Consider the following 144,179-nt stretch of genomic DNA (forward strand, 5'->3'; position numbering starts at 1 on the left):
ACCCTGCACACACAACTTTAATTTCAATATTTTAATGACAAAATTTAAGGAGAATTTAAATAGAAATGGACTCAGAAAAGAATCAGTAAGACTTAGTGAAGGATCATTGTCTACTATAGAGAAGTTGATTTAAGATTAACTTATTAACAATATTTAACACATATAAAGAATTATTAGACTCGGTATATAGACAAGTGTTTTACTCTTGGAAGATAAAAGAAGAAAAACTGAATTCAACCAATGTATACGAAAATTAAAAGTAACAGTAAATTAAAAATAGATAATTAAATAAATATATGATACAGTATAACATTTTATAGTCAAGATGATGTTACAAATCCGTATTTATTGACATGGATATGTTTTTATACTAAAGTGTTTATCACATAGCCATTAAGACATAACTTCTTCTTTGAATAATTTGCTTTCTACATGTCTTAACAACATACATTTCCAGCTTTATATGGAAAACCAAGTTTTCAAACCATTAGTTGTGTGCTTTTTATATAGTGTTGAAAAGTTTCTTTCTTTCCCGCTCCCCCCCACCACCCCCCGCGCTAAGACAGAGTCTTACTCTGTCACCCAGGCTGGAGTGCAGCAGTGCGATCTCTGCTCACTGCAGCCTCCGCCTCCTGGGTTCCAGCAATTCTCCTGCCTCAGCCTCCCAAGTAGCTGGGATTACAGGCAGCTGATTTATGATATAAATGATATCATATCCAGCTGATATAAATATCCAGCTGATTTTTGTATTTTTAGTAGAGATGGGGTTTCACCATCTTGGCCAGACTGGTCTTGAACTCCTGACCCTCAGGTAGTCTCCCCACTTCAGCCTCCCAAAGTGCTGGGATTACAGGCGTGAGCCACTTGCCCGACCTAAAAATTTTCTTAAATGTCACTTTATATTCTCAAATTATCTAGAAAGGAAAATGTATTAGATTCCTGGATATTTTGGATATTGTAAGGAACATATTTATTTGCTGTATATTCTTTTAACAGTATTATAACTTCAGTTCAAAACAACACACAAAACATTATAAGAAACATTATAAGATTCCCTTATATTTTAAAAAATTCATTTATTTTCTGTTAATAATGCTGTTCAGTCTGTTGATTCTTCACTCATCTGAAATATTAGAGACTGATTCTGAATTGGATATTCATTCTGAAGCCTTTCAGAGCCACTGACACAAAGGGTCTGTCAAACTTGGAACACTATTTGTTGTATCATTTTATTTTTTTCTCTTGGCAAATCCACATAATTCATACAGGACTATGCCAAAGTCTTTTGAAAGAAACCAGATTTAAGAACGTAAAAATGTTAGTAAAGGTAGTGAATGTTAATTCTGTCGTTGTTACTGTATTTCTTCAAGCTGTGGCTGCAAACTGCTTTGAGTGATGTTATTGTAACTCTCACATTAGGAAGAGAAAAGAGATGTTTGGTAGATTTTTTAATTAATGACCCCTATCAATGCTCCTTGACCTTTCCCACTCTATCTCTCCACAACTTCCATCCCTGGTTGGAAATTTTTTGCTATACTAAGTGAGAGTTATTGATGGGAAGGCATCAGATATCTCATGTGTGTTGCTGGTGGGATGGGAGACTGTGGAGGATGGGAATAGGTGGAAATCTACTGCAATGGAAAAAAAAAAAAAAGTGTGTCCTAGGACACCCAAAACATGAAGACTAGATAATAACAATAGCCACTTGTACTGAGAGCTTCCACTCTGCCTGGCTCTTTGCTATGAACCACATTATTCATTCCTTACCGCAATCAAACAAGACAAGTAAAATATCATTCTCATTTTAAATGAGAAAACTAGAGATTAGACAGGTTGTAGATACTTGCTCTGAGTCACTGCTAATGAGTAGTAGAGCTTTGATAAGTCCCTGAATTTAGGTTGTATCTAGTACATTTACTCTTAGAAGTCTATCACGCTCACGAGAGTTGCAGAGTTGAATGTATTTCTTGGGCTCATTAATGTGTTTTTTTCTTTCTAATACTAAAGTCATTTGAACTTGTTAGATTTTGAAATATTTAAATGTCTTTTCTATCTGGCTTTAACATCTTGCATGCTTTCATATTCTTAGGACCACAAAACCACAGGAATATTTAAAATGATATCTAGTGGAAACAATATGAAGTTGGCCATGGGGTCAAATTAGAGAATCTGAACACTGTGCTCCTTCATTGCTCTTCATATTTCTTCAGAGTAACCTTATTCCCCCATCTCACACTCACCCTCTTTCCAAAATCATACATAATGCTCTCCCAATAGTACTCATTAGGCTTTCTCTACTGTACCCACTGTGAAATTACAGGAGAAGCCTACCGAGATCTCACTACCTCATCTCTCTCATACGTTTACAGAAGGTGAGAGGAAGGTGCAGATAGAGAATAAGAAGCAGGTGGCTCCAGCATCAACATTACATCACCCCTTGAGTTCACAACAAATATGGAATATTATCCAAACACAGTAAAGATTGTATTGTCTTCACTTAAACACATTCAATCAGACCTCTCTTTAATCATTTGTTAGTAGGCAGCGTCTTTATTTTCATGCCATTCTACTCTGCTGTCTTTGCTATAGCACAAGTTTACCACATACCATACCTAAAAATTCAGTTGTTCTATGGGGGTAGACAAAGTCTAGGTTAAGCATATATTTCACAGAATGTTAATCTATAGCAAAATTAATGAATTAAATCCAGATAAAACAATCGTATTAAGGTGTGGTAAAATATTTATATCTCACTTAGCAAAAAGAAAACCAAACTTGAATATGGTAGTTATGAAGAGAACATGCATGCTAGTAATGCTTCCACGTTATTACTTCATATTTCTTATGGGGTACAAGCCATTCAGTTAGTTTAACATTATATTCAGAGAGGCTAAAGATTGACTGAAGACAATGCCGTACATCAATAATGAAAACAAAAATAAAAAATCTTTATTTTAACTTCTAGTTCCCTTCTTTGAACTTGAGCAGCTTTGCCTCCTTAAGAACACAGATCTAGAACATATGCAGTATCACTATCAATATTACTTGTAATTAAAAGTTCATTGGATGTTTACTGTGTTCAAGGCATTTTGAGGAGTGAAAAAAGTTAAACATATAGTTGTAGTTCAAAATGACAATGAAATTAGTTTACAGTTTTCTTTTTTTGTGGGTAGTGAGAAAGCATCTCCCCCTATTGAGAAATACCAGTATACAAAAGGCAAAACTTTAAATATGAATGAACTGTTTTATAATAACATAAGTTCATCTTGATTTCCATTGTCACATCCAAATTTGAAGGCTATTTCTAACACGGCTGGGTTCTACCCTTTTCATTCTCACCCTTTACCACACCCAATCTGTGAGGCTTCAGACAGAAATCGCTAATTCAGGAGACAATTGTGCCTTCTGTAACAGTTTCTGCTAAATTGTCACAGTTCTGCCACTTAAAAAAGCTAGATGATCTCAGCCTATCATCAAAGCTCTTGGAGCTCAGGTTCTCTGTCTGTAAAAGCTACATAAAATGTAATTTATCTGCTTGTTATGACTAAATAACATAGTACATTAGTCCTTTGCGAAAGTACTAACAAATTACCATATAAAAGTGTAGAATCATGTCAAATGTTATAAGAAATGCAACTGTCCAAAAATAATTATCTCACATTGGTCTGGTAATGAGACCTAAAATATCGCATTTTATTTACCTATTTGACTCAAAGCACCAGGTCTCAAAGAGGTCACTGTTATACTATAAATACGTCATATGAAATAATATATTAAATAATTGTTGTAATAGCCTATTGAAGTACTAGTTGTAATAAGACACAATGGAAAACTTACACTATTAACAGTAATAAAAAGAAACAACAAAAAGCAATAAAAAACAAACCACTGATTCATGCAATGACATGAATCACCTCACAAATACTATGCTGAGTAAAAGAAGTCAGACAGATATAAAAAAGTTTATACTACGTGATTAGATTTTTATGACATTCTAGAATATGCACATGAAGGGTGCAAGGTAACTGTCTGGAGTGATGAAAATGTCCTGTGTCTTCAAAATAGTGTGGGTTACACCAATGCATGGTTTTTTCAAAACTGATTTAAAGGGACACAACATCTGAGCATTTCACTAGGTGTAAATTACACTGAAATTTAAAAGAATCGTCTAATGACATTGTGGTTATTTTTAAACAGTTCTTAAATTTTGTGGATGCATACTGAATGTTTACAGTTGAAAAGATGTATATAAAGCTTGAATTTTGTGAAAAAAAAATAGGGAGGATTGGTAGTGATAAAGTGAGTGGACTTATGAATGAGACATGATATGCCATGCATAGAAAAAATGTAAAAGTTGGGTGATATTCACATGGGAGTCCTTTATTCTTTCTACTTTTGCATATGTTTGAATATTTCCCATAACAAAAAGTTGAATATAGGGCGATCACCTGAGTTCATCTCCTCATTTACAAAAAATAAAACTGGAAACAGAAGGAGAACATAACTTGTTCAAGGTCTCCAAGCCAGACAACAAACTAGCTCCCAAGTCCAACCTTCTTGCTCTGGTCCTAAGCAAACACAAACTATTAATATGAGCTACTGCGTTATGGAAAGTCTGTTTTTCCAAAGGGCAGACCAATAGTTCAAGGAAGAGTTTAAGTAATAAAAATTTGTAATCTTACTTTCATGTTTTTCTATTTTCCACTGAACACATAGGCATTATCTTCTATATGTCTTTCATGTATAATCATTTGTTTACTATTCCTTGTGGTTTTAAAGTTGTTTTGTATGTTTACATTTGATTTTACTCAAATTTCAGAATCCAAATGAGTGCAAGAATCAGACAAAGCATTAGCTACAAACATAAAAACAATTTTTAAAAAACACAGCAAAAACGAGCTGTTGTCCCCGCCCACCCCCCCGCCGGCCCCCACCAGTGCTTAACTAATCTTCGGAATCCAGGCACAGAAAGCAAAGGCTTTCTGCTAGTGGGAGGAGCTTGCTTCTCCATTCTGGTGTGATCCAGGAATAGCTGTCTTCCAGTTCTGAAAGAGGTGAAAATGTGTTAAGCGATGCAAAAATTGTCTTGAGGTTCGCGTGTGTACGTCTGTGTGTCTGTGCATGTGGTGGGTCGGGGGAGAGAAAAGGGGATGTCAATTCTGAGGGCAACGAGAATTAGAAGTCAGAAAGGTGAGTGGCGTGTAGCATCTCCCTTTCAGAAGGGGCTGAAAAAGAAATTGGATATGATGGTCTGGTAGGGTAAATCACGCTGGATTTGTCTACCAGACCATGCACTTAGGTCTACAAAGTAAGTCCCATTTCTAGAGCGAAAAGCCTTAGGACCGCTTGTTTTAGACGGCTGGGGAATATTTATTCCTCGTTCCGCTGATGGGAAAATCAGCGTCTGGCAGGCGCTGATTGGTGGAAAGGAAAATGGTGATAGTGGGGTGGGAAGAGGATTTGCTGAGCCTCCTCCTGCCTCCTCAACCTGTAACTCTTCCTTAGTAGTCTCCGATTCACCCGCGGGACCCTTTCGAGCTCGACCTGGATTAAGAGCAAACGAAAATCTTGAGGATATTTGAACTAAAGCGACCCTTAACGTAGCCTGTGACCGTGATTAAATGTCAGCGATGCGAGGGCAAAGTGCTCTCGGCGGTGCGGTGTGAGCCACCTCCCTGCGCTGCCTGTCTCCTCCAGCAGCTCCCCAAAGGATAGGCTCTGCTCTGGGTGGTCGACCCTCAGGCCCTCCGCTCTCCCAGGTTGACTCTGACGAGGGGTAGGGGGTGGTCCCAGGGAGGACCCGGAGGAAAGGCGGGGACAGGAAGGGAGGGGAATGGGAAAGGGGGAGAGTCGTTAGCCCAAGCCCAACCGCTCCCAATCGCCACAGGAGTGCCCGTGACCCTGAACTTGAGGTGAGGCGCAAAAGCGCCCCCATTTTCCCGCCTTGCGCGGCCAGGCAGGCGGCTGGAATTGGTGGTTCACCCTGCGCCCCCTGCCCCATCCCCATCCGAGATAGGGAACGAAGAGCACGCTGCAGGGAAAGCAGCGAGCGCTGGGAGGGGGGCGGGGAGAGGCGCTGACAAATCAGCGGTGGGGGCGGAGAGCCGAGGAGAAGGAGAAGGAGGAGGACGAGGAGGAGGAGGACGGCGACGACCAGAAGGGGCCCGAGAGAGGGGGCGAGCGACCGAGCGCCGCGACGCGGGAGTGAGGTGCGTGCGGGCTGCAGCGCAGACCCCGGCCCGGCCCCTCCGAGAGCGTCCTGAGCGCTCCCTCACGCCTTCCCTTCAAACCTTCTGCCTTTTTCTCCATCCTCGTGAGCGGAGAACTGGGAGTGGCCATTCGACGACAGGTTAGCGGGTTTGCCTCCCACGCCCCCAGCCTCCCGTCGCCGGCTCACAGCGGCCTCTTCTGGGGACCGTCCCCCTCCCGGTGCCGCCTCCGCCCTTCCTGTGCGCTCCTTTTCCTCCTTCTTCCCTATTAAATATTATTTGGGAATTGTTTAATTTTTTTTTTTTAAAAAGAGAGGTGGGGAGGAATCGGAGTTGTGGAGAAGCAGAGGGACACAGGTAAGTACCTGTGGATCTAAACGGGCGTCTTTGGAAATCCTGGAGAAAGCCGGGTGGGAGAGGAATGGTCGTGGGCACCAGGAGGGGGTGGTGCTGCGGTGAGGACCTGCTGTGCCAGGTCTCTGGGAGGTGAGTAGTTGTCCCTTTGGGGAGCCTAAGGAAAGAGACTTGACTTGGCTTTCGTCCTGTCAAGGGCTTCTCCCCAAGGGCTGAGAGATTAGGATGCGTCTCCGGGATCCGCTTTTCCCCGGGAAACGCGAGGATGCTCCCTGGAGCGTAAGCATCTAACTTTTATTTCTCTCTTACCTGAAATCCGTCTGCCCGCTCTCTTGGTTTTTCTCTGTAAAGTAAGCAAGCTGCGTTTGGCAAATAATGAAATGGAAGTGCAGGGAGGCCAAGTCAACAGGTGGTAAAGGGTTAACAAGTGCTGGCGCGGGGTCCGCTAGGGTGGATGCTGAGAACGCCCCCTCGGGTGGCTGGCGCAGGGTTAGAGACGGCCCGCGAGTGTGAGCGCCGCCTGCTCAGGGTAGATAGCTGAGGGCGGGGGTGGATGCTCGGATGTATTAGAACCAGCACCCTTGGGCTCGCTGTTTGCCTGAGGTTGAACCACACCCAGAGTGAGTAGTTAGTTCTCTTGCCTACGCCTCTCCACCATCAACCTGTTAGCCGCCTTCTGGGATTCATGTTAAGGATGCCCCTGACCCTAAGCCTCCAGCTTCCATGCTTCTAACTCACACTGTTACCCTTTAGACCCCGGGAAGTTAAAACAGGAGTGACTCTTTTCATGCAACTCCACTTCTGAAATGCAGTATTAACAACTCAGAGGATTCATCCTAATCCATGGTTAGGTGGCTAGACTTTTACTAGCCAAGATGGATGGGAGATGCTAAATTTTTAATGCCAGAGCTAAAAATGTCTGCTTTGTCCAATGGTTAAATGAGTGTACACTTAAAAGAGTCTCACACTTTGGAGGGTTTCTCATGATTTTTCAGTGTTTTTTGTTTATTTTCCCCCAAAAGTTCTCATTCAAAGTGTATTTTATGTTCTCCAGTGTGGTGTAAAGGAATTCATTAGCCATGGATGTATTCATGAAAGGACTTTCAAAGGCCAAGGAGGGAGTTGTGGCTGCTGCTGAGAAAACCAAACAGGGTGTGGCAGAAGCAGCAGGAAAGACAAAAGAGGGTGTTCTCTATGTAGGTAGGTAAACCCCAAATGTCACTTTGGTGTTGGTTCATGACTGATGGGTTAGGATAATCAATACTCTAAATGCTGGTAGTTCTCTCTCTTGATTCATTTTTGCATCATTGCTTGTCAAAAGGGTGGACTGAGTCAGAGGTATATGTAGGTAGGTGAATGTGAATGTGTGTATTTGAGCTAATAGTAAAAAATGCGGCTGTTTCCTTTTCGATATTTTTAATTTTGCCCTAATATTTAGGACTTTTGAAAAATGAATGCTTCTGTGCCTACATAATTACATTTCAGAGAACAGTTTTAAAAATACATCGTCTTTTTAAAAAATCAAGAATATTCTTAAGAATCAAAATCATTGCTGGGTCTGTGATTTCTTTTACCATCATGAATAATGTTTGTCAATTTTAACCCATTCTGATTTTTAAAATATGACTTTGATATGCCCCTGTGCTGTGTATAAAGAGACCTATTTGTGGCCCTAAAATGGAAACAACAGATTAGTCTTTGGTAGAGTTACTTCATGTGATCATTTGGTCTCTGTGAACACTGAGGACAGAGAAAAGTGCTTGAGGGCTGCTACTGACCTCTCAGAAACATTGATACAGTTCATCCATCAAATGACAAACATACTGAAAGAATAAAGAAATTGATGCTTATTACCTACTTGTTCCTAAAGTTCCACCTTGGGGTATACATCCAAGCTCTGACTCTCTTTTCTGTATCTTGAATTGTGTTCAATTGCATGTTATTTTACAAACCACTTTGAATTCTTTGGAAAAGAATAGACACACACGCTCTCATCCACAGGCATAGACACAGACACACACACACACTCAACATAGACACATTGCCCATTCTTCCTCTCTTTTTTCTCCTCTGAGCTTTTTCACATTCTCTGGTGGCAACTATAAGCAGTTAGAGTCACAGGATGAACCGTCAGGTGGAGGATGAGCACATTGAGTTGCCTAGCTGAAACACATGCTCCGTCTATGTCTGCAAAGCGAAAGAAAGCTACATTATCTCTTCAAGATAGATCAGTGGGGAAAATTTTATATTTGGAATGAGTTATATGAATGCGTCTCATCAAATTTCACAACACATTTTTTTTTTCTGTTTTCTATTTTCAATTTTTAGAGTCAGGGTCTTGCTCTGTCGCCCAGGCTGAACTGCAGTGATGCTATCATAGCTTACTGCAGCCTTGAATTCCTGGGCTCAAGTCATGCTCCCACCTCAGCCTCCTGAGTAGCCAGGATTATAGGCATGTGCCACTGCCTCATTATTTAGACTTTTCTTATGTTGACTTAATCTTCCCACAAATCTTCAGTGAAATTACTTTTTTCTACCTTAAAACATATTTTCAGAAAGTCATTAAAATAGAGTGTTACAAGAGGAAAAAATGTATGAGTTAATTTTAAATATTTTATGAAGTGTGAATTATACCTTTTTATATGGAATTTGGAATACTGAATCAGTGACATGCAGTTTATCCATCTTTCCATTTGTCCTCAGATTTCCAAGTTTTGCAAGTACAAGTTTCTTTGACTTCAGTTACTTTATAACTGTTCATTGAAATCATTTTCAATGTCTCTCATGACATTTAACACATAGCACATTCTATAAATTATTTATTGGTTACATTCTGAGTTCTAATTGAGAGTTGAACTTATACACATACACAGAATTTAAGATAAAAAATGACCATGCAAAGACACAATAGTGTAATCCAGGGGTTGGCAAAATTTTATGGTAAGGAATCAGATAGCACATATTTTAAGCCATGAGATCTATGTCTTGGCCAGGTGCCATGGCTCAGGTCTTGAATCCCAGCACTTTGAGAGCTCAAGGCTGGTAGATCACTTGAGCCCAGGGGTTTGAGACCAGCCTGGGCCACGTGGTGAAACCCTGTGTCTACAAATAATGCAAAAATTAGCCGGGTATGGTAGCATGCACCTGTATTGCCAGCTACCCAGGAGGCTGAGGTAGGAGGATGGCTTGAACCATACAGCTGGCTGCAGAGGTTGCAGTGAGCTGCGATCAAGCCACTGCACTCCAGCCTGGGTGGCAGAATGAGACCCTGTCTAAAAAAAAAAAAAAAAGAAATCTATGTCTCAATTCTGCTTTTGAAGTGTGAAAGTAGTCATAAACAATAGCTAGTGTGGCTGTGTTCCAATAAAACTTCATTTATCAAAACAGGTAGTGGGCTGGAATTGTCTTGTAGGTTGTAGTTTGCTGACTACTGATAGAGTGGAAAGAACATGCACTAATCACACAAACCAAAGTTTTAGTTCGAGGCTACATCACTTATTACCTTTAGGGTCTTGGGGAAGTGTACTTAACATCTCTGAGCATCACTTCCCTGATTAGTAAAAAATATGATTTAGAAAACTGCAACTACCTTCTGGTTTTTGTAAGAATGTCATAATAAACAGGACATATGAATAATTGAGCACACTTTTATATATAGGAATCATGGCTATTATTATCAAATAAAATCTCCAACAGAATAATTACTTTACCAACATGTTTTCTATTTATTCTTTTGTCCTTCATTACATAACAAGTTTGAAAGATTGGAGGTGACCAAAGACCATTTTATAATTTCACTATGGCTGAAGATGTTTGGTAGAAGCCTCATAAGAAAAGTAATCTCAATCTCATCAGTCTCAAAAGTATGTAAGAATATACTTTTGACAACTACTTTTTAACTCATTGCAGAACTACCTTAATGATCAGTGTTATTTTTGTGGGTCTTTTTCCTTCCATTTTTGTTATCTGTGTACACAAATTTTCAATCAACATACTTCAATTTAATATACAAAAATTTCTTCAAATGACTCAGAAATTAATTAGACCTAAATTCAAAAGCAGAAAGATTTAATTATCTTTATATAATGCTAAGTAATATAAATGCAATAAATGCAAGAAAATAATGATCTTTGAGTCTCTTCCAATGCCACTCTGTTCAATAAGCAGCAGGGGCCATCAGTGAAATTGACAGCAAATTCTCAAGTCAAAATGTGCTTCATCTCACTAAGCTGACAAAGTCAACATAGCATGCACAACAGGGATAGCTGGATTCTTAAAACTCACAGGTGTTACTTCTGACCTTCTTCTCCACTCTGTGCTCTTTTGAGGTTGGGAAGACAAGATGTGGTTGGTGGGGGACATTTCTGCTCAGGGAAGCCATCAGCTCTGGTGTCCCTACAGCATTTATATCTTGCTAGTCACATAACTACTTGGCACCTATTTTGTAGCTGTATGTTATCAATTACAGATTACTCATAAATTAAAGGCTAACCATCAATTACAGTTTATTGGTAAATAATTATGACCTCAAAGAACAGCTGATTGGTTTGATACATGGTAACCTTATGAGGACTCTCATTTATCTCTTTATTTAAGGTATATATATATCTCTTTGTTTGGGGTTACACTACAAAAATATAAACTATGTTGCATATTTATAAAAAATAATTAATTATAAATTCTAATGGTGTGTTTTAGTAGCATTCTTTTTTTTTTTTTTTTTTTTTTTCCCCTGAGATAGGGTCTCATCTGTCACCTCACTCCAGGCTGGAGTGCAGTGGCGTGATCTCAGCTTACTGTAACCCCCGCCTCCTGGGTTCAAGTGATTCTCCTGACTCAGCCTCCTGAGTAGCTGGGATTACAGGCATGTGCCACCACACCCGGCTAATTTTTGTATTTTTAGTAGAGACAGGCTTTCACCATGTTAGCCAGGATGGTCTCGAACTCCTGACCTCATGATCCTGCCACCTCAGCCTCCCAAAGTGCTGGGATTACAGGCATGAGCCACCACGCCTGGCCTAGTGGCATTCTTTTTTAAAAATAAATTTAATTGCGTGTATTTAGGGTATACAACTTGATGTTATGGGATATATTAGACACTAAAAATTACTGTATTGAAGAAAGTTAATATATTCATAATCTCCCATAGTTACCTTTTTTGTTGTTTTTGTGGCAAGGGCAGCTAAAATCCACTTATTTGGCATGAATCTCAAATATAGTACAATTTTATCACCTATAGTCCTCATACATTAGATCTGTACACTTGTTCATCCTACACATCTGCTACTTGCTTGGATCCTCTGGCCTATATCTCCTTCTTTTCTATCTACTTTTCCACCCCTATTAACCCTGTTTTTTACTTAGTGTTTGTACATTTGAATTTTGTTTCAAGCTTCCACATATATGTGAGATAATGTGATATCTTTCTTTCTGTGTTTGGCTTATTTCACTTAGCATAATGTTGTCTGAGTTCATCCATGTTGTAAATGGTAGGATCTTATTCTTTTTAGGGCTGACGGATATTCCATTGTATCTATGTACCACAGTCTTTTTACCTACCTATCTATTGGTAAACACTTTAGTTGTGGCTATTGTGTTTTTCTTTTTTTCTTTTTTGGAGATAAGGTCTTGCTGTCACCCAGGCTGCAATGGAGTGGTGTAATTATAGCTCACTGTAACCTCAAACTTCTAGGCTCAAGAGATCCTCCTGCCTCGGCCTCCCAAGTAGCTGGGACTACAGGCATGCATCACCATGCCTGGCTAATTTTTAATATTTTTCGTAGAGATAGCATCTCACTCTGTTGCCCGGACTGGTCTCAAACTCCTAATTCAAATTTAAAATAGAGTATGACAATTCTGTAAAATATAAAAAACATGTCCACTCCATATAGAAAGTAATACAATGAGAAGACAAACACTATTTATATTACTCTTGATAAGTTTTTTACAAAGAAATAAAACACTTTAATTTTTAATGTTTTATAGTTTGCTAAACAAATACTAGTTTTAGTGTTTTTAAAATTCCTTATATATTTATAAGTGATCTTCCTGCCTCAGCCTCCCAAAGCACTGGGATTCCAAGCAAGAGCCACTGTGTTGGGCCCTTGGGGGTGCAGATATGCTGAAATCTTTTCTTGTGGATTTACACCCAGAAGAGAGATTGCTGGGTCATATGCTACCCTACTTTCAATTTTTCTTTTATTTTTAGTGAACATGTGATAATTGTATATAACTGTGGGATCCAGAATTATATTTCCATACATGTATACAACGTGTGATAATCAAATCAGGGTAATTAACATATCCATTACCTGAAACATTTACCATTCCTTTGTGGTGGGAACATTAAAAATGAAAAATTCTCTCTTCTAGATTTTTGAACACACGCAATAAACAATTGTTAAGTATATCACCCTACATTACTATAGAATGCTAGAACTTATTCTTCATATTTGGCTGCAATTTCATATTCCTTAACCAACCTCTCCGTATCCTCCCCTCCCTCTTACCCTTGTCAGCCTCTAATAATCATAATTCTACTCTCTACTTCTATCTTATTGTCTTTGATTCAGAATACATTTCATCATTTAACCATAGGTCAAATTCTTAGATACTGCTGAGGCAGAGAAGAAAGACCGCAGACCAGCTGTTAGACATTTCTTACTACTAGTCATTTTTAAGACCACATGGGGTGCAGGGGGTGAGGATGAGAGATAGAGATTGAGATCTATTCTCTTAAATACCAGCTGTTCTCACTCTGCATAGTTTCAGCACACACAAATTCCAGTTACCACGGTTAGTTAAATGACACCAACCCCTAACAACACAATTCAAATTTCTGTTACCACAGTATACTGAAAGTAATTGCATAAAGTACAAACTTTGCTGCTAACTCTTCAGCCTTCAAATCATTACATAAATAACAGAAACCCATTATAATCAGTGACAAAACCACAGCACTTCTTTCAAAGCTTTTTGGTGATTGATCGCTTCTTCACATGTGTTATGCAGTTCATACAGACAGCAATGCCCGTAGTTGTGTAGCCACTTTGTCTTCCAGTGGTGAGCCCATGTGATGTTTCACAAAAATGCACAATCAAAAGAGGAAATTGACCAGTAAAGATGAAAGAGCAGCAAAGAAAGGAAGCGAAACATGCTGGAAGTAAAATTTGAATCAAACATAAGTTGATTTATATAGGAAGTAGCCACCCCTGAGGATGTTGTCACTGCTGCAATTCAGGAGACTCTAGATATGCAGTCAGAGGAATGTATTGAAGGTGGAGGTATCCATATAAATGAGGAAAGAGGTTGTGATAAAGAGTGAAGGTGTCCCAGAGGAAGTGATGCTGAAAAATGCACCTTATGTTAAGTACACTCTCAGTATATCATGACATTAAAGTGCAAATGGTAACATTTTGTAAACTGATCCAAACTTAAAAAGGAGTATGACAATTCTGTAAAACATAAAAATCATGCCTATTCCATAAATTATCTACAGTGTGAATTACACTGAAAAATCCAACATTAGAGAGGATATGAATAAAATTTTTAACAAGCATAATTTTAATAATACACATAATATTTATTTGTATACAAGTTTAGTAATGGTCCAGGTTTGGAAGAAATTCTGATCCTGTGTAGAAACCCTAGTTTGAATGTGCTTATAGCCTATTATTACATGTGTAATGTTAGATAAATTACTTAACTCAGATTTTTAATTTCATCAGATATTTAAAATGGGCAAAATATAACTACATTCAATGGATGTTGTGAAGATTAAATAAGATATATGTAAAGTGTTTTTTACATAATGGGTGTTCAGCACATGTTAAAGCCTACTCTCCATCCCTCTTCGCTTTTGCTTCATGGGTTGACTCATTTGTCTCTAGTGCTGTATTTTTAAAGCTTCTGGCTGGGCAGAGTGGCTCAAGCCTGTAATCCCAGCACTTTGGGAGGCCGAAGCGGGCGGATCACAAGGTCGGGAGATCGAGACCATCCTGGCTAACATGGTGAAACCCCCGTCTCTACTAAAGAAATACAAAAAAATTAGCGGGGTGTAGTGGTGGGCGCCTGTAGTCCCAGCTACTCGGGAGGCTGAGGCAGGAGAATGGCGTGAACCCGGGAGGCAGAGCTTGCAGTGAGCCGAGATCCAGCCACTGCACTCCAGCCTGGGCGACAGGGCGAGACTCCGTCTTAAAAAAAAAAAAAAAAAAAAAAAAAAAAGAAAGAGAGAGAGAGAAAAGAAAAAAGCTTCTACAGCTCTGGTTTCAAAATTATCTTCTCACCAAGCCCCAGTGTAATCTCATTCTTTTTTCTCCTCTGTAAATTCGTATGTGATGTGGGAACAAAGGGGATAAAGTTATTATTTTGTGCTAAAATCTTAATTGGAGATGACCTCCTGTTAGCTTGGCTTTCTTCTATTTATTGTGGTGGTTACTGGAGTTCCTTCTTTTAGTTTTAGGATATATATATATATATATATTTTTTTTTTTTCCTGAAGATGTAATAATCTATAGACTTCTGAAGACTGAGTTTTTAAATTAGTTGTGCTGAAAACTAGCTAATCAGCAATTTAAGGCTAGTTTGAGACTTATGTCTTGAATGTGTTCGTTTTTGTAGGCTCCAAAACCAAGGAGGGAGTGGTGCACGGTGTGGCAACAGGTAAGCTCCACTGGGCTTAGATCCAAAGACGATGAAGTATCTAGTGATTAGTGTGGCCCAGTATTCAGCATTCCGAATGACACTATAAAACAATCACTGAGCATTCTAAGAGCATATCAGTCTTATTCAAACTGAATTATTTATAGAGTATTTTTAAATAGGTAAATATCGATTATAAATAAATAAAAAATATAGTTACTTGCCAAGAATAATGATGGCTTTGAATTGATAAGCTATGTTTAATTTATAGTAATTGGGCATTCAAATATTCTGACCAAAAATGTATTGACAAACTGCTGACAAAAATACAATGTGAAATAGCCATTATTTTTTAAAAAATAGAGTAAAATTTCTGTTGATTACGATAAAATATTTTGACCTTAAGTTACATTGATTATAATATTTCTTTGATAATTCAGAGTACGTTTCAGGAAACACCCTTGGACAGTCAGTAAATTGTTTATTGTATTTATATTTGTATTGTTATGGTATAGCTATTTGTACTGATATTATTGTGCAATTATCATATTTCTGATTATATAATTCATTTGGCCTAAATTTACCAAGAATTTGAATAAGTCAATTAGGTCTACAATCAAGAAATATCAAAAATGATGAAAATGATGATAATCATCATCAGATGATGAGGAAGATGAGGATGAGAGTGCCAGAAATAGAAAAATCAAAGGGGAACCAAAATTTACAAATTAAAAGCCCATAGACTTGCTGTAATTAAGTTTCCTGTTGTAAGTACTCCACATTTCCTGGCAGGTGTGGTGAAACAAAAGATATAATCAGAAATATAATTTATATGAAAATTAAATTATAGCATTAAACACAATAGTGCCTATAAAAACAAAATGTTCCTATCAATGACTTCTAAAATGGAAAGGAGAAAAATGATATGGGAATCTTAATACAGTGCTGTGGTTAGGACTAAAAACACAGGAGTCAGTTCTTCTTGGTTCAACTTGTTACTTACTCTTTACCAGCTGTGTGGTTTTTTTTGCAAGAGTCTTCACCTCTGTATGATTTAGCTTCCTCGTCTATAAAATAATTCATTGAATTAGTGTACACAAAGCATCTGGAAAACAAAAAGCAAACAATATATATATTTATAAGTGTTACTTCTTGCTTTACAGTGAACTTTCTTGTGCAACATTTTTACAACTAGCGTAGAAAAATATTTTTTAAATGAATACTTTTGATTTAAAAATGGGAGTGTAAAAATAAAGCAGACTCCTTTGAAACTAGTTCTGTTAGAAGTTAATTATGCACCTTTAATGGGCTCTGTTGCAATCCAACAGAGAACTAGATAAGTAAATGGACTATGTTGCCTTCTAGGGACCTCCTATAAATATGGTATTGTGAAGCATTATTATAATAATAACTAGATAGCAGACAGGTGGAGACTCTACTATCTGAAGAGGGTCAGTCTAGATGAATGGTGTTCCATTTAGTAGTTGAGGAAGAACCCATGAGGTTTAGAAAGCAGAAGGCCATGTACCAAGTTTTGGAGTCAGTGGTAAAAATTTTAAAAACCCAACTACTACTGTCACCTAATGATCTAATGGAGACTGGAGATGGACTGCATTTTTTCAGTCTTCTCCAGAATGCCAAAATGTAAACACATCTCTCTCTCTCTCTCTCTCTCTCTTTCTCTCTCTCTCTCTCTCTCTCTCTGTGTGTGTGTGTGTGTGTATGAGAGAGAGAGACTGAAGTTTGTACAATTAAACAACATTTTATAAAATGTTTTCTAAAGGACAGTGGCCCACAATCCTAAGTTTCCAACATTGTACAATGTTGGGAGATTCTGCATATTTTATTTTCTCTTTGGTATATTAAGGAATCTGAGATGTCCTACAGTAAAGAAATTTGCATTACATAGTTAAAATCAAGGTTATTCAAACTTTTTGATTATTGAAACCTTTCTCCATTAGTTATTAGGGTTGAATGAAACTAGTGTTCTACAGAAAACTATGGGAAATGTTGCTAAGCAGTAACGACATGGTGATTTCAGCATGGGCAATATTTACAACCATTACACCCATGAACCACCCTGGCAGTAGTGAAGTACCAAAAATGCTGCCATAACTAGTATGGCTATGAGAAACACATTGGGATAAATCAGCTGCTATCATAATCATTCCTCTCCCACATCAGATAAATGAATTAATTTTTTGAATAGGGTTATTTAATATAAAGTTCTTAAGTCTAATTATGAGAAGAAATAAGACAATTACTTCAGTGGTTAAAGAGAGAATAATTTGCATATTTTACCTGATGTAAAATGTTTGCTATGGGTACATATTAAGTGCTAACTAATTGTTAATTGTTCTTGTTACAAGTCTTAATGCAGGGAAACAAGAAACTATTACGTAGTACCTAATATTAACTTCTAATATTAAATAAACAATTTCCCCCAAATTCATCCCATTAGATTTCTTTTCAAGGGGGCGGGGGAGAAATATAGACTTCAGTAAACTTGGGCTGGGAGCTTTCTACCTACAAAGTTCAAGGAAAACAAATTATCCTAGTTAGATAATATCAATGAAAAATCCACCAACTTAAATCCTAGCTCTTTGATCTCGGGAAATTATTTCAGTTATCAACTTAATGCATCATATATGAAAATGTATTTAATTAAACTTACTGAATGATATGTTTTTAAGGTACTTTAAAAATAAACTATGATATAAAGTTATTTATTTTTCATGCAAGTGTAGTATAAAGAAATTTCTGACACTGGAGATTTTCTGAAGGTTTTGATTCTTGTAAATTTATTACATCATAATGAACAAAACTAATTTTCAACATGTTATGATCTAAATTTCCTTAGTAAATTGCTTTAAATTTATTTTCTTTAAATCTATCATTTGTATAACAATTCAAAACTAGATATTCTTAATTTTATAATTTTGTTTAATGTCAAAGATTAGATTTTGCTATATCTATTCTAAAAGTTGGTATCACATTTCCTTTTTGGATTTTTATTTTTAACTTAGTTAAAGTCAAATATAAACCTATTACTTATATTAATGCAGATATTAGAGAGAGATACTAAATTCATTTTAGTACATTCTAAATTATTTATCTACTATAAAATAATATAAAGAAAAATAAAGTAGAATCCCTGATTTCAAAAAACTCAGTTGCTGAAAAACAGATACCATTTGCTAGACTCAAAATGTACTAATATGAGTATGTCTCTTTTCCTTTTGTTTTGTCACCGTTTGTTTGGAATGTCAGTGAGTAGAGAAATAGTGTGGAAGGCCCTCGGGGGAAAAATAGAGGTTCAAGGTCAGCAGAGACCCTACTAGAGAAACCAGTTCTACAGAAATGTTTTTAAATGTGTCAATGATTGCTACCTGTATACTCTGTTATTTTGTCATGTAACCATTTTATTTATTATTATAATAATAAAAGAGTGAAATTATAATAATGTGCAGAGTACATTTTACTGTGCAGTGTATTGCATTAAAACTAGATTAAAATTTATACATCTATAAAAGGTTATCTAGATATTATAAAATTTATGGCTGGATCTGTAAAAAATTCAAAACCTATTTTTAATCTTGCTTCAAGATTTTATAACAAGAAAATGTTCATTTGAAGCAAAATTTTCAATTCTCGTCCTTGAAAACGAAAAAAATGACAACTTGAAACACATAATTGACTATTTTTAAAGGATCAACATTTCAGAAATGTTTTAAAACATAAAATTTTCAGTACAGCTTTTCACTGGCATTTAAATCGAACTTTGAATTGTAAATAGCTCTTACTCTTAAGGAGACATCAGCCATATCCTTAGAAATGGCACGGAGTTGGTAGGTAGTTGTACAAAATTCTAGCCTAAAAGACAAGTAGGGAGCAACAATACTGTGGACCCTTTCTGGTCTTGGGCTGTGTGGCTATGTCAGGCTTCCCCACATTGCCTGAACTAAGGAGAAAGCCTCTTGTCCTTACAGGCCCCTTAGCTTCTGTGACTTACATAGTCTATTTGAAAATGAATTGCTTTGTCCACACCATTTAACTATTGGCTTCTTCAACTGGTGAGATGAAACCTATACAATAATCATGTGACTAGCACGAAAGAGCTGACATGGTGTAACTCCTCTCAGACTGAGGCTTATCTGGGGAGTACAAATCTTATCAAGAAAATGTGCCTTCATTTCCTTAGATGAGTGTCCCCATCCTCCACTCTCCTCCACTGTTCTCCTCTCTGCTTCTATGATACCAACTTTTTTTTTTTCTTTAGATTCCACATGAGTGAGATTATGTTGTGTTTGCCTTTCTGTTTCTGGCTTATTTCACTGAACAAGAAAATTTTTGACATGAAATTAAATTTCTGCCTATAAACTCAATTCAAACTATTTACACTGTCTTCTCAAAAATGTTAACTTATTGTAATAAACCTACTGAATGACCGTATCACATTTTGTTTTGTGAAAACGAATTTTAAGGGTGCTCAATAGCCTCTTCATTTTCATACTGTCCAGCTCCTTTGCTCCTATTAAAATTACTGCAAGTTAGCTTTTAAGAACCCTATGTTTCACTACCTGAAGTTCTATAAAAAGATCCAAGTTCCTTCAAAACCATTTCTTATGCTGTCATTCATACATATGTGATAATACCGTGTCTGAACACACAGATAAGAAGTATGGGCTGGGTGCGGTGGGTCATGCCTGTAGTCCCAGCACTTTGGGAGGCCGAGGCAGGTGAACCACCTGAGGTTAGGAGTTTGAGACCAGCCTGGCCAACATGGTGAAACCCTGTTTCTACTAAAAATACAAAAAAAATTAGCCAGGCATGGTTATGGGCACCTGTAATCCCAGCTACTCAGGAGACTGCGGCAGGAGAATAGCTTGAACTCAGGAGGTGGGGATTGCAGTGAGCTGAGATTGTGCCATTGCACTCCAGCCTGGGCAACAAGAGTGAAACTCTATCTCAAATGAATGAATGAATGAATGAATAAATAAATAAATACAAATATGTATTGTGTTGTTTAGAATGTGTGGTGGAAATGAACTTGCTGAGTGAGCTCAAAGGATTGGCACTGAATTGAAATAAAGAAATACTCATGTTGAGTCTGGTTCAACTATAACTGCACCTGTAAGAATTGCTTTCCTTAGTATAAAACAAATCCAAATCACTCATGGCTTTACATTCTGGATCATTAAACTTGAAGCACTTTTTAATACTGCATGACTTTAACAAAAATATCTTAGCCGAGATTCAATGTTTGGTTGAGCCACACTCACTTGGACACCTTGGTTGCTTGTTTCTTCTGACCCCTCAGTTATCTATGGCATGTGTAGATACAGGTGTATGGAAGTCGATGGCTAGTGGAAGTGGAATGATTTTAAGTCACTGTTATTCCACCACCCTTTAATCTGTTGTTGCTCTTGATTTGTACCAGTGGCTGAGAAGACCAAAGAGCAAGTGACAAATGTTGGAGGAGCGGTGGTGACGGGTGTGACAGCAGTAGCCCAGAAGACAGTGGAGGGAGCAGGGAGCATTGCAGCAGCCACTGGCTTCATCAAAAAGGACCAGTTGGGCAAGGTACGGTGTGTACACTTTGTGCTACATTTATAAGCTGGTGAGATTATGGTTCATTTTCATGTGAGACCTGGAGGCAGGAGCAGGACACTTACTGTGAGGAACAGCTACCTGACCCTCCCCTTGTGAAAATGTGCTACCTTTATATTGGTTTTGCTTGTTTCAGGCATTAACCCAGATAAATGCCATGCAAATTTTATAATTATCATGATTGTTTCAATTTCTAGAAGAAAGTTAATGAAATAAAAAATGTAGTAAAATGTCAAAGGAACAGTGACATTTCAAAAAGAATGAGGACTTTCATGTTAACTATAAGTCTTGGAATTTCTCTTCCTTGGAATAACAAATCTCTTTGTGCCTAATTTCTTAATTTCCAAAATAAAATTCTTTTACTTGATTTCTTTATAGTGACATCATCTCTTATTAAATGGCATATTTGCATATTACATAACAGTTCATTGCCAAATACATGTTTGTGGGAACTAAGAGGTTTAAAATATATACCAACCAGAGATCATAGTTTTGAGGTAGATTTTAAAATTCTGAGAAGAATTTTGACTGAATTTTTTTGACAAACATGGGGCACAAATAAGATTATACCAAAGATACTATAACTTTCATTTTAAATATGAAACTAATACGGTATGAGGTGTCAACAATGATGAAATTTTACAAATGTCACCACTACAACAGCAAAATGATTTTTGCTTTTTCCCTGTCTCCTTGCTATTTCTTGAATAAATCAAGCATACCCTTGCCCTGACACATTACTGGGGAGGCCTGCCTTAATCTATATAAAATTGGAGCCATTCTTCTCACCTCTGGTATTCTCAGTCTCCCTACTCTTTCTTTCTCCTTCCTTCCTACCTTCCTTCCTTCCTTCCTTCCTTCTTCCTTCCTTTTTCTTTCTTTCTTTTTTCCTTCCTTCCTTCCTTCCTCTCTCTTTTCCTTCCTTCCTTCCTTTCTTTCTTTCTCTTTCTTTCTTTCTTTCTTTCTTTCTTTCTTTCTTTCTTTCTTTCTTTCTTTCTTTCTTTCTTTCTTTCTTTCTTTCTTTCTCTTTCTTCCTTCCTTCCTTCCTTCCTCTTTCTCTTTCCCTTCCTTCCTTCTTTCCTTCCTTCCTTCCTTCCTTTCTTCCTTCCTTCCTTCCTTCCTTCCTTCCTTCCTTCCTTCCTTCCTTCCTTCCTTCCTTCCTTCCTTTGTGTTTCTTTCTTTGCCAAAGTGTTCTTCACCTTTAAATATAATAAATAATTTGCTTACTTTAATGTATTTTTTAAATTTTATTTCTCCCTTCTATTATGTAGGCACCATGAGAGTGAAATATATTTATTTTGTTCACTGATATTTCACAAGTGTCTGGGAGAGTTTCCAACTTAGAGTAGACAATTAGCATATGTTTATTAAGAAGGGAAGAAAGGAAGGAAATAAGTGAGTAAGCAGAACAACTTTTATTTATGGGTCTTTTATAATCATATCCTTAGTATAAGAACAGTGCTATTCAGCTATCCAAAAGTTAAAATCAAAATGATTTTGGATGAATGTCTTCAAAATTGTGAGAAAGAAGTTTTATTTGCTGGCAAACTATTCTGGGTTGTTTCCACTTCATGTAATCCTAAGTAGCAGCCTTACCTTGATAGCCCATTAAAACACTGATAATAAAAAGGCAGAACAAAAATATCTGTGATATATTTAGATTTACTACATGAAGTTACATGTCTAGTGTCTGGTGCAATGGATGTAATTATGGCAAATCCTGACTGGGCTTCTAGTGAAGTTCTTCAGCTGATGCTTGAATGCATGGTTGGTCATGGTGATACCCCTTTGTACAAAATATGCTTTTCAAATAATCTTATTAGGGGTAATAATTATATTAATTCCTGGTTTCCACCTAAAATTATAATTCTATTTATAGCTTTGTAAGATTTCACAAGTTAAGAGGGACCTCAGATTAAAATAGTACACAGGCAATTAACCAGTTTTGTGTCTCAGACCCTTTTCACAATCTAATAGAAGCTATGGACCCTCTTAGCTTCAGAAAAATGTGTCCTCACATACACACATCAAAGGGCTTAATGGGAAGTCCACTGACAGACCCTCTGTTCAGATCAATCTTCTGATTGTACAGATGAGGAAACTGAAATCAACAGAGGAAGTGGGTAGTCCAAGATTGTACAGTCATTTGGAATAGACTGGACACCAATAGTACTTTTCCAGCCACTATATCACTTCCCCAAGCATTTCCTCAAAACTTACCTTCCTTTGGGTCTTTATACATTCAGTTATGGACAACTAGATTTAACTAGAGAATTTTATTGCTTCAGAATATTAAGCAACAGGGAAACATGTACCATCCTTTCTTTATTCACCTGCATTTAACGCATACAATATAAATTGCAAATGAAGCATGAAAGTGCTTAATCTTTTACAAAACTGGGTTTGCTTTCCACCCATCTAAAAATACTGCTATTTATTTTAATATTTAAAGCAGAAATCTAAATGATGTGACAAAATTAATCATTTGGAGATATTTCCCTTATAGATACTAGAGTATCTTATTGATTTCTAATATGAAAATGAAGTCATAAAACCTAGAAATTGCAGCATAGTTGTGGAAATAAACATTGGACTGAGAGTGAAAATGGCTAGTCTTCATCTCTGCTCATACACCACCTGACTGGATAACCTTTTGCAGATCTCCTAAAAGTCTTTCTCATATAATGAGGAAGCTCTACTAGAAAATTGTTGAAGTCTAATTTAGCAATAAAGTTCTGAGTTTCTAAAATAATTCAGAGAGTACTCTAATAAACGTCTGCAATTGTGGCCACATCTATGGAATGCTAAAAAATCTGGATAGTTTCAATGAAAGTATTTAATTTGTTCATTATGATATTTGAAATAATTTATTTCATTTTTTAAACTCTGATCAAAATGACCCTGGCAACTAGAAATAAGCAAAATCTTTTTGCTTGAAATGCTTATTAATGACCACATTGAGACACTCATTCATCATTCAAGAAAGAATGTTTACTCACACTGTGCCAGAAACTTGGAGGAAGAGGGATGTGACAATTAGGGATACCAGATGTCTAGCTTGTAGAAGTGGATTAATGGCCGTACTTTAAGATCAGGAACACTGAAAGGGAGTAATGGCACCGGTTTTAACCTTTCATGCCCTTTGAGGGTATTTGGCCCATCACCCTCTAGTTGATGAGGGGGAAATTTTCCTCTCCCTTCACAAATATGGGGAAATTAAATTACGTAATTCTGAACAACCAATAAATCAAGAGTAAATCAAAGAAGATACCTGTTTTGTGAATTTGATCATGTGAATATAGCTGCCCTTATTAATAATTTCTGAGTATAAGACTAGTTAAAGGACAAATGAGTTATCTTGAATTATAAGAATTTGTTTTACAGAACAATATTAACTCTTGTGTTTAGAATTAGAATTAGAATAGAATTAGAATTAGAATAATAGATCTTTTGATCTATATTTTACTCATGTACACATAAGAAGTTATCAGTCATATAATTCATTTCTTGAAGTTCATACCTTTTATTGGCAGAGTAAAAACAGGTTAAAAGTGCACTGGCAGAAATTTTAAGTGCAAAGCAACAGTGATGTTATATAGAGAAAATTTATATTTCCTACTTCTATTGAGGAAGAAACATCTGCTTGTTCTAAGAATATTGTACAAAGAAAGTGACTTGGATCAGCATTATTCTGTGGTGCTACTATGTGTGCAGTGTGGAGCTAGCCACCAGAACACTTGGTCTATCCCAGCTCCTCAACAGTGTCTTGCATGTGGCTGGTGCTCAAATAAATCCTTGCTGAACTAATGAGCATTTCTTTCATGCCACATGGAATGCTCTAAAAGAGTTGGGTCCTGAAGTTTTTATATTTTTATAATTTTCTGGAGTTTTAGAGAGCAAAAGTCCTAAATAAACTGTGAAGCCACTGCCTGACAAATAATACAGCAGTCAGCTTCATTATCGTATCCCATTTAGACACTGACTTATCTACATGATGATTAGTAGTTTTCATGCAAGAAATAAGCTTGAAATATCTGTTGCCTCAGGTACTGAAAACATCCAGGTTCAGCAATGTTATTTATTGTTGTTCAAAATCAGAATGAAGTTCCTAAACAATGCCATTTTGGAAAAATTGGATCAATAGATTATAAACAGTTTTTTAAAAATCTGGATTCAAATGGATTAACGTGTGTATATTCTGTAATAATCCTGACTTAATTCATAAAAGGATAGCTAGCCAGTTGTGTGGTAGATGAATAAAACAAAAGCAGGATTTAAAATGTCAGATTTGACATCATGAACTATAATATCTAAGCATTCTTTTACTCACTTCCTTTGAACTTACTACAGCTGTCATGTTGGACTTCATGCAAATTTATTTTTAAATGCTTGAGTGTTATGGACCCTCTGATTAAATGATTAATCAGATGATGTATGCTGCCATCAGCTGAATCATTTAATGCTGATTTCACAAGCAAGCACAGGTCACAGGCAACCTGTCAGATTTCTTTGAAGAAGCATACACAGGTCATAGGCACAATCTTAAAATAATTTTATAACAAGGTAGTAATAAAAGATGTCAGGACTGGAGAAATATTTTAATTTATAGTACACTTTCCCCTTAAGTGTCTAATAATGATTAATATAATGCATTGCCTCAAATAATTAGGAGTTTGATTCTTGTCCTTGTGCTTGACTTCAGAAGATAACCAGATGACTGTTAGATATATTTAGACCTAAATTAAAAGCTTTGAGGCACAGTGAATTGCTTGATTTGTATTTGTGTTTGGAGTGGCATATACTATTACTGGCACTATAATCTTAGATTAAAGCATAGTGTGATTATTAAAGAAAAATTTTAGATTTATTTGTTTCTAAAGATATGTAACAGTGACATTTTGTAATGTGGTATGTAAAAGTTGTTATCTTTTTACTCATATGAGAGTCCACTAATGGTACATAAACTGTCCCCACTTAGAAACACAATTACTATGGACTTTCTTTGTATCTGACAAAATTTCACTGGGTTCAAGATGGATGAATAACGAATTATAATGACCCTTAATGCTGTAAGGTTCTAGGTGGGAAAGTAGTCTGTAATTATGTATAAATTTATAAGGAAAACAGGCTTACTGCTATGTTTTCATTAAAAATCATTAACTGAGTACTTAATACGTGCCAGACTCTCAGCTAGGCACCATGAGGAATACAAAACTGAGTAACACATAAGAAATGGGCAGTTCAGGCCGGGAGACTGACATATTTACCCTTGGAAAAAAGGAGCAGCTGTGGTCTCTGAGAACAATATGGTTTGTAACAAGTATACATCCATCATGAAAAAAAGGAGATTTATCTTAGAAATGAGAGAGGTTGATGCTGTCAATAAATATGATACATTAAATTGTGTCTTTGTCAGTAGACTGATATTACCTCACACATACACGCAGATAGTAGCCATGATATTTTAGCTGTTTAGATGTAGAGACAAATACTTCCACCCACATCTTAGAATCAGTGGTTAATAGTCTGTAAGCATTACAACCGCACAACATATACATGACTATACATAGAATTTTAATATTCAAAGAACTGATTGTGATTATAGTTTTGTTTGTCAAAGAAATGTATTATAGGATGAGTGGGATAGAACTGCATCACGGTACACCAACAAATAGGTGTAAATCATTTTCGTGCACTTCCCTTGTTCCTTCATAAATGTTTAACATAGCTTAAAATTCTGTGAACTGCAATGTGAGAGCAACGACCACACTTTTATGAACCCATTTTTACTGTGCATGTGCTAACGTCTGTTGGTAGTATTCCTTCACTTGCAAAGATGGCGTGATAATTTTGCTGGTTTCATTAATGAGATACTATTAAACATAGGATGACTTCAAACTTAGGTGTATTTTAAAATTATTTTTAATTGTATATGTTTTAAGTTGTACAGCATGATGTTTTGAGATACTTATCTTTATATATATATACACACACATACATATATATACACATATGTATATAAAAGTGATTCCTACATTGAAGCAAATTAACATACCCATCATCATATGGTTACCTTTCTTTTTTTTACGAGCAGTACCTAAAATCTACTTTCATGAAAAATTTCCAGTATGCACTGCAATATTATTAACAATAATCTTCGTGTTGTACATTAGATCTTTAGACTTACTCATCTTACATGACTTAGGTTTGTTTTTACCTCTATTACCATCTGAGCCATATTTCCACTTTGTAATTTGATAATAAACTTGGAAAAATAGCATTTATATTTTTAGGTGACAAGCATAAATAGGATAAGATGTGTTTATATATTATTCAGTATGTCTTGTCTCCAACTACAATGATAAACAACCAGTTTGTTCCTAAAAAGTAAGAAATAATTTGACTTTTCTGCCCCTTCACGCATAGGCTGTTAGTTTTTAAGTTTCAGGGAGACATTAATAATGCTATTTGCTTTATCAAGAGGAAATTGTCAAAAGAGGTCTTATGGTTCTCAAACTATTCAAAGTATTTAAAAATTAGGACAAAATATATTTACTTGATATTCAAGGCTACAGAAATACGGTAAATGAGATGCCAATTGTGTTTTTCATGCAAATATATAATTATGCATACAAGAGTTAGATGATACATCTCATCAATTTGATTGTTCTTCTACAAGGAGAAAATGAACAATTTGTCAACTCATATATGAAGTACTTTTTATAAGAAACTGTATTAAAACTTTTTCCAACATTTGGATTTTTAAATTGCAATTTAAATATCCCCCTCTACCAGGTGATTCTGGAATCACTAAGCAGTTACTTGTGAAAATTCCAAAGTAGCATTTAATTCTTATTAATGCCATAGTGAATACTAATGCAAAGAATACTGAGCCAGAAACTATGTTTGTTGAATAAATAGATTATTTATTTAACAAGTAAATGAAAAAATGGAAAGAAAGAATGAATATATATTTTATCTTCCTGCTTAGATGTGGGACTGTCCTACTTTTCTCTTGTGTTCACAACAACAATATGATGAATCTAATTGGAATTCAGTTCATAGGAATGAATTCAGTTACATTGTGGATTGTGATGAATAATGTACACTTTTAATTTAATGAAATCAAATAGATTTTAACCGTCTATGCTTACAATGGAGTGACATAAGTCTGATAATCCTTAATATTAAGTCGTCTCCAATTCACATGTGTACATACTTTTTTTCTATTTGGTTATTGGGAATCCTCGAAATCGAAAAATTGAAAATAGCCCTTTCAGTGTATGTTACAGTATTCATGCCACACAGATTTTCTGAGGTTGTACATACAGCTTTGCCTTGAGGCTCCAATTTTTGCTCAGTGGATTGAGTATGTATTATTTGTTATTGCTAAGGGAAATGGGAAGAGGCATGTGCTTCCTAATTATGTCACATAGCTTTGGGATTAATGTAATTGTCCTACAAAGCATAGATAGATAGAAATGCTTCATCCTTAATTTCTAATATTATGACACGTCTAAAGTAGGCACCTTTAAAAGATAATCTCCACTACATACTAATGACTGCTTATAGTGGCAATTCATCTTTCACGGTAGTCCTACAAAGATATACTAACATTTATGAGTTTGAAACAAAGGCAATTCACAAGTGTTCTACTAGAGATGGTCTATATCTGCTGTTTGATCCCACATGATGGCCAGCTGGCCCTCCTGTGCATGCGGGCTTCTGGTTTAACTGCACCGTTTTGTTTGGTCATATACAGGGAAAACATGGCTTGGTGTGGAGGACATGGGCTCGAATTCAGGGAACAGAGAGTTGGTCTTGTCTCTCTCACTCTACTGGATGATATCATCTTCCCTCTCTGAGCATGAGTTTTCTTATCTGTGAAATAAAAATGTTGAATTAAATGAGTTCAAAATGCTTTCAGTGTATAATAGCTTGAATCTTAAGACAATGTATTCAATTATGCATTGCCAGACCCCTGGCAAATCATTTAACCTTTCTAAACCATAGCTACTCATCTGTAACTGGCCAGTCAACTGCCCAGGGTTGGAGTGTGAATGAAATAAAATAATGCAGACAAAAGATTTAAAAATAGTGTAGTGCATTATACAGTTATAATATGTTGCTAAGAACTTATATTTTCTCTAAGAAATGTGTTGATATATGATCATAGAAAATCTTTTCCATATTCTTTGAAGATATTAAGTAAGTAAATTGTATAACACAAAGAGGGAAAAGCATCACTGAACATGTCGTTTTATTTAGCTAAATAAAATGTAATCACCATTAGTTTTCCTCTGATTTCCCCAAAGTCATGTGGTTCCATTGAGTATTATGCACATGGTATAATTAGAATGGGTTCTCTGCTCAAATAATTTTGGGAAACATTGAAATGAACAAAGTTTAAAAGTATATCTGTTAAGCTGAAGCAAATCTCTGAGTCCTTAATGTTGTATGTAAGAGGAATAGTTACCATCTTTCCTAATGCCTCTTTGATACCAACCCCATGGAGAATAGTTCTAGGTGTTTAGTAGAACACAGATTTAGGGTGCCACAGGTTAATTGGAACTGGCCCCTGCAATCTTTTACTCTTTTTCTTAATAATGGCTGATTTTAGGTCCTAGATGGAAGACATTTAGAGAGATTATCAGGACTCGGCATCCTGTATCAGAATCCATTCTTTTATAGTCATTTTCTATTACATTTCTTGGGACAACACCAAAGAAATGACCATCTTCATTCACATAACGCTTTGTACCAAATGCTGACAAAGATCCTTGGTGACCTGTAAGGGGACAGGTCTAAGTAGATTGCAGCTGTGAAATTGGCTGATGAATTATCTCAGCCCCTTTTACTCGCATCCAAAGGCAGGACGGTCCATTAAGGGAAGGAGGGCAGAGAGTTTTTCCTTGAGCTAATTTCCTGTGCCAGAACTTTTTAGAATGGAAGCATTTCCAGAGGAGAAACAACCCCAAGCACAGTTCAAAGCCCCCTCCTGCCAAGTTCATTTGAAAGTGGGATGGTTTATCTGCAAAGGAGGAAAGGATGAAGGATAGGCATGGGAATATCCTTACCCTTCAGAGAGTCCGGTTTTCATCCTGCATTTGTACTGCACAGCCACGAATGTCTTGGGGTGAATCTACAATATGATATACCATACGGTCTAAAAGTGCCTGGCTGATCCTCTCTGATAACTTCAGGGGTCTAAAAGGGATAACATGCTCTCCTGTCACTCACCAACTCTGTCCACAATATTTCACCCAGCCTGCCACTGCCTTCACTTCCATCCAAGGCCTAATCTGAGCCATGGGAAACTTAAGAACCCCTACCACAACTGCCTGAACTCTCGGGAACCAGGGTGTATGGGGGTGACGGGAAGTGGGCATACATTCTCCAACTTGGTATGTCAGCCCCCGCGTCTGCATGAGTGTTTGCTCACACTCTGACTGCAGGCCTTGCTCCTCAGGCTGCATCCCACCAGGGAGTAAGACCCAAGTCCTTCCTGCTTTCAGACAACACCAAGTCTCACGAGGCCCCAGTTGCCTCCAGAGAGGAAGGACCGGAGAAGACAAATTCTAATGTTCCACTAATACTTTCCTTCTTATTACCTTCCTTGAAAACCCCTTCTCCCTCTTTCTTTTTATACTTTGCTAATGAAGAGATAATGAAAGGGTCTGGCACTTGGAATTTAGAATAGATACATAGTTTTTAACCTGCAGATGTATTCAACAATAACCCTTGCATCTTCTACTAAGACGTGGGCTAGGAAGGGACAAGCCAATTCCCAGGGTCACAGTGCCTCAGTTGATGTTTCATATTTTCGGCAACTTTATGTTAGAGATGTCCATCAATCAGCAACAATATGGTCAGAGAATAAACTAATAAAGGTCATTTTTGAGGACATGTTGGAAGTCTATTAAAAGCATTGAAATTATGCATGCTCTGACCAAACAGTTTCATGTCTAAGAATTTAAATGATCATAAGTTTAAATATGAAGACATTTATCACAGAATTAATTATAATACAAAGTTGAAAAAAAGTGCTAAAAGTTTGACAATAGGGACCTCATTAAATGCATTGTGGTTGATCAATACAGTGGTTTGCTGAACAGCCATTAAAATGTTGTAGAATAGTTATTAATGGTGTGGAAGGATGCTATTGTTGCAGTATGTGAAAAGAACAAATTACAAAGCAGTTTGTACAGTATAACATTTTTGTTTTTAAAAACCTGTATGCTGTGTATGTATGTATAAAGACCTGGAGTAAATGCACCACATACTCAATTTTTCTCAGTGAAGCCCATTTTGCATTTTGGGCTGGGTAATTCTTTGCTGTGGAGAGCTCTCATTCACCGTAGGATGTTTACAAGCCCTGGACCTTACCTCTTTAATGTCAGTAGACTGCCTCAGCATGGCAACAAGCACAAAATTGTCTCTTATATTGTCCTTAAGGAAATTTAGCAACTGAATAACTATTTCTGTGTCCTAGATTACAGTCTGGATTATTGTGTTCCTTTCTTATTTTTATTTTATCCAATTCTCTTTAATAAGCATGTACTGGATTCATTAAAAAAAGCATCATAAATGGTAATTATAATATTCTGCACTGGTTAAAACTTATGTAACTAAGTATTCTTCTGCTTTAGCCACAATTGTAATTTATGCTACTTTTCCTTCTTAAGTTCCCAGTTCCCACGTGCATTCATTCAACGAATTTGAAGGTCATTTTAGCTTGATAGACTCTTAAAAGTTAGAGTTATCATTTCTGCTATTTATTCTTTCAATTACCCATTTGTCCACCCATCCATCTGATCCATTTTGTTGATGCATGCTGTGTATAAAATATGACACCGGCCTGGCGCGGTGGCTCATGCCCGTAATCCCAGCACTTTGGGAGGCCGAGGCAGGTGGATCACCTGAGGTCAGGAGTTTGAGACCAGCCTGGTCAACATGGAAAAACACTGTCTCTACTAAAAATACAAAAATTAGCCAGGTGTGGTGGCAAATGCCTGTAATCCCAGCTACTCAGGACACTGAACCAGGAGAATCGCTTGATCCTGGAAGGCAGAGGTTGCAGTGAGCTGAGATCATGCCAATACACTCCAGCCTGGGTGACAGAGCGAGACTCCATCTCAAAAAAAAAAAATACTATGCCAAGCATCATCAAAAATATAGTGATATTTAAGACCTATTTGTTGTGCTTTAGGCATTGACATCTAGCTGTCAATCATGAATATGTGCCAGAATCTATCTATTAATATTATGGACCATGCTTGAAGACTTGTTCCCCAATCTTTTTCTCTTTCCATTAAGTTTGAAGTAAGGTTTTCTGAGTGAAGTATCATAGTACCTATAGTCTCATTATTTTTCAAAAAATTCTGGTTATAGTACACTTCTTTCCTTTATCCCCTTTATTCCCAACTATCAAACCATTTTGGATATCCAGTATTGGTATCCAGTATTACTAAATAGCAAAACAGAGAATTATTAACAAAAAAATTTGTAGGAGTAATTGGTGTATGGTATCTAGTATTATTAGACAGTAAATCAGAAAATTATTAACAAAAATTTTAGACGAATAATGGGCTGTATTGCCCAAGTGAATTGAATGATTTAGTTGCTCTTTCATTTTCAGCAAGTACAGCTGATCATTTGAGGCCTTACTCCTTGTTTGACTTTGCAAATTCTTACTGTTATAAATCTTTTGGGCTCTGAGAAAGCTGTTGTCTTAATCTGTTTGTGCTGCTATAACACAATACATGAGAGTGGGTAATTTACAAACAACAGAAATTTATTTCTCGTAGATCTGGAGGCTGGAAACTCCAAGATCAAGGCATTTGTCATCAGGTTCAGTGTCTGGCGAGGGCCAGTTCTCTACTCCCAAGACGGTGTCTTGTTACTGTATCCTCCAGAGGGTCAAATGCTGTGTTCTCACATGGTGAAGAGATAGAAAGGGCAATCTCACTCCCTTACGGCCTTTTATAATGTTACCAATTCCACTAATCAGGGCTCTGCCCCATGACTTTATTGCCGCTGCAAGGCCCCACCACTTAATACTGTCACGTTGGTGATGACGATTTATCACATGAATTTTGACCATAGTAGTTGTCATGCTTTCATTTTCATTTAGCCTTAAAACTTTGCCTTTCTCTTTTTAATGTACTTTATCCACACACAGTATTCCAAAATCTCTAAGCTTACAAATAACTTTTTAATACTTTTGTTAACCTGTCTGACAATACACAGGAAAAAATAAAAGTGCAGTTTTTGATACGCTTTTTAACTGCCAGTTTACTTCCACTGTCGTTAGAGAACCCCATCCACAGTGCAGGGGTTTATTTTGGGTATGAACAAAGACCTTATATATAGTTTGGGTCATTTTTATTCATTAGTGCTTCCCTTATAATCTCTGAATATCATCTTATTAGTAAATACTACTATTCTTAATAGTAACTAGCATGGCTGATCATCCCAAATACCTAGGTTCACATTTTAAAATAAGTTATATTTTTGGACTTAACAGTTTATTGAAAGGTAACAAGGATTGAGTCATAGTTGTATGTTTTTGGAAGTAGAATGCAACTGTAAATAGAAATTGGTTGTTCGGATTCCCACTGTATATAAAAAATGAAGGCTTTAGGAGAAAATCTTCCCAAAGTACCCATTTTTCATGTGATAAATATCCTGAAACTATTTGAGAAAAAAATGTGTATTTATTACATCTAACAAATATTTTTGTTTATTCTTCATGGAGAGAATGAAATTTCTTCTCTTCTTTACACATTTCTTTTTCTTATTAGAAACTAATTGGTGCCTTTATAAAAACAAACTGCAAAGCACTAACGTGTATATATAAGCGTGTATGTGGAGTGGAGGGTATGTTCAGGGTATGGTGTGTGTGTGTGTGTGTGTGTGTAATGAAATATATGGTAGTGTTTTTTAAGAAATCTGCTTAGTCTTCTCATAGTTCATTCATTTTACAAATGCATCTACATTGATCTCTATCTTTGGAATCCGTAATATGGTTTTTGGCAATACTTCCTTTAATATAGTGTGTTGGAAATCTGGACATTTCTAGCCAGATTAGTTATACAAAGTTAGGCAGTGGTTTTGCACTTTCTATAGAATCAAGGCCCAAGACCTACTCTTGTTACTCAGGGCCTTGTTTTATCTGGCCTTTCTTTTCAGCCATATATCTCTCAAATACTTAACAAAACTCTTCATTCTAGGTAGACAAGTATCTTCAAAATACTTCCCAATTATCTAATAAAATACACATTTTTAACTTTCTTCCCACTAAGAAGGCTTTTATGTCTTCTCTCTGAATTTTATCCATGCAAAAAAGTCCAGCCCAAGCCTCCAGAACTCCAAAAAGTTATCCCTAACTGCCAAAACACAGTAATTTCACTATTTGAAATTTCACTTTGGTCTTATAGCATTTGCAGATATGCCATACATATCCTTGATTCTTTTCCTTTCATACCTTTTATATCTAACCCTTAAGCTAATAATTTTACCTAAACTATAATTCAAAATATATCCCCAGTCTTACCATGTTTCCCTTCTCTGCTGTTACCACCCTAAGCCAGCCTTCATCATTTCTCACCTGGACTCCTTCCCTAGACTTTAAACTGATCTACCTGCTTCCATTTAGACACTGAACGTAGTCCATTCTTGAGCAGTCAGAATAATTATTTTAAGAGAGAAACCAGACCACATCTCCCCTGCTCCCAACCATCCAGTGACCTCTTATCATACATAGAATGAAATGCAAATCTTTACTGTGATTTAAAGGCCCTACATTATCTGGCCCTCAGTAACTTCTTATTTCCTATCCCTTTTCTCCTTGTATACCACCCTCCAACTACACTCTAACTACACTGCCTTTTTCCCTGTTCTTCAGACATGCCAACCATATTTTCACTGCTCAGTTAACACGTAGAAAATGAATTATTGGTTAAATGTAGACTGTTTCCTTCTGAAAGCAAAGATAAATGACATTGTCTTCAAAAATAACTAACTGCCCAGAATTACTGATTTTAATTTTAAAAACACAAACTGCAAGAATATGTTAAACAGTAAGGAAACAATTCACTACTTCAGAATTCCATATGATTTCACTGCATGTTAGTAATTTAGTATATTATAGAATATGAAGGTATTCTAATGAACTTAACTCTATGCTGTATACTTATCATGATAGCTCATTTTCTCATATGTTTATAACAACTCTATTTGTTGTACATGGATACATGGGAAATAAATTAATTTTCTCCTTAAGAACAAAGCAACCCTTTCACTCATGAGATAAATCTTGAAGATTTAAAAACTACTGTTTTAAAATTATACATTATTCATATAATGTTAAGTATTTTCTTAGTAAACCACATAATTTAGAATGACAATTGGACAGATGGGCAGAACCACATGCGTCCACCCTTAGGCAGTTGGTGAGCATAAGATGCCAGAAAGAAGATTAGGAATATCAAGGCAGGGAGCTTCCGATCGCTCTTGAAAACATTGACCCTTTGCTCCTCACTCTCCACGACGCATTTCCTTTGAAAGGTAATGTCTTCCAAAACAAAGTTCTGTGTTTTATATCCAAATTTACTCAATACTTTCTCATGGTTATTGATACATAAAAAATAAAGTGAAATGCTTAGGCAGACCAAAAGAAGAATTTCCCCCTCCCTCTGCCTTTTAGGCCAAGATGACAGCTATGAAATGTACAGTACGTTTCCTCTGCAAGGAATGTAGCAGTGTTCCATTGCAAGAAGATGAGAGGGAGAGAAAGGTTGCACGCTGAGGAGTACAGTGTCATTTGTCACTGTCTAGACTCATCAGCCATGTGGAACTCTGAGAGGCACCAGGCTTCTTTATTTATTCCTTCAGAACACTTCAGCCAAAAGATTTCATTAGGAGCAGAGAAAAATGTGAAAAACAAATTAGTTTTCATGATGCGGAGTAGTCATCTCTGAATATTGATCAAGATTAAGAGGGTGGGCTTCGTAACTTCTTTTATCCATAGTCTATACTGATTTAACTAGAAAACTGTAATTTCAGGTGGTATTCTGGGTGTGGCAGATCTTTATAGTAAATGAAGCATCTAGTCAAATCTACTGAAAAATTCTGCCCACTTTAATGTTTGATCTGGTTGAAGCCATTTTAGCTTAACAATCCTTCCTCTGCACCAGGGAATCCATTGATATCCTACAGCAAAATTATGTGGAAGGGCCATTAGCTTCACTTCCTGCGCAAATTTTGCATGTATTTACTCTTCCCTAATCCAAAATATATCAGATCTAGATGCCAGTGAAATTGTTTGAGCTAGATGGCTTGAGGGTCATAGCGTTTTTCATTGCCTGTTCTCAGACCTCTTATAATTGATAGAATAAAATCAGAAGAGCCCTAGAGCTATCCCATCCATTCTGCCTCACAAAAGTAGAAGTAATGGCAACCACTATCATAGGGATCATGCTCACCTTTCTCTTGCCAGAAAAATTTGGATATTAGCTTGAAATTAATACCTTCCTTAAAACGTTGGAATTTGGTTATATGCCAAATTTTGCTCAATTTATTCATTGTATTTTGTATGGAATTATTTTTGCCCTATATTTTCACTTAAGTGTTCTCTATTCAAGATTTTAACTGAACCCAAATCAGTCAGACACACAGACATGGCTTTTGCTGCCACCAAGGTTAATTCTTCTTTTAAAGTTAATTTTTAAAATTTGGTAAAATATGACTTTGAAAATTTGCATTCATCTAGTGTTTTTTATGTACTTCTCCCTTTTCTTTGATTATATGTCTATATTTTTCTTGTACAAATTGATTTTAAACATGCTTTTTATGTTAACTTTTATGAGCTTCTCTCTGAATTTGGAATATGTCTTTCTTAATGTCTTCTAAATGTTTCTTTCTGGATTATTAAAAGATTTACTAGGCTTTTAATAATTATATTTGTTACCTTAGGGAATGAGTTTGAAAATATTTTAAATGGAATCACCGGTTAACACAGCATTGGAATTGTTCTTGTTAGAGATACATTGTTTTCTAGGCATTTTATTGGGAGAGAAGTTAGTATGATATTGTTATAGTGTATTTGGCTGATATTAACTATTCTAAGATGCATTGTTTCTGAGAACACCATTGTCCGATTTCATTCAGGGAAATTTCACACAAGCAGGTAGAGTCAATATTTTTTCAAGACCTGTTAATGGATATTTACAAAAACTTGCCATTGTTTACATACTGTTTCAGATCCTTTATGTGACCTAAGCTAGAAATGCATTTTTACAGCGTTTGTTTTTCTAAAAGTATTTATTTATTTATTATAGAGACAGCGCTTCTCTATGTTGCCCAGGCTGGCCTTGAACTCCTGGGCTCAAGCATTTCTCCTGCCTTGGCCTCCCACAGGGCTGGGATTGCAGGTGTGAGCCATTGCGCCAGGCCCTTGTTTTTATTTTTTTTTAAACATTGTATTTTGAAAGGGGTTTGAAGGTGATCCCTAGATAGCAACCAGTAATGATTCGAGCAGCAAAACAATCTAAAAAGTAATTTTATAGGACAACGCAGGACATAAATGAGCCCACAAAAATTATATTAGGTTCTATTTACATCACTACCTTCTTTTGCATGTAGTATTTCACTAACATTTAATGAATTTCTGTACAGTGCCATATACCATTATAAATTCTAGGACAGAAGAATGAGTGAGAAATATTCTTAGGCCTTAGGAAGAAGGAACACAGCATCTCTGTGCAATAGTTATTTCAACTCTTTTTTATGCCTCATTCCCATATTAAATCTCAGAAAAGCTAAAGTAATAGCTATCCTAGATCTATTTTAGACTCCAGACACTTAGTTCAATGTCTTGTTCTCCTTATCAGACTGGAATCATTCCAAACCTCATAACTTCTGGGCAACCATGATAATGTGACAGAAAGGACAAGAAATCTGTCACAAATTTATCTTGATACTCTATCCAGTCTTACTTGGTACTGAAGGTCACAAGTAGAATAAGGTTATTTTTTGTTTGTTTGTTTGACAGAAGAAAAAAGAACACTGCGAGCACAGAGTGAATGTCTAACACTGATTCTTGAGTAATAGGAATTCTCTATGCAAGAAGATCTCTATGCAAAGATATCCCATATTTTAGCACTATCAATAAGCTTTGGGGTAATATACTGTATGTGGTATGACTTGATTTCTAGAAATTTGATTTCTAGAAATGGTCCCTATAGTTAAGGATATATAATGTGGCCATCTCCAGTTTTCTATGAGGAATAGGAAAATACTATCAAATTAGCTATGTCACCATGACATGATAGTGATAGAAAACACTATCATATTAGCTATGTCACCATGAACAACTTGCTTCGTTCTTCAGTTACATCATCCGTATAAAATAAGGATAAGAAAATTTACATCTGTAAGGTGTGATGGAGATCACATGGGATAAATGTGGTCCCAGAGCCTGGCACAAAAGAGCTTAATACTTATAGTCCCCCTCGTTTCTCCGTATACTCTAAAGGAAGTTTGCTGCTCTCAAATTGTGCCGTGGTTAGTTGTATAGCGTCCCTGCCAAATTGTAAACTCCAACACTAAAGTGACCTTACATTTTATATGGTGCTATGATTTTCAAATTGTTTGTGTAATTTCAAATACACAGTAAAGTGCTTTTTATTAATATCATTATTGCTATTGTCAATATTATTATTACAACAGTTTCACAGTAAGATGGGCAGAAAAAAATTTAATTCCCTTTTACAAATGCATTTTTGAGGCTCACAGAAGTCAAATAAACCAAAGTCACAGGGCTACTGAAGGACCCAGAAGAAACAAATTGTAATTCACTGATTCCAAGCTCAGTGGTTGCCTTACAGCTCATAAAGACTATTACACAACCCAGGTGTATAACGTGATTCTCGTCTATATATTCATCCATATCAGAAAAAGTGTCCTACTCAAAATTGCTAGCAATCAACAGATACTGATAGTCATTAGTACTTAAATCTTTATCAAATGAAATATTAACACCCATGAAAGAAGGGACAGTGAAAGGTTTATGTCATTTGTATGTCACAAGTCAACTTTTTTCAATCACTTATTATTAGTTTAACTGTAAAAAATTATTTACATTTAGCATAAAACTTTCCTATAATCTTAACATATTTCCTTCAGTAGAAAAGCAAACCTCCAGTTCTCTGTTCTTTGCTTGGATACTTGCCAGTTCATAACTCAGCTATCAAACAATAAAGTTCACAAAACACTTATTAGAATGACTAAAATCCAAAATACCAAAAGCACAGCATGCTGGTGAGATGTGGAGCAACAAGAACTTTCATTCATTCACTGATTCTGTCAATACAAAATGGTACAGTAACTTTGGAAGACAGTTTGACAGTTTCTTACAAAGCTAAACCTAGACTTAACATATATATTAGTCCATTTTCACAGTGCTATAAAGAAGTTCCCGATACTGGGTAATTTATAAAGGAAAGTGGTTTATTTAATTGACTCACAGCTCAGCATGACTGGGGAGGCCTCAGAAAACTTATAATCATGGTGGAAGAAGAAGGAGAAGCAAGGCGCCTACTTCACAAGGTGACAGGAAGGAGAATGAGTGCAGGAAGAACTACCAAACACTTACAAAACCATCAGCTCTCGTGAGAACTCACTCACTATCACAAGAACATCATGGGGGAAATAGCCCTCATGACCCAGTTACCTCCACCTGGTCATGTGGGGATTATGGGGATTATAATTCAAAATGAGATTTGGGTGGGGACACAAAACCTAACCATATCACCATATGATCCAAAATCATGCTACATGATATTCACCCAAATGAAATGTAAACTTTGCCCACTCCAAAACCTGCACATGTATGTTTAAAGCAGCTTTATTCATAATTGCCAAAACTTTGAAGCAACCAAGATGTTCCTCAATAGATGAATAAGTAAACAAACTGGCACATATACTCATGGAATATATTTCAGTGATAAAAAGAAATGAGCTGTCAAGGCACAAAAACACATGGAGAAAACTTAGGTACATAAGCCAGTTTGAAAGGTTGCATACTGTATGATTCCAACTATATGACATTCTGAAAGAGACAAAATTGTGGAGACAGTAAAAAGATCAGTGGTTGCCAGGGGCTCTGAGAAAGGGCAGGGAGATGAATGGATGAAGCACATGGCATGTTTAGGGCAGTGAATCTATTCTCTGTGATACTGTCATAGTGGATCATGCCATTATACCTTTGTTAAAACTCAGAATTATACAATACAGAGTGAATTCTAATATAAACTATGGACTTTAGCTATAATAAGGTATCAATGTTACTTCATCAATCTTAATAATGTACCACACTAATGCAAAATGATAATAATAGGGGAATTGGGGAAGGGGTAATGGAGTATATGGGAATGCACTGTACTCTCCATACAATTATTCCATAAACCTAAAACTTCTTTCAAAAATACAAGCTATTGACCAGGTGCAGTGGCTTACACCTGTAACCCCAACACTATGGGAAGTCAAGGCCCTCAGATTACTTGAGGCCAGGAGTTCGAGACCAGCCTGCCCAACATGGTGAAATCTTGTCTCTACTAAAAATAAAAAAAAAAAAAGAAAAAGAAAAGAAAAGAAAAGAAAGGAAAGAGAAAGAAAGAAAGAAAGAAAGAAAGAAAGAAAGAAAGAAAGAAAGAAAGAAAGAAAGAAAGAAAGAAAGAAAGAAAGAAAGAAAGAAAGAAAGAAAGAAAGAAAGAAAGAAAGAAAGAAAGAAAGAAAGAAAGAAAGAAAGAAAGAAAGAAAGAAAGAAAGAAAGAAAGAAAGAAAGAAAGAAAAGCTGAACATGGTTGCTCATGCTTGTAATGACAGCTACTCGGGAGGCTGAGGCATGAGAATTGCCTGAACTCAGAAGGTGGAGTTTGCAGGGTGAGATCACGCACTCCAGCCTGGGTGACAGAGCAAGGCTCTGTCTCAAAAAAAAAAAAAAAAAAGCTATTAAAAATATGTGAAGCTCAGTCTAGATACAGTACCAGAATAGTAGGAACTTTACTTCACCTGTCCTACAAATTATGGTTCTGTGCCACTTGGGTAAAACTCAGTATCCAAATATGTGAATTTAAGATTTATGGGGAAGTTATTTGTATTTCAAAATAATCTTTAATGAATGCACTCCTTTTAAAGTAACCATTAATAAAGCAGTTAATGTTTCATTTAATTATAGATTAATGTACATAAGCTATGCCAGGAATGCAATTAGAAACTGGGAAGGGGGTGTTATTCTAATAACTTCCACACAGCATTGTGAGGCATTTTCTGCTTTCTTCAAATTTCATTTAATTACATTTTAAACAAATATTTTTTGTGAGCCTATTATGTAGTCCTTCGCTAGCAGTGAGGAGACGTGCTTTGTGACCTTGGGGATTTCACATTCAAATTTCACTTTCACCTACACTCTTCCTTGCTTTTACATCCTATGTGATTGCAAATTCTTCCTCAGATTAAGACATTTTACTCACCTTTGTAACATCCACAGTATCTAGCCCAATCAATGCCTTCAAAAACAATTGGCCTCAGGAATTGATTGACTCAATGAGTGACTGCAGGACTAAGTTAATAAGTACACATCTATTTCTACTTCACTGCTTACTTATAAGGTATAGCAATGAAATACTGAGACAGTTTTACATTACTTATGGACTCAATCTCATTTCTTTACAATCTCTATTCTTCTTTCTTGAGTATAATGTTATTTTACAATTCCACTGACTTGTCACTATTATAAATTCATACCTCCATTTCACCTGAGAATAATAAAGGCAAGGAAGTGTTTTAAATGGTCTTTGTTTTTTATAGCTAGCATTCATTGAGCAAATCAAAGTATGAAAATAATATAGGTGTCAGTGATTATTATAAGGTTGTATGCACAAAACATTCTAATGATTGGGGCTAATACAGAGAAAACATCTCAATATTTGGAATTTTGCTTTTCTGTAAATATTTTGATATGTACTTACCTTGTATCAGTTATAACTCCTGCCGAAAACAAACAGTGCACACGAATTAGGCAGTCGGAGGAGATTTTACAAAGGGACTAATTATGAAGGTTTAGACTGGGTTAGGGAAAACACAAGGAATAGTGCAGTACTTTAGGATGGTAACAGTGAGCACCATTACAACCACTAGGCCAAATGAACTGAATGAACAGGGAGATTCCCATTTTCAGAAAAAGAGGGAGAAAGGAAGGAGAGATGAGCAAGCAAGTCCTATGTGAAGATGGCTGCCTGACCTGAGCTGTGTGATCTTTGGAGTGATACCACCTGCCTGCACTGGCCTAGGAGGGAGTGAATAGTCAATATCTGGAAAATGGATCACCTCACCTTACTTTCCTCCCTCCCTGTTTCCTCTTTGTGGCGTCCCACTGGCCAAACTCACAGCATAGACAAAAGGCAAAGGAGTGCATCGATGGAGCAGTGGTTCTAATCCAGGGGCAATTTTGCTCCCAGGGAACATTAGTGGTTATCACAACTCTGGGGAGGAAGGGAGAGGAGGGGAGTGCGATTATGATTCATTGAGGGATTTTTCTAAACATCTGCAATGCACTGGACATCCTTCCACAACAAAGTATCCAGTTTAAAAATGTCATTAGTGCCCAGGTTGAAAAACCCTGATGTACTCAATAAAATTCAACTTCCCCAGGCACAGTGAAGGAGTGGGGTGGAGTTTCTGAAGGGGAAGAAGGAAGAAACCAGTACGCCCCACAAAAGTAATCAATGAAAATACCAGAGAGGAAAAGAAAGTACTTAAAATACAAAAGTCTCAGGAATATATCTGGTAGTGTTTTATAGAATATATTAAAATTCAGCCTGGAGTGAGTAATATTTAGCAAGCCAGGTTTGTCTTTAGAGAAATCCTTGTGAGGTTTATACAAGGATTTATTAGTAAAGGGCACACACAATACTCATATTACAGTCAGTCTGGTTATGTAAAACATGGGCTAGAATGTAATAGGACGACGTGATGTATTCACAAAGGATTTTGGGACTACACAGACAATCCTCTAATGCTTTTACGTATGTACTGTGAAAGGCTATAGTTTGCATAGTGATATAGCCACGTAAGATAGTAAACTTGACATTTATGCAGCTATACATGTTTGCACACACCAGGACGCATGCCCTTTCTACCTGGTTGACTTTTGATTCTTTTACTAATCTCTAATTTATTCCCCAGAGCACTCTCCATAAAAACTGTTTCTCACAACTTAAATCTTTAATCTATTGTGTGGATTTCTGACTCATTCTCCAAGCTTTTCCTCTTCCCTCAGCAATGCCTTATAGTCTTATGACTATTTATCCCTTTGCCTACATTTCTAGCCAGATCTCTTGCCTGCTACACAATCTCATATTTCTCTTTGCATGCTACACATTTTTACTTGGATATCACACTATTACTTTGATTTCAACAGGTCTCAGTTTAACTTAATTTTTCCTTCAAGCAAGGAGTCCCTTCGTATCAGTTACCACCACTGGCACCAGAATTTTTCTTATGACTTCCCATGACCTACAATATAAACCATATAAACCACTGATGCCTCATAGTTCCCTCCCTCTCATATTTAGCCGTAAGATGATTTTAGGATCCTTGTCTTTTCCAATCTCTCTTTCATTCTCTCCCCCATCTCTTCCATTAGGAAGGTTTGGATAGGACACTCATCAGCTCATGCCTAGATTAGTGCGATAGACTCTGAGCCCGTACAGCAGTAGTTTAGCTTTCTCTCCCAGTTAACTTTAACTGCCACATATATTACTTCACACATTATTTTTCATCCAAACATATTTAACTGGCTCTTCATTCATAAGAAGCTGGAATTTGTCGTTTGATATTTTAAAGTTTTTGTATTTTTCTCCATCCTCGTTCTAATATTGTATCTTGTGTCGTTTGTTCATTCATAAACTTAAGACTTAGCTAACCATTGAGCATCCAGGAAATTCAGTATCTATCATATGAATTCTCTAATGCTGGTTGATCCATTGTCAACAGAACATAGCAGGCTTTTCCTCCCTTTATGTATGTTTGTCATATATAAAACAAAATTCCTTCTTCAATCTTACATTTCTAAGACACACACTTTTGCCCAAGATCACAGTAATCTCTGCCATAATCTCTGCTGGAATCTGTTCACTATGTTGCTCCTGCTAAAGTTCTTACAGATGACTTTTTTTCTTTTTGGTTTCCCTGGTATCTAGTACAATTTCTTATATGGGTACTCAAAAAATGTTTCCTGTTGATCTCTGCACCTGCTCTGTACAATACAATAGCGACTAGACACATGTTGCTATCAAGCATTTCAAAAGTAGCTAGCCTGAGTTGAGACATAGGGGTAAAATACACAACAGATTTCAAAGACCTATTATGAAAAAACTCATAAAATTTCTCAGTAATTTTTGTATAGATTACATGTAGAAACTATAACATTTTGAATAAGTTGTATTAAATAAAATATAAAATTCACCCAGTTTTTAAAAATTTGTTAAATGTGCTGGCTAGAAAATTTAAAATTACATATTTGGCTCACAGAATAATTATAATGGACAGTATTGCTTTAGATCAAGTTTGTCTAACCCATGGCCCATGGGCCACAAGCAGCCCAGGATAGTTTTGAATGAGATCCAACATGAATGTGTGAAGTTTCTTAAAACATGATGCAATTTTTTGTTTGTTTGTTTTGTTTTCGTTTTTTGCTCATCAGCTATCGTGAGTGTTAGTGTATTTTACGTGTGGCTCAAGACAATTAATTCTTCTTCAAATGTGGCCCAGGGAAGCCAAATGACTTGACAACACTGCTCTATATAGAAAAGCATATGAGTAGTTAATGTGTACTCTAAGCAATGTGATCTGATAGAATATTTAATGTTTTTTGATGGTGCATTATTCAAGTTGATTATTATGTCTACCTATGTAGTTTAACAGTGGTATGGGAGAGGGCAGCCTGATTACAGGTTTTATCTTTTGATTAACTTGCTAGGTCACCTGAGAAGGACCCAAATTATCTGAATGCTTAACTCAACTAATTTGTATTCACTTGAAGAATTTCAAGGATGTTTATATGCCGTCAACTTGCTTTAAAATTTTTTCTTAAAATGAATATGTAGTATTCAAATTTATCCTTGTTTTCTATGATTATCTTTTCATAGCACTGTGGTTTCCAGGAACCCTTTTCTTGGGATGCATACTACATGTAACTATTGCACAGTTTGCATGTAGTAAGGTTCATTATTCTTCTACTTTTCCAAACACCTGGCATGTTTGCTTGAGGTTGGTACACCTTGTATACCAGATTTTGCTGTTTTTAACCTAAATATTGAGTATTTTGATTAAACATTATGGAAACTTTAAATAGGTCCAGAAAAATAGCTTTTCTTCCCATGAAGAACAATACAGCATAGGAGTTAAGAACATAGATTTAAAGTCAGAAAACCTGTGCTGCCTACTTGTGCAAAGTTACTTACATGCTGTACTTCTGTTTCTTCATCTGTAAATTCTACCTCTAGGTATTTGCCTAAGATTAATGAAAGCATATGTCCACGCAATGACTTGTACAGAATTATTCATAATAGCTTTACTCTTAATAGCTCCAACTGCCAACAACACAATAATCGATCAGTAATAGTGCTGTATTCATACAGCAGAATACTACTTAGCAACAAAAATGGAATGGACTACCGATAACCTCAACAGCATGGATGAATCTCAAAACTGTCATGCTGATTGATGCCAGGCACAAATCAGTACATACTGTAATTCTAGAAAAAACAAATGTCATCCACAGGGACAACAAGATCCATGCTTGCTGGAGGTAGAGGCATCAGTTCAGTCATTTAGGAAGCTGATTCCAAGATGGTGTTAAAATTACAACCATCCACAAGAAATTTATTGCAGGTAATACCTGTGAAAGGTAGAAAGAGAACAGGAGCACAACCAGGCAAGGAAAAAAACGACGATGTACTTGTGGTATCACTTCAAAGGGAAGCAGAAGAAAGGAGAATTGGATAGGAATAGCCTCAGATTACAGTGCAGCTGCAAGGAAGTCTTGGCTTCCAACAGAAGTTACTTGTTGAGGAGTCAAGCATTGGACAGACATGTCTGGGCTGTAGTTTCCTTGCTAGTACCAGTCATTGGCTGGAGGCCAGTGTCTGCGTTCCTGTGCTGTGGTGGATCCCATTGCTGCTGCAGCAGGAGGCCAACAGCACTCCTGGCAGCTAATTGGAGAGTAAAGATCCAAGAGGTGTACCTTCATGGCTACCCCACGGGGTTGGAGTGGAGGTGGAGGTGGAGGAGAAGCAGAAGAGATTAATTAGAAAAAGGCACAAGGGAAAATAATGAAGATATAGGATTTCTCAATTGTGGTGGTAGTTATATGGGTTTATTAATGCATTAAAACTCAAGAAATGTACATTTAAAATGAGTGCATATGATTGTAAGCGAATTATACCTCAATATAGCTGATTTTTTAAGACTCATAGACTTTTTTTTATATTTAATACGTTAGCATAACACTAAGACACTCCTCCACTCCAAAACTTAATTGCTTTGTGATGACCAAGGTACCTTGGGACATATAGATAGAAAAGATGAAGTCTTATGACATTTAGCAAGAGACAGGAAAATGGACCTTGTCCTAAGTTACCAAACTGCGGCAATGTTACCTACAAAGGCTATTCATAACATACATTTTGAAGGGGTTACAATATTTGCCTACTGTGAAGTTTTGGATCTGTAAAGGGGTTAAACTATTTGTCCAGGGAAATAAATATCAATGAAACATTGAGAGGTCCAGAGAAGTAAAATATGAAGGATCTTTCAGGTAGAGGAGATATTTAACTTTTAGAACATGTGGAATGAAGCTGTGTTGATTGTGATCTGATCTTCTTCCCCCTAAATTTGAGCCTCTTCCTGTAATCTATTGTTTCCATCATCTTCAACTCTTCCCTTTCCTTTCCCTCTCCCTCCTCCCTCACTTCTAGTCAATCACAAAGTCCTGCAATTTCACTTTCTGTATACCTTATTTCTGGAATTCATCTCTAGACTTCAAAATATCTTTTTTTTTCCTTTTTTTCTTTTTCTTTTTTTTTTTTTTTTTGAGACGGAGTCTCGCTCTGTTGCCCAGGCTGGAGTGACGTGGTGCAGTCTCAGCTCACAACAACCTCTGCCACCCAGGTTCAAGTGACTCTCCTCATTCAGCCTCCTGAAAACCTGGGATTACAGGCGTCTGCCACTGCCTGCCTAATTTTTGTATTTTCAGTAGAGACAGAGTTTCACCATGTTGGCCAGGCTGATCTCCAACTCCTGACCTCAGGTGATCCACCCACCTCGGCCTCCCAAAGTTCTGGGATTACAGGCATGAGCCACCGCGCCCAGTCCAAAATATCTTAAGTAGGTAATTGCACCAATTAATCTCTGCTTTTCTCTCCCAGCAGCCTTCCAAATTCATGTCTCACAACTGACAGAGTTATTCCCACCTTCAGATTCAGGACACTGTCCTAGCTACTGACCTGGCTCTGTGCTCCAGCTCAGGCTTTCTCTCTCACATCACCTCTTGCCTCTGTTGCCCCCATATTTTCCCCTCTGGTTGGTTGGTGCTCCTTTGGAACCCTCTGTGTGTCTTTTCATGAATATGTGACTTATAATCCCTAGAAACTTTAATTATTTATTTCCAAAATTTGACAGGGAACTTTCTGAAGGCAGGTATTGTGTCTTTTTCATTTAAAAGCAAATTCTCGCCTGGCATGGTGGCTCATGCCTGTAATCCCAGCATTTTGGGAGGCTAAGGTGGGCAGATCGCTTGAGCCCAGGAGTTCATGACCAGCCTGGACAACACAGTTAGACCCTGTCACTACCAAAAAATAAATAAATACAAAAATTAGCCTGGCATAGTGGCACACCCCTGTAGTCTCAGCTACTCTGTTAGCTGAGGTGGGAGGATCACTTGAGCCTGGATGGCTGAGGCTGCAGTGAGCTGTGATTGTACCACTGCACTCCAGCCTGGGCAGTAGAGTAAGATCCTGTCTCAAAAAAAAAAAAAAAAAAAAAGTGAATCCTCAGTGTTTAAAAAGTCCGCAAACATATTAAACATAGAAGACCTCCAAATGAAATGAATCAATTATTATTTAGTGGGTTGCTTCTCTTTTGTTTTAATATAGTTTTAACAGAGTAAAAGTTGTGATCTTTTTATTATGTAAAATAAATAATGCTGGATTTGACATGTATTTTAGGAAAACTAAAGATGCTACTTCCTAAAAATTTTCTTTCTATAATCTTCCTAAATATTTTTCCATAAAGCACAAAATAATAGAAAAAAATTAAGAGATTGAGTATCCTTTCAGGAAGTGATATGACAAATAGGGTTGGAGAACTATTTGAATTCTCACCACTTTTCATAAGGGCAGATCTCAAGTTAAATTTTTCTATTCAAATGTAAATGGCTTTCACTGGAATACCACTACAGAAAAGCTTCTGTGTTTGGATGGGAATATGAATTTTCTTTTCTTGGAATATTAATTGAAGGAGAGGTCTTAATTTTTTAAGTCTATATCTCCATATATATTTGAACCTATTTTATATGTCAGTCCTTCTCTTTAGTAACCTTCATCCACAGTGAACGAGGTTTACCCTTACCTTTAAGCAGTAGCGGCTACTTTATGTGAAGTGAACAGCTGCTTTTTTTTATCTGCATCTAGACATCAAGTAGTTCAGAGTCCTTTCTAACACCCTAACAATAGAAGTAAGAATATTTTGACCATTGCATGACTTGATGATACTTCTAGTAATAATACTGTATTATTAAGGGGGAAAAAAAAAAACAAAAAACCTTGTGCTGTGGTAATTGAAGCAGTTCCTTGGGAACATGTATTATGTACTTTTTAGCAGTTAAGTCCACTCTCTATAGGTTAAGGAATATTTAAATAAAATAATGTGGCAAATGAGTTCAAGATGATAAGTGCAATGAGAACTAAAACAGCTTTAATTTTATGTGGGAAATAAATAGAGGAAAATTACATTATAGGGCTCCTGGACTTATTTCTTTCTTCTCAAGTGTTTCCCCTAGCCAATATTATTACTATTTTTTCTCTTAAGTAAAAAATATACAAAGTATGAATCTACACAGGATAATAATATTGAAGTTAAGGATGATTTCTCCTCCTTCACTCTCCAAAATCCTATTTACTTGGCTTCACAGAAATTTCTTACTCCACTTCCACAATGTCAACTGAGGTCTTCAGTGCTTTCTCTCCCTATAGCATATTCCTGTTACATGAATTCTAAACTGTGTCATGCTAGTCACACACTGTAACCTTTAGATAAGCGCCTGTCCAGAGGTTCTCAATCAGAGTCTTGCAAATATGTATTAAATCAATGGGTCATCTTCAGTATCTCAGCGGGCCCTTGGATACGTTTTGCAGACTGCTGTGAGTATGTAGGGATGTCCAATATGGAGGGAAGTGTGCATGGCTTTCATTGGTTCTTATAGGGTTAAAGAACACATAGAGCAGTAAGCACTTCTAGTGTAGGGAAAGATGGAGCTTCTCCCTCCCCACTGCCGGCACCACAACCACCCTACACCCCATTTTGAGTTCTCATAGTGAATCCTTGAGAAAGAACACACAAAACAACCATCATAATAGTGGGCACAGCTGCGAGTGGTAGAATAACATTCCCCAAGGTTCTTTTCCTACATATGATTAATATTAACTCAGCAAACATTTCTTCAGCTCCTACTTTTAAACAGGCACCATTCTAGGTACTAAAGACACAGAGGCAAAGGATACGAGATTCTGCCTTTGTGAAACAATTAATAAATAAGTAAAAAGAAAAGAAACAGAAAAGGTAATTTGGATAATGGCAGGCGCTATAAAGAAAACAAAATACCATTTTAATAAATGATAATAATACAATGTTTTCATACTATGTGCTAGACGCTATGCTAGTAGGTATTTATAAACATAACCACAATTAATCCTCAAACTGGCATGTTGATATCAATACCCCAAGTTTACATATGAGACTTAAGATATCTAAGTATGTTCCCCCAGGTAACAGTTAATATGCACGATAAAACTTTTTGCTCATTCATTTATTAACCTATGTTGATTGAGTACCTATTTTGTGGCAGGCATCATTTTAAGGCACCTGGATATAGTTATGAACAAACAAATAAAAATCCCTGCCCTCAAATAATTAATATTCTCACAGAGGTTAGGCAAAATATAATTAGAAAATAAGTATAAAGTATAGGATGCCAGATGATGTTAAAAGCTATGAATGGCATCAAGAAGCTGGAAAAGGGGAGGAGACAGATTCTCTCCTAGAGTCTCCAGAACAGAACACAGTCCTGCCAACACCTTAACTTTAGGCTAGTGAGACCCCTATTGGACTTCAGACTTACAATCCCATAATGTAATACATTTGTGGTAATTCATTAGAGAAACAATAGAAAACTAATATTATATTAAAACAAATTATATAATAGAACAAGAAAATGTAAACGTGACAAATAATGCCTGCAAAACTGTTGTAAATGCTACGCAAATAATGTGTTTAAAGCACTTAGGCCAATGTTCAACATAAAGTAATTCATGCTGTAATATCATCATCATTATTACCAACATTTAGGGGCTCAAACAAATGATGTACATGTAGGCAGATATAAGAAAATTTCCTTGCTGAAGAGCAGGTATTAGTAGAGTATATAACAATAGTCAACAAATTCCAAATAAAGGCAAATGAAATGTTTTATTGGATTAAATTTAATTTTAAAAACTATAAGAGGCCGGGTGTGGTGGCTCATGCCTGTAATCCCAGCACTTTGGGAGGCTGAGGTGGGCGGATCACGAGGTCAGGAGATCGAGACCATCCTGGCTAACATGGTGAAACGCTGTCTCTGCTAAAAATACAAAAAGTAGCTGAGCCTGGTGGTGCGAGCCTGTAATCTCAGTCATTTTGGAGTGTGAGGCAAGAAAATCGCTTGAACCAAGGAGTTGGAGGTTGCAGTGAGCCAATATTGTGCCACTGCACTCCAACCTGGCAACAGAACGTGATCCCGTACAACAACAACAAAACTGTAAGACATCCATGGTAGGCTTTTAAGAGGAAAATACAAGCTAAGGTTTGTTTAGACTCTGAGTACTGCGTGCGTAAAAATAAAGGCATGATGAAAAGATCAAGAGATTAGAGTGACACTTTTTATCTACTAGTGTCAGAGTCATGACCAGGGGACTGGCTATGAGAATAAATAAGCTGTGCCAGGAGTAATCCAAGGAGATTGTTTCGATTTGGAAGAGTGTCCACAGAATGATTCTCATACTAGACGCTGGGCTGTTATAAAGAAAGTTGGTAGGTACTCCATCACCAGGATCATATCCGGGAGAAATTGAACAGCATGGCCCTAATGACCCTGTTGCACCCCTAGCTGATCAATTAGGCAAGTTACTTCTACTTGTATACCCTGTTTCCCCATTTGTAAATATGAGGATGTGTTATTCTAAGGATCTCTAAGGTTCTTTGCAGTTGTTAAATTGCATAGCACTCCAATGACTCCACGGTGGAAATTTGCTGTTCTATTACAAATATTCTAAACATATGGGATATCAGAAATACTCATTTAAAAAACAAAATATAAAAAATAAGTATTCTACAAATAAACACAGATAATGTTTAAATTCTATATGTCTTTTTTTTCTCTTCAGAAGCATCCAAAATACAAACCATCTAAGAGGCAAGAAAATGTTGTGATGCTCTTAGTGCAAGTTGAAAAGATTTGCTTTCCTCAAGTTGGAAAGCCCTTCTCATTTTTGAGATTTTTTTCTTTTTTTTTCTTTTTTTTCAAGTGAAAGCATTTTGGAGGAGTCACTATCCATGTTTAAAGGTAGCCGAGTAAAAATTACTTGTTTCCAGGACATTTTCATCTGAAAGAAACATTGTCATATAACATAGAAGCAAGAAATCCAGTAGTCGGTGTATTTACAAATAGCTGGAAAATTTTAATCAGCATGAGTCTGAAGCAACAATATATCATCATCGTTTATGGTGGTTGTGGTTAAGAAGATTTCAGCGGGCTAAGTGGTGCTGATGGGGGAGAGACAACAGGGGAGGTGATTCCCATTGCATTGCCTTGTAAACAGAGACACACATTCTTCACTTTTGTCACACAAAATCACAGATGTGCAGAATTTATTAATTTATTCTTCTGAGACAAGAAAAAAGTCACCAAAGGAAACCAACAGCTTGCTCCTCTCACACTCAGGGAACAGTATGAGAGACTTTTCTATCCCTGACTTCAATTTTGACCTGAGGAGAGCTCCTCTTAAGGAAAACAAGTTAATTCAATGACTATGCTACTTCATCATTGATCCTTATTTAATAAGAGATTTTTCCACAGGATATGCTGAACTGTCTCAATTACATCAGTTGTGTCTCCTGAGGTGGGTGACAGGAGACCACAAATATTACATAGCACACAAATTTTTAATAGCAGCTGTTTACCAAACCATTACTTAAATATGTAGAGTACAATTCATTCTCACTAACGTCAGAGAGCATGCTACAAAATGCTGAATCCGGACAGCTGAAGATATTGAATAATAACTACTATTTTGAACAAACTTATAGTGTTCCAATCAGTAATGAAATTGACATCTGATGAGTATATGTGTGTGTAGATATTCACAGCAGAGATGGTTTTCCTGAGATAAGGATTCTGTTATTTGGACAAGCTCCTGCTGGAATTGTCCTTCTACCCTTGTTTCTTTGTCCTTAGTCATCACTCATACCTCTTTCCACTCTTCTCTGCCATCACTTTCGTCACCAAAGCCATGGTCCTCTCCTTGCCAATTGCTGTTGGAGGTCTAGGGCACAAAGACTTAGGCAGCACTCACCACATGCCAAGAACTGGACCACAGGTACCATCCAGCATTGCTCATGGAGACTCTGTCCCTTTCTGTAGGACCTCTCCTTTTAGCTAGCAACCCCTCGACCACCTAGAGCCTCTGAACTTATCATTTCAATATTAAGAACTAGGACAACTTACTGCTGAGAATGGGTGTAACTAGTAAAACTAGAACTAGTAGAGAAATCTGGGTCTCTTGGGAATGGATTTTTAGGATTTATTGATTAGAGGTGTATTAATAATGCAGTGTTATAGTTTCATGACATAACAAATAAAAAAGTTCATTTTGGACTTGCCTTTTAGCTCCATAGGAGCTAAAAGACATATTTAATGTAATTTGTATATTGGAAATAAGTTCTTTTTTCAAGCAAAAGATGTGCAAACACATCTGGGAAAAAAACATTAAAAACTAAGGAGACAGTGTTCTTTTCCTGTTTTAGTCTAAAATCGTGATTAGTTTTCTTATATATCTTCATTTGTCTTCGTTCCTTTTAGCCCAATTTAATAATATTATTGCAGATATTGATGAAAACCTTTACTTTCCACTTAATTCATCAAAGTACTTGATGAAATTTATATCTAGTACATTAATTGGGAGATTTTTATAAGATTAATTAACATAATGAACTGATGTTGAAATTATTTAAAACCTGAATTATTATTATATTAAGTAGGACACTGTTAATCAGTCCTGCCTTTATTCATTTGTGAGAAGTTTTGGCAAGCTATTGTGAATATTCAAGGAAGGGAATGTATTTTTAGCAAGAATCTTATACCTCCTACATAGAAATGAAGCATTTACTGAAAGATCCATGAAACAAAATGTTTCTGAATGTGTACTATACACTGCTTATAAACCCCTTTTCTTCTGTAGCTGTATTTCGGAGAAAAATCTTTGTTTTGACAAAAAAATTATGTTGACTTACACCTATATTTTATAAGTAAGCAGTGTTTGGTTTGTGATAAAAGATATAAAAAGATAAAAATGTTCAGCACACATAAGTAAGGCCTTGTTGCTAATGTGAGTTATGCTACTGGATACTCGAAAGGAACATTCAGTGTTCTCAGGTGGTCTCTAGACTATCTCAAGCCCAGGAAGATATTTTATTAACAGAGGAGTAAGAGAAGGAAGGTTCAGATTTAATCCAAGTGAAGAATTCAGTTTTGTTTGCCTGATCTTGTTATTTTGAGAGGCAGCCAAAAGATGCTGGTCAGCAAGGAGAATTGTAAGTTGGGCAGCCAACTCTGATTTCTCAACCTCTTAGCTGTTTTCTTAAACTCAGAATTTTTAGTGAATTTAGATGTCTACCATATCAGGTAGACTTTGGGGATGCTTTTACCAGTGATTTTCAGAATGTTACTTTCTGGCATTTATTTTCATGTAGCATTAAATTAAAAATGAGTTCATTCATCCACCTTCCCTTGTCCCTACCAATTTTCCCTCCTACTCCCTTCCCCCTCATTCTTGCCATGGGAACATGCAAACGCGGTGGTTGATGTGTGAGCAAGGCTGCTGAGAAGGCGGGGAAGGGGATGTCAAGCAGAGGTCAATGGCAGTGTGCCCAGAAGCCTAGGAAGTAGGAGGGAAAACAGAGAGAGACAGAGATGGTGGGTGAAAGAGAAAGCCAGGATGATTATTGTGGTTATGATACTTGTCATGCTGAACACCCAATTGAGTACCCAATAAACACATAATAATTTCATCATCCTCTGGCTTGAATAGCAGTGTTCTATCATTGTTGACTTCCTGGTTGTGACAGCTTTACAGTGTTAGTGTAGTAGAGAATCCTTGTTCTGGAGGGGTACTTACTGAAGTACCTAGGGTTAATGATACACACACACACACAGACACACGCAGGCACAAATACATCCATGTGTTAGGCAGAGGGAGCAAATGACGTAAAATGTTAATAATTAGGAATTCTGGGTGAAGTGGATAGAGGGACTCTTTGAATGTTCTTGAAACTTCTCTATACATTTGATCTGTTTCAAATTCTTCAGAAAATCAAACTACAAAAAATTAATTCATTTAGTGAACATCTACTGAACACCTGTATATTAAATAGTGTTAAATGAATGTCAGTTAAAATGCTCAAACACAGTAGAGGTTGATTCTCATTCACATAAGTCCATGGTAGGTGTTTTTGACAGGTGGGTGAGTTTCTCCCTCAGGGTGATTGAGGAACCCAGACTCCTCCCTAGTTGCAGCCCCACCGTCTTCTAAGAGGATGCATCCATCCCCACTTTGAAGTAGCATACATTATTTCCTTTCTCGTTCCTTTGGATACCGGCCACAATTTATTCAAGGTAGATTGAAAATTGTAGTGTATAGCCATATGCCCTGACAAAGAAGGGAGAACAGATTTTGGTGGACAACTAGCAAACTCTGATACAATCTGTTATTAAGCACTGTGTGTGGATAGTGCTAACTAGAAGGAGATTCTCTTCCCTTCAGCAAATATAAACTGAATACCTTTTATTTGGGTGAAACTAAGCTAGATCATGGGAGTATAGAAATTTTATAAGAAGACATAGTCACTTCTGTCAATGAGCTCACGAAGAATTAGTATGTGAGATATAATCATACCTGAGGGGGCTTGTGCCACTTAAGTAAAATGAAACATTATTTTGAGTACAATTTAGCAATAAATGTACTACGGCATCATTAAAAGTCATGTTTGAATGTTATTGTGTCAAGGATGGGAAAAAGATGTTTTGGGTTGGAGACTTGATAATTATAGTTAAAAACAGTTTTTATTCTTGTTTAGTCTTACTTTTTTATGTTTAAACATATTTATACTTGCTAACATTTATACTTGCTAACTAAGTAGAGACTGTTTTTACAACCATGACAAGAACAAAACAAGTTAGTAATGCAAATGCCACATTTCCTACAATCAATTAACCATACTAACAGCTTTGCATGAAAGGATCACTGGGATTGATCTGGCCACGTGTGTAGTCATGCCCAAAATGTGAAGTCCATCTGTGTTGCAATTTTTTTAACCACTCTTATCCAAATTCTCCTTAGATTTTTTTTTTATTAGTGGATATATTTTGTAGGTCAGACACCCTCTTAGCTAGATCATCACCTTTATAACAAATAGATACACTATTCTCACGGAAATATATTTAGACATTGCCCTACTGGGAATTTTTTCAAGTAATTAATGTACAGCTTGTGCACCAGCTTGATCTTGGCTTCATGGAAATAATTCACTCTTAGCAGCATCTAATGCCACAAAGCATTTATGGATGCCAGCTCAGAACTTACTTTTATTTATTTCTGAGTTACTTTTTTTTTTTTTTTTTGAGACGGAGTCTTGCTCTGTCTTTGGCTTATCCCTAACCTCTTAACAGACTTAATTTTAAGCTCCATTTCACTCAGTTGTTCTATTGTCATATAGATGAGACATTCTGCAAGCACGGTTTTTAGTTTCTGCCAGAGCATCGTACAACATTGTAAGTTATGATGAAGACCTAGAGATGATATTTAACATGAAGTTCATTATCTAGTATTTGGTATGTGTGACAAAATAGCAATCTACTGTTTGGCTCTGCTATAATCTATTTACCCACCTATCCCATCTTTCTTTCCATTTAAAAGGATAATGATTTTAATCACAATTATACATAAACCCATTACCATAGGCAACAAACAATGGAGCAAACCATCAGTCCCATAGTTAGGGTGTGGTCTGAAGTGTGTTTTGGTGGAGAGAGTTCTATGTCTGGAGATAGCTAACATGGATTTGGGTCCCAGATCTGCTCCTACCTGTTGCCGTGCCTGTGACCAAATCATGTCATCTCTCTGGTTGCAGTTTACTTGTGAATAAAGTAAATACCTTCATCAACACCTGTTTTTGAATACTGAGTTTTTCTGTAATTTTTGCTTGTTATAATGTTATGATGGTCATCCTTACATCTAAATCTTGGTTTACGTTTTCATCAACTCTTTTGGAAAGATTGGAGAAGTAAATTTTGGAGATGTATGTCGGCTATTAAAATATTTTAATTTTTTAATTAAAAATTAAAACATTGAAAAATCCTGATGCAAAATAAATGCATTATGCTTAGTGAACTCTTCTCAATTTGAAGTTTATTCACCTTCTTGTTTTTGCAAGTTTCCTGAAAAATGCATATAAAGTCACCAAGTATAAAATTATATAACTATATATAATCTTTTGATGTCAGTGAAGCCAGCTGATCCTATAGAAATAATGTAGGAATTATAATCACTAACACATAATTTAAGAGTCTGTGGTCTTATTCATGTTATTTACCCTCTCTGAATTTTACATATAGTAAGAGGGTTACTATACATAATATGTGTACATGTATACAGGTAAGTATGTATATATGCTTATGTGTAATAGCAGAATTATTGTGAGAGTCAAATGGAAATGTGAAAGTACTTTGTAGTTTTTTATTACTATTATTAATTTTTAATAAAATGGGAGCATTCATTTAACAATCATTAGTTTTAACTTCAGATGGTACTGGCTTTCCTCTAATATTTCTTAAGATTAGTGAATAAAGTATTTCTCCTAATAAATATATTGACTACTGTCTTTTGATCAAACATATTAGGTATAATTTTACAGTAGCATCAGACATAGTGAAAATTTGAAGCTGTTTATGGAGGACTGATTTATGATGAAAAGGAATAACATGAACAAATTGAATTATATGAAGCTTCCCCAGAAACATTTAAGAGGGGCCAATTTTAAGAAATATCTGACTTCTTCTTCATGGACATTTCAAAATAAACCTAATTCATATGGTAAAGTTTTTAAGCGAGAAAAGAAAAAAACATCTGAGAATCTCTGGAATTCTGCCAAAAGTATCACTTGGCATTTTATTCTACCTTCTGGATGCAGTTGATTGACAGCAGTGTTATGATGCCAGGGGTATAGTGACTAGAAGAAGAAAACCAGGGAATTCAGTGTTCTTGCTTGTGAAGAACAGCTTGGTTCTTTAAAAACAATAAGATTTTGCCACCCCATCTCACAAACCTATGATTTGTGAGAACAATCCCTTTTGTGTTGCAAGACTTTTACATTCTCTTCCCACACTATATCAGAAGAACAAACATTGCTTCATAAATACTGATTGATAGTCTCATTTCATATTTCTAAAATAGAGATACTTTAAGGTTAAATTTTTCATGTAGACTGAAATGACGAAGTAACCATTCACATATTTCAAATAAAATATATTGTTACTACAAAAGGAAAATGACTAGGTTCTTAGGTGTTATAGTCAAGTGTAATTGAGTAATATGAATTCTAAACGAATTTCTAAGATCTGCTTAGCTTTTGCTGCCTTAGGAAGGAACAACTTAAGAGAAATTTTAATAAAGGTATCTCTTCACACACTTGGCAGTGTTATATTTAGAGAACATGATCCATAATTTTTTATGACTGCATATTGAATTCCTGATACTCTTGGGAAGCTCCAGAAACACCAGTGGAGTTTCCAGATGTAACTATGGCTGCAGACCCACCAGTCCCAGTGTTGGAAGGAACCATTATAGGCTCTTGTATTCAGACTCATCTTCAAGCCCGGAGTAATTAACTGACTTGCCCAAAGTCGCAAAACTTTCTCATGGTAGATTGGGCACTAGAATCAATATCGCTTTTTCTTAGTGTTACAGCCTCTGTATTATGAAACCTTCTATGTTCTGAAAGTGTTGAAGGCCCTCTCTGCTGGTGATGTCTCCCTTCTTCATCAGTTTTACATTTTTAAGCAATGGAAATACAAACTCACAACTCCCAATTCCCAAACCATCTTAGGAAAAGCAATATTTAAAGAAAAAATTACAGGCATCCCCTCTCCTTTACCTGGCCGATGCTTGAGAGTAATGGCATCTAGATAGTAATGACATCTAATATAAATGTGTCCTTTTAAGTCAAGCTTTCTCTGTTCATTAGTAGAAATATTGTATATCAAGTGTGCAAAAATTTTCTTCAACAAGGAGCTTTCTTTCCCTCCTCTTATTATAACAATCTGAGCTTTATCGTCCCAGGGTCTCCTAGTGCCTGTCTTTAGGTCTGTTTATTCACAGTGGAGAAAGCATGTCATATGGCATTATCTAAGACTCAGGCTGCTTATGCATGATGACAGAAGGGTTCCCAGACACAAACATTCATCCATGCATTCATCCATCCACCTAGTCATCCATTGATTTAGCTGATGATTATTGACTACTATTGAGTTGCCCTCAGATTTAGTATCTGTCCTTCTGTCATGGGGAAATATGGGTTAAGCCACAACATACTCTTCTCTTCTTTATCTTCACCGTCTTAGTATATTTAGTGCCATTTTGTCTAGCCCTGCCTCTGGCTTCTTTGTTGTACTTCAGGCTTTTTATCATTGAAAGTTATTTCTGCATTGTAGATCATTCTCTTGGTCACTTTGCTTGTTCACTTATAAAATTAATTCAGAAAATACGCACAATGATTACCATAAATCACAGGCCATAAACTATAATACTGTATATTGTATTTTAGTACAGAAATATTTATAGATACTTTAAAATGTTTTAATTATAGATATTATAAAAAGATATGTATCATATAAGTAATATAGATGCTTTTTTATTACCTCCTCTCTCCCTATTCTCCAGGCCAGTATTTTAAAAATCTGTCTTTATGTGTCCATCCTGAAAAAAACTCATGATCATAAATGAGTTTCTCAATAGAGTTTACAAGCCCACAGTTGAAACACAATTGCCTTAGCATCTGCTTAGTTGTCATATTTTTAGAATTTAATGGCAAATATTATGTCTTGTTTCTTCAAAAGAAATATTTTAAAATTTTAGAAAGGCAGTTAGAGAAAGTAGAGATAATGGGCTGTTTAATCCTACTTTTCATCCCACAAGTGAAAAAAAAATGATAAAACACTTTTCCCAAAATGTAACTTTAACTATACTTAAATTTGGACTAAAAATGGGAGATATCTTTTCCACAATTGAAAAGCCGTGTCTGTAGATTAATGCTAAAATTGGTTGTAACAGCAAAATTTGTTTGGCTTGATTGCCAATGGCCCATTCATTTGGCTACAGAAACAATAGTACATAGCAATAGATAATGATGTGAGATCACCTAACTCAGGTAAGAGTGTCTGATCCGTCAAAAATTTATACATAAAGATTCAGAAGAAATGTGTGTTTTCTCAAGTCATCTCTGTAAAAATATATTAAATAGAAGAATAGAAGTTTGATTTGAAAATACATTGCAGACTCAGTCTGTCTGTCTTTCCTATTTTCTGGTGAAAAAAGTATCAAATATCTGGAACCTGGAACTGCTATTTTCCTTCTTAAAAATCTTTCTTAATATTCTGTTGATAACTGGTGCAAGCCTAACTTTTTGTCTTACCCAATTCTTCTCACACCAACGTGATAGGACCTTCAAGTGACCTTTGGATAGAAGATAAATAATAATTTAACTATTGATGGAACTAGTTAGTAATAGAATTAGGCTTGGAAGTCTATAGAATAAAATGATTCTACAACAATTTGTATTTCAGACGTTAGTATAACAAAACATGTTTGCCTGTGCATGCAGAAACAACCAATTTCATGTGGATGCTTATATCCACAAAGGAGTAACCACCCGGGATTTCCGACTGTTGCTCCAGAGGAAACTAGCAGCAAGAGAACTTTTCTGAAGGTATCAAGACATCTTTAAAAAATGCTTGTAAGTGTTGGTTCAGCTAACGCAGGGCATTTTCAGTTAGTAATGGCTTTTAAAAATTAAAACAAGTTTAGCATGTAGGTCATTAACCTTGAATCACTGTCATGATTATTATTAACCACCTGTTCTCAAATCTAAAGATATTTTTCTTTTCTAGATCACACTTACTCTCACATTGCTAAAACAATTTCACCACATATGAAGATATGAAAACTGTAAAAGTCACACCTTCCGCATTATTATTTGTGATGCAAAATTCCTAATGAAACACTGTGCTCTGGGACAGAGAAAGGAACCAACTGACATTTTGCTTCTTAACTTGTTTTTATACCACTTCTAGGTGGTTTCTGGCCATGTACATAAAAGACAAATATCTGGAAAAAAACTAGCAAAAGTCAGTTATTTGGCTATATCTACTTTGAGAATTATGTTATATAAATGTTAGGAAATTTTTTGTAATATTCTTATTTAGAAATAAAATATACCAAGTTTTAAAAATATCTAAGGCCAGTATGCAGTCCTAAAGTAAAGCTGTTAGGTAAATGCTGCACAATCCTCTTATTACAGAGTCACTTACCTGAGAATTTAAGAAGAGGGCCTCCTGTTTAAGAGTAAATGTGAGCTGCCATCAGGATTCTGTACTCTTTTGGACACTTAGTTTTCTTTTTCCCTGACTGGTGTTGCATGTTACTGAGATACCTACCTCTTATGTGACCACAGCTTATGTTACAATGTATCTAGTCAGGCTTAGAAATGTGTGAAAGAGCAGCACCTAGGGGAGAAACTATGGGTCTATAAAGGTTTTGCCCTCTTGAGCCAAGTCCAAACGAGGAAGCCACAAAACTTACAGTTGCATTTTTGCAGATTAATGAAATATATTTTACACTTTTCCTGAAAGATATTTTATTTGTGCAAACCTTGTTACAAAGTACAGCCAGTTGATTAATCGATCAAGTGATTTGCAGTGGATTCTTATATGTTGTGTAAGGGTATATGTGAGACCCTATACCAGAGGCTCTCTATATAAAGAAGTATAATTCAGTTCAGCATTTCAATTCAGCAATCACTTATTGGGCCTCTACTCAGTTGCCGTCAGGGTTTTATAATCTAATTGATAAAGGGAGGTTAATTAATTAATTATAACAACAGATCGCTTAATGGTATAACTACTAATTTAATTAATGACAAATAACATAATACATTAAAAGGAATGCATTAATAAATAATAATATATTGGTGTTATAGACAATAACTAAACAACAAAAAGCTAAATATAGGGCCCAATCTCTTCTGGCTAGCAGGGTTTATACTGAGAAATCTGCTGTTAATCTGCTATGTTTTCCTTATAGGTTACCTGATGCTTTTGCCTCACAGCTTTTAAGATTCTTCCCTTCATCTTGACATTAGATAACCTGACGGCTGTGTGCCCAGGTGGTAATCTTTTTGCATTGAATTTCCCAGGTGTTCTCAGTGCTTCTTATATTTGGATATCTAGATCTCTAGCAAGACTAGGAAGTTTTTCTTGATTATTCCCTCAAATATGTTTTCCTTACTTTTAGATCTCTCTTCTTCTTCAGGAACACCAATTATTCTATTGTTTGATAGTTTAACGTAATCCCAAACTTCATGGGGGCTTTGTCCATTGTTTTATTCTTTTTTCATCTTTGTCAGATTGAGTTAATTTGAAAGCCTTGTCTTAGAGCCCTGAAGTTCTTTCTTCTACTTGTTTGATTCTATTGTTGAAAACTTCTGGTGTATTTTGCAGTTCTCTAAGTGTGTCTTCCATTTCCAGGAGTTGTGATTGACCTTTCTTTAATGATATCTATTTCTCTGGAGGCTTTTTCATCCTTATCTTGCATTGTTTTAAAATTTCTTTAAGTTGGTTTTCACCTTTCTCTGGTGCCTCCTTGAGTAACTTAATAATCAACCTTCTGAATTCTTTATCGAGCAAGTCAAAGATTTCTTCTTGGTTTGGATCCATTGCTGGAAAGCTAGTGTGATCTTTTTGGGGCGCTAGAGAAACTTGCTTTATCAGATTGTCAGAATTATTTTTCTGTTTTCTGGTTCCTTCTCATTTGGGTAGATGGTTTCAGTGGAAAGATCTGGAATTTTCCCTTGTATCTGCCATTTTCCCTTGTGGTCCCTGAGACAATAATTTTGAAGAAGATAAATAATTGTTGTAAAGAGTTGATTTTCCGGCAACTAGTCATACAACAGTGAGATTTAATCAGATCCTTGAAAACCTTGAATAAGAGAAATAACATGATAAAATGGAAGCTTTATACTAATTAAAGTGATGGAGATGTGCAGAATGTTTTAAAAGAAAGGAGTTTAGAGGCAGGGATGAAAATTTGAAGGCTGTAATTGTTTTATATCAAAATTTCAAGATTTTAGAGTGCTTTTAAAAATATATTCTAATTTTATAAATACTAACTAATATACCCCAGACTCTCACACAACACAGTGGTTAGGGGTGCCAATCCCCCAAGCAGTCAAAAACCCACATAAGTGCTAATAGCCTACTGTTGACTAGAAGCCTTGCTGATGACATAAATAGTAGATTAATATGCATTTTGTAAGTTATATGTATTATACACTGTATTCTTACAGTAGAGTAAGGAAATGTTATTAAAAACCCATAAGGAAGAAAAAAATACGTTTACCATTCATTCAGTGGAGGTGGATTATTATGAAGATCTTCATCCTGGTTGTCTTCATGTTGAGTAGGCTGAGGAGAGGAGGAAGTGGAGGTGTGGGTCTTGCTCTCTCAGAGGCGACAGAGGCAGAAGACACTTGTATGTAAGTAGACTTGTGCAGTTCAAACCTATATTGTTCAACGTTGGTCAGCTGCATATGTTTTTACATATTGGGTTGGTGCAAAGTAATTGCACTTTTAGCCATCAAAAGTACTGGCAAAAACTGCAATAACTTTTGCACCAACCTAATATATATTTTATACATTCTAACACATATTTAAAGTGTAAGATAAAATATTCTGCTAACAATAAATGGCTCATGCACAATTTTCAAAATAGTATTTTTATTATTTTGTGCAATAGATTTGGAAAGACATTTGAAAATTAATTTGCATGTTACTAATCAATGGGCTTTACAGGCTGGTGTAGTGTTTCTTAAGGATCCCTCTATATAACATGAAATATCTGTTATTGGTACTGAGGTGTGGGCCACAAACAATTCTGTGACATTCATATGTTTCCTGAAAACTCTTCAGAATATTCGTCATCTTTAGTGCTTGTTATCTTAGTGTTTGGGCTTGGCTTAGGGTGATACATCTCGTAACAGAGCAGCAGAAAGAACCAGGAACCAAGATTTATACAGCATAACTCAGTAAAACTAGAGGCACCAGAGGTTTACATTTACATTAGGTTACATTTTCTAATAGGTAGCAAAGCACATGAATGAAGTTTAGTGGAAGGCCTTCCTCAGGAATCCAGTAAAAACCAAACACACACACACACACACACACACACACACACACACACACGGACATCCGTGAGGCAGGAAGGGAGGTCCACTATAGTACAGACAAGCATCCTGGAAAGTCATCAAGGAGTAGGTAGGTTTCAGTTCCTGCAGGAACATGGCATGGACCCAAACTAAATGAGTACAGATACTTGTCATTGAGGAGAAGATTCAAAGTAGGATCCTAGGTGTACAAATTGAGGCACCTGGGGCAGGGGAACTAGGTCTCTGGAATATTGGCTTAAAAGCACCCCTCTCAGGAAAGGGCCTCATATGCCCTGCAGGGGGTTATATATGTGTTGTGGGACACAGATGGCAAGGAGATAATTCTATGCACCAGGCTCTACCATTAACAGGTAAACAGACCAACATTAGGGGAGACTTAGGTAAAAAGGTACGTGCCGAGTGATCAGTTCTCAGGCACTTCCAAGATGCAACTAACAGAAATGTAACTTGGTGTTTACTGTGTCCTAGGTCCAACAACTAAAGAAAAGTGAATTAGTACCTATTATGGACAGACAGACAGGGGCAGAGACCCATTACAATGCTGTCTCAGATAGGCATTTGAAACTGTTTAAGTACGTAGAGGCTTAAGTCAGGCTGGTTCTGAAATGTGAGAGAGGGTTAAGCTTCATGGGAAATCAGCAGGGTAGTTTGTTGTTTTTTCTTACAACCAATCCCACAATAGTTTGGGACATCAAATATCAGATTGTTGGGAATATTTTTCCATATTAGTTTTTTGCCTCTAATGTTCAAACATAGTTTACAAGATTCCACATAGTTTACAAGGAAAGTTTATGAGCATGTGCTAAATCTCCCAGTTTCTGTCATTCCATCATTGGAAGTTATAAAATTTCAAAAACAAAAAGTTGTAAAATTTCCATCTCCACTTAATCGATCTTATGTACCTATAAGATACATCAAATGTTCTGTGTATACAATCACAGAACATTTGTGCAGATCATGCAAGGTGGGCAGACTCTAGGGATTGGAGATGCAAAGGTGAATAGAGGTTCCACTGCCTCAGTCACTGCTCATTGTTATGGGTGCGGTAATGGATATAAGTAAAAAGTAATCTGAGAGCACAGAGAAACAAGAATTGAACTCTTAAAGAGAAGACTGTGGAAAGCTTCACAGAAGTGTCATTTGGACATCAGCAGTACCAAGCTGCTTCTACCCAGGTTTTTGTTTTCTTTTTTTACGTTTTTTAAAATTTCCATAGGCTTTTGAGGAACAGGTGGTATTTGATTACATGAGTAAGTTCTTTAGCAGTGATTTGCGAGATTTTGGTGCACCTATATATAACCCGAGCAGTATACACTGCACGCAATTTGTAGTCTTTTATCCCTCGTCCTCTACCCACCCTTTTCCCCTGAGTCCCCAAAGTCCATTGTGTCATTCTTACACCTTTGCATCCTCATAGCTTAGCTGTCGCTTATGAGTGAGAACATACGATGTTTGGTTTCCTGTGTTACTTCAATTAGAATTATAGTCTCCAGTCTCATCCAGGTTGCTGTGAGTGCCATTAATTCATTCCTTTTCTGAGTAGTATTTCATCATATATATATGTATATATATATGATACATATATGTGATATATATGTGAAATTATAGATATAGATATAGGTATAGACAGAGAGTTTCTTTATCCACTCATTGATTAATGGCATTTGTGTTGGTTCCATGATTTTGCAATTGTGAATTGTGCTGCTATAAACATGTATGTGCAAGTATCTTTTTCGTATAATGACTTCTTTTCCTCTGGGCAGACACCCAGTAGTGGGCTTGCTGGATCAAATGGTAGTTCTATTTTTAGTTCTTTTATTTATTTATTTATTTATGTATTTTTAAATTATATTTTATGTTCTAGGGTACATGTGCACAACGTGCAGGTTTGTAACATATGTATACATGTGTCATGTTGGTGTGCTGCACCCATTAACTCGTCATTTACATTAGGTATATCTCCCAATGCTATCCCTCCCTGCTCCCCCCACCCCACAACAGGCCCTGGTGTGTGATGTTCCCCTTCCTGTGTCCAAGTGATCTCATTGTTCAATTCCCACCTATGAGTAAGAACATGCAGTGTTTGGTTTTCTGTTCTTGTGATAGTTTGCTGAGAATGATGATTTCCAGCTGCATCCATGTCCCTACAAAGGACACGAACTCATCCTTTTATATGGCTGCGTAGTATTCCATGGTGTATATGTTTTCTTAATCCAGTCTGTCACTGATGGACATTTGGGTTGGTTCCAAGTCTTTGCTATTGTGAATAGTGCCGCAATAAACATATGGGTGAATCACCATACTGTCTTCAATAGTTGTTCCCACCAGCTGTGTAGAAGTGTTCCCTCTTCACCACATCTATGCCAACATCTATTCTTTTGTGATTTTTTATTATGGCCATTCTTTCAGGAGTAAGGTAGTATTCCACTGTGGTTTTGATTTGTATTTATTTCCCTGATCGTTAGTGATGTTGAGCATTTTTTCATATGTTTGTTGGCCATTTGTATATCTTCTTTTGAGAACTGTTTATTCATGTCCTTAACCCACTTTTTGATGGGATTGTTTGCTTTTTTCTTGCTAATTTGTTTGAGTTCGTTGTAGATTCTGGCTATTAGTCCTTTGACAGATGTATAGATTATGAAGATTTTCTCCCACTCTGTGGGTTGTCTGTTTACTTTGCTGACTGTTCGTTTTGACATACAAAAGCTCTTTAGTTTAACTAAGTCCCAGCTATTTATCTTTGTTTTTATCACATTTTCTGTGGAATTCTTGGTCATTAAATCCCTGACTAGGCCAGTGTCTACAAGGGTTGTTCTAATGTTATCTTCTGGAATTTTTATAGTTTCAGGTATTAGATTTAAGTCTTTCATCTATCTTGAGTTGATTTTTGTAAAAAGTGAGAGATGAGGATCCAATTTCATTCTCCTACATGTGGCTTGCCAATTATCCCAGCACCATTTGTTGAATAGGATGTCCTTTCCCCACTTTATGTTTTTATTTGCTTTGTCAAAGATCAGTTGGCTGTTAGTATTTGGGTTTATTTCTAGGTTCTTTATTCTGTTTCATTGGTCTATGTGCCTGTTTTTATACAAGTACCATGCTGTTTTGGTGACTATGGCCTTATAGTATAGTTTGAAAGCAGGTAATGTGATGCCTCCACATTTGTTATTTTTGCTTAATCTTGCTTTGGCTATGTGGGCTCTTTTTTTGTTCCATATGAATTTTAGGCTTCTTTTTCTAGTTCTGTGAAGAATGTTGGTGGTATTTTGATGGGAATTGCATTTAATTGTATATTTCTTTTGGTAGTATTACCCAGGCTTTTCTTACTTAGGCACCCTCTGCTATTCTTTCCTTTTCTTTCTTTCCCCTTCTCTTAACCAACTGTTACCTACAGTTCAAGACTTTCTGAGGGCATTGCATCCTCCAGTAAGTCTCCCTGAATCTTCTCTTCGTCCCCAGGCTTATTATATATCCTTCCTCTTGGTTCCCTTTGCACCTGTGCACACTTCTGTCATTGCACTTGCCAGTTTGTTTTGTGATGATCTGCTCATCTGTCTCCTCACTTAGACTATGAGCTCACTGAGAGCAGTGGCTGTCATATTCACCTTATATTCTCAACACCATCTTGAAAGCAAGAGAAAGAATACCCAGAGGTGGAGCTGGGAAGCTGGTTGTCTGAATAGTGAATGACTCTAGTTTGAACTCTATAGCCAGTGGGCAATGTGGATGCATTGACAGTTTTTTAACAGGAGTCTAGTGAAATCACATTTGGGTTTAGAAAAAAATTGCAAGTCTGATGACATGCATAGAATTAAGAGAGGAAATTAGGGATAGGAATTTCGCTTCAGAAATTTAACCACAAGTAAAAGTGAGAGATCACAGAAGTCTGAACCAGACTATAAATGTGAGAATAGAGAAAAAAGTTAAAAATTTGGGTGTGAGAGGGCGAGGGGAGAGGTGTGAAGAATGACTAAGTGTGGATCTTTTTTTAAGGATTGAATGGAAATCTGAGCATTTTAGCTAATCAGGCCTAATACTGAATTTTGAGCAAAGCAAAACTCTTCAAATGTGGGCTGAGAAAATGAAGAAATATAAATTCTCACATTATAACCTCTTCCATGTGTCTGATTTGATAGAGTCCACCCCCATCGCCTCCAAATCTCATTGCATCTTAGACAAGCAAGCACAAATGAATTCTATTTAACCTTAGAATTCTATATGAAAATCTTATTGCCTTTTTTTTCTAATTATGTGTCTAAGTGTGGGAAGAACTTTTATCTATGTTTTAATAACTTGCCAGTATAACCACTTTTACTTGAAAATTTTATAATTTTTTAAGTAAACAAATTATTTCTCGAAGTTGAAAATTTTATGACTGAATAAAAATATTTTTCCTCAAAACTCATAGAAATTTTACAACAAATGTTTTAGAATTAACCAAATGTTTCTTTAGTAGTTCAGTCACTTAAAAAGTTATATGATTATGAAAATACTTAAACTTTGTCTTTTAACTATTTCTAATAATGCTATTGGTATAATTTCATATTTTTATACTGATCTTTTCTCCAAACTTTAGTAAAACATACTTCTGTAAACCCCTACCCGCAAAACTGGAGTCCACATTTACTTCTGAATGACTGATAAGGTTGTAAAAGTATGCATGAATTTCGTTATTAAGTTAAAGTTTTTATTGTATTTTATGCACAACGGTATAAATATTAAATTAATTTTCAAGCCTATAGAACATTGATAAAGATTGTTATTGTTATTAGAAAACCCTGAGTTGATTGTTATAAATTACATAACCTTTCATTAGTGGTTTAGTGAATATGGTATAGGGTGACCATGAATCCAAAGAATCAAGGCTGGCTACAGCAAACAGAGGGTCAAAAGGATATGGAACTATGCATGATCTAGCAAAACACTCAATATCTATGCTAAACTACCATGTTTTCCTGGAATGTTAAAAGACAAAGAAGAAAACTTGGGAAACACTACATGCATATAGTTCTGGGTCTTTAAGAATAAAAATATAGGCTGGGCACGGTGTCTCATGCTTGTAATTCTAGCACTTTGAGGGAGGCCAAGGCGGGCGGATCACAAGGTCAGGAGTTCAAGACCAGCTTGGCCAACATAGTGAAACCCTGTCTTTACTAAAAATACAAAAAATATTACAAAAAAGAAAAAATTAACTAGGCATGGTGGCAGGTGCCTGTATTCCCAGCTACTTGGGAGGCTGAGGCAGGAGAATCACTTGAACCCAGGAGATCGTGCCACTGCACTCCAGCCTGGGTGACACAGCGAGACTCTGTCTCAAAGAAAAAAAAGAATAAAAATATGAATGGTCAGAGTGCTGGTACCTTGTCCAGTGCAGTGCTGCCTCGGGATTGCATTGCAGCAAGTCTGACTCTGTCTGAGAGATAGTAAAAGAAAGTGATACCTTCCTTAGCCCCATTTCTCTTCAGACTATATGCTTTCTCCTCTCCAAGTTAATATCTCTTGGTCTAAAGCCTGAGAAAAGGTGCCAATCTTGTTTTTCTTTCTTTCTCACACATCCCAGAAGTTACACTGGGACACTATTACTTTTTTCCAGGCTTTGGCCATGTGTATTGTTTTGGTGAGTCAGCTTCCTTTGTTTTCTTTCATTCTGCAAATATTTTTTAGCTGTCACTCAGTACTAGGTGCTATAAAACTTACAGGTGCATTTTACATGCCTATTTCCTACAGGTCACGATTTAACAAAATGTTCATAAATGAGAATTACTAGTGCATGTATTGAATCACCACACCTTAACTGAACAGCTTTCATTGGCCAGAGACTATATTGTCGGTGGAGATTCAAAGATAAACTACAGAAATATCATGCTTAAAGAACTTTCTACAATAAATTGTATAAGAGAAGTCGGTTCAGGGATCTTGGGAGCTCAGAAGCAGGATGAGTTTAAACAAAAGTTGGATTTTGCCTTTAGCTTGGTTTCATTACCCTGAAAGCAGAGCCTGAAATATACTGTAGGGTGCAAGTAGTATATGTGGGTGGTAATCTCGGGAAACAGGAGCATGTGATGAATAAGGAGAAAAATATATATATAATATAAAGATACCGCATTGAGGGCAATGAGGGCTCTAATTATCCGCACCTTCTCAAGCATTGTGCAGATTGGTTTTCTGAATTATCAACCTGAAGGACAAAATGAAGAAACAATCATTAGCTCCTGTCTCCCATTGTCTGAGAGCTGCCACTAGGATATTAACTTCCTGAAATTCTGCAGAAATCTCCTCTTACTTTGGCACTGGAGATGCCCATACGCAGAAAGCAAAAAGGCACAGCATATTTCAGGAAGCTCATAAGAAACAGTGCATCCAGAAGTGGTGAGAATTGGAGGAACGGGCATGGGACTGTAAGAAGCGGCGCCTTTGATGTTCCTTTTGATCTGATATGTAGCTCTTCTTGTATACAGGTGAGCAAAGGCATGTGGACAAATGGATTCACATGTGCTAAAGCAAGGAGTAAAAAGCGAATATTAATTCAGGAAAAGGCAAGATGTATGGCCCTCTCTGACTCTGTCTAACGGTGAATCAGAGAGGGGATGTATGTAAAAGAGTGGCAGGGCAGGACTTGAGATAAGAAGGCTAGGTGGGTGCTCTCATGCTAGTAGCATTATAGTACAGGTGATGAGAAGCTCCTGAAGAATCATCTTAACATTTGTATTGTAGAGCAACAATACTGAGCTCTGACTTAGAGGCAGCAAAACTAAAGACAGACCATTTTGATTATTAATGATGTAAATACAAGAATATTGTCAACATGAACTGAAGCATGAAGCTACTTATGATTTATCATCAGAAGGATTTAACTGATTGGAAACAAACAGAGAGGGAGGGGGAAAAGAATTCATTTGTTTTTATTTACTCTTTTTTTCCTACTTATTCCTTAGTTCTGAGTGTGAATAAACTTTGTAAACACTTATACTAAAACATTCTGCTCATTCATACTTATTTATTTGATGAAAGAAGGAAACCCTTGTATAGTTATAAATGTGTGAATTGATTTAAATATTAGGAAATTTTTAAAAAATAAAGCTAACTTTCCGGAGGGGAAAAACTTGGTTAAATTTTTTGCGGGCAATCTGCTTTGTGGTTTTTGAACATGATATCTACATCTAGACTCATGTTTTGCTAGTTAGAATTTTTTTTTCAAATTAATGCTACCATTATTGTATGCTTCACCATTTAGCTTTTGCAGCCTTGGAAATCTATGATTAATACAAATAATTCTCTATGGCAATTTTTAAAATACATGTAAAAGCATTCAATCTACATTGCTACTGTGTAGTAGCACAAAAAAAAAAGAAACTGTCATCAAATTTGAATAAAATCTACCATTTATTCCCTTCTAAATGCAGTCCTAGCTCAAGAGAAAGGAAGCTATTTGTATTTTTCAGAATCAAACTTTCTTAAGTGAATATAGAGTAAGAGTTATAACTGAAATAGTGTTGAAACAGTGGTCATCTCAAATCTGAAGGTCATTCCAAGAAAAGTTTCTGAGTTTTCATTGCCTCAATCTAAAAGTTGGCCTTTTTGGTAAAAGATGAAAGTAAAATAATTAAAGGGTCTGTTGCAGTTTTGGAATATCTTCAAAATAGAGTAGAGTGAAGCCTTCTTCCCTCAAATAAAAGACAATTTGCTCATTGTGTTCTTTCTGGGCAGATAAGAATAATGCTTTCTTTCTCTTGTTAGTCTTAACACTTCACTTGTTACTGTGTGTCAGAAAAGCGAGACACCGTAAATGGAGATACTACTGATGGAGGTCATCTGACATGGGGCTGGTAGGCAGTGGGAAGATTGGTATGCACACAGGTAGCTTAGGGGTTGGGGGATGATTTGGAGCCAAGGAAATGATAATTAGCAGAACCCAGTGTGCATGTGTGTGCATTCGTGTGTCCACGTGTGTGTGTACTGTAGCACAATGCAAGAAAGAAAAAAAAAAGGCAGACTTTTCATAATTTCAGGGATAAATAAATCCTTAATCACTTCATGTAGACTATTGGCTACTTGGAGATATATATTTATGTTTAGATATATCTATAACTATATAACTGCATGCTAATTAAAAACACACAAGAAGTGCCTAAAGAATTACAACAGAAAGTGGCATAGTAATTATTAGAGTTAATATAGTATAAATAAGGCCAGGCATGGTGGCTCATGCCTGTAATCCCAGCACTTTGGGAGGCCAAGTTGGGGAGATCACTTGAGGAGAGGAGATAGAGACGAGTCTGGCCAACCTGGTGAAACCCGTCTCTGCTAAAAATATAGAAATTAGCTGAGTGTCGTATTGGGCGCCTGTAATCCCAGTTACTCAAGAAACGGAAGCAGGAGAATTGTTTGAACCTGGAGACTGAAGCCGCAGTGAGCCAAGGTCACTCCACTGCACTCCAGCCTGGGTGACAGAGCAAGACCCTGTCTCAAAAAAAAAAAAAAAAGTGTAAATAATAGTTCAAAACACAAGTCTGTTAAGAGAAAAGGTACAGAGGAATGGTGAGACAACTTTTTTATTTGTATGATAAAGGACTGTTTTCTGTGACTGTGAGAAAGACTATGAGTTAAGAAAAAGTGGCCATCAATAAATGAGCCACTTGTGGGGAAGAACCATAAGCCACTCTCAGCTGAAATACAAATGCCATCATTATTTAATATGATTGGAATATTAGTATTAGTTTTTGGTATGTACTGCTAGTACTGGTACATTTTACTAGTCAATTAATATTTTGTTAATATTAATTTCTAACTAAATTCCAGAGTGAAATGGAAAAATACTGAAAAAAATTTTATTTACAAAACGGATTTTGTTTTTTTTCCCATTAAGAATGATACACAGTTGTCCTTCAGCAGCCATAGGGGATTGGTTTCAGGACCTCCCTTGGGTACTAAAATCTGCAGATGCTCTAGCCCTTGTTATAAAATGGCTTAATATTTGTATATAACCTATGCACAGCCTCTGGTATACTTCAAATCAGGGGTCCCCAACCCCAGGGCCACGACCAGTACTGGTCCATAACCTGTTAGGCTGTTTGATACCAGGCTGCACAGCAAGAGCTGAGCTCCTCCTCCTGTCAGATCAGCGGTGGCATTAGATTGTCATAGGAGCACGAACCCCATTGTGAACTGCACATGTGAGGGATCTAGGTTGTGCACTCCTTATGAGAATCTAATGATAAATGTAATGTGCTTGAATCATCCCAAAACCACTCCCCTTCCCCTCACCATCCCTGTCCATGGAAACATTTCTTCCACAAAACCAGTCCTTGGTGCCAGAAAGTTTGGGGACTGCTGCTTTAAATCGTCTCTAGATTACTGATGATGCCCAATACAATGTAAATTCTATGTAAATAGTTTTTATACTATATTGTTTAGAGAATAATAAAAAGAAAAAGGCTACATGTTCAGTTTAAGTGTTGATAAGTGTGCAGAGAAAAGGGAACCTTCATACATTGTTGGTGGAAATACAGATTCGTGCAATCATTATGGACAATAGTATGGAGGTTCCTAAAGAAATTAAAATTAGAATTACCTAAGACCCAGCAATCCCTCCTCTGGGTATGTACCCAAAGGAAATGAAATCATCACCTCATAAAGTTATCTGCACTGCTCTATTCATTGCAGCATTATTTACAGTAGCCAAGATGTGGAAACCACCTAGGTATGTGTTGGTGGATGAATGGATAAAATAAACTGTGGTATATGTATATACAATGGAATATTATTCAACCTTAAAAAAGGAGGAGACCCTGTCATTTACCACAACATGCATGGACCTGGAGGATATTAAGCTATGGGAAATAAGCCCAATGCACACTCACACACAAAATTGCATAATCTCACTTATATGTGAAATCTAAAAAGAAAAAGGTCAAATATACAGTTAAAATAAAACAGTAGTTACTAGATGGACATGGTGGCTCACGCATGTAATCCTAGCACTTTGGGAAGCCGAGGTGTGTGGATCACCTAAGGTCAGGAGTTCAAGACCAACCTGGCCAACATGGCGAAACCCTGTTTCTACTAAAAGTACAGATATTAGCCGGGCGTGGTGATGGGTGCCTGTAATCCCAGCTACTAGGGTGGTTGAGACAGGAGAATCACTTGAACTCAGGAGGTGTAGGTTGCAGTGAGCCGAGATGGTGCCGCTTCACTCCAGCCTGGGCAAAGAGCGCAACTCTGTCTCAAAATAAAAAAAAAACATAAAACACAGTGCACACAGTGGTTACCATGAGTGAGGTGGCAGGGAGGAGACTGGGAAATGTAAATCAAAGGATACAAAGTAGCAGGTATGTAGGAGGAACTATAAAGCTGACATGCAGGATGACAACTATAGTTAGTAATAATGTATTGTATTCAGGATTTTTGCTAATTGAGTAGATTATAGCTGCTCTTGCCACAGGGGAAAAAGTGGGTAACTATGTGAGATCATGGATGTGCTAATTTTTGTCGCTACAATAACCATTTCACTATATACATTCATCTTATAACAGCATGTTGTTTACTGTAAATATACACAATAAAATTTATTTTTAAATATCTGAGTATGATTTGATGAATTGTGAAAATAGAGTGAATTATAATAATTTAAAATGTAAGTTAATGTTATTAGAAAAGAAACAGAAAGAACGTACCACACAGAAAGTCTGTCTGAAGGATCTTTGTTTTCTCCACCAATACAAGTGTTCATTGATTCAGAGGTGGATTATGAGATATGACCATAAAACAAAAATTTCAAGGGAAATATAGTTAATTCAATGAAAAATTCTCAACACAACAGTTACATGCCAGTAAACACTATATCTTTTAGATAACAGATCATATCTATTATATTTAAAATTCAAGGAGAGACTACATTAGAGATGCTATTAGATCAGCTTCTAATTTCAAAGATTTCTAAGATATGGAATGGTTATTCCTTATACAAATTTAAAAAGCCAATGCTGAAGAAATTCAGCTGCATAGATACACCATGAGGTGGAAAGATGCTCCATAACTCTTAATTAAATTGCATTAATTACACATAAAAGGAAAATGTTTCATTTCATTGTTATTTGGAAACCAAAGAAAGAAAAGACTGAATTTTTACATAGTGTTAAAGAGATTGCATATCTGTACTAAGTTTAAGACAGAGGCAAAATGTATTTTATTCATTTGTCCTGCACCAGTTAGAAATAAAATTCAACTTCCTTTTACTTTTCTTTTTGAGAATAAAAAACTCAGTCTAAGGAAAATCTTAAGGTTTTCATTTTAAGAGATCCACTGTTCTAGAAGTTTAGTATTTTGTTTAAAATGTTTATGCTCTGTATTCCACCAAGTCTAGTTTTAAAACAAAACAAACAACAACAAAATACTTCTGTAACTTGGAGTTTAAGGTGAAAGAAACCAACTACATGGTTTGAAAATATCACACTTTTCATCTCTCTTTTTTTAAATTTTTAAGTCAGAACAGAAATTGTATGGATTTAGTGTAAGTCTTAGGATCTCACAAGTGTCAGTATTTCACTCTCCTCTATATCTTGATAGCAATAACTTGAAACAGGATCTCAGTAGCTCAAGCAATATTGGGCTCTGAGAGTTGGTTAAAAATTATTTGGCTGAGCGCCTGTTGCTGAGGGAAGAACTAATCTCGAGCATATTTTTGGAGCCAAATATCAAATTGTTTGTGCTTAGCAACACAGCACCAGTCTTGCCCTTCAAAATGATCGTAGACCAAATGCCAGAAATGTTCTGGTTCTGACTACAGAGTTCTATTCATAAATGACAGGAGGCAAGAGGCCCTCCTCGCTTTCAGAAGAAAGGTCCTTTGCTTTCTTAGTCAATGGTAGGAAAAACCATTGTGGTTTTCATTGCATTACATAATTTTTAAGGTGATTACTTCAATAAGAAGTGCTCTCTCTATATATGTGTTTATAGATGCATTTTTTTTAAACACTGGAAAATTTCTGAAAGTAGTACAAATCTTGTAATGTCAAGTAGATGTGGGAAAAAGGGAACTTACAACATTCCCTCCTTACATTGCTCTACTTTGGCATCTGCATTTTTAAAATGTTAAAAATGTTTGAAAATGTGTTGTTAACACTTAATATGGTGATAGTAGCTGATACCAAGGCAACTCTAACTCCACCCAGATAAAAATAAATCTTGAAGATGAGTTTCTGTGTCTCTGGGCAAATATTTTTGTGAATAGTAGAAATAGAGAAAGTTAAAGATACCTGAGCTTTTGACCTTTACCAGTTTTATAGATATGTTTATAGTTACACATTTTTATTCATGCATTTTAGATAAATAACTTTGGAAAGCAATTGATTCTTCTTGTAAAAATCAAGTATATTCTCAATAGACTGAGAGACTTTTTTTTTTTTGAGACAGAGTCTTGCTCTATTGCCCAGGCTGGAATGCAGTGGCACAATCTTGGCTCACTGCAACTTACCTCTGCCTCATGGGTTCAAGCAATTCTCCTGCCTCAGCCTCCAGAGTAGCCGGGATTACAGGTGCACGGCACCACATCCTGCTAATTTTTGTATTCTTAGTAGAGATGGGGTTTCACCATTTTGGCCAGGCTGTGAGAAACTTTTTAAGGTCTCTTTTGCGGCCAGCTGTTTGTCTACCTTATTTAATTCTTAATCTCACTATCCAATATTTTTCTGTTTAAGTACTTTCAGCAAATATTAAATACTTGTTGTGACTTTAGTCTTCTCCTGTGGAAAAACACTGGTAATGACAAAAACACATATTTCAACCTAATATACAATAGAAACGGAATGCCAGCTATTCATGGAGGAGAAGAATAACCTTCTGTATTTAAAATAACTTATTTTGCTCTGTGTTTTAAAATCATTCTTCCTTAATCAATTGTAAGCATCTTGACTATAATTTATATACCTAAAGATAAATAATTCAGTAGCAATGATAACTGAAAACAGGATACATACAATGAACTTGCTAAATTACCATAAATTCTCATCGATTTCAAAAATAACTCTGTACTTTTTTCAGATTTTGTTAGAAGAATATTCAATAAAAATATTTATTCAATGAACACTTCAGATGTCAAGATTCTTCCCCATGTGGACAACAGTAACCGGTAAAGATTCTGCAGCCAGGCGTGGAGGCTCACGCCTGTAATCCCAGAACTTTGGGAGGCCGAGGTGGGCAGATCATGAGGTCAGATCAAGACCATCCTGGCTAACATGGTTAAACTCTGTCTCTACTAAAAACACAAAAAATTAGCCAGGCGTGGTGGCGGGTGCTTGTAGTCCCAGCTGCTCAGGAGGCTGAGGCAGGAGAATCAATTGAACCCGGGAGGTGGAGGTTGAGGTGAGACGAGATCGCACCACTGCACTCCAGCCTGGGTGACAAGAGCAAGAAAAAAAAAAAAAGATTTTACACCTGGACTCTGTGCTCACGAGCAGAAGGGGTAACATGGCTTCTTAGGACAATCTTGCTTGACCATTTACTTCTTTGACACTAGGGATATTCTTAGATCAGCAGGTCCTTCCCTCCATATATCCATTTGAGGCTCATAGAAAGTCTGGGAGGCAGGGAATTTATGACAGGGAGCAGTATACTTTTTATCTAAGAAATTATTAATGTCACCGCATTCAAGTAATGGACACCCTCAATACCTTCAAGACCAAGGGAATTACATGATATGTAAAATTAGAAAACTGTCATCTACTAGTGGCTAGGTACTTTAATTACATTAAGCATGCAACAAGAGAACTCTTCAAATGAATCCCTCTCTCCTCTGTATTATTTCCAACCCTCGGATCCCTATTGCAGACAAAAGCTATGCTGCTATGTCCCTTCTGCAGACAAAAGCTATGCTGCTGAATGTCTTAATGGTTTGTTACCCCAACTAGCTTCAAGATACTGCAGGTCAAGGATAGCATCTTACTCTTCCCTGCATCTCCAGCACCTCTCAGTATGTTGGTCACATAGAAGACGTTTGCTGAAGAGTTGAATAAAAATATGTACAAGGGACACAATTAGCATTGTTTAAAAAAGATGTAACAAGATAGGGTAAAGGAAAGCTTTTGAGGATAAACCTTTAGAACAATCAATAATATCTTCTCCTCTGTTGGTTAGTTGCCCTTCAATCTCAGCCACTGAATCAAATACAACGTAATTACTATTCTGATATGTTCCTGAATCTAATATCCAATAACAAGATACATAGTGGATTTAATGATGTTTTTGAAAGGGCTTGAGGAGACAGGAAGGGGAATATACACACTAACTTTAAAAATGTATCTTAGTATCAGAAACAAAAAAATATGTGAAAAAATGTGTGTCATTTAATCAAAGAAACATAGTATTTTCAACTACAGAGTTTACTCTGACTTGGTAACAAATCTTTATAATCGCTGACATACTCTGAGCTCTTAAGATGGACCAGGCACAGGATTATGGCTTTTACATGCACTGTCTTTTTAAATTTCCACAGTAACTAGTGATATAGGCATTTTGAGAAGTTTAATAACTTGTCCTTGATCAAAGACCTAGTATTTCGGATGCATAGCCATGTCCAACCCCAAAGCCCATGCTTTTCACTATTGTTGTACTCCATACATTAGCTTCCAAATTTATTTGCAATCCAAATATTAAAAGCAAGTCATAAGCTTAGTATGGCCAACGTGATACTAAGTATCCACTTACTAAACTTTATTTTCAAAATGTGGTTTTATCTCAGTTTAATGAACATTGCATGTTTTAATTTATACTTTCACATTATATAAGGGCGTGGTTACAGATATGTTAATTTCCTGTTCTTCTTCACAATGATGGAACATAGCAGCAAATTAAACTGTTAATTTGCAGATACCCATAGGCCTTTGGTGTCTGAATAGAAATGAACACACCTACAACTGAGAGAGAAAGCATGTGAAGTATTCCAGTGAACATAGACCATTTATTCAGTCACAGACACAGGAGAAAAACAACAATTAAAAAAACAATTTCTGATGAAAAGTTCATAAAAAGTTCACTCAGTTTAAGCATATATTCTACAACTACTTAAAATAAAGTTCTTCTTAAACATCAAATCTTTTTTGTTTTTAGATTTCTTCTGCCTGTATCAAATTAATAGGACACAGCATACTTTTAATTTGTTCTGGTTTCTTAGTGGGGCATTTATTAAACACATTAAAACAATAGTCTCAGGGTTTTACTGCTGATGTTAAAGTTCTGCTTTCCTACTTACCAAATGTGTAAGGCACATACTTTGCCCCTTTCTCAAATCTCCCAAATGGAGAATGATAAGAATACTTACCTCAATTAAACAAGCTATAACAAGTAGAGTGTTTAGAAAAGTGCCGGTACACCATAAGCCTGCAGTGAGTATTGGACTGTATTACCTCTGAAAGCTGCAGAATGGAATTCTCAAAGTTATATGTCCCTAAAATCCTCTTAAGTGACAGGAATGGAGAAATTACCAGTCTGTTTAAGAGAGCTTTTCTAGAGTCTGGGCCTATGTTTTTAGGACAAGACAGTTCAGCTTCAGCTTAAAATGAGAGAGCATGTCTGTGTCCTTACCCCTGGGTGCCAGGTTTCTTGTTCCCATCTTGAGACAAATAATTTTTGATGGAGAAGAGGCAGTCTCTTTCAGTTCGCTCTAAAAACCTTTTCTGGAGGAGGTAGACACTCTCCACCCCCGTTTTGAGAGTCATCTCATGCAGCTGAGAATGACTGGCTGAGTACAAGCAATTGTTCCTTCTAAGCAGTTTCAATTCTTATAACTTGTGGAGATATTCTTAAGTCCAGGAAATTTTGTGGATGGTGGATTTTTATTACAAAGGCCTGTGCTTCATAGGAACAAAATAATTCAAAGTCAGGAACCAGATCAAAGCCACAACTCAGATATGGCACCTTGAGAAGTTCATTTGTATTTCACTTGCATAAAAATCCTCACCACTGCTACCTGATTTTCACAAATCATTCAACAGTTATCCATGAAGCACCCAGTGTGTGTCTGGTCTCTGTGTCAGTCCCTGGCTTCATGTGTCTTTCCTTCTGTACCCCGACTCCCCAGCTCATAAGCACATGAAGTAAGAAAATGAAAATATTTTTCTGTCCTCTCTTCTAAATCACTTTTTTCAAAACAAACAGCTCTCACCTGCTCATCTTCCATCCAGTCAATCACGGGGGCCTAGAAATATCACAAATATTTTCTGGTTCTGTCCCTCCCCTCAAGCTTGCCAACATTATCACAGTTCAGAGCCTGCTCATCTTTCCCCCAAACTGCAGTTAGATCTCTCCACAATGCAATTCTGCACATTCCCTGTTAGAACCCTTCAATTGTTTCCCAACCCATGCAAAATAAAATCTAAGGCTTTTATTAACACATTCAGGAACTCTGTGGCCTACGTTTCTCTAGACTAATTTTCCAGCAGTTGACTTCCAGTGCAAGTGAAAGCCTAGTGTCATGCCTGTATGATAGATAAATTGGAAGCTGAGGAGCCCAAATGTATAGACCATGCCATGAAAGGTTTATAGTAATGACACAGAGGCCCTATACTACAATGCTTGAAGCTGCCTCTCTACTGTCAGACAGACCGCTTGCCAGTCGTGAGACCTGGGGTAAAATGCCTTAATTTTTATGTGCCTAGAGTTCTCTTGTGAGATGAGTATAAAAATTATCCCTATTTCATAAGATTTAATAAAGCGTTTAGCATAATACCTCATAACAATTGCAATTCAGTGGTGGTTATTATTATAAAGAAATGATGATTAACTTTGTCTTAATGTTTAACATGTTCTGATAGTTACTGATCTATAGCTTTAATATGGAGGTTAGAGAATGACCCGGAAAGAATTGGCCACAGATGATTGAAGATAGTGATGCAGGAATAAAAGATGACTGCAAAATGTAAACCTGTAATAACAGGAAGAATGAAGTCACTGGTCTCATGGGAACTGATATGGGAGAAAAAAAACAGATCAAAAGGCTATTCATGTTTTGGACCTCTTTGCCAAAATGGAAATGAGAAATTTGGGAATAAAAATTAGAGCAATTCTAGCATCTAGTTTTAACATAATTCTTACCCCTAAAAAGAATCTATAACAAACCCCCAAGGCTGGGCGCGGTGGCTCACACCTGTAATCCTAGCACTTTGGGAAGCCGAGGCAGGCGGATCACGAGGTCAGGAGAATGAGATCATCCTTGCTAACATGGTGAAACCCCGTCTCTACTAAAAATACAAAAAATTAGCCGGGCGTGTTGGTGGGCGCCTGTAGTCCCAGCTACTCGGGAGGCTGAGGCAGGAGAATGGCGGGAACCCGGGAGGCGGAGCTTACAGTGAGGGGAGATCACAGCACTGCACTCCAGCCTGGGCGACAGAGCAAGAATCCGTCTCAAAAAAATTAAAAATAATAATAATAATAATAATAATAGTAATAAAGAAACTCCCAAATGACAGGCAGCCATGCATTTCAAGTAGTCTTTTAATTGTTAAAATTTAAGTTTCCAACATGAACATAAAATTTTCAACTTAAAAGAAATGAGTTCCAAATTTGAGACAGGTAACAAAGGATAAAGACTACTAGGGGGTAAATTCCATCTCTTTAGAGATCTAGTACACAATTTAGCAATGTCCAATCAAGGCTTTAACTACTACATGTGAACACATCATCATTTCAAAATGTTACTTAATGATGCCAATTAACTGTACAATGTCTCTGCATAGCACATAACCCTAAAATGATTTGTGCAACGTTATTGTCATTAAAACTGAACTACAGGGAATGCTCATATTCTATGTCAGTATATACAGAAATGGAATATCAATAATGTAATGTCTGTTGGTATTAGAAAAAAGTGAAAATTTTCATATTTTTCTATTTTCTTTTTTCCTCAATGGGATGCTCTTGTTAAAGATAGATCTGCATAGTAAGGTTTGTATAAACATTATTTAGCTAAGGTTAAAAGAGGTAATGTACTGATTCCAGCACAGATATTAAAACAAATTAGTCTGTAGGTAGGCAGTAATTATATTACTAACCATAGTTTTATTATATGGTTATATTAATTATATTACTAACCATCCTTTTATTCTTTCCCATTTGATTTTACACAGTGGGATGTTAAAGGTTGAATGTCTTTGGTATCTATAAACTTAACTGAAAGATGTATTTGTTTGTTTAGGTCTGCTGATTTTCATAATCATAATTTTACTCCTATAGATTTCTTGTAGGAGTACTATATACGATTTATCTTGCACTAAATTTTGTTATGTCATACAAATTAATAGGCTTTTATTTATGGAAAGCTACTATTAATCTGTCATTTCTTTTAAAATTACCAAAAAAAAATGTTATAGCTTTAAATGTTGGAGAGTTTATATTTTAAAAGTTACATGCTAGAAAAGCTTATGTTGTATGAGTATGTTAGAAGTTACAGATAATTCATCTGTCAACTATATAACTCTCTAACACTACTTTTCTTTAATGAATAATATGAAATTTAGCAGTGAAAATGTAACAATGTGCTAATCCTAAATAAATCAACAAATTTAGAGATGTACCTCTAAAACAATTTAAATTCAACAGTGTAATTTTCCATTCGACTTTCACTTATTCATTCATTAAACAAATGTTTGTGTGTACCTGCAATGTATGAGACATTGTACTGAAGCTAGGCAGTGTGAGTTATCATATGGGATTATCTTTTAAATACTTTTGAGGGCAAAAAGAAAAGAAAAGGTGTGAGAAAAGACAAAGGGTTAATTCATTTAAAAATAACACTTGAAGACTATTTTCTTTGCAAGGCATAAAGTTGTCACCCTCTCAAACAGTAGATATTTCACATTTAGGATGCAAGACTCCAGTTCCAATAAAGCTGATTGCACAGCTGCTACCCTAATTAAACTGCTACATGAACTCTGAGCAGTGTAGCATGGTAGCCGCATGCTTCTGCTTGCATGATGGTTAATTCCTTCCATCCTCATCAGTGATTTTCTGAGCTTTGAAATTCTGATGGTACCTAGGATATGAAGCATATTTATCTAACTGAAAAACAAATAATTAGATGTAACAAATGTGCAGAAAGTATGAATGGCTTTGTCACTTTATTGTAGCAGAGAATGAATGTGGGAGAAATTAAAGCTGATGCTAGAACATATGCCTATTTTTTTTAGCTGGAAAATTGCAAGGTTTATGTACCTTGGGCTTGAGAAAGAAATGGAATTTATTTTTTATGCACTGATATCTCCTTTTTTTTGTTTGTTTGTTTTTTTGGAAGAGCTCTCTTATGAATGAATGGTATGTAAATACAGCAGAAATGTAATTATATATTTTCCTGACCCAGTTCCTAAATAATAGATATCATTTCAGAAGTGCCCCTAATACCTGACCTTTTGCTCTAAGCCATATCAAAGCACACATCTAGTCTACTTTTCACTCTCATTCCTAGCCACTATGACAATACTATTCAGATAAAACTTCTGGTCCTCTACTTATATGACTCATATCAACTTGACCTTAGGATAGTGACTGACTGTGCCTATCCAGGTTCATGCTGTTTGTCCATTATTATGGTTTTGTGAGAAAAGGCAAAATTTCTAGGTAAAGTGTTATGATGACGAATAACCCACTAGGAAACCAGCTGACCCTTTCATTTGCCATCTCATCACTTCAAACAGCTCTCCAGAACCTGCAGCCAGCACAGACCAAAGTCAGGTTTGTCTCTTCTTCTGTTGAGGAACAAAGGTTGATTCCATATCTTGGCTATTGTGAATAGTAATGCAATAAACATGGCAGTATTATATAAAAATATCACAGATAGCCCTTAAATATGTATAACTATGATGTATCTATCCAAATTAAAAATTAAAATCTATTTTTAAAAGTTAAGTTAGAAAGCTCATAGTTCCTGGCAAACTACTACCTTTCTTGGCAAAAGAATTTGATATCTCTTAAATGTTTTCTGCCTAATGCTGATAGATTGTATTTACATATTCCATTAATGACAACAAATAAAATTACACCAAAACATTAGCATTATTTATTTCCAGGTGTGCCTCTCAATATAAATTACTCCAAAATTCACAAAACCAAAATCAATGTGGAATTGTACTCAGGGATGCAAATGTAGCCCAGTGAAGCGTTTGCCCACTTGTTTGGGATTATTTAAGCACAATTGGAAAAAGGTGCAATGTATGCCTAAAAATTCCATAATAAAGGCCAGGCACTGTGGCTCACACCTGTAATCTCAGCACTTTGGGAGGCCGAGGTGGGCAGATCATGACATCAGGAGATCGAGACCATCCTGGCTAACATGGTGAAACCCCGTCTCTACTAAAAATACAAAAAATTAGCCAGACATGGTGGCGGGAGCCTGTAGTCCCAGCTACTCGGGAGGCTGAGGCAGGAGAATGGCATGAACCCAGGAGGCAGAGTTTGCAGTGAGCCTGCTCTCCAGCCTGGGCAACAGAACGATACTCCGTCTCAAAAAATAAAAATAAAAAATAAAAATTCTGTAATAGGAACTTTTTAATGTATGATATTATAATGTAAAAAGACTAGATGTCAAACAAATTATGTGATGGGAAGGAATTAAGGGAGAACTTTAGACTAAGCAATAGAGCAGCACCTGTTTTTCACCACAAATCTGTTACGTGTATTGCTCAATTGTGCTGAATCCATATTGGATCCTGGTGGCTATGTAATAGTCTCTTTCTTGGATAAACTTTTGTCCTCTCTTATGGTTTATTAATGGTGTACAGAACAGCATTGAATAGTGATTATTTCCTATGGCTTCCTAGATATCTCTCTCATAATCACCTTTGAATGTTCTAAAGATCATTCTTAGATAGAGTATAACTAGATACCAATCATAGTGGAAATCAAGTAGACAAAATTTAAAAGGAGTCTTAATTGAAGGTCATTTTATTGTCCTCAGATAGTATTAATCTTATTTAAAACAAGCCTGTCGCTGAGCAGAGCTCAAAACACCAGAGCCCTTTGCCAAATGTGATTTTTTACAATAGGAGTGCTGGCAGTTGAGAGGAGTATTCTGTCACACTTGAGAGAATCCGAGTCCCTGAAGATTTATATGAATGCTTAGCTATTATCGAACCATCTCTTCATAGATGACTTAGGAAATGTCTGTTTTTGCATCAGATAATGGCTTACAAGTTAATCTGTTGCTCTCCGTTACACACACATACACCTTCTTCCCAAACAGCTCATAAGGTGAAAGAAAGACTCAGATTTCTGACTGTGTAATTGATAGTATCACATGGACTACCTGCTCATCATCTGCTGGTCACATTGGCAGAGTTGACAGTTTTGGAGACACTGAAGACAGTGCATATATTAGGAAATTAGCAGTTTTCTGATATGAGTTTTCTTGTAATTTATAAATTATATAACATTTATTATTCCCTCATATTTTATAATAATAATAGAACTGACACATATATTCATTTTAAACTCAGTTGTGTATAATAACTATCATAGCAACCCTTGAGTGCCTCCCATAAACATCTTGAATATATAGGGACTGTGGTTAGCTCCAACAAACTTTTGGTTAGAATTCATTGCGTTGATACATAGACATGTTTTAAAGGCAGTTTCAAGTCAAAGCTCTCAGCTGTGAATCCAGCACACCTTAAAAAGTGACACATTTGTCACTGGATTCCAGCCTCTCAGATTACTCACACACATCCTTTTTATGTAAAGATGACATTGTTCTTTCCTGATATATTGCATTCCTCATGAATTTCTTATAAGCCATTTCAGCATGACTGAAATAAACATCAATATTTTAAACTTTTTCATTCCATCAAAAATATTGTATGCAGAGATATCGCTGTAAGTGTGTATACTTGTGCTTAAGAGACTAGGGCTGAAGAGAAGTAATCAACCAAACCACTGGTGTAAATGTGCGTGACATTTTTAACGACTAGAAATTGAAATAATTCCAACAAATAAATATATTGGCGAATTCAGATTACCTTAGACTAAGATAAAAATCTTTTCCTGGTACTATATGCCTTATTTTATTGAATGACTACCTGGCTCTTTCTATTATATATGCAGAGTTTATATCTCTGGTCATCTTCGTAAATGGTGCCTAAAAGATAATTTGAAGAATAAGTGACCAGCAATAAGAACAAATGTCTATACAAAATCACCCTTCAGCTGGATATAATTCACTGTTTCGAGTTGTTAATAACCTGTAAGGATGACAGTAGCTACTAGTTGAATAAACCATTATGTCTATTATTAGAACACTAGATAGTTTATAAGTCCAAACAATGCATAAAATACCTATCTCACATTACCATTGTTTAGGTTACCAGTTAATTGTTCTCTCCAATTATTCCACTTAATTTTTTGCTTGCCCATTAGCTAAGTGTCAAGAAAATGCTAGACATGTATTGAAAATGCTAGACAAGTACACTTAAAAACAGGTCAGGCACAGTGGCTCTCACCTGTAATCCCAGCACTTTGGGAGACTGAGGTAGGCGGATCACTTGAGGTCGGGAGTTCGAGACCAACCTGACCAACATGGAGAAACCCCCGTCTCTACTAAAAATACAAAATTAGCCAGGCATGTTGGCACATGCCTGTAATCCCAAATACTGGGGAGGCTGAGGCAGAAGAATCGCTTGAACCCGGGAGGTGGAGGTTGCATTGAGCCGAGATTGTGCCACTGTACTCCAGCCTGGGCAACAAGAGCAAAACTCCATCTCAAAAAAGAAAGAAAGAAAGAAAGAAAGAAAACAAATGCACAATTTGTAAATATTATTTTTATATAGTATGTCATCTAGGGCTTCTAAATGTATTCTTCTTATAGGCCTAGGTTTGTAATAACGTTCATTTAGTATTGAGTAATTTAAAATATAATATTTTATAAAATATAATAATTTCTCTTAATTCTTTGAAAATATTAAATTAAAAGGGAGTAGCAAACTCTGCATTCCACGTTTCTGTCCCAACATTTAATTTTAGCAATTTTGTAGTCTGCCTAACAAGCAATCCATCATTTACTGTTTAGAAGATAGGGAATGTACACAGAGGCCTTTCAGTTTCCCTGAACGCCATAAAAATCCTGTTGCTTCTTTACTGCCCCCCTTTGTCAGGGGTTCTGAGGAAATGTTTTTTTATCTTAAGTCTCAGAAAGCATTCAGGAGAATATTTAAACTTAAATCCTTTTAAAACTTATGTTCAGGACAAAGTAACGTTGTATGCATTGGTGTCATAAGTATTTAAATTTTGAAATTTTTAATATTGGCAAAATAAGGTTTCAATTTTAATTTAAAATATTTAATAATCTTAAATCTTTAAATATATTACTTAATATATTTAATATATCTAAATGGTCACAATTGTTCCATGCTAATAATCATAAAAAATCTTACCTAATGGTCATATAGGTATACTTAATGGAGTTTTGGGGGGTATTTTTGTATATTAAAAAATTCATATATTTGCCTTAGTAGAACTGGTTAAATGAAAGTATAATATTAACAAACATATTCAGTTATTTTATATTTGCATTTGTGATAATTATATTTGAAACAAACGTTCAAAATTTTCCAATGAATTTCTTTTGCATTTGCATATTTGTGCCTTTTTATTATAAAAGTAGGTGGCTTTTTAGTTCCACTGCGTAAGTTTCAACATAGGTCTACAAATAGTGCATCTTTTTGAAATTAATCATTATAATCACAAATTGAAATTGCCTGAGCTCCAACTGGAGCCTAAATGGATGACTGAATCTTATTATTCAAAACCCCCTATTGCTACCCAATATGGCCACACAAGAGAGTACACAAAACCCATCTGATTCAGCCTCAGTGACATAAATATTTTAATGGTTTTGTTGGAATCTGGAAATGGCGCTCTCCACAGGTGATGCTTCTTCCTTTGACTCTCATTATTATTTCCTTTACAAATTAATTAATAAAAACTTAGATGGTAAATTAGCACTTGATGAAAACTTACATAGCCTTGACATTTTGATTATGTGAGTGAGCAAAAATACTAGGAGAAACAAAAATCCTAATCATGTTCAGGAATACCCACAAGGTAACAAATATATTTTTAAACTTTAAAAACATTTATTATTCATGGTAAAACATGTTGTGTGATTTAAATAAAATTTTTATTATTTGCTTTAACTTATTTCCAAATTAAAAAGTAAATGTTTACCTATCTGTTCTAAATGGTAATCCTCATGATTAAAACAGCAATTTGTCATATTTCAGTTAAAAATGATCTTTTATTATTAGTTATAGGACATAAGTTTCTTCATTGACTGAGGCGATGTTTCAAGTGGATAAATCTGTTAAAAAAATTGTGGTAATATTCTGTTAAATTCTCATACCAGCCAATTTGTTTGATATTCAGAAAAAATCTAGGCACTGACCAAAAACTCTACCTGCCTTCTCAGCTGTATCCTCTTGGACTTAAAGGGGACTGGGAAAGTTATAAAATGGTTCATGATAGTCCATCAACATCCCAAGAATAAAAACAGATGTTGTACTGACAGCATCATATGATCATATGCATGTGAGTAAGAGCATATTCATATTGCCAAATCAGTTGGAATTTTTCACGGTTGAAAGTTAAATGAAATGCTTAGATGCATGAGTCATTGGAGTTAAAGACAATTACAGCCAGATTTATGGCTGTGCTAAAATAAAGCTAGTTAGAAAACAGACCAAATTCCATGACGATACCAAGTCTGACTAATGATTCACCTTAAATTTCAGAGCAACATTTATCCTCACTTCTTTGTTTGTCTATTTGACAACTTGCCCTTATCCATTAAGTAGCTAGGAGGAAAGGGAAAAGCACTACGTGGGTGCGTGACAAAACACTGAGATTGATTTGTGACTTTGGATAATTCCTGGATGCTGTTATCTGTTTTGGCATAGAGATGGATCTGTAACTGCTAATAATTGCGACTGTTACCATCCCAGAGGTCATTTACTTAACCCAGGTATTTCAGACCTGACAGCTCGAGGATAAACACGATTTTCCTCCATCGCTAACTTCATCTGCAGGGCCTAAGCCTCCTTCACAGTCTCCCCAGTGATTTATTGGCATCTCCAAGGGTATCTCAAATGTGCTGAAGAACAAATCTGCTCACTTTCATCCGCTTGGTTTTCCTTTGTGAAATCTGCTGCCTTAAAATTACTAAGGGAGGAATCATACTGCTGCTACCCTTGCCAGTGACCTCGCGTCTTGTGCCCTGAGTGTTCCAATTACTACAATCAAAACAGAAGCGTTAGCAGTTACTGCACTGCTCTCTCTGTGGACGTCAGGTCTGACTCAAAGAGCCAGGCTGGGGAACAGCCATTTCCATTCTTGTTCCTCTGCAAGAGGACTTCCATGTTCCGTAGACTCCCACCTCTCATTTTCCCCCCAAACAAAGCATCATAAATTAGACAGCATGTAATGGGAAGGAAAATCCATTAGCCATTTGGGTTCAGTCAGACAAGCCAGCTCATGGAAAGTTTATACAGGAAGGTCACGTTTCAGGTGAGATCAGGAGGATGAAAGGGTCCAGCTGTGTGATGAGAGAATGTTTGGGAGTGGGCTTATTAGAATGTGGAACAGAGGTATCCAAGGCAGGACAAACTTGTATATGAAGGTTTTAAGGGTGTGAGAATCTGGCATATTTTATGGCATAAAAGAGTCCTGAATAGCTAGAATATGGTGAATGTGAGAGGAGGTGAAGGCTGGAGATAGGAAAAATTATTCCAGATCTTATAAGCTATAGTGAGAAGTTTGCATATTATATATAGACTCATGGGAAGTCACTGGATTTTGTAAGAAGGAGATTAACATTATCCTATTTATGTTATTTGTAATTTATAACCCCAAATGTGCCAGATACAAACAAACCAGAAATAATAATAATGAGAAGAAAAACAACAATAGCAATGGAACTGTGGTGATGGTTTTGGTCACAAAATGCATATATATCTATTTTTCACAATGTAAAAATATTTCATTATTTCAAATTTTAACATAAATGTCAGTGTGCATTAGTTTATAAATCTTGAAGTTTGTTGGGGAATATTGTTGAGCATGGTATTTATTGCATGGTCACAACTTACTAATGGGAAACATCTGAACATCTATTGAGTTGATGCATGCACATTTTTATTTTCCTGGAATACTGAGAAAAGTTGTTAGATAATGTCTTGATAGCTTCTAAGTCAGGGCGCAAAAATGAATATGGAATCTGCTAATTGGAGTGGACTCAGGTTCAGCCAAGTTCTCAAAAGCATTTGCTTTCATAGATGTCTTCAAGAAACAAGGAGTTTTGAATTTAAATTGTGAAGTGTCTATCTTAGAATAGAGAGATTTAAAATCTGACTGTATTTTGTTAAAAAAAGTCTATATAACTGTATTATATAAAATTATTTATACCACAGTTAAAAAAAGAAACCCATCCTATTTGTGCCTAAATATGTGCCTGCTTGTAGCATGAAAACTATTTGTTGAGGGTCCTTAGATCCTCAGAGCATGCTATAAAAGTAGGTACAATTGTTCTTTCTGTATAAGCCTCTTAAGATAACAGATCATTGCCAGAAATACAGCGCATAGTACAAAATTACCTTGCTTTACTTTTGCCACAAAAAACAATTTCTTTTGGCTTTGAGCAATAAAGGCCAATGATTTTTTTTCCTCTCAAAATATCTCCCTCCCTCTCCATAAGTTTTATATTTGTTCACAAAGGAATATTCCAATATCGGATGTTTTTGTCTGTGTCTCTTCCTGGAACAAGTAATAATTAATCTCTTTGGGTTTGTATGTCAAGTGGAGTGGTGGGGATTGGGGACAGGTGATAGTTGTCTAGGGACTTAACTTCATCTCTATAGGAGAGTGGATAGATGCTGTGTAAGAAAAGCTCTTGAAAAGGGAAATAAAGCAGTCACTTCCCCAAGGCTTCCACGGTGGTCAGACTCCTTGATTGCTTTAGATTAGTTCCGGTTTTTGTCCTTCTGAGGCCACCAGATTGGATGGATAGACATTGCCCTTGCTGTTCTTTTGGCATACCTACTTGTACTTTAGGGAATAAAATGCTTGTAATAAGCTAAATGCTTTCTCAAAGATCACCGAAGTATATAACACATGGCAAATAGAAAGAGAAATGAAAGAGATGGTATCATCAGCATAATTTATAAAAGTGCCTTACAGCAAGATCCCATGGGATATGGCTTTTTAAAAAAAAATCTACCTAATCTTTTCATTGAACTCCTATTCAGGATTCATCATGTTGAATATGACTTAGAGACCTAGAAAATTGTTTCCACCTTTTTAATTTATTCACCATCGTTTATGGAAGTTTTCAAGGACATTTACTTACCTACCTCAGTTAACAGATTGTACTACTTAGGAAGTCTATAAATATGAGCTTAAAGAATTTTCTAAGTTTTAAAATAATTTAAATTCTGTAGAATGTTAAAACTAAAAGAGGAAAAATTATTCAATTCCTCAGTTGAACCTAGCAATTTATCTTTTCACAGTGTGCTCAAGTATAGTTTCTGAAAAGTAAAGGAGATTGTTTTTATACAAAAATAAGCACATTTCAAAGATTTTATTCAACTAATTAATTAATAGTGGAGCCAATAAGCTGGTAAGACTGGTTTAAAGGAATATCTGAGGAATAAAGATTTATAGAAACAGTGAGTCAAAGGAATTCTAAAAAGAATTGGCTAATAGATATAAATCTGATAAATATTTGATTAATAATAGCAGTAACCTATGGAATTATGTTTTCTACTGAGCATAAATGTACAAGTTAACATATAATGTGCAGATTTGGGGGCTCTAATAAAAAAGTTAATGGCAATGTCAAAATCAGGTGTTTTATCTTAGATAACTTAATAGTCATTGAGTGAGCCCCTTAAAAATAACATTTAAAGGACATGTAGTCATTCTCTTTCTTTATTTCCAAGTTTTCAGCAATTTTTCTCATGAGAATGAGTGCTAAGAAACTTTTGGCAGAGTGTGGTGGCTCACACCTATAATCTTGCACTTTGGGAGGCCAAGGCAGACCAATCACTTGAGATCAGTAGTTCGAGACCAGCCTGGCCAACATGGTGAAACCCTGTCTCTACTAAAAATAACCCCTGCCAAAAAAAATAGGAAGGTGTGGTGGCACATGCCTGCAATCCTAGGAGGCTGAGGCGCAAGAGACACTTGAACCCGGGAGGCAGAGGTTGCAGTAAGCTGAGATCCCACCACTGCACTCCAGCCTGGGCTACAGAGGGAGGCTCCATCTCAAACAAAGATAAACTTTTAAGATATAACAATAGAGACATCACATAGCCCACAAAACCACTTCCAAAAAAGCATTCTAGTCACCTGTAAGAAAGTATATGTATACACACACACATACACACACACACACATATATACCCACACATATGTGTGATATAAACATGTATATTTACACATATACTTGTGTGCATGTGTATTTTTAACTTAAAATGTACTAGGAGTTAGATATGAACTGATTTTGGAGGAGGTGATATGCTGTAGAGAGATAGAACAGGAGAAAAGGAGTATTATGTTCTCTCTCCATTGTATTCGGTTTTTTTCTTTGTCTGAATTTTTAATAGAAGTCAGCCAGAAGATATTCGTTTCTGGGAAATGTGTTCAGATTTAAAGTCAAATCCAGAGAGAACTAGAGGCTTATGAGTAAATAAGTAAAGGTTATGTAGAGAAAGTATTCTTTTTCCTGTGTAAATTTGAATATTGGCCAGGTGCGGTGGGCACCTGTAATCCCAACACTTTGGGAGGCCGAGGCGGGTGGATCCACTGAAGTCAAGAGTTCATGACCAGCCTGGTCAATATGGTGAAGTCCCATATCTACTAAAAATACAAAAATTAGCAGATATGGTGGCAGGCGCCTGTAATCCCAGTTACTAGGGAGGCTGAGGCGGGAGAATTGCTTTAACCCGGGAGGCGAAGGTTGCAGTGAGCCGAGACCGTGTCATTGCACTCCAGCTTAGGTGACAAGAGCGAGACTTCGTCTACAAAAAAAAAAAAAAAAAAAAAAAAAAAAAAAAATCCTTGAATATTTCTTGTAATTGTGTTCAAATCATACATTTATAAAAGTGTACCCCTAGCTGTTATACTTAAAAGGTACTTCTGAAATAGAAGTAAACAGAGAAGATACAGACTGTTAATGAGTTCCACTAAACTTTTAGTGGTTTAGAAAATACAAATATTTTCTTGTTTTTCTGGAATTCCAGCCATTAATGTAAAACATTGGTTTCAACATAAATAACACACTGGTATGCACATATGGCTAAATGGGCCCCCACACATACAGACATGTTCTGAAAGACCACTTTTTAAAACTATTCAGTACTGTATATTGTGCATTCCTTCTTTATCCACATACTTAAGCTGCTGCGAGCATCCCATTGATAACACCAGTAATAAAATATAATAAAAGATGGGACCATCAGTAATGAGATTTGAAAGCCCGTTTTGCAAGAGAGTAAGGTCTAGAAGGTGGAAATCATTCTCTGTCTTGATTGAGTCTTGATTGATAGAGTCACATGGGCTTTCCTAGAAGCCTGTGCTCTCAAAGCCTTTTTGTCAGAAAAAGAAGATGTATCATCCAATGCATATGTAAAATTCTGAACAGCAGATAAAACAACATTTACTATTAATCTCTGCAAAAGGAGATATATTGAAATAATCCTCATGTGTCCCTCTTTGGGTTTCTTTGTTATGTATTAAAGCAGTTATCTTTAGATACATAAGAATCACCTGACGATCTTATTTTTTAAATTCAGATTCCTGTCAGTTCACTCCCAAAGGTTCTGATTCAGTAGTTACTATATAAAGCCTAGGAATTTGCATTTACAATCAACACCTCAGGTGATAGCTATGCATGGTGTTCTTAATGCTCTACTACTATCTATGCATAAAAGGAAGACAAATTTTTTAAAACTTGAAATGTGGTTTAAAGGTTTAATATTGAATAATATACATTTTTACCTATTTTAACAAATTATGATATCTTCTTGGGGCACTAGTATCTTTTATTTTGGATCTGAATCCTAATACTGGCTATGTATCACGTAGTCTAAAACAATTAAATGGAGTTAGTGGTTTCTTTCAGTAACTCTTGATTTTCTGTTTTTTTCCATTGGCATCTTACAAAATTTATTCATTTTTCCCTTTTTCACTTGGCATTATTTGTTACACAGTGGACAAAAGAACTGTAGAAAGTAGAGATGAGTGTGATGTTGTCCCTGCTCTTAGGTTCTCACAACCCAGGAGAGGACATTTGCTTATGCCAATCATCTCAAAACATGGCAGTTTATGCTGAACTCAATCCAACGGGAGAGCATTTGACTGAGCACATAGGAAAGAGAGGTTAGCTCTGTTGAAGGATAATCAACGAAGAACTCATAGGAAATGTGCGATCATTCATTGAATATTCGCTCAGCACTTACTAGGTGCATATATGTACTAGGATCTAAGGATGGGCTGATGAAGAACGTGGGTCCCTTTTCTCCTGGTGGACATGCAGACTGGCCTTTAAAAAAAAAAAAGGTAACTGGGAAATGGATAAGGAAACTGAGTCAGTTCTTACCGCACAGTTTATTTGCTTTCGTTTGTATTTTCATTTTGACACAGTGCAATGTCATCCTAACGCATCCTCCAGAGTGAGGGGTGGGGTGGATAACACTTTAGTTGGCATTTCTGTAGCCAGGAGCCAGGATCTTTCTCCCATAATTGCAGTAACCTTGGAAGGTACCCTCTTGGTAGATTTGTATAGCACCCTGGCTAATCAATTATCAGGTTACTTCTTGTCTCACTAAGCTTTAACACCTTACATTTATGAAGCACTGTAAATATAACTTTAGCATCTTGATCACAGCAAGCACCTGATTTATATTTATTTTATTTTATTTAGCTCAAGTGAAATCAGATCAAAGAAATACATTACAGGTCATAAAATATGTGCAAATTTCATAATGACCTCCTTTTTTAAATGTGCAAAAAGAAGATTGTTAAGGCATATTCCAGAGCCTTGGGGGGTGGGGGTGTGTGTGTGTGTGTGTGTGTGTGTGTCTTTTGAGAATATCTTTATATCAGAAAATTTGACTGAGAAGCAATCTTCTTCTTAATGGTTCTTTTTTCTCTTTTGAAAATAAAGTACTAAAAATACTTAAAGATGCAGAACAGCAACCTGTCCCCAGTGAGACTCTCGTTTAATTAATGTGGTGATCTATGTAGAGAAAAGGGACAATTGCAAAAGTCCCTCAATAATTATCTAACCACAGGCTTTAGGTAATCATAGCAGAAAGATTTTCAAGACACAAAACACCCTGGAAATTTTGACCTCTTATTTTGATTCAGGCCTTTCATTTCTTAAATCTTTTCTTTCATGTCGATGTTTATGCGTGACAAAGTCAGCCTAATGCCAGATGAATCCCTGGAACTCAAAACATTACTGAATTCACAGTTGAAGGATTTTAATATAATATACCAGGGTTTAAAAATCCTACAGTGAGAATAACAGGACTGAAGAAAAAAATTAAGAAATGCTCAGGTAGAAATAAGGAGAGAAATTTAGAGAAAATAATAAACCATATTCAAAATAAGTATTAAGCATTGGCAAACAAAAAAATAGTATCAGACAATTACATGTTCCATTTGTAAAGATGACTATTAATTAGTGGTCTTGCAAAACATTGGAGAAAACTTGCTGAACCATCACATTCATAAATATTAAAACCATCCATTAGCGAAAATCTTTTTACTAAACTTCACAATTGATAGTCAAATAATGTTCCGTTTTTCTCCATTGCAATAAAAATTAAAGGCTTTAGGTTTCAGATCAGTCTCTGGGCCTTATTAATTCAGTCAGCCAGAAGCCACATGGAAATATTTTGTTTTTGTTAAAAGCCAGCTTGCCCTCATGATCTTTTAAAATCTTTAAAAAATGTTCCATCAGCCCTCTCCCTGACTTGAATTATGGCAGTGCTTTCTAAACTGGTAAACTCAATCTCCTTGGTGTGCCTCAAGATAGAGTGCATAAACCCTCCTTAGAAATTGAGCTCTCAATTCTAAATTGCACTCTCCTTCATGAGAGCAAGCGAGAATGCTTTGCTTTGTATTAAGTGGTCACAATATTAAGTATAGCCATAAACAGCACTGTATTTTCTAAACACCTTATCTTCTTTTAATGACTGACATAAATTAGGTCATAAGTATACAAATGCATATCTGTTGTATTTTTCAGCACCCTGTGTTTTTTTTTTTGTTGTTTCTTTTCTCGGAGTTATTTTTCTGCTTTTGGCAGCCTTTTCTCTCAGGTGCCTTGTGATCCACAGTGGTGTGTGTTCACACTAACCAAAGCAACAGTCTTACCTGCCAGAAATAGCTGTGACATTTAAAGAGAAGTCCAGGGGAAGGCACAGTGCTTAACATCCAAGTCTGAAGAGCTAATAGGGAAATTGGGACATCAGCTACAGAGAGATTTAGGGGAAGTAACATGCAGGTTAAATATTTTATGGAAATGATTTCTGTTCTGTATAAGATTACAATTAACACATGTCAATCTGTTTCATTAATTTGTTAACTCATCTATTATGCTATGCCATGAAGAAAATAAAATGGAAGTTCTTTACTTTTTTGAGATGGAGTCTCACTCTGTCGCCTAGGCTGGAGTGCACTGGCAGGATCTCAGTTCACTGCAATCTCCACCTCCCAGGTTCAAGCCATTCTTTTGCCTCAGCCACCCGAGTAACTGGGACTATAGGTGCGTGCCACCACGCCTGGCTAATTTTTGTATTTTTAGTAGAGATGGGGTTTCACAATGTGGGCCAAGCTTGTCCCAAACTCCTGATCTCAAGTGATCCTCCTGCCTTGGCCTCACAAAGTGCTGGGATTACAGGCATGAGCCATCGCGCCCCACCATAAAACTGAAGTTCTAAGCTTCAGTTTAGATGCTCACTAAATACTTGTTTTGCAATACCTGACTGTAACTGGCAGAAATATGTTTTGAAAGTCTTCATTTTCCAGGTATGCCAGTGAAATATAGGGACATTATCTACTATGTCAAATTATAATGATTTATCAGTGGCACATGAAAGTGGCCTCATGTTTCTTAATCAGTGATATACCATGATATACCATTATATCATGCCACCTTTTAATGTAATATGTTTATATCTTTCTTTAGATGTAAACATTCATTTAGTTCATCACTGTGGTTTTCATAGTTACTCCAAGGAACCCTATGAATTCCTTCAATGTACTCAAGTCTCCTGCCCCAGGGAGAAAGGGAGGGATGAGCAGGAATCACTTTAATCTATTTACACAGATATTTTCTTTTCCATTTAATTTAAAGGATTTTTTTGTTTACTTAATGAATATGCAGTGATGGTGGTGGTGGTGATGATGATGATGATGATGATGATGATGATGATGATGATGATGATACAAAGGTTTAAATGATTAGGTAGTCAAATCTGGGCTGGAATTGTAATACTGTTTTGACTTTTAATCTTAGAGAAGCTCCAATCTGCTTATTTTCTGGACATAAACACATGAGAACAACAACACAATTCTGTTATCTGAATGCTGTTATGTTGTTTGAAACATTCAGTGACTTTCAAATGTTGTATTCGCCTAAGAAAATTCAACAGAGTCAGACATTTTCTTCCAGGTTAAATTCGCTGAGTCTGCTACGAAAATAAATTTTGTGCACTGGCCATTCTGATCTAGCGGATGTTCTAATAAAATCATCTTTGTGCTGCCTACAACTTCACTTCAAAGATGAGATACCTGGGTACTCCACACCAAATTATAGTTTGAGATCTGAAAAATGGGATAGGAAGGCACAGCTCAAAGAAAAAAAATACTAGCACTGGAAAAGATAGGACTAGTGAAGATGAATCATTCTCTGGACTTTAAATTCAGAGATATCAAAGTTAAGAAAAATTAGGAGGAATAAAAAAAGAGGGTAAGAAAAACAATAAAAGTTTATATAGCAAGAGGGTATAAAACAAATACAATATTTTTCAGAAAAATTAAATAAAAATAGATTTACATAACATTGTCTTTAATCTCAAAGATCAAATTTCAATTTTCATCTCATTTTAAAACCCATATGCACAATCTCCTTTATATACATCAGTTGGGCGTCAAAGTGACTTTTTTCTTGTTTCCAAATACAGTTACTTTTCAATTTTAATTCTATGATTTAGGAATTTGATAGCAAGTCAGTTGGCACACATATATGTTATTACATGTGTGCTTTAGACTTGGTTTTTAGTTAATGTAACATGACAGGGCCACCTGAATTATTTGTTTACAAACTAGCTAGAAAGCCACCAGGGAAGAGAAACCCTGGCAACAGAATGGTCTGCAGCAACGGTGCTTTTTTGTTATTGTTATCTATGGGATTGGATGCCATTACTACTGTAAAATGGTTCACAAGAACTCGGTCTATGGGAAAGACTCAAAACTTCTTTGCCTGTTAAAGAAAAATCAGGATATTGGGCTGGTTAGTTTAACTAAAAAGTGATGATACTCAGATTCTGCTTGCATGCACTGCTTCTCACCAGTTGTTTTATTTCTTTCTAATTGATATTTTATCTTATTTTTCAGATAGTCCATTATAAAACTCTTCTACTTCCGTTAAAATCACAACTACACAACAGCAACTAAAACATGCTTTGGCATAAGACTGATACGGTTTTGAACCCAGCTTGACTATCATATTTGTTACTTTAGGCAAAACACCTCTGACATTTTTATCTTATCTTCAGTAAAAAGTTTTACAAGAGTATTAACTGTTTTACAAGAGTATTCAATAAACAGATATAAATTCCCTCCTTTTCCTTCCTTTCCTTTCTTCATCTTCAGCATCTGAATGCCATAAGCTCATTTTAGTTCTCTGGACTCATGTTAACATGTCCCACCTTTCCCAAATTAAAAATCACCTCTGTTCTTGGCTCCATTCTTTTCCTCTCTTTTGAGACAATTCTCTGTCAACCAACCCCGTCTCTGCCCTGTATCGTGAAACTCTGCTCCTACTACATTAACAGTCTCTTGGTTTCTTTAAAAAGGAAGACAACACAATTAAAGAACAGAAGCAAAAACTCTACTCAAATCCCCAATTGTTACCCTCAAAATTGTCCCAAACCCAACTTTCTCGTTGCACAACTCTTTGTCAAAATGTTTTCTACCATCACAGTCTTCAATGATCCTTCTTGTTCCTTTAGCTCCTGAAATCTGACTTCTACCTCCATCTTTTTTGGGCTATTCAACACACTTAGAGAAAAAACACATTTTTGTTAAACAGGTATGTATCTCTGAAGCATAAAATACGTAGTACTGGAAGTGCACATGTGTGGTTCTTTCCATTTTTTGTCAGCACTTGAAACTGACAAGTAGTAGTACCAATTACTTAGTGAAAGACTTTTTTCATTTCATTTCTGAAATGTTGTTATTTTCCTTTTTCATCTTCCATCTCTGACTACGTCTCCAATTTTTCTTCTTTGCTGCCTTCCTTCCTAAGAAAGTTCTTCATGTGATGCCATCTTGTTTTTCTTCACTGGCCTCTTTTTCTCACTTTAATTTTATGAACTCTGATGACTTTTTCAATTACCTCTATAGTGTAACTCCTCAAAATATATATTTCTGAAGTCTCTCAACTGTAATCCCTTATTTTCAACATATATTTATGGAGGCATCTCAGACTCAACCTATCTAAAATATGACTTATCTCCCTAAAATCTACTTTGTTCTTTTTTTCTCTACTGCTAATAATTATCTTCCTAGTTGGTCAAGCTCAAAACCTAATCATTTTTACCCGTTGTCCCTCTGTCAGCTGCCCACATTCAAGCGGGGTCTCATTTCTGCACATTTTACAAGCAAGTCAGTAACTGCCTTTTGTTTGGGATTAGCTTTTTATATAGTGAATAGCCTTGGAAGATATAAATCATTTATCCTTCTAAAACAAAAGGCAGGTGTGCTGGCAGCCTTGGATAGAGGTAGTGCCTCTTTCTGAAGCAAAGGGACATCTTTACTGGCCATTATAAAATATCCATGTTTCCTAAGCTCTGGGTTCCTCTTTTCTGATGCAACTCACTGAGCACAGAGGTGTCACTTGAGGTTTTCCATGGGAATTGGGGCTTGAGGAATCAGTGCAAGAAAATCATGATACTCTTGCTAATGCTATTACTGTGAATAGTAAAGTCAATTGTCTCTGACCTAGCACTATTGTGTCTTTGCCCAGCACCCAAAGAACTGGCAGGCTTGCAAGTAAGACAGAATGTTAGACTTTTCACAGTTCTTCTGCTTATAAGTACTTGTTAAAAGCAATTAAAACACAACTTGTAGTTTGCACCTATAATTTTGTAGCATTTGCTTCTTATCTATGTCACTAGGATGCACTTAGGATGCAACAGACTCATCTATCATCTATTACTCAAGTTTTTGGCTGTATTCCTAGGCAACAGAGAGAAGGGAAACAAAGAAGAGGACCTGTGCACAGTGTGAGAAAGGCAAAACACTGAGCTTAATTGCAGACTTGAAAGTGGCTAGCAAATGAAGTAAGGCAAAAGGTTCCTTTTTTTTTTTTTTTTTTTTTTTTTTTTTTTTTTTTTTTTTTTTTTGAGACTGAGTCTGCTCTGTCACCAGTCTGGAGTGCAGTGGTGCTATCTCAGCTAACTCCAACCTCCACCTCCTGGGTTCCAGCAATTCTCCTGCCTCAGCTTCCCAGGTAGCAGGGACGACAGGCATGTGCCACCATGCCCAGCTAATTTTTGTAATTTTAGTAGAGACAGTGTTTCACCATGTTGGCCAGGATGGTCTCAATCTCTTGGCTTTGTGATCCACCTACCTTGGCCTCCCAAAGTGCTGAGATTACAAGTGAGAGCCACTGTGCCAGCGAAAAGTTTCCATTTTTTAAATAGTTGGGTTTTTCGTTTCAAATCTTTCCAAAAAAAGGTTTTTTTAAAAAATAAAATTAGCAATAAGATGAAATACAAGAACAATGTAATCTTAAGACAATATATGATAAACATTTATCAAAATGCTTATATTTTCAAAAGTGCTTAAAATAATCTGGCACATAGTAGATGTTCAGTAAATATTTGATATTATGACTGTGCAGGGGTCATTGCAGGCTACTTTATGTGTATCATTTCATTTAATACAACACCACTCTGAAAAATGTTTTATCGTTACCATTTTTCAGTTGAAATATTTACATTGCTCAAGATCTCACTGGTACCATCTACTCATAGGTCAATCTGCCACCAAATCTCATGCTCTTAAATGCCCTTTTTCTCCTGCACTTCCAACAAATAGTGTACTGTATACAATTGTTGAAGGGAGGGGACTGTGATACAAAATATTTAGAGTGATTGTGTAGCCACAATTTCAGTTTCTCAAGGAAGTAATAGAATTAAGAATCATCCTCAATATATATTCTTCCAACACACACACACACAAATACCACAAGCCCACTTGAATGCACCCCACCTACACATTGCAACCGTAGAGACAATTGCAGCATTAAATACAGAATATTTTGTGTGTTGTTTGTTTGTTCTCCCTCTGCTACAAAAATCAGAGTTTCTATTCAATAAACAGCAAAGGGAGATATAAATGAACCAAATTAAAGATGGAAAAATTGTTGAAAAAATTAAATACAGAACTAAGTATTGATTTATTGAGAGTTCAGTAATGTAATCCAGAAATAATGGATGCTTTAAAAGTAATTAAAATAATACATATAAACATTTAGTGCCTAGTTAAAGAAAAAGAAAAAACAATATTAGACAAAATAAAATATATTCATTTGATGTGATGAGGAAATAATCTTGTATTCCTCTTTAAATTCTCTGTGGAATAAGGCAGGGTTATAAATAAATAAACATCTGCCCCATGGACTTAATGGATCATTATGTTTTATTGTGGTAATCAAAATGAAATTGTTGGGAGGGATTAGTATCTCTAGTATAACACTAAGAAAGATAAGGCCTGTGCCCAGGCAAAAGCTTTCCTGGTTGGTCAAAAGGTTTGAAGAAACTCAAGTGATGATGTTTCAAACCATTCTAAAACAAACAAAGACGCAAACAAACAGAAAACATATAGCGTCTTTGCCACATATTTAGGAAACAAAATGAACAATTTATTTCTGACAATCTCATAGTCTTTATTCTGTCAGAACAATAATGGAAAGGTTTAAACCAGAAAATGCTATGCATTGAATTTATAACAAACTGTTTTTTCCTATAATGAAAAATTGATAAACTTGGCATTTGCAGATTTAAAAATTAAGGTTAAAAATATCTGTTTTTTGCCGTTGCAAAAAATCGTATGTATACACACATATATGTGTGTGTGTGTGCATATATATATACACACACATTTATATATATATATATATATAAACATTTCCTTTGACCTCCTATTTTCTTCCAATAAAAACAGTGGTACTAGAGATAGTTCTGATATTTCATCATAGAATAGTTAACATTGCATTTGGAAAGGATGAATTTTTTAAAAACATAATTTTACCTTAATAAGCAGCCCAGCATAATATTTTAGTAACTACACAGATTTTTTTCAAGACATTTAACAAATAATATTGCCTGATAGTTAAGAGTGTAGGCTTTGGATCCAGACCTCCTATTTCTGTTCATTCACTGATAAAAAGGAGACAGTAGTAACTTCCTCATAGAGTTGTTTTTTAAGATCAAATAATGCATATAAAACTCTTGAAATGGTACCAAATACAGAGTAAGCACCAAATAAACATTAACTATTATTGTTAGTCCACGTCCGAATAACATAGAAGAGTAAGAATTTTAATATTTCATTTGGATAACCTTTTAAGGATAAACCTAGCCCATTATCTTTCTTGATAATCTTGTAAGATGATTCCTTTTTTATCTCCTATCTGTTGAGGCATGGATAGAGGTTTTCAGGGAAAACATTTTCTAGGTAACTAAAAGAAAGTAGGAACACAAATTGTGACAAAACTTTACAATGAGAGAATTTACAAGGTAGAATAATCGCAATTCCTTTTGAAATCAACCACTATGGTCCTCTGGCTGGGAAAGCTAAGCAAAGATATTCTAGCCTGAAGGTTGAGACCTACTTGAAGAGTTTTCCATCAGATTGTGAGGGCCCCTCAGACTTCACTTGGTGTCTGTTTCTATTAGTATGGGAGCTTCCGGGACCTTGGGGTATCACATGCACTTGACTACTTTATTCCTGCTCTATCTATCTTAAAGCCTTTCTTAATCTTTTACATCTTAGAGAAGATACTTCTGGATTTTAAATTCACTGATCTTGAAGCTATTGCCCTCGCTCTCTGCTTCAGAGCCCATCCTTTTATATATGAGTAGTTTGTTTTGCCTAAAGTATTTTCTCCCAGTCACATATTAAGTCCAGGTTCTCATCTATTTTTGAAAGCAAACTCCTGGGCCTTGGCTCACTAACATCTTGACAGCATATTTCTTCTTTCCTATGAGCTTTTCAGCATTCCCTGGGTTTCTCTAAAATATAAAAGCAGACTCTTTATCTCTTACTTTGTCAAAGCCTACCCTCCCCACTGATTTCTCACCCAGTTGCTGCTTTCAAGACCTGCCTCCAAATATCATTGTATTTACAAACATGAAATGACTCATTGATTCTGAGCTCAGCACAAGAGCAAACGTTTCTCAGCTTGACCCATCTTCACATTGTTGGTGCCTTATTCAGTCACGACCCAAGGGGCTGACCTTCAAGAATCTAATCCATGAAAACTTAAAATAGTAAACAAATTTGAATATAGTTTAACATATATAAGAAATGTTATTCATAGAAGAGGAAGATCAACCCTTAGACATGAAAAGTGAAAATAGTTTATTCCCAGATTTCCCTTTGTGCATTAGTATTTTCAACCAAGTCTATCCAAGTAACAGGAAAAAAAGAGCTGGCAGTTGTTGCTGTGCTGTGAAGTCTTATTAGGTGAGTCAGCTAATTGCATGGCACTATCATAAATACAGCAAGCACTGCACTGCTTGTTAAGCTTGCCAAGGAAAATGAGGATTTAAAGCAGCATACTACCTCTTTGCTATATAATGACATTTTCTTCTTAAAAATGATTTTGTACCAATTCCTGATTTATCTGCCAATTATTTTTTAATTTATGGTTGAATGTGTTTAAGCCTGAATTCAGAGATAAAACTAGTAAATAGCTCTCAAAAATAACCCCCTATATTAGCTTTACTCTCTCCTCCACTGCCAAACCTTTAAAAACAGTGAAATAAGTAGTTTTTATTTCATCTGTTCTCTTTCTCTCTGTATATAAGGTGATTGACGAGACTAAAGAAATAGCTAGAAGGGCAAAAGGCAAGAAAATGAGTAAGATAGTAACTGATTATCCAAAGTAGAGCACGGGCCAGGTGCAGTGGCTCATGCCTGGAATCCCTGCACTTTCAGAGGCTGACGCAGGAGGATCACTTGAGTTCAGGAGTTTGAGACCAGCCTCGGCAACACAGTAAAACCTCATCTCTACAAAAAAAATTTTTAAATAGCTGAGCATGGTGGTGCAAGCCTATAGTCCCAGCTACTTGGGAGGCTGAGGCTGGAGGATTACTTGGGCCCAGGAGTTGGAGACTACAGTGCGCTACGATTGTGTCACTGCATTACAGCCTGGGCAGTAAGGCAAGACCCTGCCTCTAAAAAAAAGATAAACAAAGTAGAGCATAAATAGCTTCTAAATATGTGTTGTTTATGTGTAAGACTGGAATCTCTAAAGGTATCAATTAAAATAGATTTGCATTCTCAATCTGTACATATGGACTATGTATAATGTATTTACAATATGACTTACGGCATTCACCAATGTGACTACTCCCAAGTGATCCAGACGGCTGATGACGTAGTAATTTGTACATTTGCTGGAACCTGATCTGAGTAGGTATATAACATAACTGAGGGAGAGTAAGTCCATTTGCCGAAAGAAAGCCTAGCATATGACCCAGGAGCCACATCTTCACTCAGCCTTGTTGCTAGGTTTGGCTTAGCATATATAATAGCATAGGATGTATAATTTATGACAAAAACTGTACTTGCACTTTTTAAGTAGAACATTCAAAATGGTCTCAGGAACTGGCACCAGAGATCATCAGTGGTCTACTGTACTTTGCGTGTATGTGTCTGTGAGTGTGTGTGTGTTTGTGTGTGTTCCCACATTCTAAGGCATATCTTGTACAGGTGAGTAGAAAATGTTGATAGAAAATTATAGATTCTGACATCTAAAACACAGTAGGTCACTACATTGTTAAAACTTGGAATTTTTTATCTTGTTTTAAAGTCAGGCCAACCAAACCTAAAATACTGCTACATTGAAAGAGTGCAAAATATTCAAAATACTATAGTTATAGATTTGGTAGTAGGACTGTACCAGACCTGTCACTCTATATAAGACTTATGCCTTGCCCTTTCACTTACCTGTTCACTTTTACATCTATCTCACTAGATGTAATGCTATAAATTATATTTATAATATATTGTAATTTATCTTGTATTATAATCTATTAAATATTACAAATTATGTTGCAACTCCCCTTATCTTTTGTCTGCATATTGCCTCAGAAAAAACAGGTGGATCCAGTGGACTTCAACCACAGGCCCCTGGTAGCAAATAGCTCTTAATGCGGAGTTTGCCACTTTGATGCATTTCTAAAGTTATAGAATATTAAATGAACTAAGTCCCTTGGCCACTTTAATTATACCCTAGATCTAAGCCATAACTGTACTTTCCCAAAAATTAAAATTCGAATTTTAACTTAACCATATATAATTGGAAAAGGAGGTGGGGTTCATTAAGTGTACTTTTATCATGCTTTATTATCTTTTGGGCATTGGATACAGCAGAACATGCCAACTTTTATGACTTCTCATGTGACAGAATATACTTACTAGGATGCAATTAAACACTTCTTAGAATATGTAAACAATAAATATAATCATTACATTCTTTTCATATTTTTCTTTCTTATACATAATAGTAAGACTTAAAATATACAGTTATTTCTGAAATATGCATATTGTTTTGCTTTTGATGATTAAATAACATTGTCCAAAGTTTTAGGTGTTTTGAAATCTTATATTTTTTAACAAAATATGTAGCCTTTCCAAAACAAGACCTCAATAATTCATTTAAGACCTAGAATTGTTCCTCTCCACACAGATCTCTTAAAAAGGCAGAGGATTTATATGACCTCAAGAGAAACCAGAGTATCCAAAGTTTGCTTTAATTCAATTTTTTAAAAATAAAATTCTTTAGTTTTTTTAAAAAAAAATGAGATTAGTTTGATTTTGAATCAGATGCCCCTGTTCCCCACCCCAAAATGGCATCATGAGCAGACTAGGAATTGACAATAGAAAATTGAACATATGAAATGTATCTTTACCTTGCTTTTTAACAAGATATTCATGTCTGTCTCCTTCATTTTTAAGTGTATCAGTAAAATACATGGTAATTTTCCTAGTGAAATATACTGTCTACACTATGTACACACTCCCCTGTCTAAGGTAGGGAAGTATAGAATATTCACATTTTTGAAACATCTATGTTATTTTTATTTAAATAGGAGTTCTGGGCTTGATTTCATTTTGGAACACTGGTGTGTGCTTAAGTGGAACCTTTTTTCCTCTTAGGTCAAATTTCTTGTTTAGTTTCTTCTTTTATCTTTTTGGTTACCATCTCTCTCCTTCATCCTCATGGTGTGAGCTGTTGAGTGAAGGTATTAATTCCATTATGTGAGGCTAAGTGTCATTGTTCAATAATGCAGCAAAACAATGATTCTACCCCAAATATCTTCCAGTGTAAAAGCAGTGGGGAAAAGAGAAAGTGTGCTTCTGCTGCTCTGAATGTTTAAGGCCGTGAAAGTTGATCACACAAATTGGGTCATTCTTGTTATACCCAACTAAAACAATCAAGAAGCCTGGGAGGAAAAGCATTCGAGGAACCTTACATTACTCCACAGGTGTAATTTTCTACAAGTCCACATGCTGAAGCTGCCTGTTGTAACCTGGGACCAGTTTCTTCTGTAACTGCTGAAAAAACTTGCTGCAGTTCTAGGACTAATTTTGCCCACCACTGTCACTCACCAGTTGAAGCTTGCCAGCTCCCCAGAACCTTTCTAGTGCCAATGAACTTTCTCAAAGAGCAATGTGTATCGTTTCTCTTTTTTACAACACCTCCAACCTCCTCTTTGTTCTTTAGGTATACCAAAGACCAACCAGCCTCGAACTTCAATTTTTCTTCCCACATAAAAAGTTAAATTTAGAAATTTATCTCTACATTTCTAACTTTGACAAAGCATAGATACCAGATAATTGGTGAAACCTTGCCATTATAACGACCACCACGGATTACTTCCCAGTGTCTTCAGATAACCCTCGCCATTTACTAACGTTTGATGGACTTCAAAATGAACGTATCTTTTTTAAAAAAATTTTATTCACACTGACAGCAAGTACATTGGTATACTCTATATTAAATTATACCACAGGGTTTACAAACAATTAGTGATGTTGGGCAGTGGTTTCCAAAGAGCATACTTAACAAGACATTCACAAGGCCCTACAAACCTGCATTTTTAACAAGGACCCTAGATGATTCTAGAAGAATGTGGTTTGGAAAGCAATTTTTACCTTTATTATGTGTCATTTTAAATATATAATAAAATTAAAGTTATGAGTCATGGAATTGAATAAAGATAATTTCCTTACAGAAAGTATTACTAGATATCTAAATACAATATGGTTCAAAACAGGAAATTTAAAAAGATTATGTAAATTCTGTAGTTGTATTCCTAAAGACAGAAGCTGAAATTTTTTCCTACTTCTCCTTGTATCACTTCCCTTTTCCTTCACTTTCACTTCCCTGGAATTGTACTTCCCAATAAACTATTAGCTGTGAACTTCATCTCATGATCTGTTTTATAGAGCACTTCAGCTGAGACGAGTACCAGCTGGTAATTGATTATATTGGCTATTCAACCCTACAGGTTTATTTAAAAAGAACTTGAATAGGCTTTTTAGGGTGAAAGAGGTCAGTCTCAGCCATTTCTGTTTCCTGATATAGCTTTTAAGTCTTTCCTTATTAGCAATGAAAGGCCATTCCATTGTAATTTTTTGATAACCATTTTTCTTTCTGTGTGTCAAATGCAGATGTAAGATACTGAACTGAGTCTATTTCACTGTTCGTAAAACAATCTCATTTGGAAAAAAAAAAAAAGTCTACAGATATTCCAGGGATAGGGTGTAGTAGAGAGAGAATAAAAGGTATTTTATTACTATGTCTCTATATCCTACCCTGTAGGATCTCTTATTAAGCATACAGGCATATACCAAAATCAAGACATTTTTCTCATTTATTTTATTGCCCTAACATATTCTGGGTTAATATAATATCGTAATAAAAATTTGAGAAAAAAATTGATTTTTTTCAAAAGTGTTTAACATTTGTTATATTGGAAGGTTTTTTTTTCTTGTTTGTGGTAAAAATAAATAGAAGGTGCATTTCATACCTTCAAGCATGATTACATTTTGAAAACAAGTCATTAATACTCATAAAATGCAAATTTTAATGTTCTTTTTTGTTACAGCCAAACTATAATTAGGCACAGTTATAAATTGGAGTTGAAATTTAGTAAGATATTTCTTTATAGATAACACTTAATGGTTTTAGAGATGGGCTTATGAAACAGTAAATATACAGGTATAGGGATAAAATTGTGTCTGACGGTCATATGAAGTGTTTGTTGTTATATTCTCTCTTGGGATAGCTGCCAAATATTTTAGTATGCTTAAAATCTGTGAATGTTATGGAGTCAACAAATTGAGATCACATATCATATTCAGAAAAGCATAGTTAGAGAAATAACCATTGAAATGAGCATACAGCAATCTTCCTTTATCTGCAGGGATACATTCCGAAAGCCCCACTTGGACACGTGAAATTGCGGATAGCAGCAAACCCTACATATACTGTTTTTTCCAATGCTTACGTACCTATGAAGAAGTTTAATTTATAAACTAGGCACAGTAAGAAATTAGCAACAGTAACTAATAACAAAAGAGAACAATTATAACAAGAATAAAAGTTATGTGGGTATGGTCTTGCTTTCTCTTTCCCTCTCTCTCTCAAAATATCTTAGTATTTTGGGTCTGCAGTTGATGGTGGGTAACGAAAACATGGAAAACAAAACCACGGATAAAAGGAGACTACTGTGTATACTTTTTAAAACTGAGGAAATATTAAACTCATGTTTCTTCTATATCCCACCAGTTTCCCCCCACCCAAACCTAGATAGATATCTTATTTGATCTGTAAACAATTAATTTGTAAAAGTTAAGAACTTTTTAAAGTAAAACTGTAATATATCTTCACACCTAAAGAAATAAACAATAATTCTTAAAAATCCAGTCAGTGCTCAAATTTCCCCAACTACCTCATATGTGTTTTCCATTTGCTTATGTTGGGATCCCAAAACGAATGAAATAAGGTTCTTAGGTTGCAATTGGCTAATTCTCTCTCACTTCTACTTTAATCTGTAGGTTCCCACTAACTTCTTTTTTGTTGCAATTTACTTGGTGAAATTAGATGTATTATTTGTCTTGTGTAGTTTTTCACAGTGCAAAATTTGCTGATTGTAGCCAGTGATGTGAACAGTGAACATGTTTTTCGTCCCTTATATTTGCTGTAAGTTGTCAGTGATAGTTAAATGTGAATCAAATTCAAATTTGGATCGTGTAGGACTTTTCTTTTCTTTTCTTTTCTTTTCTTTTCTTTTTTTTTTTTTTTTTTTTTTTTTTGAGACGGAGTCTCGCTCTGTCGCCAGGCTAGAGTGCAATGGTGTGATCTGGGTTCACTGTGATCTCCGCCTCCTGGGTTCAAGTGATTCCCCTGACTCAGGTTGCCGAGGAGCTGGGATTACAGGCGCGCCACCACACCCAGCTAATTTTTTGTATTTTAGTAGAGATGGGGTTTCACCATGTTGGCCAGGATACTATTGATCTCCTGACCTCGCGGATCAGGTAGGACTTCAATTGTTGAACAAACGAACTTTTAACAGCGGTTACACCATTAGGATGTCCTGATCCAACATCGAGGTCATAAATCCTATTGTCGATTTGGACTCTAGAATAGGATTGCGCTGTTATCCCTAGGGTAACTTGTTCCCATTTGATGAAGTTATTGGGTCAGTGAACAATAGCCCACTTAGACTAGTATGGTCTTGGTTTAAGATGGTGATGTGTATGTACTTCCATCAGAGGGCAGATAATACTGTAAATCCTCACTTAACTTCATCAATAGTTTCTTGGAAACTGTGACTTGAAGCAAAACAATGTATAACAAAACCAGTTTTACCATTGGCAATTGATATAAGCAAGAATTAAGTTCCTATAGCAAATTTCTGGTCACAAAAACACCATCAAACTCCTAAATAAAGATAAATCACTTCTGATATTAAACACTGAAATTAATGTGAGCTATATATACGTTTATGAAAGATTAATACAAACAAGTCAAATAACTTACCTATTTATTCCAGTGGAGACCGCAGGTGGCTGGACCCTCTCCTGGCAGCTTAGGGAGCAATATGGGAACCCACCCCGGACAGGACGCTGTTTCATCACTGCAGGGTGCTCTCACACACACCCAGTCACCCAGGCTGGAACCATGTAGACACACACACTCACCTAACCTGCACATCTGCATACATCCTTCAAAGTTCAGCCAAATAACATATAAACATATCCAGTAACATCCATCAGTCTTAGTTCTGCCATAACAACTCCTTTTTGATCATCAAACAAACAGGCTAGGTCCGCCATATTTACTTGTCTGGTCCATATCAAAATTTTCTAACAAATTATATTAGAAAATCAAATCTCTGTCAGTTTCAAAATGCATGAAAAAAATTGCCTTATTTCCCTTATACTTGGCTATCCTAACAGTAATCTAAATATTAATGAGAAAGTTAATGATGTCGTTTGCTTCTCCCAGTTGTAAAGAAGGTTTGGCTGCCCCATTTGATCACTAAGGCTAATTGACACGCAGAAAAAAAGCATAGGAAACTTCTCAGCATCACAAAAGCTCTGTCATCTAGAGAAGCTAGGACTTGAGCTCAAGTCCTGTGACATGGAAGCCTTGTGCCTAGCTACCCCGCAGCAGAGCCCGTATCCTTCACTTGTACCAAGAAGTGAAACACTATGAAAACAGTCTTTACTCCACATTTTAAAGTGAGGTAGTTTGGGGTGGTTTATATTTTATTTAATGTATCTATTATTCGGATTTTTTTAGTTTATAGAAAGGGCATTGGCAAGGGCAGAATGATCTATAAGCTTCTCTGCCCACCTACCATAATTTGACCTTTTCTTACCGTCATCCATTTCCTTATACTTCAGTGTCCCTGTCAGTCACTTTCATGTGAAGACATGGGGAGGATTTTTTACATCAGACATGTTGTTGAAAATCAGCCTCATTGGCTGAGGGATTATTTGATCCCTTCCTCTGAGTCCATTAGGCTCACATTGCCTCTCTGTTCTTTGAATTTTCAGTTAACTTTATCTTCTTATAATTACTTTGCTAAAATAAATGCAAAGCAACAAAAGGTATTTAGTGAGGAATATCAACAAAGCCATGACCATTTCAGGCTGAGTTTTGAGTATTCTTTGTCTAGGAAGAGATACCTAGAAAAACTTTCTGACCATGTATTTGATTATTTCCCTTCAATATGTATAGTCTCAGTCTTCAAATTTCAGAAAAGAATTTGTGTATTCGTTGTCATTTAAAATCATTGTGTTAAATATGTATGCTTTTACATTATAAATGGTTATAAAAGTTAAACACTTAGAAAAAAGTCAAAATAACATACATAACTATCCAGCAAAATAACTTTCATATTTTATTGTGTTTTCTTCCAAACTTTTTACCTTTGCATCTGAAATGTGTGTAGGTTGTATCTATAATACAAATAACACTTTATAGTCTGCTAAATATTATACCATAAATAGGTTGTTGTTACATAATTCTCAGGTAATAGTAATACATGTCTTTATCATAATCTACCAAGTAGCTGAATGATCATTTCTTTTTAAGACAAGGTCTTGCTCTGTCACCCAGGCTGGAATGCAGTGGCATGAACATAGCTCACTGTAGCCTCTACCTCCCAGGCTCCAGTGATCCTCCTGCCTCAGCCTCCCAAGTGTCTGGGTCATAGGCATGTGCCACCATGCCTAGCTATTTATTTGTATTTTTAGTAGACTTGGGGTTTCATTGTGTGGTCCAGGCTGGCCTTGAACTCCTGGACTCAAATGATCCACCTGCCTCAGCCTCCCAAAGTGCTGAAATCACAGGAGTGAACCATAGCACCCAGCAATAATTTTTTAACTCTTCATTATTCATTGAACGTTTAGTTAACAATTGTAAAAATGTTGTTTCCTGCTGTCATTGATCTTGTGAAGAATATTTTTGGACTATAGCTGTGGATTACTTCCTAAATAGTGAATTACTTGAGCAAAAACTTTACATACTTTGAGGGTTGGTAACCCATGTTGCCGCAATGTTTCCCCAAAGGCATTGCAGAGTTTAGAATGCCAGTACTTATATTAAAGTGTGCCATTTTCAACATCCCTGGCCAACATCCCTATATGTAAGATTTTTCCAAAACATGGTTCTGATTTTTAAAAGTGAAAAATGCTACTTCATCATGTTCTGTTTGTGCTTCTCACTTTAAATATTAGAATGAAGAAGGAGCCCCACAGGAAGGAATTCTACAAGATATGCCTGTGGATCCTGACAATGAGGCTTATGAAATGCCTTCTGAGGTAGGAGTCCAAGCTGAATCTTTCTAACACTACCAAAAACCTGTCATTGTCATATTTCTCTTGCTTAGTGAGAATCATTTGCTCTCTACATGCTCATTACGTGGACAACTTTCAAGCTAGGAATGGTTTTTACATTTTTAAAGGGTCCAAAAAAAAAGAGGAGGAGGAGAAAGAGAGGATGTAACACAAATTCTAAGTCCACATAGCTTAAAATACTACTTGACCCTTTACAGGAAAAGTTTCCTAACTCCTGCATTAGAGAATATATTTTTAGAAACTATACCTTCTAAAATAAGTTTCTAAATGGAAAGTTAGGGAAATCAATGGAATGCCAAAGGAAGGTAATTATTTTTTGCCATACATTTCCAGTGGGATGATTGCATAGTAAAATAAAAGTTACCCACACAAGTTATAGAATGAAAAGATAAATGTATGATTTGCAACAATCGATATGTTCCAGTATAACATTTTAAACAACGTATGATTGTTAATTTTATTTTTATTGAAAACAAAAGTATTTTAATAGAAAATGTATCAAAAGGGAAATTAGGAAATACTGTTAGATGAAAAAAACTGACCCAAGAAGAAATAGTAAATCTGAATAGATTTGTATAGATTTGTAACACAGTGAAGTGATTAAATGATTAAATTAGTAAAAAAAAAAAAAAAAAAAAAAAAAAACACCTGCATGCAAAGAAAATCCCAGGCCGAGACAGCATCACTGGTAAATTCTACCAAACATTTAAGGAAGAATTAATACTAATTAGTTAACACCAACTAATATCTCTTACACAACATAGGAGTCATTTAGACATTTCCCAACTAATTCCGTGAGACCAATATTACCCTGATAATCAAAACCAAACAAAGATATCACAAGAAAAGAAACTGTATGATGGTTCCATTAAAAATTGAGTTCAAATATGTTGTGGTTAGGTTATGTATTATTCCTCATGGCATTATTAAAAGGCATATCAAGGATGGGTGCAGCGGCTCACACCTGTAATCCCAGCACTTTGTGAGCCAAAGTGGCCAGGTTACTTGAGGCCAGGAGTTCAAGACCAGTCTGGCCAACATGGTGAAACCCCATCTCTACTAAAAATACAAAAATTAGCCAGGCATGGTGGAACATGCTTATAGTTCCAGCTACTTGGGAGGCTGAGGCACAAGAGTTGCTTGAACCCAGGAGGCAGAGGTTGCAGTGAGCTGAGATGGCACCCCTGAACTCCAATCTAGGCAACAGGGCAAGACTGTCACTCACACACACACACACACACACACACACACAGCATATTAATAATAATTCAATTTATAGAAATTGAGATTAAATTGTTTGCCTAATAAGAATTTCCAATATTTTGGGGTCTTTTATGCAAGACACAGTACTAAACACTATAGAAAACTATAGTGTAATTGACATTACCAGGATATAAGGAGTTTACAGTCTGGTAGGTTTGATGAAAAAAATAGAAATTCATTCATTCATTTCTTCATTATGATTCCTTCCTTTAACAAACATTATTGATTGCCTTCTATGTACCAGGCATCACAGGAGCAAAGATATACAAGATATACTAAAAAGTATAACATTTTAAAGGATCTGTTTCAATCAATCAGGAGTAGTTTTATTGAGGAGGTAATGTTGATCTGGGTGGGAAAAGGAAAGAGATATGGTAGGGCAAAACAAACAGAGGACGTTCTGGCACAAGGGAATATCAGAAGCAAAGGCATATGTGTCTGAGAATGCAAATGGATATGTCTGAGAATAGTAAATAATTATGACTCAAGCTTAGGAACAAGGAAAATGGTGATAGATTGAACCTGCAGCTATGGGTCAAAGACAAATTATAGAGTATTAGGACAATCTTGTCATTTAAGTTTGTGTTCTATTCAGAAAACAACTTCAGTTATTGAAGATATGCTTATTTGTTTGTTTTTAAGCAGAATCCTGATATTATTAAAGTTGCTCTTTAGGAGGAATAATCTGACCCCTTTAATTACATCATTAATATTTGTATTGTGGATGCTTTCCAGATATTGTATGGAGAGCTTGGGGTCTGAAATACAACTAATAATTGAAGCCATAGATGAAGATGAAATTTTCAAGTGGGAGAGTGAAAGTAGGGAAAATGTACCTCGCCTTCAAACGTCTTAATTTCCTTCTGAGAATTAGAGCGTCTTAGCCCTGGAAAAGGCTTTATAGACCGCTTGATTTTATTCTCACATTTTACAGGTGAAGAAACTGAGAATCAGCCAGTCCAACTTATTTGTCCTACCAGACTAGGTATATGATCATTAAATGGTACATCTGGATTAGAACCTAGATATTTTAACTGATTACTACCACAATTCACGTCTATATCGGACAGGAAATACACAACTATTAAAAATAAGATAATGTATATTGCAGAATATTTGCAAAAACATTGAGTGTAAATTTTAATGTAAGTGATGAGCCATTTCCTATCTCATTGGCTGTCAGTGCTGATGCATGATTGAAACTTACACTAACAGTGCGTGCTGTCTTTTTTATTTTTCTAATATTAGGAAGGGTATCAAGACTACGAACCTGAAGCCTAAGAAATATCTTTGCTCCCAGTTTCTTGAGATCTGCTGACAGACGTTCCATCTTGTACAAGTGCTCAGTTCCAATGTGCCCAGTCATGACATTTCTCAAAGTTTTTACAGTGTATTTTGAAGTCTTCCATCAGCAGTGATTGAAGTATCTGTACCTGCCCCCATTCAGCATTTCGGTGCTTCCCTTTCACTGAAGTGAATACATGGTAGCAGGGTATTTGTGTGCTGTGGATTTTGTGGCTTCAATCTATGATGTTAAAACAATTTAAAAACACCTAAGTGACTACCACTTATTTCTAAATCCTCACTATTTTTTTGTTGCTGTTGTTCAGAAGTTGTTAGTGATTTGCTATCGTATATTATAAGATTTTTAGGTGTCTTTTAATGATACTGTCTAAGAATAATGATGTATTGTGAAATTTGTTAATATATATAATACTTAAAAATATGTGAGCATGAAACTATGCACCTATAAATACTAACTATGAAATTTTACCGTTTTGTGATGTGTTTTATTAACTTGTGTTTGTATATAAATGGTGAGAATTAAAATAAAATGTCGTCTCATTGCAAACAAAATTTTATTTTTATCCCATCTCACTTTAATAATAAAAATCTTGCTTATAAGCAACATGCATTGAGAACTGACACAATGGACATAAAGTTATTAATAGGCATTTGAAGAAGGAGGAATTTTAGAAGAGGTAGAGAAAATGGAACATTAACCCTACACTGGGAATTCCCTGAAGCAGCACTGCCAGAAGTGTGTTTTGTGGTGCCTTAAGTGGCTGTGATTAAAAAAAAAAAAAGTGGGCTCCAGGGAACGAAGCAGTGTAAAAGATGATTTTGACTACATCCTCCTTAGAGATCCATGAGACACTTTAGCACATATTAGCACATTCAAGGCTCTGAGACAATGTGGTTAACTTAGTTTAACTCAGCAGTCCCCACTTAAAAAAAAAATCATCAAAAATTCTCTCTCTCTATTCCTTTTTCTCTCGCTCCCCTTTTTTCCAGGAAATGCCTTTAAACACCTTTGGGAACTATCAGGATCACCTTAAAGAAGATCAGTTCTCCAGACTGATAAAAATTTCATGATCTCTTTTAAATGTTGCCAAATATATGAATTCTAGGATTTTTCCTTGGGAAAGGTTTTTCTCTTTCAGGGAAGATCTATTAACTCCCCATGGGTGCTGAAAATAAACTTGATGGTGAAAAATTCTATATAAATTAATTTAAAATTTTTTTGGTTTCTCTTTTTAATTATTCTGGGGCATAGTCATTTTTAAAAGTCACTAGTAGAAAGTATAATTTCAAGACAGAATATTCTAGACATGCTAGCAGTTTATATGTATTCATGAGTAATGTGATATATATTGGGCACTGGTGAGGCAGGAAGGAGGAATGAGTGACTATAAGGATGGTTACCATAGAAACTTCCTTTTTTACCTAATTGAAAAGCGACTACTACAGAGTGCTAAGCTGCATGTGTCATCTTACACTGGAGAGAAATGGTAAGTTTCTTGTTTTATTTAAGTTATGTTTAAGCAAGGAAAGGATTTTTTATTGAACAGTATATTTCAGGAAGGTTAGAAAATAGCTGTTAGGATATATTTTAAATCTACCTAAAGCAGCATATTTTAAAAAATTAGAAGTATTGGCATTAAATGAAGAAATAGAGGACAAAACTAGACTGACAGCAATGACCCAGAACATTTTGAGATTAGTAAAGTTGTGACCATGAATTTAGGGATTTATGTGGATACAAATTCTCCTTTAAAGTGTTTCTTCCCTTAATATTTATCTGGTAGTTATTTATGAGCAGTGAATTATTTTGTAGTTTATATATCTTAATAGTTTATTTGGGACCAAACACTTAACAAAAAGTTCTATAAGTCATAGAAGCCTTTTCAGGAAGCTTGTCTCACATTCATTCCTGAGACTTTCACCTGCCAAGTGGCCTGAGGATCAATCCGGTCCTAGGTTTATTTTGCAGACATACATTCTCCCAAGTTATTCAGCCTCATATGACTCCACAGTGGGCTTTACCAAAACAGTTCAGAGTGCACTTTGGCACACAATTGGGAGCAGAACAATCTAATGTGTGGTTTGGTATTCCAAGTGGGGTCTTTTTCAGAATCTCTCCACTAGTGTGAGATGCAAATATGTTTCCTCATTTTTCTGGCTCATCCAGTATGTAGCTTTTTGTGACATAATAAATATATACATATATGAAATCATGTATTTGGTTTCTGCCTCCAGTTCTTACAAAGAGCTCCTAAAACCCTTGTAATTTCCCGAGTGGCAGGGGTGCTAGGGTCATCCTTTGTTCTAATATTTGGTCTTTGACCCTGCTTTCTGACACAGAGCTCCTAAGTCCCTGGGCGAGAGTAGTATCTTCTCTTCTAATGAAGGGACTCTTGCTGGGTTCCTGGACTGGGGCTGGTCACCAGAAAAGTCACGCCATGATAAGAAGCTTGAAGCTTTTAGCCCCATTTCCATCTTCTGGGGACAGGAGAGAAGAGGAGCTGAGTTAATAAGCAACCATGCTTCCATGATGAAAACTCCGTAAAAATCCCTGAAAGACAGGATTCAGAGTGATTTGAAGTAAGTGAACATGCAGAGGTGCTGGAAAGGGTGGTGTGTCCAGAGAAGGCATGGAAGCTCCCCACGCCTCCCCCATACCTTTCCCTGTGCATCTCTTCCATCTGGCTGTTCCTGAGTTGTATCCTTTTATAACAAACTGGTAATCTAGTAAGCAAACTGTTTTCCTGAAGTCTGTGAGTCACACTAGCAAATTATCAAATCTGAGGAGAGGGCCGCAGAGACCTTGGATTTGTAGCCAAGTCAAACAGAAGTTATGAGTAACATGAAGACTCATCATTTGTGATTGTCATCTTCAGTGGGGAGGGGGAAAATTTTGTAAAACTGAGCCCTTAACCTGTGGGTCAATGCTAACTCCAGGTAGATAATGTCCGATTTGAATTATGGGACACCCAGTTGATAGCCACAAAGAATGGGAGAATTGCTTGGTGTAGAAAACACACCCCACACACACGTGGTGGTAGAAATGAAGTGTTCTGGAAATAATGAGTGTCGTGAGTGAGTATATAGAAAGAAAAACAGCTTTTCCTTTTCACTACTGGATTAAACGCAAACACACGCATTCACACATCTCAAAGACAACCATCAATTCTCAAAGATGGTGCCGTCTAAATCCATACTGAGGAAGAAAACACATTTTCTTTTCCAGTCTGTAAACCTGACAGACTGCCTCGTCCACACACTAATGGAACTCTGCGTTTTATCTGGAATGCGTTCATCCCATTTAGTTCTTTCTGTCTTGGGCAGGGCAAGAGTGCAACAGGGCTGACATTTTCACATGAGCTCTGTCCCTGTTATTGGCTATACTTAGACAAATTATTATGTGTCAAATATAGACGTAAGTGATTTATCAATATTAAGTCACTTAATTCTCAAAACAACCTTAATAAGTTCCATTATGATTCTAATTTTATACATAAGCCAACGGAGGCACCCTCAGGCTAAATAACTTTCCCATGGCCACACAGCTAGTAAGTGGCAGAGCCAAGAGGCCCAATGTTACAGTACCACAGTCTGTGCTCTCAGCCCCTTGGCCACATAGTGTCTGAGCGAGGACACAGAGCTATTTAAGAGAACTTCCAGAAGTCTAGGAAATGGGGTGATAGCTCCACTTTTCTAGGTATAATTATTAGATATTTGTTTTTCTTCAGGCACCCAAAGAAAACTTACTAGAGTTTGAGCCTTTAGCAAGTTTTGCTAGTGTATTTGTTTTTCTTCAGGTGCCTGAAGACAAACATATATACACACACACAAACACACACACGCACACACACACACACAATGTGCATCTATATATGTGTGTACACACATATATACACATATGTTTTATCTATATATATGTCTCTCTATATATCTATAAACATATATCTATAGATACATAGAGAGAGATTTTATTTATTTTTTCTTTTTTTTTTTTTTGAGACGGAGTCTTGCTCTTGTCACCCAGGCTGGAGTGTAATGGCACAATCTCAGTTCATTGCAATCTCTGCCTCCAGGGTTCAAATGATTCTCCTGCCTCAGCCTCCTGAGCAGCTGGGATTACAGGCACCCACCATCTCAGCCCAGCTAATTTTTGTATTTTTAGTAGAGATGGGGTTCACCATGTTGGCCAGGCTGGTCTCGAACTCCTGACCTCAAGCGATCCACCCACCTCGGCCTCCCAACGTGCTGGGATTACAGGTGTGAGCCACCATGCCTGGCCAAGATTTCTAATTCTAAGAGAAATTAACACCTGATAGATATTTCCTTGTAACTAAACCAGGCATATTCTGATTATATAACTAAGTTATTTATTTTCAGTGGAAGATACAGATGTTGATACAATAATAGCGGCAGTCTACAGTAAGGTGGGCTTTGTAAATTTCTATGTTGAATCATGGCATGGTTACTTGGCTTATGTCAAATAGCCAAAAAATATAAATTAAAGTATAACTAAGATTGTCAATTACACATATTTAGTAATGGAATGAATGAAGTTATAAATAAATAGTAAAGGGCATGAATTAATAATCTGTATGTATAAATAATAGTAGCAACTTAATATTGTATAATAAACTTCGATTTTCTAGGTATAGTTTTTTGATGCAGTAATGTTCATTTTATCCTTTGAATAAGCATAGAATTGAAGAACCCAACATAAAATAGAATAGATATAACACTAAAACTATTCTTAAATATGATTTTAGTTCCAATGTTCTTTGTGTAATTACCTACGGTTTTCTTTAATGTTTTGCTGCTACTACATTATCCTTAATTATTTGAAATCTTACATTGGAAGCAGTTAAACCACATTCCTTCAAAGAGCCCTTAGTTTGAGCCTTTAGTAAGTTTTGCTAGTATAATTTGGTTTTAAAATCAGCAGGATTGCATAGGGAATTTCCATAACATATTGATGATCTGCAACTATAGGTTAATGTACTAGGATGGCTTCTCTTATGAACTTTATGAAAATATATCCTCAGATTCCCTCAAAGGTCAGTGACAGAAATCCTCATTGTTTCTATGGCAACACAGCAAGAGCTGGTGCCTTGGAAATGTGCTGCATTTTAATTAGGTTCCTCTAGGGCTTCCTAACTGCCTTTTGCAGGTAAACTAAATACCAGGTTGCCTTTTATCTTGCAATGAAATGAAAGCTAATGCATGTCTGTAAATGTCAAAGTTAAGCTGTGTTCCAATAAAGTTGAATCTAAACAAATATAGTAGCAAGTCATGCTTTTATCTTAGAAAAGAATACAATACTCTTTACCTAGAATAGTCAGGGATGCTGCTTAATGAGATAGGTTAGAGTAATAGAGAATATCCTGAACTCTAAAACTATTAATAGACTATGGAACTTCGACTCCTATTTATGCCACTTACTACTTAATATTAGTGTCTTTGTTTCCTTATACATAAATATGCAAATGATAAAAATAGTGCCTCATGGCATTGTTGCATGCATTAAGTGAGTTAATATAAGTGGAACACTTAGGACTGCCTGGCTGATAGTAAGTGATCAATGAGTCAATGATGCTATTTATTAGTAGTAGTACTAGTACAGCACACTGTATTTTTAAAGGTAAAAAAGAAATAACACATTTTTTAAATGTTCAGATACATTCACATGTCTTCTTTTAATATAAAATAGCAATCAAGATCAAGATAGTGGTAGAGATATTTTGGAGACATAAGGCAGAGGCTATTTACTAATAGCTAGGGGAGCATTTTACTAGTTTACTGACCAATGTTACTATACTTATGTGTACTTTGCAGAATATCACCTAGCACCAAAAAGAAACTAAGAAAGTGTAACTTACTGAGAGGTGAATATGCACCAACTCCATAAACACTATGTTTATGGAACACATCTAACTTTAGACTTAGTTATACTCATCAACTTATGTATCTTCTCGTCCAAGTGGGATGTGTTTAATATTTACCATATATTCATAAATTCACTGAGTATTGTTCTGGTAACTAGAAAAAAAAAGGAGAAGCATATATAAGTAAAACTCAGTGATCTAAAACAGAGTATTATCAACTACAAAAGAAAAAAATAACCACTTGAATCTCCACTGATTTCTCAAATCTCATTTATTTCCCATTATCTTCCCTCACACCTCTTGCATTTATTTAGTTAAAGTTCTTTTTGATCCAAAAGGAAGCAATGTTTACTGGGCAATTTCTACCTTATGCCAGAAACAACAAATATACCAGCAATTACAGTATTTCCAAGAAAAGTATTGTTTGTTTTCTCTTCATATCTTTGGTGAGTCCCTTGGAATTAGGATCAAAAAAGAGCGCATGAGCTGGTGAGATGTTTGCTATTGTCCTCTGTCAGATTTTCCTGTGCAGCAGCATGGAAAGTAGGTCAGTAGGACAGTGCATACTTGTCCTTTTGCCTTCTGGACACTGCGACAACCTAGGAATTGAGAGTAGCAGAAAATTATTGTTCAATACTATGTTTCCTAACAAAATCAACTCTTGTAAAAAAAAAAAAAACAAAGACTAAATATGGACAGATGAGCCTCTATAATGTACTACTAGAACATACTATGTGTTGCGTAAGGCCTCATCCAAATCTCTATGGAAATGGTCAAAGCAAGTTTGAGAGGCTGCCAAACATTAGTAATGTGGCAGCACTGACTCCTGCTGTTGAAGATGGAGTGTCCATGTTGAATGATGAGAAATCTGGCAAGTCTTTTTGGCAAACTTCCTTGGAAATCCATCTTGGGCATCCTTAGCTGTTTGTGCCATCCTTTAGCTAGGTTAGGCCATTTGTCTTAGATCAATGGGCAAAAGGGTAACAGCTGAGAAAAAGACCTTTCCTACAATTTTCTTGATCTCATCTAAAGCAAAAGAAGACATATCTCTGAAGGAACTGTAAATTATGTATTGTCAATAACTGATTCTGAGCTCTGATTATCACAGCAATGTTTGGATGTGAACACTGGTGGATACTTGGTGTCATTCTAAGAAGGAATCCAACACAATCCAAAGTTATGTTTAAGAACAGCTCTGTAAATCAATATTGTGGAGTTTCGGTGACTGTGTTTTCACTGCCCATGGTGAGAATAGACATTCAAATGCTACACTCTGTTGATTTTTGATGATCAGACCTACTTCCAGGCTGTTAGGTATAGGTTTTAGTCATGATTTTCTTGCCAATTATTTCTGAACATGCTAGAAACAGTTCATTTGAAGTAATTCTTTCTGGAATAACAATGATTTCCACATTATAGTCCCCTTTTATAGATGAGAACTCATATTGACAGTCTGTAATTGACTTGAATTTCTTTTTTTTGAGCAGTATCTTTTCTGACAAACCATTCCATCCAGCTGCCACATACACCCAGCAGCAGTTCAGGAAAGACTGATCTGTAGTCGTCATGTGTAATTATGGAATGTGTTCAATATGAAAATGCTGATAGCTAATCTTAAACACTTGATATCTGTATCTTTCTGACTTCTGAATGCATTTTTTGTTTGTATTCCACTTACCCACAAAAAACTCAGATCTGGCTTAAAATAAACATGCAAACCACAAAACAAACAAACAAAAAATTGCACTGGACTATGAAATAAAGCTAAATTTTTTGTAAGTGAGAAATCATTTACATGTATAATGGGGAAATGAGACTACTGAGAATACGGTACAGAATAATGTAGTTATATCCTACTCTTAGATCTAAGTTTCTTAGTAGCCAAATCTATAAGAGCAACACAAAGATCACATAGTTTTCAATGTCTGTAGAAAGAACCCATTTTGTTACTGTTATTGTTTGTGATCATTATTATTATTATGCATTTATTTTTTCCTATTTTAATATTAAATAGCAGCTTACTACCGACCAGCTCTTTTAAAAACATGACAGTCAAATGGCAGCCTTCCAAATCGTAATTCCCTGTAGTCAAAGACGTATTCACAACTGGTATCTTTTCCGAGGAAGAAATAGTGGCAGTCCCATGACATCCTCGTGATGGAATACTGAATAAACTACGGTGTTTTCCCTTTTAGTGCAGGCCCTGCACAGGATGGGCAGAATAGACAGGTACAGTTTGTCAGTTCTTCTGTGTTTCTAGAAGCATCTAACCAAAGTTCCAAGCTCTGCCTACCCAGTGACAGAATTAAAATCATTTCTTTTCTTTAGGAGAAAGGCCCAGTGGAATAATCTGTACAAACGGTGAAGGCATCCCACAATATTCACGTATAGAAGACTCAGGTGCTTGTAGTACAAGACATGTTAGGAGAAAAGACCTTTAGAAATTTACTCATCTATGGGAAGAAGGAAATGCTGGGAAGAAGTCCAGGTATAGACAACAACAGGGAGACCATTGCAACAAATGACAGTATGCTAAAGGTCTAGCAAGAAGGAGCTAGAAGCATGCAGGAGAAGCAGCACTGAGAATAGGGAAACAAGTGCTATTCACCCAGGCAGGGTTAGGGAAGTCTGACAGCAAACAGTACCACCCCTACCCAAGTCAGGGGTTTAGTAGCGAGATTCTGGAATCTTCTGTGACTTGGCAAGACTAAAATTAGACTATAGGCCAAAAGACTAGCATCCTAAAGAGATTAACAATAAGCTCTACTTAAAATACCTTATCACCATATCAACTAGCCCAAAATTTCAGCCTTGACTCACAGGCATTTGGCAAAAGAATAAGCAACACTCTTATCATGCTTTGAGACTTTGAGAAATTTTACATTTTTAGGAAAGGTTGGTGTTGCTGTTGAGAATTCTGTTTAGAACCAAATGTTTCCATACATATCTGAGGCCAAGGTGAAGCAGAAATATGAAAAATGCTATTTTGCCAGATACTTGGGCCTTGCATTCTCTAAACTACTTCGCACATTTCAGTTCACTCTCTGTTTTGTTTTCTTTCAGGGAAAAATCAAAGCACTCAAACATACAAATTCCAGGAAGTAAATTGATTGGCACTGTGCATTCTGAAAATCCTCAAAGCATACATTTGAAAAAGTTTAGGTTTCTAGGTGGAATCGTGACCGTATTTCTGTTGCCTGTGGCTACCTAATTAATTTTCTTCTTGGTGGATGTGTTCATACTGTTCAGTTTAGACAGGAGTTGTGAGTGAGACTGCCATAGGGAGATTCCCCAAGTGACAGCAAAGAGAGTACAGTTCAAAACAGCCTGGATTGTTAAAAGGTACAAAAAAAAATTAGAGTGAGACCAAATCAGGATTTAGGATCTAACAGAGATGTAGGAAGAAAAATCAGTCTGAGCAGTTCTATTTATCAGGGTCTAGCAAACCATTAGTGCTGACAGCTCTCCCAGAAGACACATCTCCTCCTTTTGTCCCCATCAGCCCTTTCCAGTGATACAGAAGCCCTGCCCCAGTGGAACCCCGAAGCTGCAGGTTGTCTGATGATCAAAGAGTCACGTAACTTTATAGCTGTCCAATGTCTTTATTTTATAAATAAGCGAACACCCAAAATTACATGGCGCCTTGCCATTTTGGATAGAATCAAAACAAACCTTTGACCAATAATTCTTTACTGCTACGAAAACTATTACTGGTGAATTCCATCCTAAACCTATAGATACATTCCAGAATATATCTATAAAAGGAACACAAAATATTAACACTAAACCCCAGCACACACTGGAAGCATAATAATGCTCTCATTTAAATGTGGGCAGTTTTCTTATATAACAAATTTAGGATTCACTAATTCCTGCTGCTTTGAGCCACTATATTACCCCTGCACCTTCCTTATTGCTGTGGGAAACAAGGTACTTTTTAAGTAATCTAAGAAAAGTACAATAAAATATATATATATAAATGTCTAAGAAAACAAACACAAAATTCCGTATCTAAATATTTAGCACAAAACATAAGAACTTAATATTTAAGTTAAGAACCACCAGTACACCTATACAAATGTAACTTCATCAAGTTCTTTTCTGATTACATTTTTGAGCCCTTACAGTACAATGGCTAGTAGAATCTTGGTCAGAGTAAATATCTGCATGAATGTGCAAACATCATTATTAGATGTTATTCTTAAACACAAAATTTGTTATACTAGATATATTAAGATTGAGATGAAAAGAAACCCATTTGTACATTCACTAAATTTTTTAATGGCTAAAAATTATTATATCATTCAGGTATACAATTAATTTCTTACAAGTATAGAATAGATGACCTTTCAAGTGACTACTATCAAGTACAATGACATTTACTTTCGAAATGTTATTTCTCTGTTCTTTAAACCATGGCCAAGTTGTCTTGATCCCTTAAATAAAGAGACTGTAGGTCACTAGAGAAAAAAAAAAAAGAGGTGAGTGCTAATCGTTAGAAAAAAAAAAAAAAAAAAAAAAAAACCTCAGTCATCTCAGGACACCATCAGCTTAAAAGAAGACAGCACTTTTTTAGGAGTATGTTTGACATTTTCCACATATTTCAAGAAGGTCTTACTGATCTAAAATTGTAGCAGATGGAGAAGCAGCAGGTGTGAACTCAGCAACTATACAAGAGACAAGATTCCAAACTAGGCCAACCACTTAAGGTCTTTCACATTTGAGGTGAGGGAATGGATTCACTTTAGAAAAGATATAAAAGTGTGTGTGTGTGTGTGTGTGTGTGTGTGTGTGTGTGTGTGTGTGTGTATAAAATGCATTAAAAGCTATGTTAATATATTTCTATAAGACATGCCATGGATCTAGAGCCTAGGAGATGGATGATAGCAAAATAAAACAGAGGAAAGAGTTCTACACCAAAGTTAAAAGAAGAAACCTAATTCTGTTTACTGTCCAAACTAATTCAAGTTGCTGTGCTGTTTTTAAAATTTATTTTCATTTTTATTTTTTTTTAATTATACTTTAAGTTCTAGGGTACATGTGCACAACGTGCAGGTTTGTTACATATGTATACCTGTGCCATGTTGGTGTGCTGCACCCGTTAACTCGTCATTTACATTAGGTATATCTCCTAATGCTATCCCTCCCCCATACCCCCACTCCACGACAGGCCCCGGTGTGTGATATTCCATGCCCTGTGTCCAAGTGTTCTCATTGTTTAGTTCCCACCTATAAAGTTTACTGTGCTTTTAACCTCAGGAATATGCTTCTCTAAAGGCAAATTCTTACTTATTTTAACAACCTCTCCTCAGATACTTGCTCTGCCAGTTATTTCAAAATTATTAAAAAATAAAAACATAGCTATTTTCTCAATCAGAATCTCTGGGTTCAAGTTTTAGCTCTACAATATTCTAGCTACGTGACCCTAGGAAATATATTAGCCTCTGAAAATTAGATATAAATTGGAAATTAAAACATTCACTCTGCTTTGTTTTAAAAATTAAACGAGATCTACTATGAGTATATTAACTCTTAATAATACCTAATATTCTTTGTTTCCATTTTCTCATCTTCACTGGTGTAAGAAAAGTCAAAATCTTAACAGCAAGATGTAATAGAATAAAAGTGATATTAATATTTTTTAAAAAATATTCGGGTCAAATAAGTATATCTGTTTGGGTTTTTAATGTAATAATTCCTTATATTACTATGGTGACTATTATAAAAAAGAGGAGGCCAGGCACGGTGGCTCACTCCTGTAATTCCAGCACTTTGGGAGGCCAAGGGGGGTGGACCATTAGCTCAGGAATTCGAGACCAGCCTGACCAACATGGTGAAACCCCGTCTCTGCTAAAAGTACAAAAATTAGCTGGGCGTGGTGGTGCATGCCTGTAATCCCAGCTACTCAGGAGGCTGAGGCAGGAGAATCACTTGAACCCCAGAGGCGGAGGTTGCAGTGAGCTGAGATGATGCCACGGTATTCCAGCCTGGGCAACAGAGTGAGACTCTGTCTCAAAAAATAAAGAAGAAAAAATTTTCAAAAACACTTTGAGCAATAAGATCTTAATGCAAAAGAAATCAAATGAAAAACATTTGAAATAAAGTTTCAATTTTTATTACCAATGCAGAAATATCTTTCTGTACATTATCGTGGAGAGAATTTGGTAATTTCCAAAAAGGCTTTTGATTCAGTTAGGACATAGACACAGAGATTTAAATCAAATTGCAAAGCAACATCTATTTATATATTTACACCATCCTAACTTACATGGAAGAAAAAGGAAAGTAATAGAAAAGCTAAAAGTACTACATTCCTATACATATGTTTGAAATAGACTGTACACAAACTAAATATAATCTGCATTTCTTTTGGCTACAACAGAGCACTAAGAAATGTTTTACAGACTGTTAAACTGACTCAATATTATACTTTTAAATATCAGTGATATAAACAGAATAAGGACATTCTAATATATCTTGGAACTTCATCCACTAAAGAAATGCATTTAAGATTTTGTGTTCTAAATACTCTATTTTAGAATACAAACAAGCAGGGTAAAGCAACCTTGGCTTCCTCGTTCTTGGTTATTTGATAATATCTGTAACTTTTCACTTACAGTGTGATTCAAAAGGACCATGACAAACGTGAGAGGCACATTCACATTAAATAATGGGCAGTTGCAAAACTTTGCAAAATTTAAGTTGTCAACAGCTAAATATACCTTATGATAACAGTCCCTAAAAGGAAGCTAAATTTGTAAGCGAACCAAAAGGTTCAAGTTTTCTCAAAATAGAGCCAATGGTGGATTTTAAGTATCCTTAAATAAGATGTAACTTCTTGCATTTTATATAAAATTTAATGTCCATATGTCTATATAGCTTTTTCTAACTAAAAACATTTATATTCTTCATCCACTTCTAAAGTGGATGTAACCCAGAATAGGTTAAGAAGCTATATAAAGAAGAATAATATTGTATAATTACTAGAATCATCTCAGAATAACTGACTGAAACCTTATTTTCACAAAATATATTGCATAAAATACCAGTTCCTGGGGAGTTAAACAGATACATAAAAAATTTGATGAATAAATGAAACTTCTATACTGCAGGATTTTTCAGAGCTATTAACATTTTAATGAGCATTGTTTGTCTCCAAGAGTGTGATACAATAAGCAGTTTTACCAACTCGCCTACCCAAGGAATCTTTCTTAGGTCACAGTGTTGCCTGGCTGTGAGAGTCCAAGGAAACCGCTTGGAGAAACGGTGATTTAAGACTGCACTTTATGACCAAACATTGAGTGATAGATAATCGAGTAAAGATTTTATAATTAAATTCAAACTAACCAATTTTTAATGAGTAAAATAGCAACTGTGCCTTTGGAACCATGCTGTTCTCCATTAAGCAATAACCATAATCGCACCGCTAAGTAAATTGACCAGCAGGTACCAAATGGATAAATACTTCTCCACATATTCTTAATCGCTTGGGCAAATTACCTTTAAAGAATACTTTGTCTAGCTTTGTTGTGCCAAAGATCCTTATTATTTCATCCCTAGCTAGTTAGCTAGTACACATAAAAAATAAAACTAAGAACAGCAAAAATGGGGTGGAAAGGATAAAAGATAACGTTTCAACTGCAAATTCCAGGAATTGCAGTCATTGATAAAATTGTGTAAAATGGGACAAGTATAGCCAAGAGCTGTATTTTAGCTTCAGGATTACCAGAATTTGAAGTTTAATGCAGTGTTAACCTATATTAAAACAACCAAAACCAAAAAGAAAGAAATGATTAGCAGAGAATCAAACATGCTGCTGTTAGTTAAACTTGAGTAATAGTGAATTTTCATTGTCATATTGCCTAAGACTTAAATACTCTTTGTAACTGCTTCCAGTGTGATTTTAAAAACCTGTAGGTCTGACGTTCTTTATAAAATGGGAAACACATTTTATTTCAACTAAAATCACAGCTGTAACCTAAAGAGAGAAAATGAGATTGCAAGTCGTCCTTTTCCTTCCTCTCTACTTTATCAGCTGTTCAGTTATATCCACCGACTCCATTTAAGCTGACAACTGGTATTTTTCTTTCATTCTCTCTACTCCCACTAATATTATTTTAGCTTTTGACTTCTCTCCTAACATCACCATCTTGTTTTTGCCTACATCTGTTCTTCATTAGCCTCCCAGAGAGGTAGGTTCTCATTCAACTTTATGGAGTATCCATGATAAGCCTGAGACTGAATATTATGTGTTTCTTGTTCCAAGATCCAAGGAAACTGACAATCTTGCAAGGGAGCAAAGGACAAAAACACCTGCTACTTTATCCTAGAATAAGACAAATTTTTCAATATATGGCTTTCGTTACAGTAAATGAGATATGGTACCACTAACTTAATTCTTCACTTGTAAAATGCTATTTTGATATGGCCTAAGTGTCGCTATGGAAGCTGATACTACTCCTCAGTTGTAAAAGGGCAAGAGATTGTACATTTAAGAAAAAATTATGAACATTTTGGAGAAACTATATTGTTAAAAAGCTCTGTTTTAGACGTGTAACAATATTTAAAATGCTGAGCTGATATTTATAATATTTTGTTCTTTAGCAACTATCTTTTTACATTGCTAGAGCACTGAATTATTGAACATTAATGTGGTACACTGAGCAGTAGAAATGAGCTTTCTAGGAATATAGTTGCCTAAAATATAATACTCGAATGTATTTAAAACTAAGTTCATTATATTTTGACAGAATACCTTCTGTATATTTAGATTAAGGACATATTCTCTCAGCAATATTATTTTGGTAAACTGTAATATTAAATCAGACATTTTTGGAATGGATACTAGAAATTTTGAATGGATACTTGAAATTTTGTGTCATTATGGTTAATGCAAACATTTTAATCTGACTGCAAATTTTCAGAGAAAAATATTTGTTCTACACTTGTTGGTAGGCAGGAGAAATGTAAATAGATATTAATGTTTACAATGTGAAAATATATATGCTTAAGGCATACATAAGGTATTAGTTGACAAAAGTAGACTTAAAGTATTAGTTAAGTTTCATTTTATTGTGGTAACAGACACCAACTGGAGCTAGATTAAACAAATAAATATACTTTTTAGGAAGATGCTGTCACATCTCACAGTTTCCAGAAAAGGAGAACTCTTGACAACTAGACACTAACCCAAGAGTTATTCTACAACTCAAAAGAATGTGATCGTTTATCAAATTAAATTTCAATGACTATCAAAGTTGATGAATGTATCTTTCAGATTTCATTTCACTGGTATCCATTATGAGTCATAATCAATTCAATTTTATTAGAAAATATATGCGTGTGTGTATGTAAACAAGATAACCTTGACATGTAATGAATATGGTTGATGCTAGTAATGTTTACACAGTTGATTTAAAATTAACCTAGAGCTCTTAATGGAGCTTATTTTATAATATGTGGAGAAGCTTCTCTCGAGAATGTTAGTGTCAGGCCGGGCGCGGTGGCTCAAGCCTGTAATCCCAGCACTTTGGGAGGCCGAGACGGGCGGAACACAAGGTCAGGAGATCGAGACCATCCTGGCTAACATGGTGAAACCCCGTCTCTACTAAAAATACAAAAAACTAGCCGGGCGAGGTGGTGGGCGCCTGTAGTCCCAGCTACTTGGGAGGCTAAGGCAGGAGAATGGCGTAAACCCGGGAGGCGGAGCTTGCAGTGAGCTGAGATCCGGCCACTGCACTCCAGCCTGGGCGACAGAGCGAGACTCTGTCTCAAAAAAAAAAAAAAAAAAAAAAAGAATGTTAGTGTCTATTTCCAATAAGCTTGAACAGAAGAGGTGCAGCCTGGAGCCATCCAGATTAGACCCCCAACACAACAGATTGGCCTGAACAAGTCAGTTTTAGATCAGTTCTAATGACTATCAAAGTTGATGGTTACATCTTTCAGATTTCATATTTGTTGCAGGTTATCCTCCTACTGGGCAATAAAACTAAAAGGCATGCTCAGTCTTCCACGGAAGTACACAGAGAGGAGCATTACAAAATGTATTCAATTTTATCGTTATAAGGATGTACTTTGATTTTTAAAAAATCTCAGCTCAATTGCTTAATTTTTTTTTTCACTCCATGCATTTGCAAAATCTGGGATGTAAATGTAATCATGTAGCTTGACTGAATTTTATAGAAAATGGACAACTTAATTGTATGAATAAAAGAAGAAAATAACCTTTCTACACACTGATGCATTTATTTAAAATATATGGGTTCGATGTCTTTTTAGAAATAAGCTAGGGTTTCCTTCTGCACATTAGTAGGTATTAGAGTTTGTTTGTTTGTTTGTTTGTTTGTTTGAGATGGAACTTCGCTCTTGTTGCCCAGGATGAAGTGCAATGGCACGGCCTTGGCTCACTGCAACCTCTGCCTCCTGGGTCCAAGAAATTCTCCTCTCTCAGGCTCCCAAGTAACTGGGATTACAGGCGCCCGCCACTATGCCCAGCTAATTTTTGTATTTCTAGTAGAGACAGGTTTCACCATGTTGGCCAGGCTGGTCTTGAACTCCTTACCTCAGACGATCCACCCACTTTGTCCTCCTAAAGTGCTGGAATTACAGACGTGAGCCACCGTGCCTGGCCGGTATTAGAGTTTTTTTTTTTTTTTTTTTTTTTACTGTTATTGGATTAAAGGATTTTACTCTGTTACTAACTGCACTTGATGAAGTTAATAAATAAGTTATTTGACTTGCTTTCCAGGAATGTTGGTAATCATGTGTCAGCCGTATTTGCTTTTAATATTTAGAACTTACCAAGAAATTCAGTGACAATACAAGTGGCACATAAGTGAGCAAAGAACAAAGAAGACACTGAGTCCTTCAGATTATTACTTAATATGTTTTTGATTTTTAAATAATAGCAAAAACCCATAGTTACTCTTCTGCTCATCCTATAGTGGCATAATAAGGTGATCAGTAGAAATTGGGGGTGACTCTTTATGATTACTGTTAACTGAGGAAAGATCTGACTTCAGTGGCTCTTGTGAAAGACCTCTGTGGTCAAAAATAGCTAAATTTGTCCCCTCCCCCCTCTGATAATAAGCAAGCACTTAACTCTTTTAATGAATTCCCTTTGTTGCATCTTGGTAATGGAGAATGGAGAACAGGAAATTGCAAGATGAAGAGACAGGCTCTCATTGTGGGAGCAGCTGACTGCTGAGCTGTGGCAACATCAGTGGGGCTCAAGCAAGAACAGAGATGACAGAAAATACAATAGAATCCTTTTACATTCAGAGGAGCTCTTAGATTCAGGGCCAGATACCAGCAGTGCATGGAAGACAGGAAGTAAGCACGGATGTCTGAGAGATGAAAGCCTTGCTATTTTGTATACAGCCACATGGCATGTGTGGAAACACCAGGGAGTTCCACAAAACTCCATTTTCCTCATCCTTTCTTTCTTTGGGAGAAGGAAAACATACTTGGAGCCCTTGACCCTCACCCTCAAGGATGTAAACAAGTTAGAATAACATTCCCTCTGTGATAGCATGCCATGCTGCCTTGAGAGGAATTGCACTGGGAAAGAAAGGTAGAGGTTTCTGTGAGTAGAGATAAGGGAGGCTGTGAAAACTGATTCCATTATGTTCCACTGGTTAAAGCAGCATTCCTGGAATTTCACTGGTATCCATTATGAGTCATAATCAATTCAATTTTATTAGAAAATATATGCATGTGTGTGTATGTAAACATGATAACTTTGCCATGTGATGAATATTGTTGATGCTAGTAATGTTTACACAGTTGATTTAAAATTAACCTAGAGCTCTCACTGTAGCTTTTTTTATAATATGTGGAGAGGTTTCTGCCAAGAATGCTAGTGTCTACTTCCAACAAGCTTAAACAGAAGGGGTGCAGCCTGGAGCCATCTAGATTAGTCCCCCAACACATCAGATTGGCCTGACCAAGTCAGTTTTAGAACAATAATAATTGTTAGCTTACTTGTGATAAATTTCTTATTGTGAATCAAATTCATCCCAGTGGACAGAACCTAATTCCAATGTCAGCCCTTAAAATTAGCCTCATTCTATTTACACTATATTACAAGCAACCAATTATTGGATTTAGTGAAAGTCATCACACGGGCCATAAAAGAAATCTAATATTTATATGTTCAATAAATAGAGTAATTACATTGTGTTAGACACTAAACTAAGTACTTGCAACTCATTTTAAATATTGCTTGGTGGAGAAAAAAGGTATCAAACAAGAAGATAGAAATGAAGTTTGATGCCAGTGATGGTTATTAGCTTTCTTATTTGAAATGGAACAAAACACCAGAAAATGGAACTGCACAGGCTAGTACAACGTATCAGGCTTTTGAGAGGTTCAGTGCAAGTACTAATTATAAAGACAATGGAATCAGATGGCTCTTGCTGAGCATAACTGATGCATTGGAGAAAGACACCAAAAGGTTGAGGGTAATTAATCACAGCTCAAAAGCAAAATGTGAAAGTCAGAGGTCTTCGTTGGCAGCATATAAAATAACTGTTATCTTTTACAGCTTTAGACAGACAGAAAAAAACAGAGGATCAGGGCCAGTAGCAGAGCACCAGAAAAGGCTAAAGTCTCAACTGCATCAAGCCAAGGCTCTTGTTGAAAAGGGATGAGACTCTGAGAAGTGTGAGGATTCCATTTGGCTAGAAAATGTTGAAGCCCCAGATCCTCTCGAATTCTCTGGGTTTACAGGAAGGTCCAACTCCTTCCAGCTATATACTATCACTTTCCTCCTGGTTGAAGACAATGCAGCAGTCTCTAGCTTGCAACCCCACCTAAGAATCTAGCCACACCTCCTTTCCTAACCAGCAGACCAACAAGTAGCATCAAACCACAACATTAACTGGCTGGTGAAGTACTGAGACAGAAAGGAGGAAATGGAATAAATGAACTATACCCCAAAGAAGCTCCATGATCCAGGCAACATGTACCAGTAGCAACCAGAAAATGATGTATGGGACTAGATCCTGCAGGTCCTGGATTAAAAGACTGGAGGATGGATGGAACAAAAGTCTGAATAATGAGGAGTTTATTGACATAGTAGTATTCTCCCATAATAGCAGGTCTAATTACCTGGCAAGGACTCCAAGAGATTGTGCTAATATGCTGGTTGGATTGCACTTCAAGGTTTTTGGGGACAGCAGTGGCCCATAGTAATTGAAATATAAATGGAGCAACTGCAATGGCAGAAAATGGGAAAAGGCGTGCTACAGTGAATATTAATGTAAGCTTAGAAAATCTGCCATCTGATCACATTCCACGGGTGGAGTTGAAGGACACTTCTTTTACCAAAGTGCTAAATTATGCTCTAGTGAGAGAGGCACCAACATCATTGAGAAACTCAGTAGTGACTTTTCCTCTGTTGGTAAAGAAAGACAGCAGGAGATTCTGTTACACAACTGGGCTCAACTGTTACACAACTGGGCCAATAATATGAATTAGAATGACAGAATTCCAAAATACAGATAGTAGGTGGTGGCATTTTATTGTTGAAGCAAGGAGGTTACAAATAATGCAATGAGCAACCGGGTGTGGTGGCTCACACCTGTAATCCCAGCACTTTGGGAGGCTGAGGTGGGTGGATCACAAGGTCAGGAGTTCAAGACCAGCCTGGCCAAGATGGTGAAGCTTCATCTCTACTAAAAATACAAAAATTAGCCAGGCGTAGTGGCAGGTGCCTGTAATCCCAGCTACTCAGGAGGCTGAGGCAGAGAATTGCTTGAACCTGGGAGGCAGTGATTGCAGTGAGCTGAGATCGTGCCACTGCACTCCAGCCTGGGTGACAGAGCAAGACTCCATCTCAAAAATAATAAATAAATAAATAAATAAAGCAATGAGCTTGAGCAGCAAGACTGGCATGACAATCTGGGGTCCTGAACTACAGGACACCATGGAAATGGTTAATAAAACACAGCTTCCCTAAAGGCAGATAGATTGGTAACCTAAAACGAAATTACTCAGTTCATATAATCAAAATAAATTAGACAAAAAGGCCAAGCACACCTGGACTAATGAAATGCTTCAAATGTTTGTCTGTTTCCATATCTGAGACAATTTTCAGATCTGAAACATATGAGCTGAAGGGCAAACTGGGTTCTCAGGAGAAAGAACCCTGCCTGAACAGGCAAATGGACAAGTATGTAGGGAAGTGATTCCCACAGTCTTTCTACAAAGGGACTTATAGTTATTCATACAAGTAACCATACACAAAAGAGGAATACAAAATATTTTAAGCACTGTTAGACACTAAGTTGGCTTAGACTAAGTCTAAAATGCTCACAAATGTGGAGTATATAATCCATGCAATACTGTCATGGGTTGTCACACAGTGAGTCCACCAATTCCTCAGAACCAACGAGTGGCCATTTCTCTGATCTTGGCCCTGACTATGTAATTGGTGTAGATATACTGGATTGATATCAGAACTCTCACAGGTGTTTCTGTCCTGATTGGGAGAATATATTGTAGTGAGGAAGGCTACATGGAAACCTCTGAAACTCACCAACTCCTTTCCCACTGGCTGAGTTAGTAAATAAAAAAAAATACTGTATCTTGAAGAGAATGGCAGAGATCAGTGCCACCTTTAAAGCCTTAAGAAATACAAAGGTGATGGTCTGCATTATATCCCAGATTAGTTCACTAGTCAACCTGATAAATTCTGTTTGCTGTACTGGATGTGGAATAATTAACATGGGCTCAAATACATGGAGTGCTATATGGCCATTACTTGGGCAAATGTTTTTATTTCCACTCCTGTTAAGAAGAAGGACCAGAATAAGTCTAAATTCATTTGAAACAGACAGCAATGTACTTTTATGGTCTTCCCACAAGACTGTGTGAACTCTTCTGTCATCAGTCCTAACATAGTCTGAAAAGATCTATACTGTCTAAACATTTACAGAATATCATATTAATCCACTACATAGATAACATCATGTTTTAGGACTAGATGAGCAAGAAGTGGCAAATATGTTAATAAAATATGATTTTGGTTAAACACATGACTTTCAGGAGATGGGAAATAAACCCCATGAAGAATCAGGACCAATTGCATTGGAAAATTTGAGAGTCCCAAAGGTCTGGGCAATATTTTCCCCTTGAAAATAAATGACAAATTATTGCGTCTCACACATCCCAGCACTAAGAATAGAGCATCTTGGGGTCCAAGAGACAGAATAGTCCACCACTGGGAATAGTACTCTAACCTTCAGTGGATGGCATGGAATACAGCCAAATGTGAATAGGATTCAGAGTAGAAAAGTGCCTTGCAGCAGATTCAGACTGCTATGAGAACAACTGTACCATCTAGACCATAGTGTTGTGAAACAACTAATATTTTTCATTTCTGCATGATCCAGGATTTCTGAGTAAAGGATAATTGAATAGGAACCTGAAAGATAAATCCTCGCTGGAGTCATTTGCTTATATTTCAAAATGGTAAAGAAAAGCTATCAATTTTTTCTTCCTCTCTCTGGAGAAGATTTGTTTACATTGCAAAGCAAAAATCCTTCTCTAGGGAGGAGGAGGAATAGATGTGCCAGATGCCCTACTTAAGCTCTGATTCTCATAATTTTTGGATTCCTCTTCTGTAGCAAAACCTCTACATGCACAAGTGATATCTGGCCCTCATTGTGTTGCCCAAAGGAGAATTGGGGCACTGCTGAGATGATCTGCAAACAAATGATGTATTCTTTCATCTAGAAGTAATGTCTCAGATCCTTCACAGTTTCAAACTTAAAATTGTTACACATAATTTGTGGTGGAAAAACACATGTTGTGTGGAATTTCTCACAAGCCCTAGTAGGAGTTTCACAGCATAAATCCTAAGGATTCTGGAACACAACCATGTCATCTGCAGTAGAGAATTAAACACTATTTGTAGAACAGCTCCCGGATTGCTCCTTAGCCCTAATAGAGATGGAGAGAATACAGCTTGTTGGCATCAGCCATGGAGACACACGACAGTTTTATGAGAAGGCTGATGAATGAGGATCTGAAAATGATGATGAAGAGCAGAGAGTGTTCAAACCCTAACTCTCAATGCTAAGAGGTAAGAAATGGGAGAACACACAGTCTTGCTTGAAAGAAGAAAATATTAATCAGGGTCTTTCAGGGAGAATGAAATGTTATTTAAATCCAATATGTGTAAAGTACTTTGCAAAGAGTTTAACCATCTCTAGAGATCATTAATCATGGAATGGTGGACTTAGGGAAGGAGTTTAGAAGGAACAGAAAAGAGATGGGATCAAGGAACAGAAGGAAAAAGCATTATTGATAGGAGAATAAGACAAAATAACTCTTATCCCAAAAGAGTCTACACTTGAATGATGGTTGAAAAAATAAGGAGGTGAAGCAGGTTGAAGTTGGATGCCAAAGAGAAGCACAAGATAATCAGCAATGGATAATGCAGGTTTGAACCGTCATCAGGGCGGGAGGCCAAGCAGTAGCAGCTACATCATAGTGGGGTGATTTTCAAATGTTTGATGGCTGACAGTGATGGCAAGGGCAGTGGAGGAAGAGATTCCCCATCTCCTCTGAGATCGACAGGAACCCAGCTGTATATTCCATTCCGAACAAACATGCCTATTTTCAGAGAGAATTTACAAAATTCTAGGAGGCTGCTAAGCCTGTAGTCTCCTTTGAAGCACAAACAATTCTGTCTTTGGGCTAGTGTGATAAAAGCAAACAAACCTCAATTTACTGGACACAGCTAAAGTAACTGTCTAGGTGGAAATGCAGAGACCATTGTAGATGATAATGAAGCTAACCCAATCAGATTTGGTGGGAAAAACTATGAGAGGTCTAGGTATACAAAGAGGCCAACGTCACTGGCCCTCATGCTGTATTCCCGATGATACTAATTGATTATCTCAGGGCTATCTGAAGCCTGCTGTACTGAAAAGCTGAATGTCTGAGGACACACCATATGATAATAATCCCATATCCATTTCCCTATGTGCTTACCTTCATTGGATAGGTAAACTAGGTACCACTTTTTCTTATTAATGTAAATAATTTTGCTGTAACAGCTATCTTTTCCCAAGGACTTAAATATGCCCAACACTGGGCATGGTTTATAAGCTTTATTTAGTTTTATACTTAAATAACTCAACTTGCTTGACCCTATTATAATAACCCTTTTTGTTACATAAAGGAAACCAAGGTTAAAAAAAGGTTAAGTAAATCAAGTCTCACAAATGGTAAATTTTGGAGCTTGATTTCAAACTCAGGTGGTTGACCTCAGAGCCCCTGCATGCAACCACTAGCCACATTGGTGTTTTCTCTTTTCACTTTGTTTATTCCCATCCATCTTCCCTTAGGAATCTTTCTACTAGGACAGTTGAATACATTTGTTGCAGTCATAAGATTATGTTTTCTCAGACAGTAATAAGTAAAGTGGCAGACAGAGATAACCAAAAGAAAAGGAAGGGGGCATGGGTTAAAATGAATGGAGTAAATTCATTTAGAAGGCCAATGATTTTTTGGTCAAAGTGGCAGAAAGTGGAAAACAGTTAATACTTGATAAAATCTATTTGTAAATCTGCCCTGTATTCACTTAATTCCGAGAGATTGAAATTGAAATATAATTGATATTTCACACATAGTTGAACAAGTGGAAATGAATATATAAAATATGTATGTGAGAAAATTGCATTTTTACTGAACATAAAAATCTAGAATGAAAATTTAGGTTTTGCATTTTTGGCTCTACAAAATGGACTTGCAGCTTTTCCTCACTTGGCTAAAAGGTGGCAGCTGAACTGTACTCTGTTTTATAGGTTCGAACTATGATAGTTATTTCAGGTAGATTGCATTTCCCCAAAATTTCTAAAAATACTATGTTTGCTGTTTTAATGCTCTTCCACAGTATCACCACTCCTCATCAAGTTGTAAAGTCTATTTCTCCTCCCCATAAAAGTGGGCTAGCCTTTGTGACTACATTAAAAAAATGAAATATGAGTGATTCCAAGTGACTTTCTAGTCTAGGGCACTGCAGCATAGTAGGTGATACTGCTTCCACCTCGCTCACATTCCATTTCTCTCCTCATCTTTGAAATCCAGCCACCATGTTGTGAGGAAGTCCAGGTCACATGGAGAGGCCATGCCATGTGTAAGTGTTCCGGCTGAAAGCCCCAGAGAAGGACACAGAGTACATCCAGGAATAATCTCCAGGTCAGTGGAATGAGCAAGCATTTAGCCGCTCAAAAGATACCAGTCCCCAGGTCACAGGATTCTGTCCAAGTACAGAAGCTATTCCCATTCTTCAGTTTCCAAGTCTGATGTTCTATTCTCAAAGAAATTTTCTCTGAACTTTCATATTCTATTAAGTTGCCCTTTTATATGTTATTATAATGCCTCATGAATCCCCTCCATAATGTATATAACATGTAAATATGTGTCTACTTATATAATTATACAAATCTAATTTGTATAATTTATATTTGTATGAAATCATTCATTATGAAATAAATATATACTTATGCTCCATATATATCACGGAAGAGCTGTATCTTTCTGGTTCACCATATGTACTCAGTATTGTAACTTTGACATTTGGCAGACCCTCAATATATATTTATTGTGTAAATTAATTGTTACTCCAGTGCTACTTCTAAGGGACTCAAGCTACAATGGTTTAAGAGTCCCTAGAGGCTCGGAAAGACTTTGGTATTTGTACTCTAGTAGATTGGTAGGGGATGGTAGAAGACTGTCTAATCAGCATGGTTTTCAATTTTGCATTTATATCTTCATAGAAAAGTAAGTGTGATTTTGTTTATTTTATAGAAATAAGGAACTCATCAGAGTAGATTTGATTGTAAAAGTGCTTTTCCTCCCTGGAACATATAAATGACTCCTTTCAAAGTGTCCCTTCTTTCTGTGCTGTGTTCTGCCATCATTTATTATTCAGAAAATGAGGCTATGGTGTAAAAGGCAGAAAAGAAAGAAGGGAGCCTTGAAGATAGATGCTGCAAATTTAATCCTGGCCAAATGACCGATGTAGGGGGGGTGACCTAGACCTGGATATGTTTTAAATCTTCCCAGGCCTGTGCCTCTGTAAAACTTTGCAAACAAAGTTTTCCTGAGGAAAACAGAGGCACATAATGTACATATATTTCTAGTGATACATGTGGCACAGTGTAATGCTATGTGAAGCAATGATAAAGATCTTTGAGGGGCAGCATGCTGAATAGAAAGAATAAGGGCTGTGAAGTCAAGCAGACCTTGAACCCGATTCTTCTGCTTTTAGCTGAGCCTTATCTTCAAAGTGGTGTATAATTAGAACTAAATGAAATAAAGCATGTAAAACACGCCATACAGTAAGCTCTCAAAAATTTTCCTGATTAATACTCAGAAATTAAAAAAATAGTGAGCTGTTTTTGTATCTTAACTGAACCAATGCTAGTATTCTGGTTGTAATATTATACTATATTTGTGCACTGTATTTGTGTTACCACTAAAGGAAACTGGGTAACTGGTATATGGGATCTCTCTGTCTTACTTTGTACAACTGTGTGTAAATCTACAATTAGCTCAAACAGTTTAATTTTTTAAATCTAGACTGAGAGGGAGAGGAACCTCCACTCATACAATGGTTCAGCTGAGCTGAAATTCTATTATTCAAGCTCCATCATTTCACAAATGACGTAAGGAAGCCCAAAGATATTTGTTGATTCAGGCAACACATAGTCACCGGCAGAGCTGCAGAAAAACATACAATGTCGTAGTTCTAGGTTGGTTTTGTAATACAAATTTAAACATATTTTTGAGGAGAGATGCTTGGCATCTAAGTAGCCTTTTCTCTTTTAGCTCTGGGATTGCTTGTATTTTGTATTTATAGCCTTTTATAAAGATGACTATTTTTTTCTGGGCAGTGTTTGTAATTCTTTATACTAATATAGATTTTCACAAAATCCTTTCATGTAATAATTTAAGAAAGTATCTGTTGATATATAACCTTGAAATTGGGTGGCTGGGCATGGTGGCTCATGCCTGTAATCCCAGTACTTTGGGAGGCCAAGGCGGGAGGATCACCTGAGGTTGGGAGTTCGAGAACAGCCTGGCCAACATGGTGAAATCCCATCTCTACTAAAAATACAAAAATTAGCTGGGCTTGGTGGCAGGCACCTGTAATCCCAGCTACTCGGGATGCTGAGGCAGGAGAATCTCTTGAACCCAGGAGGCAGAGGTTGCGGTGAGCCAAGATCGCGCCATTGCACTCCAGCCTAGGGAACAAGAGTGAGACTTTGTCTAAAAAAAAGAAAAAAAAAAAAAGAAAAAGAAATTGGGAACAAGCTTGAGTAAGTAACTAGAATTTAGGATTTCTGCTATCAGTTTTCTCTTGCTGCTCTGTGACAGAAATGCCTTTAAGAGGTTGTATGAATCAGATCATACTGTCTATAGAAAAGAATAATGTTGTAGGTAATAATATATCCATCACATCTTTTTTGAAATATAATGGGAAAAATTCAACATTTATAAATAAAACACACTGCAGACATACTAATTAGAATATCCAGTATGAAACATCATACAGGGCTAATGAGGCTTTTGAGTAATGTCTTAAAGGACCCCAGACATCCCCATCTCAAAATGCTCTACCTTGTTGACTGGCTTCTTTCTCTGTGACTTTGCCATTATGTTTTCATTCCTATTGGTTGCATGAGTACATTTAGATGTAAATACCTCAAAAGAAAGCTTTTTGTTACCACTATTTATACTGCTTCCAAGCAGAAAACTAGCTGAAACCAACATTCTGAGGTGATAAGAGACGGGATAACTAAATTCCGTAGAAGGAAACATTAAGCCATGTTGAGAAAGAGCGGGTCTTCATGGGCCATTGCAGTGGGAAACAACACAGAACGCTTGGGTTACGGCGGGAGGAAGACAGTAAATAAAAATAGGGAGAGAAATATTGAAAATGTTTAAGAGAAGACGTCTTAGAAATACATCTTACTACTTTACTCTTTCGTCCAATGTATTTCGTAATCAACATCATGATATTAACAGCACAAAGACAGCATTTTCCTAGAAAGTATACCAATTAAATTTAAATGAGAAAATACAAAAATGGTTATTCATATAGTAAAATTAAATTCTTCGTAAATGTTAGCTGTGACTTTTATCAAAAACATGCTAAAATTATTAAAATTGACAGGAAAAGTGATAGGGACATATAGGATATAAAATGCTCATACCCACAAGAAATCATTTGTGTATACTAAAGGAGAATCTGATATATATTTTTTAATGCTTTAACTGTAAGTTCTGATATTAGAATGAAATTTCAATTTTTCTACCAGTTGACTGAAGGTTCCAGCTAAAATAATATATGTATATTTCTCACTTTTACAAAAACAGTTAGATTTGTTTTCCATGCTCTTGGCTGTATTCTAAGAGAGTTCTACATGAGTATGTCACCTCAGTCCTCAAGAGATGAATCAGGCTTAAAGTTAACAGCACACACAACAGTTAAAGATGAAAAATTGCTGTTGTTTCAGTATAGATAAAATCAAGCCACAGTTTGCATTCTATTCGAATTCACTGAACTTGGTAATACATTAGAAAATATAAAAGTATTTTTTATGTTTCTTTCTTAAGTGTGTATAGTTTTTTATTATCCAGAATTCCATATCTGAATTGCAGCCATTACTTGAAGAAAGTGGGTGTATGACACTAATAATTTTCTTAGGGTTTGTGACAATGTTAACTATTTCTCTGAAATGGATGAAACCTCTAAAATGGTGGGGAAAATACTTAGGGCACTGCTTCTACTACTATGGTTTCTTTAAACTTCTTTTTTTTAATTATGAAAGGAATGAAACTCTAACACTGCAAAAGAGCAAAACATGACAGTATATTTTAAATTTCAACTCTTTCTAAGGTTGACTATTATATAATACTATCATAAAAGTTTATCGAGCATCCTTGAAAGCCTATTTCTTCCAGTTACAAATACACACAGATTTTACAAATTGCATTAGTCTATTTTTGTATTGCTATAAAGAACTGCCCAAGATGGGGTAATTTATAAAGGAAAGAGGTTTAATTGACTCACAGTGCCGCATGGCTGGGAGGCCTCAGGAAACTTACAATCATTGGGAAAGGTAAGAGAAAGCAAGGCACCTTCTTCACAAGGTAGAAGGAAGAAGTGCAGAGCAAAGGGGGAAGAGCCGCTTATAAAACCATCAGACCTCGTGAGAACTCACTCACTATCATGAGAACAACATGGGGAAAACTGCCTCTATGATTCAATTACCTCCACTTTGACACGTGGGGATTATGGTAATTATGGGGATTATAATTCAAGATGAGATTTGGGTGGGGACACAAAGTCTCACCATATCACAAATGCACACGCATACATACACACATAATATGATACTGTGTATATTGTTTTGTTACTTGTTTTTTCACTTAATAGGTTATGTAATTTAGCTAACTATATTTATCAATGTTATTTAGAGTATTTCCAATTATTTGTTATGTATTTTATAGTAATGCTATGAGTGTCCTTTTACTATCTTTTTGTACATATGTACAAATATGATTATAACTCCCAAGAAAATAATGCTCTTAATCCATTTTTAACTTTTACAAATATTGCCACATTTCTCTCTATAAAAGCTGGACACATTTACACTCCCACCAATAGTGAACCAGGGCCCATTTCCCACATAACCAATTTAAATCTCATAGACAAGTTCTGCCCAATAGAATTTTCTACATTGATGTAAATGCTCTATATCTATGATGTCTAATATAGTAGCCACTAGCTATATATGACTACTGAGCACTTGAAATTTGG

The 144,179-nt window shown here is 36.2% G+C and overlaps 1 protein-coding gene across 8 annotated transcripts; it reads left to right on the plus strand.

Annotated features, from left to right (window-relative positions):
• The first annotated feature begins 4,980 nt into the window (after positions 1-4,980).
• LOC105479623 (synuclein alpha) lies at positions 4,981-117,667 on the plus strand. Of its 8 annotated transcripts, XM_011737683.2 has the most exons (7): positions 6,219-6,349; positions 6,522-6,566; positions 7,618-7,763; positions 15,183-15,224; positions 20,644-20,786; positions 112,770-112,853; positions 115,401-117,667. In XM_011737683.2, the coding sequence occupies exons 3-7, from the start codon at positions 7,643-7,645 to the stop codon at positions 115,431-115,433; spliced, it is 423 nt and encodes a 140-aa protein (XP_011735985.1). In that variant the 5' UTR covers positions 6,219-6,349; positions 6,522-6,566; positions 7,618-7,642; the 3' UTR covers positions 115,434-117,667. The 8 variants fall into 8 exon arrangements, with proteins under 8 accessions (XP_011735988.1, XP_011735990.1, XP_011735987.1 ...); XM_011737686.3 differs by lacking the exons at positions 6,219-6,349; positions 6,522-6,566 and adding an exon at positions 4,981-5,054; XM_011737688.2 differs by lacking the exons at positions 6,219-6,349; positions 6,522-6,566 and adding an exon at positions 5,839-5,912.
• Positions 117,668-144,179: the final 26,512 nt, after the last annotated feature.

The sequence above is a fragment of the Macaca nemestrina genome, chromosome 3, assembly GCF_043159975.1.
Source record: "Macaca nemestrina isolate mMacNem1 chromosome 3, mMacNem.hap1, whole genome shotgun sequence".
Taxonomy (NCBI): Eukaryota; Metazoa; Chordata; class Mammalia; order Primates; family Cercopithecidae; genus Macaca; species Macaca nemestrina.

Coding starts and splice junctions, on each gene's coding strand:
- LOC105479623 (XM_011737686.3), top strand. CDS start 7,643: ATGGATGTATTCATGAAAGGACTTTCAAAGGCCAAGGAGGGAGTTGTG. Junction 15,225..20,643: donor GGTGCACGGTGTGGCAACAG/GTAAGCTCCACT, acceptor GATTTGTACCAG/TGGCTGAGAAGACCAAAGAG. Junction 20,787..112,769: donor AAAAGGACCAGTTGGGCAAG/GTACGGTGTGTA, acceptor TTTAAATATTAG/AATGAAGAAGGAGCCCCACA.